General features: G+C 41.8%; 2 protein-coding genes across 2 annotated transcripts; one reads left to right on the top strand and one right to left on the bottom strand.

The window, feature by feature from the left end:
- Positions 1–32,025: 32,025 nt before the first annotated feature.
- Positions 32,026–34,841, top strand: dbx1a (developing brain homeobox 1a; the record flags this gene model as incomplete). Its single annotated transcript, XM_080053784.1, has 4 exons — positions 32,026–32,392; positions 32,518–32,619; positions 34,210–34,412; positions 34,551–34,841. The coding sequence occupies 4 exons, from the start codon at positions 32,026–32,028 to the stop codon at positions 34,839–34,841; spliced, it is 963 nt and encodes a 320-aa protein (XP_079909910.1).
- A 539-nt stretch (positions 34,842–35,380) lies between these two features.
- nav2a (neuron navigator 2a) lies at positions 35,381–133,110 on the bottom strand (the record flags this gene model as incomplete). Its single annotated transcript, XM_080027600.1, has 42 exons — positions 35,381–38,148; positions 38,595–38,795; positions 39,811–39,929; positions 40,033–40,229; positions 40,354–40,425; positions 40,714–40,865; positions 41,263–41,498; positions 41,938–42,115; positions 42,289–42,384; positions 42,497–42,597; positions 43,032–43,215; positions 43,690–43,843; positions 44,067–44,242; positions 45,077–45,085; positions 46,053–46,073; positions 46,241–46,449; positions 47,062–47,185; positions 47,311–47,394; positions 49,166–49,240; positions 49,693–49,716; positions 52,057–52,109; positions 54,634–54,813; positions 55,377–55,537; positions 56,073–56,117; positions 57,101–57,166; positions 58,166–58,443; positions 59,928–60,150; positions 61,402–62,137; positions 62,551–62,872; positions 64,634–64,763; positions 78,271–78,393; positions 84,172–84,639; positions 86,100–86,208; positions 86,311–86,420; positions 87,981–89,229; positions 96,352–96,485; positions 99,057–99,113; positions 99,404–99,647; positions 100,692–100,764; positions 108,913–108,965; positions 111,741–111,858; positions 132,898–133,110. The coding sequence occupies 42 exons, from the start codon at positions 133,108–133,110 to the stop codon at positions 38,023–38,025; spliced, it is 7,683 nt and encodes a 2,560-aa protein (XP_079883726.1). The 3' UTR covers positions 35,381–38,022.
- Between the last annotated feature and the right edge of the window lie 11,069 nt (positions 133,111–144,179).

Raw genomic sequence — 144,179 nt, 5'->3', positions numbered from 1 at the left:
CCTTTGCTCTTGCGCGCTCTCACATCCTCTCCCACTGCCTGGGTGGTGGAGTGATTACCCAGTAGCCGTGTGTGTATCAAGGCAAGTGCGAGGCCGATGTGTGTGTGTAAGGGATTAGCGAGCTTTAGCATTAACATCATGACTGGACCGGCTACATTCCCTCGCTGGGCTAATAATTTGAGGGGAGGAGAAAGCGGCCGGTCCATTAGCCCAGTCTGTTTGCTGAGGAGTTGGCCGACTCTGATCCCCTAATTTCTCTCACCGAAATCCAAAAGGATCTCTGGCTTTTGTGACGGAGGGATGGAGAAGATAAAGGACGGTGGCTCCTGAGGGGGTACAATGATTTAGAGATCACCATGCTCTGGACATTCTGTACACTTACCAAACTAATCAGCGTGAGTCAACACAGAGAGACATGTCCAGGGACGGCGGCTAAAAGGCCGGGGTCTTCGGGGTTGATTAGGAAGAGCTGTTGATGGACCACACTCAGTGTCTTCCCGCTCTGATCGCAGACCACATGCAGGTTGGCTCATGGATTGCTCTCTTCAGACTGGATCAGTTGTGGTCTCTGGTGAATCTAAAAAGATGTGAACAGATAACTCAGCTGTTTATTGCTACTCCAATAGTGCCAGTCACAACATAACAAGTACAAATACAGCAATGAGTTAAGATATAGTTTTCAAGAAAGAATGCCGGATTAGGAAGAAAAGACAGAAAGAAGTAACATTTGACGGATCCATGCAACTTCTCAAATGTTTACTCCCAGAGTCTTTCTGTAGATAACTTCAAGTTTGTCAATTTCACCTTTCAAACACTTTGGTGACTTTTTTGGAATGAAAATAAACCATGGATATCTGATTGACAACTAATGAAAGATGAGTGTCAGCCAACCTGTCTCAGAACAGATGAGAAATTACATTACAAAGGAAATGAGATCAGTTTAAATGTACAGTATAGCATCCTGGAAAAGTCTGTTTTTACAATCCAGCAGTTCAGTCATTTGATTTTTTTTTTACCCTTTACCTGACTTTAGAGTGAGAGTCTATTTTGTCCAAGTATTTGTAGCGACAAAGTAAGAGCACAGGCTGTAACAGGAAAAAGTTTGTTGGTTGTTCAGCTCATTCACAAAAGGCCAGTGTGGAGATATACAGTAATATCTCCACCTAGTCTAGTTTCGTGCGAAACACCCTGCTATGGTTAATGACAATATACAGTATCTCACAAAAGTGAGTATACCCCTCACATTTCTTCAATTATTTCATTATATCTCTTCATGGGACAACACTAAAGAAATTACACTTTGATACAATGTAAAGTAGTCAGTGTACAGCTTGTATAACAGTGTTAATTTACTGTTCCCTCAAATTAACTTGACACACAGCCATTAAAGCTCACATATTGTGCACTTTGCTGTCAATTTTATATGGTCTAAGTAGTCCCTAATACTTATTTTTTTAGATGTTTGCTGAAAAACCTGTTCAGATCATTTATTGTAGCAAGCCTCTATACCCTGATTGTCCTCTGGTCTCAGGATGACCTATATTTGTGCGATCTGGCTGGCCCCTCCCACCTCTCTGCCGGGCTTTCTTTATATGTCCATGGGGCTCTCCCACCGTCTCTGCCGTGCTCTCGCGATACTAGAGAGACACTGCGTGACTGCGAACACAGTGTTTACCCGGCCGGAGCTAAGCCATACTTTGAGAACAGTTTGACATGACCTGACATGATTAAAACCAGTGAAAACAGTAGCTTCAAAGTTTGATTTCTACAGGATTATCTTCCCATCCTTAGGGGTCTCCACCCTGTTAAATTGATTACTGGGTAATTTGATATTAGATTTTACATTTTAAAAATTAAATTACTTGTAAAAATGCCTATCAGAGAAAATGAATGTACTGCAAAGTCTTATCAAGACAAAGGAGAAACAAAATGCTTGTCTCCTAAAGATGACCAGAGTTCTGACTAAATTGCTAAACGCTTTAAAGTTTAGAGCTAAATATCTTGCCAATCCAAGCCCCATAGTGAACCTTAAAGATTAAAGGTGCAGTCAATCATTTGAAGTCCCAGCATAAACTTACAAAAAGCGTCCTTTTGTGTTCTTTTTATGAAAATGTTCACTAAAAAGAATTATTCAATGCTTTTGATTTGAACTACAAGTTAAAAGGGAGTTGTGTGCTGAACAATGTGATCATAATGTGTTATGTGATAGATGAAATGCATGTTTGAAAAGAGAGAAGGAGAGAGCACATGTAAAAATGTGTGTGGGAGACGCAGTCTCTGTAAGGTGAAAAATGGGAGTATCTGAAGGAAAATGTGTGTGTGTGATTCAGTCCCATACAGAAAAGGGAGGGCCTGTCTCACTGACTGTGTGTGTGTAACTGAGCCCAGACACAGACAATGTGTGTGCGAATTCTACCCAACACAGAAAAAAAAATGTGAACTGAAGAATGAAATCAAACCTATCCTAAAATGTTGTTGTGCGTTAATTGTGACATCTAGAGCAAGCAAAATGGATAGGATGATATTTTAGAAACAACCCTGGCAGAATGATGAGCATTTCTTTTGAGAACATGTTACTGCTCAAATTCATTCTGTTTCAGATGCAAGGAGAAGACGAAGCTGACCATGCTTCAATAAGGACAATTGGACACTGAGGAACAATCTGAATAGGTTATGGTAATGCCTAACCATTCCCCCAGTGACTGTGATATGAAGGACACTTTGCGTCAAAATGCCACAAAAGGGACTTGTTGACCATCAAGACGACCTAGGTTCCTGTTCCCTGGCTTCTGCAAAAGACTGTCCTCTCTGAAACTGTACATAGACGATGTTGCACCAGTACACAAACTTGCATTTTCACAACTGTGATGTTGATGTACTTGATATTATTCTGCTTGACTGAAATATATTTACTCATATGCTTTGCCCTTTTGCTTTGAAGTGTTACCTGAATGTAGCATTAAATATTATAAAAAGGGTGGAATGTTAACAGAATTTAGTTTGCTTTATGATTGTATAATATTTTAATGCACAATACATGCTTTCTGGCTGTTGAACTTTGTCCCAGTAAACTTAAAGAACTCCAAAGTGTTTTGCTACAAGTTGTTGTTTAGCCTTGAAGAAGAAACTGCCTAATAAGATTTTGGCACATACAGAGGTATGACGCATTCATGTGCACAGTAGTTTCACTCCCCATATTCTGTTAACATTCCACCCTTTTTATAATATTTAATGCTACATTCAGGTAACACTTCAAAGCAAAAGGGCAAAGCATATGAGTAAATATATTTCAGTCAAGCAGAATAATATCAAGTACATCAACATCACAGTTGTGAAAATGCAAGTTTGTGTACTGGTGCAACATCGTCTATGTACAGTTTCAGAGAGGACAGTCTTTTGCAGAAGCCAGGGAACAGGAACCTAGGTCGTCTTGATGGTCAACAAGTCCCTTTTGTGGCATTTTGACGCAAAGTGTCCTTCATATCACAGTCACTGGGGGAATGGTTAGGCATTACCATAACCTATTCAGATTGTTCCTCAGTGTCCAATTGTCCTTATTGAAGCATGGTCAGCTTCGTCTTCTCCTTGCATCTGAAACAGAATGAATTTGAGCAGTAACATGTTCTCAAAAGAAATGCTCATCATTCTGCCAGGGTTGTTTCTAAAATATCATCCTATCCATTTTGCTTGCTCTAGATGTCACAATTAACGCACAACAACATTTTAGGATAGGTTTGATTTCATTCTTCAGTTCACATTTTTTTTTCTGTGTTGGGTAGAATTCGCACACACATTGTCTGTGTCTGGGCTCAGTTACACACACACAGTCAGTGAGACAGGCCCTCCCTTTTCTGTATGGGACTGAATCACACACACACATTTTCCTTCAGATACTCCCATTTTTCACCTTACAGAGACTGCGTCTCCCACACACATTTTTACATGTGCTCTCTCCTTCTCTCTTTTCAAACATGCATTTCATCTATCACATAACACATTATGATCACATTGTTCAGCACACAACTCCCTTTTAACTTGTAGTTCAAATCAAAAGCATTGAATAATTCTTTTTAGTGAACATTTTCATAAAAAGAACACAAAAGGACGCTTTTTGTAAGTTTATGCTGGGACTTCAAATGATTGACTGCACCTTTAATCTTTAAGGTTCACTATGGGGCTTGGATTGGCAAGATATTTAGCTCTAAACTTTAAAGCGTTTAGCAATTTAGTCAGAACTCTGGTCATCTTTAGGAGACAAGCATTTTGTTTCTCCTTTGTCTTGATAAGACTTTGCAGTACATTCATTTTCTCTGATAGGCATTTTTACAAGTAATTTAATTTTTAAAATGTAAAATCTAATATCAAATTACCCAGTAATCAATTTAACAGGGTGGAGACCCCTATTCCCTCCAATTGATTAACAAAATTCACCAATTTAAAACTAGAACACCCTATGTGATGTATTCTAAACAAAACAAATAAGTCTACTCAGCAGTTGTAGACTATCGACAAACATAACAAAACAAAACAAAGATGATGAGACTTATTTTTTGGTAAGTGTTAAGACCTCAAAACACTAGTAAAAATTGTGACAAACAAAACAAAGAGGTGAGACTTATTTCTTTGGCTAGTGTCAAGACCTCAAAAACACTAGTAAAAATTGTGACAAGTTTTGTATACTTAGTGACCCACCGTAACACTAATCACAGCTTTTTGTCCTTCCTAAACAGTGAAACTTCATAAACACTAATATGATGTCTAACAGTAGTTTTTTCAACCGCAACCAATTGTTTTCATAAATTAAACTCTCAGTTTTATTCTAACTTCCTAGTGTCATGAAACAAAAGATAACTGCTAGACTTGGTTTTTTCAGACATCAACATCTGAATAAAAGGGAATGCGCCGAATCCCACACTAATGGCCATCTTTGAGACTTTATTTGTTGTGAGTGTATTTCCTCAAACACTACAGGTTGAGATAGGTTTGTCTCTAGTGCATCTTCCCAAACACTACAGGTTGAGACCCCAACGTGGGGCCCGAACAGGGACTTGAACCCTGTTCAAACCACTCTATGTAAGCCAGTAGTTACCTTACTCGTCTCTATGTAAGCCAGTAGTTACCTTACTCGTCTCTATGTAAGCCAGTATTTACCTTACTCGTCTCTATGTAAGCCAGTAGTTACCTTACTCGTCTCTAAGTAAGAACAAATATAAAACAAAATCAGCTGTTAATATTCACCTGATTTCAAGAAAGCCTCGATTCGCTCAGGCTCTGGATTCCGTCACCCCCTCTCCGTCCAAGTAGAGTCTGCTGACGGCCTCTCCCTGTAGCAACGGGCTGGAGGTCTTCTGTGGAGAGTCCCAGACTCCCCCGTCTTCACGTGCAGGCTCTTCTTGTCCAGAGAAGAGGATGTTGGATCCGGCAACTCGAAGGACCATTTGTTACTAGAATTATTTCACCAAGTGTTTGAATAATTGAAACTGAGTCAGGCCTTCTTGAAAGCAGGTGAAATTTACTTGCAAACAGCATACAAGGGAATCAACAATGTACCTGGCTTGATACATGGTTGAATACATCGAATGAACAGTGTACAGAGATTATATGCAAGAGAAGGTGGTGTGTGCGCAAACACATACTAGGTTTGGTGTGTCCAGCCCTTGTTTTGCTGGCGAAAGCAGAAACATTTTAATTAGGCAGGTATTCCCAGAAATTCATCTCAGCTGGTGTTATCCTTCATACAATGTCTGATAACAGAATATGGGGAGTGAAACTACTGTGCACATGAATGCGTCATACCTCTGTATGTGCCAAAATCTTATTAGGCAGTTTCTTCTTCAAGGCTAAACAACAACTTGTAGCAAAACACTTTGGAGTTCTTTAAGTTTACTGGGACAAAGTTCAACAGCCAGAAAGCATGTATTGTGCATTAAAATATTATACAATCATAAAGCAAACTAAATTCTGTTAACAGTCATGTTAAAAACGAGTCATTTTCAGACTGCTGTGGGGAATATAAACAGCGTGTTATGAGCAAAACTTGGTGCTACAACCGAAGCTACATGGGCGCTAACGCTAAAAACAAGACACAGACGATAAAATAAACTAAAAATACCACTAAAATCAGTGAAAAAAATATCTTCAAAGTTGACTTCCACACTATAAAGTTCCAATCCTTTGTCCTGTTAAAAACGAGGCATTTCCAGACTGGTGTGGGTAATAGAATTATGTTTTTATGAGCAAAAGCTGAATGCTTGTCTCGAAGCTAGCTCGGAAGCTACCGGCTAAAAATACCACACAAATCAGTGAAAAAAATATCTTCAAAGTTGACTTCCACACTAGTAAGTTCCAATCCTTTGTCCTATTAAAAAGGAGGCATTTCCAGACTGGTGTGGGTAATAGAATTATGTTTTTATGAGCAAAAGCTGAATGCTTGTCCCAAAGCTAAATAGCTATACACCAGTCAGGCAAAAATACCAATAAAAACATTTCTTTCAGTTTCACTGTTTGAAAAAACCCACAAGTAGCTTCCTATCCGTTGTGTTATTAAAAACAAGGCATAGACTGCTGTGGTTAAGATAAATTAGTGGAGTATGAGCAAAAGCATTCTGTGTTGGTGTATGTAACATTCAGGCTGTAGGCTACTATGGGCATCTTGTCGCTTAGCGGGGAAAGCAACATGGCTGTCACTCTGAAAATTTTCCATCGGATCTCGGGGCCGTGGACCAATAAGAAATGGGGGGGTGGGGTTATCATAGACTACTGCTAATGTGGGGGGGAAGCATGGACATATAAAGAAAATATGGGGATGTGGCTGTGCAGTTTATGACGTCATAAACCGCGAGAATTCTGAACGGAGTATATTGGGGGGGAGGGGTGGGGGTTTCAGAAAGGGGGAGAGTGAGAAAAGGAGAGATTGTTATTTTTTTTGATTTTTGATTTTTTTGTTATTTTGGCAGTCTCTAGGCACACCGTGGACCCATGGATATGTTGGAACACATTTAAAAAGCGCATTTAGCATAATATGTGACCTTTAATGTCTAAAGTGCTGGCAACAAAAGTGAGAACACCCCTAAGTGAAAATGTCCAAATTGCGCCAAAAGTGTCAATATTTTGTGTGGACACCATTATTTTCCAGCACTGCCTTAACCCTCTTGGGCATGGAGTTCACCAGAGCTTCACAGGTTGCCACTGGAGTCTTCTTCCACTCATTCATGATGACATCACGGAGCTGGTGGATATTAGAGACCTTGCACTCCTCCACCTCCTGTTTGAGGATGCCCCACAGATGCTCAATAGGGTTTAGTTCTGGAGACATGCTTGGCCAGTCCACCACCTTTACCCTCAGCTTCTGTAGCAAGGCAGTGATCATCTTGGAGGTGTGTTTGGGGTCGTTATCATGTTGCAATACTGCCCTGCGGCCCAGTTTACGAAGGTTGAGTGCACTTGCTCAGGGTCATATCCAGAGGTTGGCTTTGGAAAATAGACCTATGAATACTGCCAGCATTGCTGCAGGTCTTGAAGGGGTTGGGGGTCAACCTGTCAGTGATCAGACCATACGCCGCACTCTGCATCATACTGGTCTGCATGGCTGTCGTCCCAGAAGGAAGCCTCTTCTAAAGATGATGCAAAAGAAAGCCCGCAAACAGTTTGCTGAAGACAAGCAGACTATGGACATGGATTACTGCAATCATGTCCTGTGGTCTGATGAGACCAAGATAAACTTATTTGGTTCAGATGGTGTCAAGTGTATGGGGCGGCAACCAGGTGATTAGTACAAAGAAAAGTGTGTCTTGTGTACAGTCAAGCATGGTGGTGGGAGTGTCATGGTCTGGGGCTAAATGAGTGCTGCCAGCCAGAACTACAGTTCACTGAATGCCAACATTTATTGTGTCATACTGAAGCAGAGCATGATCCCCTCCCTTCGTAAACCGGGCCGCAGGGCAGTATTGCAACATGATAACGAACCCAAACACACCTCCAAACGACCACTGCCTTGCTAAAAAAGCTGAGGGTAAAGGTGATGGACTGGCCAAGCATGTCTCCAGACCTAAACCCTATTGAGCATCTTTGGGGCATCCTCAAACTGAAGGTGGAAGAGCGTACGGTCTCTAATATCCACCAGCTCCTTGATGGCGTCATGACTGACTGGAAGAGGATTCCAGTGGCAACCTGTGAAGCTCTAATGAACTCCATGCCCAACAGGGTTAAGGCAGTGCTGGAAAAATATAGTGGCCATTGGCCACGCAAAATATTAACACTTTGGGCCCAATTTGGACATTTTCACTAAGGGGTGTACTCACTTTTGTTGCCAGCACTTTAGACATTAATGGCTGTGTGTCGAGTTATTTTGAGGGGACAGTAAATGTACGCTGTTATACAAGCTGTACACTGACTACTTTACACTGTATAGAGGTGTCATTTCTTCAGTGTTGTCCCATGAAAAGATATAATGAAATATTTGAAGAAATGTGAGGGGTGTACTCACTTTTGTGAGATACTGTATATACAGTATATATCAATATAAACATTTATGGTTGAACGGTACAGTTTAAAATATCTTCAAAAAAATGCCAAAAAGAGACACTATGCATTGTAACTCAAACTGTCAGGAGGGATAGTTGATGTCATCTTTATGTTTTGTATTTTTACAGCAAGTGAAGCTGACACGGTGCCTCTCCGTCATTGACATTATTTACTTTAGACGATACAATACATTCTACAGTCCAGATAACAGGCCTGTGGATCCATCTTAATAGGATTCATAGTTTTATTATCATTGTGTGGACTAACTCTCATATTCATGTAAAATTTGTCTACAGGCCCTGGCTCACAGAATACACATAATACTGCAATACCTAACCCTAACCAAAGGAAATGAAGCAAAAGTAAAATCAGTCCTGACACAAGGGGCTTGTATTATAATAACCCATCAATCATCAGATCTTAAGCCTCATCCCGGGGGATGCTCTTCTGTCAGCACACGATGACTCAACATCGTCTTCATTTTAAGTGGACATCAGATCAGATGTCACTATCAATTCCCTGAAGCCACAGCCTCTCCTAATACCCCTCACAGCCAATTAGGGGACGTAATGGTATAGCAAACCTTCAATGACAATGCACAGTAGCTAGTTAGAGCTACACATGCTACCCTGCTAGCCACTGTCATTGAGGACAGGGGCTAATGGGCAATCACAGGGGGGCTTATGTTGCAAATCAGCCCCGATCCACGGAGCTCTTCAGGGGATTCCTGTCCGGTGTAGCCTGCTTCTGGAGCTTATGATCCAGTAATGGGTGCTTTGGTGGAGATCTAAGAAGGCCCCGCGGGAGTGTGGTGTCAAACTGGACCGGGCTTCCTCAGGCTAAAAGGGGCTTTTGATAAGCAAAGTAGCACATGGAGGAACAGGTCCCTGCTGATAGGATGTGTCACTAGTAACTTGTACTGTAGCAGTTGAACCCTCGCTTTTACAGCCTGAACAGACAAGCGTGTATGTCAGGTTTTTCAGTGATCACAAACAATGTGTTTTGTGTTAAATGTTTTGCATTATTGGTCAGTAAATAACTGGAGTGCGTTTGCAATGTTTTCTCTCTGGTCTAACACTTTGTTGTAAGCCATGAGGAATGTGGCTGAAACATGGACAAATCATCATTATCATTTTTGATTTTTGTTCTGATTCGATTCATATGTTATGTTTTTGAAAGATATTAGCTGGTCATTTATAAATTGATGTCTGGAGAATGCAACGCACAAAGTTGGCAATCACATTGTAAAAATCTTATAGTCAGAAAATGCTGATGAAAGGATAATCAACACTAACTGCAACAAAGAGTGCAGGATTGCAAGTTTATAATTATTTATCGTTTTTATTATTTGTTCATTCATCAAGATATTCATTCATTCAGAAATCCCATCGATCTTCTATTCAAGAGACACCCTTTAAAATAAAAATCAGCCATCACCCACAAACACACAAATTAAAGCAATCACAGCCATCTCTAGCTTCAACTGCAATTGAGACTAGGTATGAGGAACTTAACAAGTTAACCTGATATGTTGTCATGGTTATTAGCTTTGATATCAGCTGAGGATGTGATATCTCTTTTGAGTTCAGATACAGTAGCACATTTTTATAAATAACATCAGGAATAGTTTTCAGGTATGATAGCGCTCACAAACTCTTGTCAACAATAAATAACGGAAAATAAAATTGCACAAATATCTATTTATGATTCCTACATGAACCTGTTCAGAGAAGTCCCATGTGCCCTCCTGTCACCACTGAGCAGAATGTTGACATGATTGAGAAATTGACCTTGATCATCGCTCATTGCTGATTATTGATCACTATAATCCTATCAAGGGAACACTAGGCCTCTCACTGTGTGTCTATTTGTGCACCATGTGTGTTTGTGTATATATGTGAAAGGGGTGTTTAGGCTGAGTTAGGGGGTCCATGCCGTCTGTTCGTCCTGTCAGTGGACGGGTGGGTGTGTGGTGAAGAATGGTGAAGGCAGGTGGTGTGACTAAAGCGAGGACTGGACCGAATTGAGCGGATGCAGGCTTTAGCCGAGGGAGGAGGAGATGGGACAGGGGTGTCGCCAGTCGACAGGGCCTGTCCCAAACAGCACCGCACACCCACCACACCCACCCAACTGTTCCTCTTTCAGCACCCTTCTGCCCGTTTCTCCCTTTCACCTTCTCTCACTCCCTCTGTCTCGCTTTATCTCTCTCCTCTCCTCCTCTTTTCTTTTCTTTTCAAAATGCATTGTTAACAAAACGGTTTACAAACCCTGGCTGGTACATTATCCACGACCGCCTCCTGTGAGATTGATTTAGGCAAATGGATTCAGAGAGGGAGGGAGGGATGGAGAAGAGGGGGGTTGCATGGAAAGGATGGAAAAGGAAAAAGTTAAAGGGGTGTGTTCCTCGGTGCAGCAGCTTTAGAAAATCACCACATGGGCCACGTTGAATATTCCCTTTTACTCTTGCATTTTGAGAAGCCATACATTAAACGCTCATTATACAGCCTTTATGTGCAAAAGGAGGCACCGCCTCCGTGAGGGCAGAGCGGCCGAGGATGCACTATGATCTCCCTGCATATGCATGCATGGAGCATCCTTAGAGGCTTTTCTGACATGTATGATATCATCATGACAGAGAGATTTGACTTTCATAAAGCCTGACTATGGAAAGGGAGGGTGTGTCTATTGCAAGGCTAATTTTTACGGTGTCGATCAGATTGTGTGTAATGTTTAATAAAGTTGACTTTTGGGGCCACTGGCTTTTTTTGCTTCACAAATTGGAACAGGAGAGAGCACTTGGTGGAATCCGAGTCAAAAACGGCATTCAAAGTCTCTCATGGTAAAATATTTAAAATCTAAGAGAGAAGCATAATGAAATCAAAGTGGTAAAAGTCAAAATAGCCATGTCAAAGGAGCTCCCAGTGTCTTTTTTTGTAGTTTCACTATTTTAAAAAAAAAGAGAAAGTGAATTGCAGAGAAGTTTTAATGTGATGCTCCTCGTCCTGGTCCCCTTTATTCTCACACACTTTCAAAAAGGACACACTTCGGCTACTTTCTGTCACTTTTACTTTTCATTTGACTTTTTAACTATATCATTTCACTTTCAACTCCACTTTCACAGTTTACTCTCCCTTTTCCCAACAAAAGGATCATTTTCTGGAGGTGCGTGTTGGGAAGGGGGGGCAAAGGTTGAACTGGGCATCCTATCATGATAAATCACTGGTTAATGAGGAGTCTATTGTGTCCTCACACATTGTGTCCCCCCTCCCTCCTCTCCTCCTCCCCCTCCTCCTCCTCCTCCTTGTGTCCCTTAGACCGCTACCTTTGGGTTGTTAAGCTGACACAGATAATGAACTGGCCGCTTTGAACTGTCCCCACAATATTGACTGGTTGCACACAGCAGATGTCTCGCTGGCAGAAAGCAACTGGTAAAAGCACATTAGGTTAACAAAGAGAGCTTTGCTTTGCAGGGGTGGGGACTGGAGAGGAGGCAGCAGAGGGGTCTGTGTGGGTGTGTTGTGGGCAGGGGGGCGGAGGCATGGGGGAGCAGAGGGCAAGCTTCAGAGATGACAGATCTGGGGGATTATATCAAAACAACACATTTGTCGATTATGTGACGAAGAGAAGACACGACAAAGAGAGGGCACGTTTTTGAAAGAGAATATCTTCACAGGCTTGCGTCATGTGATGAAGGCGCTTTGCATGATAATCTTTTTTTAACTTGTTGAAAACAATTCATCCTAAAGTGTAAGCAGTAACAAACAAACAAAAAAGTGCTGTTGAGCACTCAAACTAAATCTGGTAAGAAAATGTGCGTTTGTAGCAACAGCTTGAAAAGAAGGGCCAGTGTGTTTGCTAATCTTATCTCCCTAAGTAAGAACCATATAGACTTTACATTTCATCAGACTCTTTTTTAATGCATGATATAAAGTGTTGTTTTTCCAGAAAGACATTGTGTTTTAATTCATTTCTGTATCGAAATAAATTGGCAGATTCTAAAAACTTGCTTGAGTTGCCCAATCTTGTATCGGTAAGGCAGTGTTCATTTTGAGTTACAGGAAAGTCATCTTGTAACAAACAGTTCAGAAATACATCTAACTGTCTGAAACAACACAGCATACATATTTTTTTAAAGTGGTTATGTTAGAATGTTAAACATGCAAATAATTGGTATATTCCTTGGGATTCAGTATAGTCCTGAATCACAATTTGGCACCAATGAGTTCATTCATTTTGGTCCATAGATAACAAAATGATTAACTTGATATTCAGTCTCCCTCTTGTTATTGTTGTTCAGTGAATGCAGCGCGGCCTGTGAGCCGACTGGTTTCTTTCTGGCAGTGGGACGGGTGTCTAATGGGTCAATAATAAACCGTGACTAACCGTCTCCCAGAGGAGCAGCTTGGCCAGACACACACTCACAGAAAGCAGCAGAAAGGTATGAGCCACCAACACTGATTACCATATAATTGCAGCTATTGTATTTGACATGGAGAATTAGCAGCCCGCTAGGTGGCTAACTGGCCTTCTATTCAGCTTCGGGCTGGACAAAAAACACACCCACACACAGACAGATATACACAACTCGTACTGGATGGATTATGCATTTATGTGCACACAATTATTTGAGTTACAGTTGAAATCCCTGCTGGGACAAAAACAAACAGCATTTGATAATAATAGGGTTCTTTTAGGTGGTGGCTTTTTTTAGGCACAAAAGTTGAAGACGAGAATCTTTCAGCTGCTAGAAAAAACATAAACGCCCTTAAATGTTTGAGCTTTTCCCTTAACTTTTTATAATGACACATGATGATTGTGATTAACTATGACAAATCTACATGGAAGAGAGAGCTTAATATGCTTCAGGGAATTGGGAAAGATTAATCTCCAGAATCTGTCAGCTCTCTCACACCTGTTTCTTTTGAGCCACCGCATGAAATTCAACTAGAAAATGCGGAGCAACATCTTTTCTGTTAAAGCGGCCTCGTTTTAACCATCTGAGTTCAAGGATCAGTGTTCATACACACTGGATAATCTGCCATGGCCTATTCAAATTCCTCCTTTCCACTTTGAAAATTACACACACACACTGCAAAGTTGGGAAGTTGTGAGGTTTTTTCCCACAAGGAACTGCACGTCCTCAGACTTTGCGGCACGGGACAATTTGATTTGGTTTGTGGCATACAAGTCAAGAGGGTTAACAAGACCCACCGCCATGGAGTCCCTTCACCCCACGTGTGGCTAAACGATCACTTCCCTGCGCGCCTCTCACATTGCAACAAATCTCTTTTCATGATCACTTTTCACTCTTTTCTCTTTCTTGCCTGACTGGGTCTTTTTAAAACCAGAGAGAGAGAGAGAGAGAGAGAGAGAGAGAGAGAGAGAGAGAGAGGAGAGAGAGTCAGGGAGAGAATTTCTTCCCCTCTTAAAGGTTTTGTGTCAGGACGGCTGAGTGAGCGTCCATTATAGAAAAGGCCCAGACCACCACTGGATGACCCTGCTAAGAGCGACAAAACCCAATTGGTCACGGCCGCCAGCAGCTAATGGGCCAGAGAGGAATAGCCCTGGGTGGGTAATGACTGTATTCTCTGCCTTTCTCTTTACGCCCTTCTGGTGCCCTCGTACCCCCCACCCTACCCCGGCAGCCACCAGCCCAGTTCCCTCCCCGTACCCCTGCAACCAAACCCTGGGTGCCCCCTGCCCTGGCCTTCTCTCTCTCTCTCTCTCTCTCTTCTAGTGTCATCTACACTAACACACACATCTACACAGTGTTGTTGGTCACAATGTCTGTCAGTGTGGTGCACTTGGCAACAGATGCTGCAGACAGATCAAGAAGAGGGGGCCATATGTTTGGATGAGACATGGTGCTGCCTTTCCCACACAGTGGATGTCGATGGAGGAGTTTCTGAAGGCCGTAAATTAGGGACCAACGAAATACTAAGGCTGTTTAGAATTTTTTTCAGACCAAAAATAGACTCGGATTACTGCTCTGTAAACAACACACTCATTGTTATTTGATCTGCCACCTTCACAGTTAAGGTCTGGTTGAATCTAGGCAAATAAACTTCATCAGCTAAGATCAGGCAATTATCCAGTACACTATACAGTAAAAATACATAAAACATGAATTGATGACTAAGATTTGTGACTTGAAACATTCAGGCTCCCACGTGAAAGTCTGATGCCCCACACGCCCACCCACCAACCTAACATGACTTTCCACCCTCAGTCCTTAAAGGGCACACTTTATTACCTACTTTGGCTCTAAATGGTCCCTGTTGTGGGGGTATTGGTATAGATGCTCGTGAGAAATTAAAAACAAACAACCAAGCCTAGTTTGAAGACTCATCAGGCACCAAGACACTGCACAGCAGTTATCCTAGTACTTTATATATTATATATTTTATATTAATATATGTTACACTTAACCATCACAACTTAAAGTGTTTTAGGTAACCTTACTTTAACCATACCTTGACCATAGTTCATTTGCCATAAAACTAGCTCCCTATTCTAAGCCACTCTAAAGTTGGCATGCGCAGAGATTGCAGAAGAAAATACAATTTCTAATTATCTTTAAAAAAACGTTGACATTTAAAATTACACATTTTTCAACATAATCTGAGGTTTTGCAGAATTGTCTTATATAAAGGTTCTGTCAAAAAATTGTTTTAATGCACGCTTAATGTAGATACTGTCATTGATAAGTAGATACTGTCATTGATAATTATGTATACTGGTTTGCCAGGATATACTTTGAATGAAAGTGTTTTGACTTCTCATGTGCAGTGTTAGGTCATGAGTGAGTTCTTTGCTTATAACATCTCAAATTGCCACCACTGAAATTAAGAAGAAAAGTGTGAAGATTTTTTTTAACCAGTTTTTGCTATATCAAATAAATACAGTATATATACAGTATATATATATATATATATATATATATATATATGTGTGAAAGTGTTTTGACTTCTCATGTGCAGTGTAAAATACTATGTATATATATATATATATATATATATATATATATATATATATATATATATATATATATATATATATACATAGTATTTTATTTTATGAATTGCAATGTCAGGTTTGCTTGCAAAGCCAGGATCTACTCGGCCAAAGATGGACAGGAGTCATATTGTCCCACTGTAAATTTCAACCATATCACGTTGAGACAATAATTTATGCTAAACAACTTTATATTGGAATAGTTGAAAATATCGATGATAAAAAAAAATGTGGTCCCATAAAAATGAGGACCATGGCTAGAGGAGAAAGTAGCTTGTTTGTGCTCATGAAGTTGACAATAAGGCAACTATTGACTATTGAAGTTGGGGATGCTGTGTATTGGAAGTGGTGGAGTTGCTTGCAGCCGATAGGCGGAGTAGATGGAGAGGAGGAGGAGGAGGCGGTTGTGGTGGTGAGGGGCAGGTCACACTGGCTCTATTCAGACCCTAAGACAACACCACACAGAATGATAGACTCCTCAGGATTGTTTGTCCCTCACGGCCTATTCTCCCTCCTGTCTCCCTCAATGGCACCCTTAGCTGCACATGAGAGACTCTCACAGGTACCAGAGAGAGAGAGGGAGAGAAAGAGTGTGTGTGTGTGTGTGTGTGTGTGTGTGTGTGTGTGTGTGTGTGTGTGTGTGTGTGTGTGTGTGTGTGTGTGTGTGTGTGTGTGTGTGTTTCAAGGGTGGAGCAGGGTGGCGGAGGTGGAGTTGTATTTTAGAGATAAAGCCTCCTAGTCCTATGGTTGATTGCCCCGCTATAGACACTCACTCAGTGACTCTGAAAGGCTCCCTCAGACACCAGTGAATAAACTCTTACTCTTACCCTTCCATACATCACCCTCCAACCTCCGCCTCTGGCAGATCCACCCCCTCCGTTCTCTCACTTTGAATTTTCTGGGGATTTGAGCACAGTCCCTCGAACCCTCCTCCCTCCAAAAAGTCTCCACACTTCGCCGAAAAGTTGTCGCTTTTCTCTCGACCTTTTCATGCTTTCAAACATTCATGACTCACAAACAGTCACCCACTGTTTTGATATTCATGACTTATTGTAAAACTATTAGGTTCCATTTATCTTCACTTTACGGGAAGGACATCAGCATCAATAAACTCAAATGTGAAAATAGATGTTTGCAGATAGTGGTTTTGTTAGCGTCATCTGTTTATATAACTTAGTTTTTACTGGCTGCAGGTTCATATTAATTTAAAAAAAGGAAATCTGATAGGAAATGCACCACCTTAAACCCCTTCAAGGAAACAGAAGTGCTGTCCATGGACTGTCAGTTGACATCCTCCCTGTTTATAAATGAAAGTGACAGATGCTGAAATGGCAAAGTTATCCTGGCAAGCTAACCATTAGCCTGTGCCTCTAAAGGCCCTAGTTAGCACTGGTGAGCCTCCTGTCAGCAGTTTCCTGGCTGCAGGAAGAATCCATCTGATTGACACAACAGAATGAGCTGACTAATGTATCCTTACTGATCTGAGGTAGGAAGTTACTTAACAGAATAACCTATTTACAAAGTACTGTATTTTAATTGTTGTAAATGAATCTCGAAAATGGGTGGACATTTCTCACACTATTGATACCACTAATACCCCACTATCAACAGGACTTGGTTTACCTATCCCACCAAAATGGTTTCAAATCACTAAACTGTGAGAAAAGGTCTGGAGGTAATGTGCAGAGGTATTTTGAAACCCAATTTGATTCCACCAACATAATTTACTACTTAAAGGCACAGACAGTACCATCAAGCATTGACCCTCACTCTCCAAGAGATACATACGATGTCCTGTCATTTAAAATGTAATTAACAGGCCATTGTTAAAAAAAATAAAAATAAAAATAAAATTGGCAGGATATACTAGTAACCACCACAGGTGTTTTGCCCATGTTCACACAAAATGAAATGTTCACAATTACATAAAATACATAAATATGTGCATACCAAAAAAAAGTTTCAAAATTAATGTTGTGAAACAACTTAAAAACTACACATGAGAAGCAATTCAAATGTGAACTGACTAAGGGGATATCTTTTCCCTGGGAGTGGACACGAGAAAAGGTACGTAACTGCACTACACATATTTTCTTACTACTTGATCAATCAAACCTGTATGCAATGTATTCCTTGTGGAAATAAATATTCCAACTGAGGCCAAGTTAATTCATAAATGAAATGGAGCTTCCAACAATCTCTGGCAAGAGACAGGGCCATCCCTTCTGCAACACACCAATATCGCACAAGTTAGCCTCTGCTTCAATAAATGTTTACAATGCTAAAATCCTACTTGTCTTGGGCAATGTATGCCCTCCCCCCGTTATGTGCACATTATTGCTGTATATTTAGTATGCAATATGTGTGCCATGTGTATCCTAGAGCGGGGAGGACTGCAAACACCTCGGTTTAATTAGGCTACCCCCTGCCTGTTGTCTGGATGCACAGTCCCTCATTCATCCGGAGACAGTCACTACGTTGGACTTTCCAGCTCTATGCTGAACCATGAAGTCATATGGCTGCATGCCAAGAATGCAACCTGTGATGTGCATTAGATTAGTGTCATACTGAAATGTGGTTCAACAATTGCCGTGCTCAATGATCAGTCTCTATAGGAAGAAGTGTCGGCAGTGTACTCTGAGTCTCCCAGTCCAACAGCTTGCACCCAAGGCCTAAGTAAGACCACCAGTCTCTTTAACCATCTGCAGCAGCATTGCCCAAAAAGCCAACTCCCGAAGCATCAGTCTTAAGGAGGAAATATTTGCAAAAGTCAAGGCTATGGACAACTGAGTCACTAAATATTGCTTCTTGAGATTCTAGCCATATAAAGTGCATTACAAATAAAATGTATTATTATTATTATTATTATTATTATTATTATTATTATTATTATTATTATTATTATTATTATTATTATTATTATTATTATTATTATTATTATTATTATTATTATTATTATTAGTGTTGTTGTTGTTGTTGTTGTTGTTGTTGTTATTATTCTTTATGATCTTTGAAGGCCCTCTCGCACTCCTCCATGCAGCAAACCTTGTTGGGAGCCAATGCCTTTGTCAGGTACGTCAAAATAGCCCGTCGCTTAAACAAATGTGGTATGGACTTCCTGTACAATCCTATTAGTCCCATGAAGGCTTGGATGGCTTCGACCTTGCCCCCCTGAGTTCTTATCAGACCATATTAAATTATGTAACCCACGTACCCCACTTGCTATTGAGCAAAAGTGCACTTGTTGGGATCGATGGTGAGTGCGGACACGCAGACCTGATTGAAGACCTGCCACAGGTGGGACACATACTCATCCCAGGATTGGCTGAAAAGCACCAAGTTGTTCGAGTATAGGCCAGGAAAAACACTGACACAGTCCTCAGAACATGATCCATCAGTCTCTGGAACCAAACAGCATCTAATGTAATGTAACTTTATTTAAACAGGGACAATGTACAAATGAAACATTAACGTTGTTTAGGGGAAGGAGAGATGCATTGTACTAGGTTTTAGCAAACTGCTATTTTCCACCTGTAGTCCCTGGGCAGGTAAGACCAATAAATACTACAAAACTAAATAAGACACAATAATATCTAAACATAATATCTAAGCATCACCTTGAATTGGAACAGCCCAAATGGTGTCTTGAAAACGTCCAGCTTCATGGCCTCTGGTGCAAACATCAGCTGCCAGTACCCCTTTGCCCAAGTCAAAGGTACTGATGTACTTTTGGCTGCAAACTCTCTCCAACAGATGATCAAATCAAAGCACGGGGAAGGGATCAAATGTGATGCTTAAAGAGACAAAGCGTGCACCAAAACACTGTTCACTGTTTGATGCCTCCATAACTCCTAACTTCAACATCAGTTGGCCAGGACACACCGGCCCGATAATCGCCGTCGTAGAGTCGGGAGGGGGCGGGGACACGAATCTATTTGGTGTGTGCCGTGAAATCGGTCGTCGTAGATGTCGTCGGGCTTCTTTTGAGCTGCATGTTCAATCGGCGGCGGGCAGTCTTTCAGTTGGAGCAATTTGATTTGTGGAGGGCTAGCGAATCAGTGAAGCCCGGAAGTGAGGCGGGTAGCACAAACAGCTAACAACAGTTAGCCATCGTTTTAATGTGTTTGTTTGTTTCGTTCAGCGAGTACTCACATGCATCAACCCTTGTTGACTGCTCTTTATGGTCCATAAATATAAATACGTATTTCTATTTATGTTTATGGTCTAGAGAGCCGTCCCATCATTTCCGGCTTCCGTATTTTTTCGGGCCACAATACAGATTAGCGCCGCCTGCTGTTATGGAGACATTACGTCCCGCGCAAGCGCAGGGCGTACGGAAAGTCAGCAGTCGGTTTGGTGTGTTCTTTGCACTTTTTCGGCCGCGACGGGAAGACTGGAGCTGCCTGAATCGGCAGTCTCCATTTTCGGGTAGTCGGACTGGTGTGTCCTGGCCTTTACACCAGTACCAACTGCTCAGGAACTCTGTAGCTCATTTGCCAGACTCCATGAAATGATCCAGTTGGACCAGGTTGGTAAATTCAGGCTCTTGATCCAGCGGACCATTCACCTCTACCTGCTGAGATAGGGTGATTTGGGACATGCTCACTGGGTTTGCATCTGCTGGGTTGGGTGGAAATAATTGCGACGTATTTCTCCTTGACTGTCTGGAGCAGCAGAGGCTTGAACAGTACAAATGTTACAAACCTGTCTGTTTGGTAACCTTATAAGGTTCATCCCACTTGGTCAGCAACTTGCTTTCACTGGTGGGAAGCAGATAAAGGCACATGGTGGCCCCGTTAAAATATCCCTCTCCACCCTTCTGGTCAAACCAGGTCTTTTTGTTGTGCAAAACAGTTCTGAGACTGTCCTGTACCAATGCAGCCATCCTCTCCAATCTCTCACCTACCTTTATAGCACAATTTTCATCAGCAGGTTTGAGACTCTCCAGATACTCTTTTAGGAGAAAACTTTTATCCAGAATTGTTGCTTGTAATGGAGTTTATTTCCGTAGTGGTTTTGTACAATTCTCATCAATGTAGCTGACCAAAAAGTAAAACAGTTTAATGGAGGAAATTAAATAAACAGAACAAGAAAGTTATTATTATATTATATTATATTATATTATATTATATTATATTATATTATATTATATTATATTATATTATATTATATTATATTATATTATATTATATTATATTATATTATATTATATTATATTATATTATATTATATTATATTATATTATTCTGGTGAATAATGTAGCATTAAAGAAAGGGAAAATCTAAATGGATATTCTGAATGCAGCCCAGCTCCCATGTAGTCGTCTCTCAGCAGTGTAGAACTGTGCAGTGAAGATGAACAGTGAGTCAATGAGCACTCAAAGACCTGGGCGGAGAGGCTTTCCACACAGCAGTTTGATTGACACTGTCTGTCACAGGCAATGAACTCGACTCTCTCATTCTTTTTCTTTTTTTTAACTCTCCTTTCACTCCTGGGTCACATGTGAAGGAAATTTAAAACAATGTTTTAAAGTTATTCATTTTCTGTTATTTGTTTGACTGTTAATTAGCCTTCCCATTTCCCAACATTGACACTATACAAACACGCATTTCCATTCTTAAACCCCCGACTTCCCTGTCACTGTCATACATTTACATTCTCTAACCTTTATATGTAAAGCCAAGAGGCTAGAGGGAGCTGAATGTTGCCTCCTTATGGTGCAGCCTGGTTTAAGCCATTCATATTCAGCCTCGGTGTGGAGGTGCAGGGCTTTGCATATTCCTCGGTCCTCAGGGAACTTCGCACATGGACAGGCCTACTTTTGTCTGCACCTCAGCCTGTGGACCTCGGGGAGTTCTTTGCTCTGATCAGGCCTCCATTTAAACAAGTGAAACAAAAACAGCATTTAAACCAACAAAGTTCCATCCATCAGAGATTTACTTGCAAGCTGTTGCCCTTCTGCTCCTGTTCCGATGGTAAATACAGATTACTGAGGCCTTGATGTTATTTCTATACCTACACTTTCATCACAACAACAAAATCATCCAGTGTACCTGATTTCGTAAACTGTGATAATCAAACTCATACTGTTATAGTACATCATCTAAGAGGAGGCAAATATTTTGTTCACTTCTTTTTTTATGGATGGAAAGTAGGCCAACAGATAAGCTGTCTTTTTTTCCTCCAACTGTTATTTTCTTTTTAATGACACATTCAGCCACTTCACAATCTTCAACAATAGATCTAATATAGGCTACCCTCCAGCACCCTCTCCCTCACCTCTGTTTCAATCATCTCACACACTTGTGAGGAACTATGGCTAAATTAGTCTGCTAAGAAACGGAGAAGTGCCTTAATTAAAACTTCTTTCTCTCTCTCTAAATCCCCCCTCGCCGCTTTATCCTTCTCTTCTCATCCTCTCTCCTCCTCTGCGGCCGCGTCTCATCCAGCAGACAGAAGGGGGACATCGTTGACTTGCACTCCAAGGCCCTCACTTGTTCGCCGGCCTCAAAAGAAACTCTACACGTTAGATACAATGACCCTGCAAATTAAAAGAGTGACTGTCCAAATTAAATCGAGCAAAGGAGCCCCATGCAGGCGGCCGCGGTTTCAGTCTGAGCTTAGTCTGCTCTGCGCTCACCCCTCCTCCTTCCAAACCCTTCAGTCTTTTTCTCATAAGCGCGAGGTGAGCTGAGAGACTGAATGGAGGTTTTTCTTCACAGTCCTCCTTGAGATGCTACTTCTTGCTAATTAACTGGTGCTCTTTGTTATCTTCTCTGTGCGTATGGAGGACCTCAGGGGGAGTGAATAGAGCTTTCTCAACTGGCAACTCTTGCCAACTGTCTCTTGCTCTCATGAACTCGTCATTGTGCTCTCTTTGTCACATGTTGCAATAGCAAATGAATTGATAGTGCTTTTATTAATTAGTTTCTTGTGCCTCGTCAATGCCATTATCGCTGCTAACTTTGGAATTTTTTGGGGGGAGGAAAAGGTCTGATTATGATCGAGATGTTTGTGGCTACGGGTCCTTAAACGTTATTTTTATATGAAAAAGGAATAAAAACATAAGCTTCAAAGTGTATATGTGTATGTGTGTGTGTGTGTGTGTGTGTGTGTGTGTGTGTGTGTGCGTGTGCGTGTGTGTGTGTGTGTGTGTGTGTGTGTGTGTGTGTGCGTGTGTAGTCTCTTTGAATATCAATGCAGCCATGATCCCTGTACTCAGGAGACGGCTTTATCTCTAATCCTTGAAATATTGTCTCAGTTTAATGAATGGTTTGAAATTGGAACATATGTGTCACTATTCTGCACATTTTTCATTTGTTTGTCATGTCAACGTGGCCTCATTTCACAGACCATTCATCACATACCGCTAACCTCGCATAACAACAGTAGCAAGTAATGTCATTGTTTAAGAAAACATGCAGGAACATCAGTTTCTAGGATTGCATGAATGATTGCTGCGGATTTACTTCAAGGAGATGAATGAGTGTCGGCCTCAAACAACAAATGGCTCCCATAATTTCCCATCCATCTACTGGGATCTTGGAGATTGTCTGAGATCTGGCCACGGCTGCGCTGGTTGGACACACGTCGTAAAGCTAAAAGGGTTGGAATCCCAGACTGTGACACTGAGATTTGCTTCTCCCTTGATCAATTAGTCTCTGCTTGTCCCACTTTATCTGCCTCGGAGAAAAGACTGTAAAGATCCATCAAACCGTGGACCAAAAAAAAGACATTGAGAAAAAAATGTTCAAGGAGAACCATGTCCATGGATAATAGCTGGAATCACACTGTCCCGTGAAAACTAGAAAGAAAGACAACTGGAACCAAATACTCTATGTGTGTGGCAGGGCAAACAATGGGTCACTCTCTAAGATTTTACATCTATCGTATTCCCCAAACAGAGGGTAAGGTGTAAGAACCATTTGAGCCGTTTCCATCCTTAACCCGGCTCCTTTAAGCTTTACCTCAAGTGATTTTCTTGAAGGCAAGTGAAAGTTTCAAATTCCTGCTCCGCGGCTTGTTGTCTTTGGAGTGGACTCTCTCTCAGGCCATTGTGCTCTCCTTGACCTTAAGTGTCTTATCATTTGGCCTTGCAGAGCAGAGGTCACTCTGCAATAGTCGACCCTTCCCCCCGCCTTTCTCCATTCGTCTTTTGTACAAGTACAAGAGGTCTCTAGGAAGACTCTCCAGCTAAAGATAATATACAAAGTACTCTGAGATAAAAACCGAGAATGCAATGGACGATGTATGAAAAAGTATAGAAAAATATTCAGAGGATTCAAGGTAAGATTTACAGATTTTGGAATTCTTCTTCAAAGCTTCTAAATGCTTTTTGAAAAGAGATCTGCCTCCTTTTCCACATTGTTTCTGGTAGACTGGCTTAACCCCATATCCTGCTCATGATGTCATTATGAAAAGCCAATTGCAATCCTGGTTACACTTTGCTACGTGAAAAAAACATGAAAGTGCTCCTACATCTCACCGTCTCTGATCGCAATAAACTGTGTCATTTCTCGCTCATTACGCTGAAACAGCTCTGGGCTCCTCAACATGGCAGCTAAACCTGTGGAGAGAGGGGGCGTGAAGAAGAAGAAAGGGGGAAATGGACTGCAGAAGATGGTGAAAAGGATAGACGGAGTGATGGTTTGGAGAACTGACAAGCAGAGGGGGGAGTTAAAACCTGGTGGGGCAGAGGTCACCTCACCTAGGGCCTATTAGATACCCCATAGTGCAATGATGGGATCAATTACACTGAGAACCAGCACAGGCCAATGGCTCCAAATGGATGGATGTGACTTTGAGCTGCAGGACTTTGACTGCTCCAGGATTGGCATCAGACCTGGGGGGTCTGCTGTGTGGAAAGTCAGTCAGACCACATTACTGCTGTCTGTATGACGGAAGACCCTGCCCATCCTGATGGGCATCATGCCTCACAGAGCTTCAACAGGGTAAATGGACCGGCTGATGGTCCACATCCGGGTTGAGGAGAACTGCAGTGGCCCTATCAGCTTCTGCTACTAACCTCACACAAGACCAACAGTGGTTTCAAACCATATGGCTGCTGTCATGGCTTTGTCAACAGACTTTTGCTTAACTTTTTCCAACTAAACTCAACCAATTTAACACACTACACTTTGTATGAACACTGTAGACTAGATACAAATGATAAACAGCAAAGTAAAAAAGTATAAAGACAATTACACATGTTCTCTATGATGTGTCCCTATACTGCAGTACATTAGATATTAAATGAAATAATCATGATCCTAGCTGTGAGGATAGCTCTCAACTTGGAATTTAATTAATCAGAATTGAATTCTCAATTAACTTGTTTATTATATGTATGTGTTCGATTCTGTTTTGGTTAGCGCCAGCTCCCAGAGCCTAATGAGACAATTTCAAAATTGCTTTGTTCAACTAACAGTCTTAAACCCAAAGATGTTCACTTTACAAGGAAATAACAGAGAGAGAAGTAAGAAACCCTTCCAAATGTGTGTTGATCACTTTTCTGTCAATCATAATAGTTCTAACTATTCCAGCAGTATTTACAGGGTAGCAATTGTGTGACATATTTTTCATAATCCCCCACTTTAAAGCAACAAAAAGATATCAAAATAAAAAAGAAATCTGACTCGACTATCTTGTCTTAAGATAAACAGATTAATTGGATTGACGACAACTCATTGACTTGGACACACAGAAATGAAATGTTGTTGTCTTAATAGATGACTGCACTTTAGGTTTAACATGACAGTGGGCTAAAGCACAACAATAAATAAATCACAAAGCGATTTTTTTAGATAATGATGTTTTACATTGGATTTCAGTACTTTCCATGCTGACCACATTCAACAGGAGCCTCAGTTTACAGTATATGACTCAAAAACACTGGTTTGAAATACAGCATCAGGAAAGCCTCCACATTTTCAACTCTCCTTTAAACTTTTCAAATGAAATCCACCTACACTGAAGGGCAGCAATGTTATCTTTGGTCATGTTCATTCACAACAACTTAGACACTGAACTCTTGCTCCTGGCTCTGTTTATTTCCCTCAACATGAGAGAAGATAAGTGGAAAAAACTAAATGTTCTGTCGTTTTGTTGTTGATCTTCGATTAATCATGAGAGGCCAAGTGCAAGAAACCGTGTCCAGCCTTGTTTATGCAGGGCTCAGCTAGAGCCCTTTCAAATACACACACAGACACGCACGCACACACACAGTGGCACATTCAAACACACACTTGTGCAGCAGGAGCAGCAGCAGCATTGAAAAGATCACTGGTTTCCTCCTGTTATGCAAATGCATCAAAACGCTTGAGTGAGAATTATATATGAATCCAATGAGGCTTTTTCTCTCTTTTAGAAATGCTTAGCCACAAGTACTGAGAACCCTCAATGGCAAGCGTCCGCTTCACTCCCTGGCCATGCGTATTATTCAGCTTGACGAGACGCAAACTGACATAAGCACCAGGGCTCACTTTCACCCACTGGCAATCCGATTATATGGCCAACACGGCATCAATGCTGCAGGGCCAACAGGCAGTGAAGTCCGTCAAGCATCCCCTCCTCCACCCAAGCCCCTTCTTTCCCCATTCATACCTTCTTCTTCTTCTTCAACTGCCCAGCACAGTCACCCCTCCTACACACACTCACACACTGTTTCTAACCAAAAGCCCCACTAAACAACCAACTTCCAGGCCAGAATCCATCAACAGCAAGTTTTAGCCCAAAGAAAAGTTATTTGGGAAAAATAAATAAATAAAGTTAAACTTTTTATTGTTTTTTTTTTCTTTTCAAAGCCTTGGCTTGTACTGTGCATGACTAAAAGACGCCATATTTCCTTAATTTTGTTGGTGCACACAACTGAAAGAAATCGTGCAAACAGGCGTTTTATTACATTTTTCATCCATCCCAAGCATGTCATGCTGGCTGTGCAGCCCTCCAGAACACAAAGACAGTATTAGGCAGCTGCATGTGGCGGCCTTCTGAACCCTGTCTAGTGCCAGTTCATTCCATAATACTCAGATACTAGCAGCTATATCTATATCAAACAAGTGCTTCAGGTCGGCCCCGACCCAGGAGAGTCACCGCTAATGTCACCACGGGACCCCTAAACTAAACCGGTGTTGACAACCACACAGCCTGGCCCTTCTTTCCCGTGCTGCGCGGTGACGCTTGGGTCCTCAGACAGGGCACCCGCTAAAGCACTGGTTGTTTACATGACGCTATACCCAAAAGACTGCCAGGTGCTTGGGGTGGCGGAGGGGGTCGGACTGGAGGCTCCTCTTGCAAATCGCCCCGAATCCGTGAAACTAATGTAGAGATGAGATTAAATTTGGCGAGAGATACATTTGCAATTGATTAACGCTGAGCTACTGTGACCAATTGTATATACTTTTGAGGGAGTGTGTGCAAGCCTTTGTGTGTGTGTGTGTGTGTGTGTGTGTGCGATTCTTTGTGTGTGTGTGTGTGTGTGTGTGTGTGTGTGTGTGTGTGTGTGTGTGTGTGTGTGTATGTGTGTGTGTTTGTGTGAGTTTGTGTGATTCTTGTGTGTGTGTGTGTGTGTGTGTGTGTGTGTGTGTGTGTGTGTGTGTGTGAGTTTTGCGATTATTTGTGTGTGTGTGTGTGTGTGTGTGTGTGTGTGTGTGTGTGTGTGTGTGTGTGTGTGTGTGTGTGTGTGTGTGTGTGTGTGTGTGTGTGTGTGTGTGTGAGTGGGTGAGTGGGTGTGTGTGCCTGTGTGTCTGTGTGTGTGTGCATGTGTGTGCTTGCATGTTTGTGTGTGTTTGGACTTGGCCACAGAATATTGTTAAAAATAGAGGTTGGTGAAACACCCTTACACACCCAGTTCTGGGTATTTTTCTGCACCAGGTGCTTGTGTAAAAAAAAAAAAAAAAAAAAAAAAGTATTAAAATATTTAGATTTGAATACATTCTTATCAATTCAGGTAGAGTTTAATGAGCCAGCGGAGGATGTTCCACCTGCATGCCTGTCCCTTCTAAAACAAGGATTTAGAGGACTACTGTGTTTCCTCTGCACCCCTCTGTTTTGTCTGGTATTAATGAGCAATTAACTTTGCATACAAGGTCACGGACAATGGTATTGGTTGTCAGATTATGCTAATGCTGTTGGCTGTGGCTGCACTGAAAGAGGACAGGGAATCCCTGTGAATAGAGAGGGTTGTGGCCTTTCTCCTAGATGAGAAAATGATATGCAAACTGTACCAACATGCGCTTTAAGAGGATTAGGACACCACTCGACATCCATACTGACAACTGCTAATGGATGAACAGCAAAAGGGGGGAAGCAAGTGTCCCAGGCTGGACCAGAGAGAGAGAGTAATTCTGCTGTGAGACTTTCTGCGCTTGAAAATGTAACTTTGTTTGTCACAGTTTGGACAATTAATGAAATTGCTCATTTGAAAGTTATGTTCTCAATAACGTGATGTGAAGCTGGGATCAAAAATTATGACAAAAGCCCAACTGAAAGAATTCAGAGTGGGGCGAAGCGGATGAAAAAAAAGGAGCCTGGGGTGAAACTAAGAAGTTGAACTCCCATGGCCAAGAGAGAGGGAACAGGTGCAGCCAGAGTTCATACAGAGCGCTTTGTGCACTCGTATGGCTGCAGTCCATTTGGGGAAGAGGGAGGGGCCCATGTTTAATACAAAGTTAATATCGATTTAATGCTTGTCACTGCTCTTCTGAGTCTTGTGGCATTGCTAATTCGCTCAGTGTTGAGCGGGGCTTTTGGGCCGCCTGCGCCAGATGCTGCAGGGACCTTCAGTGCCACCGGTGAGTGGAGGTGAAGCCTCGGCCATAACACCCTGAGTGAGGTGATGCTCGCTCTCAAACTGAATCTGATAAAATAGATGTTTGGTTAACTTCACATGGCAGCAGTGAGGATTCACTCCAGCTTCATCTGAGACATTTTAAGGCATAAATGGCTCAAGCCTGAGATGTTGTAGACATACCCTCAGAACTTCCCTTGAGGAGAACTCATGGACAAAATTGGACATAGCAGCAAGCTTTATGGAAAATGGCCACTTTCAAATGTTCTTTAATTTGCTTATTTTTAATTAACTTGATTTACTAACAAGTATAACTTTCAAATAAGTGTAGTAAAATATAATTAAATTAAAGTACCTCAAAACCCTCTTAAGTTAATAACTTTTCAGCATTGTTAGTTTCTGGAGAAATATCCTAACAATTCTACTTTATTTACTGTCTAATTTATTATTTACAATTTTGTATTGGCACGTGTGGGCCTCGATACAATCATTTTCAATATCCACAAACTTGTAGTTTTGCTGGGATGTTTGTGTGGCATCCTGCTTGGTTGTATTTGGCAAGTGTATATGCACTGCAACAGAAGATGGCCAAATCGCCAGATTGGATGTGTTAAGTGAAATAAAGCGTTTCATTGACCAAATCCTGACGGAGTTGGATGCGGGCTGAATGGCTGTAGGGCGGAGATGGATGGACTGGTGACCGGTGTCATACACGAGGCTGCAACCAGTCAGCACAATCTGTTCATCCCCGGTTAAATGAAAAGATGGGGAGTTCCTTTTCCTCGGTGCGACCACGTCACCGATAAATAATGAGGGAATAATAAACAGTTAACCACCTGTCGGACCCGCGGCACAATGGCACGGCCCATACAGAGCCTCTCATGCATGGGTAACATATTTACTCAGCCCCTTTCACTTAACGAGGCAGAAAGACACCCAAGACAATAGTTAAGTTCATATATTTAGTAAACTAGTCGCATGGCCCTGTCGGAAAAAGTCTAACAATCCACTAATATTCAAAAATAAATAAATTGCAGAAAAGATGGAAAAAAATAGCAGTGTTATAAGTTTAACTGTCATTCCATACTGGTCATTTCCGAAGTGATGCCTATATTATATCATACGTGATTAATAAGAGTAATCCTTCCTGTAGATAAGGATATCATAAGTGATAAAAACCAGGACAGATAAAGCTCTACAATTATTTATATTTTGAGCCATTAATAGGCTACTAAAGGCTTAGCACTGGACACCACTGTAAACTCATAAATACCTACACTGATGCAATAATATAGGCCAAAATAATTAGTAATAAACAAATGATAGAGGGGCTTGAAAATAACTACAAACGATCCTGTAATGCCATGTAAACTTCAACATGGGTAGATGAATACCATAGGACGATTATGCGAAAGTGATGGGACTTAAGTGAGGCTGTATGGGGTGGGTGTGTGGTGGGGGTGGTAATATTTAAGAGATGTGCTTTTAATGGCTTTAATTCATCCCCAGCCAGCTGTTTTTACTCGGCCTGGTAAAGGAGCGGGGACGTGGCAAGCTTGCAAAGCTCGTAGAAATTAGTCTCGGTCAGGCTGAGCAGCCCATGCTTCCTGCTAACCATCTGCTTACCGCTCACAAAAGGAGGATTTCGGGGGAGCCAAGTAAAGGAATATGGGCTCATAAAAAAGCTTTGAAGGTCTTGTTACTTATTGAAGGTGTAGCTGTGGTGACGAGGCGCCGTGTTAACGCCTGTTTGTGGCTGCGCACATTAAGCAGACGCACCTCTGATAAGCGTTGACTCTCCCGAAAGGATCATTTCACGGAGGCGTTCCCTTTTAATTATCGGATTGTGGACCAGTTTATATTAGATTGATGTTGAAGCACTTATGATTATTTGAGCTGTTCCCAAATGATGCAAACTGACTGGCTAGCAGCCAGAAAATTCATTGAATAAAGCAGACGAACTAATGTTTACAAAAAGGGTGCCGTAAATTGGTCTTTAAATCAATTAAAAGTGTATTTATGCACAGTAGAAAAACCAAAAATATTGTAATTTATGTAATTTGTTTCCCAATATCACAAAATAAAAAATATCAATAACAGACTCACCAAAGAAGAAAGAGATGGCTACTACAATTTATTTCGTTAACTGTAAAACAATTAGCCTGGAAAAAAACATAATTTTGTGTAAAAGAACACAGCGACTGAAAAATGTAACAATAAATTACTCTGGTGTAGGCTACATAAACAATAAAGGCATAGCCCGTAGGCTAAATAAATAGGAAACAACAGTATAGACAAATTTGAATAGGCTACACATTTCTGAAATCAAATAATTGTTTTTAAAAAATCAGTTATTTCGTTCTGAATTATTTTTAATCTAAATCAAACTTTTAGTTGTATTGTTTTCCTGACTTTTATTGGGTTTTAAACCGGCAGTACTTCGACGTTTTTTTCCCCTCTCTTGGTCTGCAATGCACTTTCGCCTGATCGCTCTGCTTTAACGGGTTTTCAGGGGCAAAGCTGACAGAACACGACGATCAGGCTCCAAGTCGCTTTAATAAGAGTTTTATATGGGGTCTCAGTGTCCGCTCATATGAATGCGTTTTAAATCAAATCACAGATGCACTTTTATTCAGCCGGTTAAAATAGCAGAACAAAACCGTCTTTAGAAATAAAGCCTTTTTTTTCTTTTTTTAATTCCACGGGGCTTTTTTTGAAGCCGGGAGAGGGAAAGAGAGAAAGGCCGAGGGGCGCCTCCTCCGCAGCTGAGGGTGACAGTTAGTTCATGGTTAACAGGATCATGAGCGCACGGCTCAGGCCGCACACTTCTCCTGCGCGCACTGAGCGGCGGCTCTGCGCACTGAATGAAGCCCGAGCAAAAAGAGTGATATTTAACACATCTGTTAAAGCGTTTTGATAGCAGAAATCCGTTTAAGACATTATTCCATGACGAGGGCCAGATTGAGTGTTGAGAATCCTATGAAACCCTAAAGCTGATTTACATTTGAGATGCTGTGCAGCGTCTGCAGCCAATGTAGAAATTGTACATTTTAACAATGGAGATAAAGCTAAATTAAATCAGTTAATCTATTAATGGTATTACATAGTTTAAAGTCTAGTTATGGATATATATTATTTTCCAGTACTGAAAATAGAATAAAAGAATATGTTTGCATATATAACCTATTTTTTTTATATCCTGCATAACAGAAAGGCACCCTGAATGGGAAGGCATAAAGTATCTTTTTTTAAATACTCATTAAAAATCCCCATATAATGCCTGAATCTGTAAGGATTGCTCTTTAATTAGGCAGCTTGTCTCTGCCAAACAAAACAAACTGAAAGGAAAGTGGTCAACATGCAAAATTGATGACTGAGCCCCTTTTGTGGTGGAGACATTGTGTATTGCTTGCTTATGAAGTCTAATGCAATCATAAATTGCGTGCTCCGGCCAATCAGCAGGCCGGGCGATGCGGCATGAAAGCGACCCATGTGGAGAACTTTGTTGAGCCCCATTGTTTAGGCTGTCAGCGCTGAGCCGAGGGCCGGGGGGGCAGGCCGCTATAAAAACTCCTCTCCCCAGAGTGAGGAGACCAGAGGAGTTAGCAGCCATTCACACGACTCATTCTCTCCCAGCTAAACACAAGGAGTATCTCTCAGCTTTCACTTTCACACGCCGATTTGTTTTGAATCCCGGGACCATGATGATCCCAAGCGTCTGGGCGCCTCCTGCCTTCTACCCGGGGCTGTACCGGCCCGCAGCCTCTCTGCCGCTGCAGCAGAGCCTGCCGTCCGTCTTTCCGACCCACTCCAGCTTTCTAGTGGAGGACCTGCTGCGGATAAGCCGCCCCACCGCCTACCTAAACCGGACAGTCCCGTCAGTGAGCGCCTCCATGCCCACGGCCACCACCACCGTGTCCTTCTGCGGCATGCCCGCGGAGCGCATGTTGACTACGACTGCGGTGACGCGCGAATCGTGCTCGCCGAAAACGTCACTGCCGAGCAGCAAGGACCCAACTTATCTCAAGTTTGGAGTGAGCGCCATCCTCGCACCTTCACCAAAGACCGGTGAGTAGACAGACTCCACTGTGTTCCTACATCCAGGTTGACTGTATTCCTAGATTCAGTTGATAAGTACTTTACATTTCATTTTTTTATACGTGAATTTTAAAATGTGTGATGTTCCTCCACAGCTTCCTCTCTGCCTACAATCCATCACCACCACACCAAGCACTTCCCCATCCACTGCTTTGACGGAACCTTTCACCCCATATTCAGGACGCCTTATTTACCAGGTAGGCGAAACTTTACGCACTTCATCCCTTTATAGGTTGATCTCTCTTTAGCCTTCAGAGTTCTGTTTCAACTAATTGCATTTAAATGTAAAACCCTTACACCCCCTGTCATCGTTTTTTTACCCCCAAAAAGAAGAAATCACTGTCTCGTTAATGGGGACTGTTGGCTCTGGCTTGCCCGGGACCCACCCACCCACCCCCTAATTAACCAATTATCCCAAATCGTCACGCTCTAAATTTGAGGCGGAGTGGCGAGTTATAGTCGCCCTGCTTCCCATTGGGGGGCGTTTTGGCATTTCCCCGGCCCCGCGTTTTCCCACAGAGCCCGGGGGGCCACCGGGCCGCTGTGGCGGGCCAACAAAGCCTTCAGCACCATGACCAATTTGGTCAGCTCCCACCGGGCGAACCACCCACACACCCCGGAGAGTGACTTTTACCAGGGGGGCCAAAGGCGTCAACCAGTCATGCACTAATTTCCCTATTAGGCGCTATTGATAGTTTTCAATATTCTCACAAGACCACATAGCGCGTCCTTGTTCCTGATTCTGCTGCGGCCACAGGGCAGCTACTGTCAGAGGGAAGTCCAGTTAGCAGTACGCAAAGAGGAGATGCGTCTCGGGCGGTGGGATGTTGAATTAAAGCGATTTTTTAAAGGCCCAACCATGGTCCAAAATGTCCCAGCTGGGGTAAAGTTTTTCCCTGCATGCTGCACGGCCCATGAGATAGGTTACCACTGACCTCCAATCCCCACTCTCTCTGTGCCCTTAAACGTTCCTCTATTCTTCAAACGAGCCAATCAACTGAGATGAGATAAAGAATAATCTCTTAGAAAAGTCTATAAAGTCGCTAGTCCGTGCTTTCATTCAGGCAAATCATAATGGGGACGGAGTCTTTTCATGGGCTCAGCTGAATGCCTCAACAAAACAACTCTAGCGTCCTGAAAAGCTTTTCGTGTTCATTTAATGAAAATGATTTGAAGGCACGAAGAGAGAAAAAAAAATTCCCCTGCACCCTTCACTCCCCCCCCCACCCCCCGAGGCATCAGTATTCTGGTATGCAGTTGTGTTTAGTTTGAAAGTGTAAATCTCCTTTTGTTGAGATAATATATGGCCTTCGCCGCCTGTCCAGAGTCTTTTCTGCGTTAGTTCATTACTACACAATTACCGTTCACGGTTTATTAACTCCTCTATCCGCCCTCACAGGGTTCCTTAAAGGAAATGCTACCTCTTTACCATACCAATGCGGTTGGGGACCGGCCAATGTGCTAATTAGTCACCTCGTGCCATTTCACTCAAAACTGAGACGTATTGCACAGTTCCAAAGGGGGGAAACTTCCAATACTAACCAGCTGAAAAGTAGCCTACGACCTTTATGGGACATCATTATATCCATATAGAGCTGGCGTGATGTGTGAGAGGTTTAAAGTTTAGGGGCCAAACTATTTCCTTCTTCTTGTTGGTCTTTTGTGGCTGCAGGGTCTTTCTGAGGATAACAAGCATATTCTCTGCAAACAGATTAGGCTATTCTCAGACTTGGCAAAGATAAACAAAACTAACGTGTTACAATTTATTTTCTGTTTTTCTATTATAGTATCTTCATCTGTTGTTCCAATCCCCGGGACTTTTTCGTGGCCCCTGGCTGCCAGAGGGAAACCCCGGAGAGGGATGCTCAGGAGGGCGGTGTTTTCTGACGTACAGCGCAAGGCCTTGGAGAAAATGTTCCAGAAACAGAAATACATCAGTAAACCCGACCGGAAGAAGCTTGCCTCTAAACTGGGCCTGAAAGACTCACAGGTAAAAACCCCATAAGTCCTCACGTGTGCTTAAAATGCTTAATACCTCGTGCGTAATTTGCGCGTAAAGACGCGGTTGCGCAATCCGCTGCACCTGACACGGAACTTTTTCACTCACCACTTTTCTCCACTTCAACAGGTGAAAATCTGGTTCCAGAACCGGCGGATGAAGTGGAGGAACTCCAAGGAACGAGAGCTGTTGTCATCCGGTGGCTGCCGCGAGCAGACGCTGCCCACCAAGGCCAACCCGCACCCGGACCTGAGTGACGTAGGCAAGAAGTCCTCAGCTGAGGAGGAAGAGGAGGATGAGGATGAACAGTTCAGAAGAGAGAGAATGCGAGTGGCAGAGTCCATCATCTCCTCCCCTTCTCTTTCCAGCAAGCACTCGGACTTCACGGAGTCAGATGAGGAAGAAATAACAGTATCTTAATTTATTTTTTAAAAGCAAAAATAGATATATAAACCATGATTTGTTTTCATACAAGACTGTGACCATAATTGTAAGAAGCTGCCGCCCTATAAATGTCAATTTAAAAAAAAAAAAAAAAAAAAAAGTTTCAGTCAAGTATGTTGCTTCATTAGCGCATGCGCACTGTACAGGATCTGCTTCTGAGACTCAATTTTGCTGTTTTGCACAGCTTTGTTCAATTGTACAGTATTTTGTACAATTTTGTATGGACATTTTATGCCAAGAATATTGAGTTACTTTTACCTTGAATAGAGTTGTTTATTGAAAAAATTTTAGTTATTTCGTTAATAATTTATATGAATTTGTTTAATAAGTATGTTGTATTATGTGCTGTATATATGTTTATTTCACACTTTTTGTACAAATACCAAATAAAATTGTAAACAATTCCCAGTCAAGTGTGTGTGTGTGTGGGCTGGTTTAAAAAAAAAAGGTTGACAAAATTCAATCATAAATAATCATTAATTTTATTGAAATGCAATAACTTAAGACTAGTACAGTGATAGATTTAATTCTCCGAGCCCTGGACAGACCAGTGATGACAAACAGCACCAATCTGCTTTGATGTAAAGAGACTGTACACAAAATACTCTTTTCTTCAAGTACTGTAACAAATCAGCTACAAAAAGTCATCAAAATGTTGCAAGATAATCAACTATTTACAAAGTTATATTACATATAAAAAAAATGTACATAGCAAAGAAGGCTAAACATTCATTACATTTGTGAGTAATAAACTGACAGACTGGTCAAATGCTTGGACGACATCCACACACCTCTCAGAACAGGCTGTACACAAGACAAACAAGAATCAGTCTCTTTGTGCTTACAAGGACCATATAGCAGGACAGCCTCTAACGATAAACAGACACACACACATGGACAAAGAACATGGGCAACAAGTCCAACAAGTCTTCACAAATCTGGTACCATGCTGTACGTCTCGGCAGTGCTGAAAACCGCTCGGGGGGACAAACACACATTCAGATTTTGGCTTCCATTTGGAGATCAGAGTGAATGTTGCATAGGATCTTTGACAAAAACACTGAAAGCGGTGCTTTTAAACGTCCGCCTGCCCTTCCCAGAAGGCAGGCTGGTAGGGGAAAAAGTACAATATTATTTATTTTTCTTACGCCACAGAAATCATATGGGACCATTTTACATGATCATTCAACCACAAGTACCTTTATACCTTTTAACCTCAAATGAAATATATATCACTATAAACAAAGCAGCATATACACTAGTTTTCACTTAATTAGTTCAACATGTTCGTTATGACAGTTCATCACAAATCACATGATCAAAACAGACTACGAGCATGGCCAAAGCACAGTTAAAGGATGGGGGGGGGGGGGGGATGAGGTATTAAAATCAACACATCTTCTTAAACTTCCCTCACCCAAGCAACCTGCAAAAGGTTATCTGATATTGAGCACCAAAACACATCTATATATTTTTTCATTCTTGCTAGTGGTCCAAATATTTACACCAGCTGTGACAGCACTGGGTCATACATGCATACAACTTCATTTGAAACCCAGATACTGCTTCTCATTCACGTCTAGATCCCACGGCATCGGTGTGTTTGATATGATGAGTGGTCCACGCCGCTCCCTCGAGGAGGAGAGGGTCGACTCAAAGCCCTGTTAAGTTTACAGCCATTTAGACAAAATAAAAGAATAAGCTAATGCACATAGTCTGTTAGAAAAAAGAGTAAGGCATTGTTTTTTAAGAATTCAGTCCAGCACCAAAAAAGGGTTTTGTGCTACAACAGCCTGTTTGGGCCAATGTGCATGGGGATCTCAAAGAAGGATTATTATTATTAAGTGGTCAAAGCAGAACCTTAGAGGTGGTACAAGGTGTTATATGTGAAATTACACCAAAAATGTTACAACACAGATAGAAAATAACATTCACTCAAATGCAGTGAAAGGATAAATCTAGCCACGGTGAATGTTCCCAGTTAGTTTAGAGCCCTTTTCCTCCAAACAGGCTTTGTTTGAGAAGTAGGACTTTAGCTTTTTTTTAAGTCTTACTGGTGTGACCACTGACAACCTTGATGAAAAGTGCCACGTGATGTGACAACTCCGAAAGAACCAAAATATTATCAGCAATCGGATTGAGGTGAATATTTTTGGTTAAATTCTCTCCTTTGTTTAGAGATTTATTTTCAAAGACTTTGACATTGGTCTGGGGTTGGCGCAACATGACTACAGTCAGTGTTTACCGACTTCATTGTTACCATGATTAATCATGGATCTTCAATTTACAAATACACCGGTTTTCATGCTTTTTGGATGACTATTAACTCAAAAAGCAATCAAATGTTTACAATAGGAACTATTTGAATTTCTGTTCTCTTAATTCCATTTTTTGGACACACAGCTAATTCATGGACTATAATTTAAAGTAGTGAGTAACGTCAAAAAAGTGTGTATAGTTTGTGATGTAAAATGAAGGATATGAGTTTTTGGAAGAGTGAGCAGGCATGCTGTCGGACTTCACATTCAACTTGGCTGGATCTATCCTCCAGCAATCACACAGACTGCTTGAGCCCCAGAGGAGGAGGAGGGTGAGCAGAAAGCAGCTGGCTGTTCATCCATCCATCCATCCATCCCTCCAACCAGTGGCAGCATCATCTGTGTTCTCAGCAGTTTGTAACTCACAGACAAAGGCCTGTGTCGCCACCTGTAGGCAGCCCAGGCCCACTGCAACTGGATAGGACCAGGGTGATTTCAGCCTGATGAGCTGGAGCTGTAGTATCTTGATGGCTGGTGATGAAGGTTATGATGATGATGATGATGCCTGACTAACAGTGTCAGGCTGTGTGCTTTAATTCTGTCCATCTGAAGTAGATTTCAGGCTCCTAAAAAGAGGAGCCGCGGGCCACAGCGGTGAAAAAAAACAAAAAAAAACAGTAGAAATAATTTTTTTTTGCCCGTTTTCTGAAATGTGATTTGAACTAGTTTTTTTCTATTTCTTCTTTTTAAATATTTGGGTTACCCGCACCCAAATTAAGGTGGCTGGATTTTGGTGGCATGAAATTATACTCTAAAAAAAAAAAAAAAAAAAACGGAAAATAGTTCTAGTAGAAAAGTTCCTCCTGAAAAGTGATTCCCAGTGTTGCGTTTTGATGACATCACAAGGTGGACTCCAGTGATGAGTCCAGGATGTCGTCGTGGTGACTGTTGCTGTTGGAGTCGCTGTCGTAGCTCTGCGGGCTGGACGACGTCGCCGCTTCCTTCAGACGCATCAGCATGTTCATCTGTAAGCAAAAACAAGTGTCAATAAGATTTCCAAGGTCAAGAATGAACTTTCATATTCCCAATTCTCATAGCTCCTAGGCATGGGCCGGTATGATATTCTGAGTCAGTGACGGTGTGATAACCTGAAGCAAAAATACCATGGTTCCACTGTATCATTTTATTGCCATTATAGCTCTCAAATGTCTTATTTTGAAATGTCTGGGTAAACAATTTTTTCTTTTTCGCCTGAACATAATAGTTTTATTTTTTAAATATTTTTTCGTTTTATTTTATCTTTCTTTAAATTATTATTTGCTTGTACTTTGTTTGTTTTTGATTTGCTTTGTATGTGCATAACTGAATATGTCTTTGTGTTTTAGATTAGAAAATTAGAACACTTATTTTGAAAAAAAAATATGTCACAAACAAAGCCTGTTCTTCTTCATGTGTGTATTGTTAAACTCACCAGTGGGTCTGCATCACTGTCGCTCTGTGGAGGCTCCTTCCTGACTCCCTCCCTGGGGGCAGAGTAGCCGTCAAAGCCCACATCCTCTGGCCGGAGCTGCAGCAGCGGCGGCCATTCAGCCGGAGAGGGCGTGGCCGACCACGGATAGGTTTCAACCACCCAGACAGCAGGGTCCTCCCACGCAGCCCTGCGCCCGTACAGCTATACAGAGAGACACACAATGTAACAGTTAAATATACTAGAAGAGTAATCAATAAAGGACGGTTTTGGATGGAAACATATATGTCTTTAAAAGCAGGCGTTTATTTCTATTGAAGAAAGGCTGCAATCAGTCACGGGAAATGAAACAAATCTCAATGACAGCAAGTAAAAGAGAAAGCTGCATCGAATAAAAAAATGTAATAAAAAGCCTTTGAGAAAGAAAAAGCAGTCATAGCACAAGGTTTCAATATCTGATTATTTAATACAACCAGACACATAGAGGATGGAAAAGTTTAGTTTACATTTAATATTTTCTGAGAGGTCTTTTGATAGCATATTTATATTGTGGTGTCTTTTTTTATAAGGTCTAATTGGACTGTTCCAGCTGCAACATTTCCTTATTGATTACCCCCTCTTATTCGGCATTTGTTTAAGAAACAATTAAACTAAAAAAAATTAAAATAATTATTCTCATTTTTATATCAACATATAGCTCCCAAAAAATAAAATGAAAAATATCTCCAGTGTGGTTTCTCTTCTAAGATGACGAGAGACAAATCCCTCTAGTGAACTCTGCCGTATTAATCTCATCAGAGTCACTCCCATTAAGAGGGTTTCATTCTGGTAATGAGCTGCTGGCTGATTAAATCAGATTTTAATTACAGACAGATGAGAGTACAAATTGAATCCTGTTCACATAGATGAACATAACTCTGGTCCTCTGAGAGGGCACATCTGAACAACTGTATTTTTCTCAAAGTCATTACACTTGTACATCAATCAGCTTCATCATAAACATCCCCTCAGGATGTCAAATTAAGTCTATTTATTCACTTTATTTATATTTATTGTTTTAGCTAAAAATAAAATAAAATCAATGGTCATTAGACAGTCCATCATTTTCCATATCCATTCAGTAAACATCGGAAATATTTGAGATGTCAAACTCATACAGACTAATTGTGTGCGTCTGTGTGTGTGTGTACGTATGTGTGTGTGTGTATTAGTATATTACCTGCAGTCCCTCTCTTACGGCCTCCAGCATGTATGGTATGATGGAATAGTTCCAGAGGTCGGTGAACCAAACCCTGGATCCCTCCACCTCCATGGGACAGGACAAGAAGAGACGAGGTCCTACACACAATAGAGCAGAGTATGGGTAAGGCACTGATTGTTTGAACATTTCTATGAAAGGATCCTAACCTTTTAATTCATTTTTGCTTATTCATTCTCTTACCGATGGTGACGTCAGATGAGCTGTGTGTCTCCAGGAAGCGGTTGAGGTGGTGCCAGACCCGCGGGACCCACTCTATGATCTTGACCAGCTCCATGTTGCGCGTTCTGCTGCCAATCTCCGTCTCAATCAGCTTCCTCCTCAGGTAGCGACCCAGAAAGCCTTTCACCGGCTCCGTGTGGTTGGCACACAGCACCCACCTGATCACAGAACATACAGCTATATCAGGACTTGTCTCATTGATTTAGTACACCATCTTCCCATATATTTAGCTGTAGGGATTTAATAAATTGTTTTATGTCAAACCTCCAAGCTGCCATTTACCTGAAGTTGTGGTGAAGCTGCAGGTTGGGGGCGGATGATGTGGCTTGGCTCATGGTGCCGATAATGTAGGGGCTGGAAGGACAGAAAAATGCAGATGATTATTATTTTCAAAAAACAACTCATATTACTCCCTGTAAGCCGTTCTAACAGGGATATTTTTTCAGTTGTAAACATTTGGCACAAGTAAAGCAAGTATAATTTTTTGCTGTACTGCACAGATCTTCTTACTTCACACAAACCTGCATATTTTCAGTCTTTACTAAGAAACAATATCATATTTGTAACAATATAAAAAAATAAATACATTTTTTCACAATTTTTAGCATGATTGCAGATTAAAAAGTGTGTGTGTGAACTGACCAGTGCTGGTAGTTGCAGTTGAAGACACCGTTGAAGATCTCTCCCAGGGAGCTGACGTGGTGCAGGTTGTCGAGAATGACCACCAGAGGGCTCTCTGCCCCCGAGACACTGCTGCACTGCTCAGCCAGACCTGACAGGTACTGACGCAACTCCTACGGAGAGAGAGAGAGAGAGAGAGAGAGAGAGAGAGAGAGAGAGAGAGAGAGAGAGAGAGAGAGAGAGAGAGAGAGAGAGAGAGAGAGAGAGAGAGAGAGAGAGAGAGAGAGAGAGAGAGAGAGAGAGAGAGAGAGAGAGAGAGAGAGAGAGAGCATTAGGATTGTCTTCTTTGAGCACTAGGCTTTGTGAGTTGATGATAACTCCTGTCATGTCCTGATGTCTTTAATTTACCACTGGGCGTAACTATGCTATTTTTCATTGTGCTTTTTTTATATTAACTCATTAATTTGCAGTAGTATGCAGTATTTATATTTTTTAAACTTTGCATTCATTTTAAGTCAAGTGCTTTCTATCACTTGAATCAAATTTTGGAAAGTTTTCGTGGTTGAATACCTTGCTGGACTTGTGGTCCACGTTGAAAGTGACGACAGAGTGCTTAGTGAGGGGCCGGCCCTCCAGCAGCAGCAGGTGTCGTGACAGCTGATTGGCCAGGTAAGTCTTTCCTGTTCCACTGGGGCCAGACAGGATGATACGTCTGTGTTCCCTCAGCAGAGACACGTAGCGCTGCAGCATGGGCTTAGGGATCAGAGTGTTGAACACCAGCGAGTCCACGTTGTCACTGCGCACACCTGGACACACACACATAAATACAAACACAAATGAGATAACTGGTACAAGTCCTTGTTCTAGTTGCTTCCTTCTGTTCTCTTTGCCTAATGCCGCTTTTGTGTATTTTAAATAAAGTAAAAAATAATTATATATTATAAAATATAATAATTAAAGCTATTAAAATAAGTTTGGATGACTCAATTCAAACATTCTGTCAAAGGTGTCGACCTACAATAGCATGTTCGTCCAATCAAAAATTAAAATATCAGAGATATTCGATTGATCATGAAATAGAGGCAAGCAGCAATTTTACAAGGCTTTTTGCCCAATAAATTACTTTTACTAGTTACACAGTTGTTGTTGGTTAATTTATTTGGACTAATAGTGTCCTCACAAGATGTACTGCTGTGATTCAGCTACCATTTAATCAATGAAACCAAGATTTTTTATTTTTGGTACCTTTGAGCTGGATGTTGATGGTGTTGCTGTCTCCCACCAGGTAGCCACAGGGAAGTAGTTCCGGCGTGTGTGCTGCTTTGAGGCTGCTGGGTCGGTGGATTTCTCCGATCTTGTATCCATCCACGCTGTCTGTGCTCAGGCCCATCTGGCTCACCGGGTCCACATGGGTGATGTATTCCTGTCAGACACAAAGTCTCAGCATTAATTTCTATGTGAAGGAGTAGAAACTGTGAAAAATCTAACTGAAAAAAATCATTTTCAATAATAATGTTAGATACCTTGCAAATACTCAAATTTTAAACTGTCTTGAAAACAACACTGATACCGATGCCGTTGTCTTTCTCTGTTTACCTTGAAAAGGCGTCGGACCACTCCATCCAGGACGTCCCACTTGGTTTTACCACTCACACCGATACAACCAATAAGAAAGTGACGGGTCCGGCCCTCCTGCGATGTAAAAGAAAACAACTAGTTTTTAGATATCAAGAAGCCCACAGGTACAATAACAATGGTGACCAATAAAGTACATATTGAGTTGTATCTGTCAAACGGGTCTCACCTCTCCCCACTTGCTGTCCTCGTCCAGACTGACCACCATCTTCACCAGTCGTCCCTCCTTCCTCATCCCTCCCTCTCCACTGGTGTCGTCCAGTAGCATGTCTGACAGGAGGGCACAGCAAAGGCAAATGAGCATTTCTCAGGACCTTTATATTATTAAGGTTATATTTTGAAATATGAAAATGGAAAATATTTTAGTTAATGGCTTAAAGTGTTTCCATGTTTTTCCTTAAATAAATCAAAGTCACTGCAGAAAGCCAGCAGTAAGCAAGTTACTTAAATTCATGTAAATCCTCTGGCTTCTGTTTACTGCAGGAAATGATTCCTTCTCTGTCTTCACTGATCTCATTAAGTCTTGAGACAGAAACATTGTAATCCCTGCTCTTAACAACAAACCCATTTATAAAGAATGTTTAAGTAACAGAAGACCACATTTTTAATATTGTATGTCCCAATATGGTCAAAATATTTTTAATATCTCATATGATTTAACCAGGAGCTGTGTGGGTCACATGACAGGGTCAGCTCTTACTCACCCAGACTAGTGGACTCGCTGGTGGTGAGGTTGAGGCTGTGTTGGGACAGCCCCGGCCCGGCCTGACTGTGTGTGTGAGTGTGAGGGGGAGGAGAGGACGAGATGGAGGCTGTGGAGCCCATTCTGCTGCACTGATTCTCCACCTTCAAACGGTCATTCTCCCCCTTCAGCTTCTCGATCTCCGACTAAAGACACACAAACACACAGTTCAAATCATAAGATTCATTCTTATTCATTTTGAACTTTCGGAACAATAGCTCCCCCTGCAGGCCGAATAATATGCTTGTATTTAAATGCCTCTAGTCAACTACTTTGGAGAAAATCTGATGAGCCAAACTACCGGTACATGTATAATTTTAGGTAAGACCATATGTTTAATCAGTTTGATTTCCTCGTTTTATTTTTAAAATAGTTTAATTTTAAAGGAGAAGTCCACCATGAATACTTTACACTCTTATGATGATTACAACTAAAGTCAAATACCACCGATCACTAGCTGTTAAAGCCAAAATCTAAAACCTTGGTTGTGACATCACTGATTGAGCCAGACGTGCAACAGTTTAAACTCACAGATAGCTTTGTGGATCACTGCTTACTGACCCTTTAATATGAAGACCAAATTCACATATGAGGGTGTGTGTGTGTGTTTGTGCACATACCTGCATGCGGTTCATGGCCTCTCTGAGTTGGTCCAGCTGATGGGCGGAGCTAAGAGCCTCCAGGCGGATATCCGTCAGTTTCATCTCCTTCTCCCTGAGCTCACTGCGCAGCTGCATCACCGTCTCCGCCTCACTGTCTATACATTCAGATAATCTGTTCACACACACAAACGCACACACACACACACACACACACACACACACACACACACACACACACACACACACACACACACACACACACACACACACACACACACATAGCAGTACAACACAGTTTAGTCAAATGAAATATTGGGATCCAAGTATTTAAGTTCTTTGAAGAAATATTACTCATATTCCTGAAATCACACAAACATGAGAAAGTGTGTACGTACAGGGAGCTGGAGTGTGTGTTCCTGAGCATGTGGTGGCTGGAGGATGTGGTTCCGTTGTGGGGCAGTTTGGGGGAAGATGGCAGCGAAGAGTCCGTCATCTCCTCGATGTCAGAGTGAGAAGAGGCAGACTTTGGAGACTTCTTCTTGCTGAACGCTTGTTTGAAGGAGCTCCGCAGCTTTGGGTAGAAAAACAGAGAGAGAGAGAGAGAGAGAGAGAGGGAGAGAGAGAGAGAGAGAGAGAGAGAGAGAGAGAGAGAGAGACGGTGAGCGGGCGAGAGACACACAGAAACAGAAACACACCATTGAGAGGGAGGCAGAGGAGTGCGCCGAGGAAAACAGCTGTGAAAAAGTGCAAGTGAAGGGAAAAAGGGAATTATGGGTAGACTAGCATATGACCTGAGCTCCACAATCACTTTGTAGGTTAACCGTTTTTTTAATTTTTTTTTTACAACAAGCGTTTGAGTCTAAAGGAGAAGTCCACCGTGAATACTTTACACTCTTGTCATGATGTGTGACATTTGAATCTCTAGCTGTTTCAAGAAGGACTGTCTTTTCCCCTACAAGCTTGTTAACAACCTCCTGAGAAATGTCCTCTGTGCTGAATACATGTAGTAGGACAGACTTTATTGTGATAACACACTGCAAAAGATAGAAGTTGCATTCTAATTACATTATCTCATGGTGGTAGAAAGTTGTCTGAGTAGTTTTCTACAATCTTTTATTCAAAGTAGGATTTTAAAATTGGTGTTAATTAATGACATTAAAATAAGCCACTATACACTCTGACAGAGTTGAAGTGTTTTTGGGGTGGATTTCTCCTTTCTAGAGCTGGCTCATTTGTCATAGGGGGCAGTTTTCAAGGAGGGAGAAGCAGCATTGAAGAGGAAAGAACAGGCACTAAGGTGGCAGCAGAGGACAGGAGGAAGAGGACAGGGGTTAGTAACCTATAGAAAGAGTGCAGGAGTTAGGCAGCTTTTTTTCCTTTATTTGCCACAGCTTTCCCTTCTTACCTCATAGACCTGCCACATGAAGCGAAGCAAAGGAAGACAGAGAGACAAAACAGCACATGTTCATATGGGTACGGGGTGTGTTAATGTGTTATGGAAGACAAGATTAAGAACCTACAGGCCCCTACTACAGGACTAAAAGCTGATTTTAATTTGACCTCCAGGCAGGTGCAAGCAAATGCTACATCACAACCACCATGAACAGGGTCTTTCATCATCTATTATGTACTATCCAACACACACACACGCAGCCCCTATACACTCCACATTACACACACACACACACACACACACACTATATCAGCACCAGCAGGTGGAGGCGCCTGCTGTGGGGTCTCTAACACACATACACAGACACAGACACACACACACACACACACACACACACACACACACACACACACACACACACACACACACACACACACACACACACACACACACACACACACACACACACACACACACACCTAAACACACACACAGGGTTGTTTATTATTACTGTGACCTAAAGCAGGAAACTCTACACGAGCTCATGTCTTTCAACAGCTACCACAAAGCATCACACTGCTCTTCCTAAAATTCAACCACATTGGGATCAGATACCAACCACCAGAGGCGGCTAACACAACATGGTTTCAGTCTACGGGACTACAGAAAGTAAAAATAAGTTGCGTACGTCATCCTCTCTGATTTGTCCTCCGGTGCACAAAAAAGTCTTTGAATGAAAAAAAGGGAAACGTTCATGTGTTTCAAGTTGGGAGAGAAAGCTTGTAAGATGTTTTGTTTTATGATGATCACTAGTAAATTCAACTATTGGCACTAGCCAGTAAGCCTTGATTTAGTCATTTGCCAGTCAAGAGACAACAACTAAAACCAAATGTGTAGTCCAGTTTCTTTTTGTATTGCAAATCACCAAATCAATCACTACTTGTCTATTCAAAAGGACTGGGTTTATTAGAATCCTAAGTGTATTCACCTTTTCCCCAGTGAAAGATGCCTGAAGGGGGAAAAACCCAAAAATGTGACACCAGCACAAAGAGACAAAGACAAAAAACGACAAATCAAAGTGAGTCCTGGCTGACTGCAGTTGTGTCACTCATCACCAACTGAATTAACCTGTCTTTATATGTATTGGTTTTTATTTTGTCATTCTCAGCGTCTTACCCAGTTCTTCTTGTTCTTCTTCTTGTTCTTGGCGTCGGAGTCCATGTTGGAGGAGCCCACACTGGAGTGGCTGGTAGCACTGGTGATGCTGCTTACACTGTCAGATGAATGCTGCCTTCTGATGCGCAGGTCTGGCTGCTGGTTCTGCTGCTGCTGATGTTGATGCTGTTGTTGGTGTTGGTGGTGTTGTGAACTACCGTTACTGCCGGCTGAGGAGACACAGGCAAAACCAGGAAATAAATGTGATTGTCTTAAAAACAAACGATCAAAAAACAAACTGGGGTAGAAGCTTTTATTTTCTCAAACAAAGTCAATTATTAGAATTCTGTGATGTCTCCCGTATGCTTTTATGTTTTTATGTTCTGTGTTTTGTATGATTGTCATGATTATTTGTTTGTTGTGTGACATTGTGTTTACTATTGAATGGAGAACAAATTGCCCCTCGGGGACACTAAAGATTTATCAAATCAAATCAAAATAGTCTTGAATAAGTCTGAAATATGCGATTTAATAAATGAAACAAAAAGCTCCAAACCTCAACACTTTAATGATAAAAGACGATCTTTGACACATCAAAATGTCTGTTTATCAATTTCAAAATGTTCTAATTGTGTTGTTTTTTGGACAGATTGTCGGATCCTTTTTGTATGATGTGTCTTATAAGTGCCTCTCTCACGGACCTGTCCCCTCAAGACTTTTATACAAGAATGCAGAAGGATGTCTTAATATTTTAAGGATAAACACAAAATCTAAAAAAATAAGAATTCTGCTTTTTGGCATTCATACAGTATATCCTGCCTTTGTGCAGTGTTTGTCTGTACCTGTCCTGTCTCCTTTGTGCGTGAGTTCAGGTGTGTTGATGACTCCGTTGATGGCGGCTTGAGCCACATCGTTCTGTTTCTTCAGCAGTCCGATGGTCTTCCTCAAGTCGTTGAGCTCAGAGTCCTACACACAGAGAAAACAACAACAAGCTCAAACCAACGAATCATCTGCAGTCACTCTGAATGTGTGTGCACTTTGACAAGTGGACAACACAATCTGTTCATTAAAACAAGAAGAGCTGTTTTCACCTTCTGCTCTGCCGTCAAGGTGAGGCTCTTCAGTCTGATGGTCATGTTGCCCAGACTCTGTTCAAACGCAGCCACCAGGTGAGCCTAAGGGAGAACAAACCAGTTGTGCCACTGTTATTAATTATATCTAAGGGAAGTTACTGCAGAGAGCTATAATACATTTAATTTTCTTTGTCATTGCATATACAACACAACAACATTTTGTGTGCAATACCACTCCAACTAGCAGCATTTAAATGGCATAAATATGTCTTAATAAAATTATGAATAAGACATTATAGAAATCAGTCAGTAATAAAAATAATAAACTAAATATATAACTGGACTGCTACTAACCAAATGAATCTTTTTTAATAATATGAAGGAATGGCAACATCTCTACCGAGCTGTGATAACCAGCAGAGACCTTGCTGGGGAAAACAACCAAAAACGACTGCATCTGAGAACACGTGAGCGCAGCAATGTCGACACAACTGTTTCAACCTTGGGGCTAAAACCCAAACATGACATCACTCGAGTAATCTTCATAAGAAAATGAAAACCAGATTTAATCCAAATAATAGTGCAAGAAAAGAACACCCTGTAATATAAAGGATTTGCTACTGCTTTGGACAGGTTCCCACGCTTCCAACACAACACTGAAGGCAAACCGTTGTATCATATTCATAATAAAAAAAGAGTAGCAAGATGGATTCATTCATTCATGCTGATGAAGTCATCCTCAGGCAATCCCTCCTTTGTCTACAGTTTGGGTGATTTTTATGTCATAACTTGATTTGACAGATTTCTGGCTCACTAAGTGTACAGCTAGAATTAATTGACTTTCTGAATAGGTAAGGCTGTAAACAAGTCAGACAGATTACAAAGAAAAAGTTAAAAAAATATATAATATTAATTAAGTGAATATTAAGGATTAAAATGTTAACCAAAATAAAGTATACAACACATAATGACTATGAAATATAAAAAAGACTGTTGAGTTGGAGCTTGATAATACAGCAAGTTAAAAAAAAGTGTGAGCACAGGCGGGTCAACCATTACTGTATGGTAATAGGTTTTCAGACGCCTGCAGGAAGAGTGTGTGTGAGACTTGAGTACGGTGTCGACAGATTTGTGATTCGAGTCGTGACTTTGTTTAGCAGAACATGTTCTTAAATTCTCTGCCTCAGGGTCTTCAAGGTGCGTTCAGGTAATTCATCATGTGTCGGCGACTTGTAATAAAACATTTAAGCAGAGCCCTTTCCCTCACACCTTACACATCAACCCACCTTCATGATACCACCAATACCAACTCTTTTCTGTCTGTGTGTATCTTTCAACACTGGCACCACACCTTCTCCTATCCATGGCGTCATTAGCTGTAAATCTTCAATACACATCTGGGACAGTTTCCTCAGCAGTGTGCTAAGACTTGACTGTCTGCTGTAATCTAACACCTTTGCCTTCCTTCCATATCTCTAATCCAACAGGTAAATCACCACTGTGTGCACGGGCTCAGGCACCAGTTTACAAGCGGAGCGTGGCGAGACTTGTGCAACACAGAATGTAGGCTGGCAGAAGAAGATTGTGTCTGAAGACTCCTACACAGATTTTCAGATGGTTCTGTCACGTGTACAATTGACACAAACTGGAGGTAAAGTGCTCTTTGCGAGATATACAGCTGTTCGGTGTTTGACGGATTTTCATGAAATGTATCTGCGTGTGTTTGGGAAATGTTTTTTTTTCTTGACATTTTTAAATATTTGGTGTATTACTGATAAATAGTTTTTTTAATGAGCATATTGGTGATTTGATTTGTGGAAGGAAATAGTGCAGATATCCATATAAGGTTGTTTCAGGAGTATGTGTGTCTTACATTAGCACTCAGCTGTGTTGTCAGGGCGGAAACTTTGTCCTGGGAAGCGTCCAGCTCCCTGCGCAGCTTGCGTATCTGAGGACATAACAAAAAGAACACAACATGAAACAGCATCAGCACAAAGGCATTAGACCGGCTCCATAAAAGAACGCAATGCTACACACACACACACACACACACACACACACACAGACACACGCAATCGAGACACATAATGAAAATAAACAAAAAAACCCTACAACAACAAATGAGGGAGGCTCCCAGATTGTAGCGCCGATATGTTCGGGTTCAGAGATGAAACACAGTGGTTGCACAAAAGAACACGCATACAGGTGTGCACAGGTGTTCATAAAAAAGAACAAGAGGTTATTGCTTAGGGTTATGCGCAATACAGCTACAAATGTAACTAGGCACAACTGTGAACCCCCGCCCCCCCACCCCTTTCCAACAAGTCACAACTGCACATAAGAAGATTAAAGAGCAGAGAAAACACAGGATACAAGCGCTGTGGGCGTGCTGATGCTTACCTCCGACTGAGACTTCTCCTCGTTCTATAAAAACAAACATCAGAAGGAGAGAAAAATCATTAGAGGAAGTACTGACTGAATTCTGACATGCTTCAATAAAAACAACAAAACAAGAGCAGATCAAGGTGCCGGAGGTCGGGCCATGCAGCATACACATGTCCTGAATCTTGTCGGATTTCTAAACTCAGTGGAGACAAGCTTTATTAAGTGTAGAGGAGTTTGTCTGGTGTAATATGTCTGGAAAGCAGAGATATCCTCCTGAGGCATTTCACTGCAATATCTGTGTGTGTGTGTGTGTGTGTGTGTGTGTGTGTGTGTGTGTGTGTGTGTGTGTGTGTGTGTGTGTGTGAGAGAGAGAGAGAGAGTACTATTGTCTCCATATGTTGCACTCAGGACAATAGTTAAACAAGACAGGTAGGAAAAATCCTACGGGGTGAGAGCAGGCAAAACAAATGCTCTCACGAACACCAGCCTGACCTGGCCTACTGTTGCTGCTGCTGTTCATCAAAACAGTGAAACGTGCAACACCATTATTTACATGTAAACATGATGCACCGGGCAACCGAAACTGCATCCGGAAATGTTTTTCATAACCCCGACTGGAGCTGTTTTGTAGTGAGTGGTCAAAGGCCTGTGACTCAACACTTGCTCATTTGTAGCTATAATTAAGTTTAAAGCATGCTATGTGAATATTTTTTTTTAATAGTTCTTATTTTGGCTCCATCCGGTGGTGGTATCAACAACAACACAATGTTTCTCTCAGTTTTCTACAAGAGCTTATCAGAATAAGCTGTCTTATTTTTAATTTTTTTTGTTCAACATTTTGCTTTTTGTTTACATACACAGTCTTTCAGTATTTGAAGTCCTCTGGGAGGGCTGAACACACCCGTTGGGTTATGACACACCAAGCTACAAAGCAGAACAGCTTTGTAGATGGTTAACGATTTTTCACGCGGTTGCACTTTCCGACCACTAAGCACTAAAAACAGGTTTATACAGCATAATGTGTCTGTGCTTGTACTGTGTAGCAATGTGTAAGCACATGTGTTCTATTGCATAACTTGATGGTTTACAAAGTGGCATCTGTCCACACATCGATGTATGCACCTAAACAGACCTGTCAATCTGGCACACACATGACCAGTAGATGATAGAAAGATACACAAACAGAGCAGCCTATCTGTCTTGGAAACGCAGACAAAACAAAGAGATCCCACTCTGATGCAAATCCTGGAGCAGCACTAAGCAAACACAAAACAAGCCCTTGAACTATCAACATCACTGCAGAATGTGCTGCAAGTGTTTACATGACATTTGTTGTGGAAAGAATCAATCAACTAACAAAACTAAAAAGAAAAATGTATCCGAGGAAGTTGAAATACAAAATAAGCAAAATTGATCTCCATGTTGCTGGTGCCGAATTTCCAAACATAAGTTCAGCTTTACGTAACTTTGCTGATAAAGAAGCAGAGACAGAAATAATATCTGTGATTATATGTTGTGCTGTGTCATTATATCTCTGGCTTACAGCATGGCTTACAGTCGTGGCAAAAAAAGAACAATGAATTACTGTGCAGTCTAAAGTCCTCTTCCTTATCCCTACCGTTTGCTGCCAGGGCGTGATGGTGCCCGTCATGGATAAAGTCGCCATCATTTTGCCTCCACTCTCTCTGTTCCCCCCTCTGATTTCAAACCCTGTGATTCTCTGGCTCAACACATCAGCCAGTGCCGAGCAGTGATCCAATGTATGAGAGTTACTCCGCTCACCTGCCCAGGTGAGCAAAACCGGCCCACAGAGGGAGGAGGGACTAGCCTGACAAAACTAGGGCTCTGATTGGCTACTGTGTTTACATGTGGGCGGTCTCAAGTTTGTCATTGTGACTACAGCCATGCCTTTTTTCTCACAGGGTGTTTTGAGTCATTTGGATGGATTAGAGGGTAAATGTGTAACACCGTAATTCCCAACCGAAATACTCAATAATTCATAATTCCATGGCTTAATGTTTGAACTGGTTGCTCTGGTTTTTTATCAAGAACACTTGCCACTTTGCAAAGATTTTCTGAAATCAGATTTTGCAGTTTTGATGCCAGAACAATGCAGGCTGTTTAGTACAAAACACTTTTGAATAGTTGCTTTCTCAGTGAAGCATTTACAATTCAACTTGTCACCACTTTCTAGGTTAAGCCCTATGTACTTCATGGAAAACAAACAAAATGTACCCAACAAATGATATATGAAAAGAAAGGAGCATTGCTTTTTTTCTGTGTCACTATTAAGTATGTCAGCCATCATACGCACAAGGAATAAAATAGAATTGACATGCTATCCAGCCTTAATTAACTCTAGAAGTGTTGTGTACTCACTGTGGAGTAAATGGAGGAGGTGCTGGAGACCAAAGACAGGGATGATCCATGAACTAAAGAGACAAAAACAACAAGTAAAAGTGTGGGATTAGTAAGTTATACAATTGTACACACACACACACACACACACACACACACACACACAACAGTACAGTACAGTACAGTAACCAAGAGACCCCCCACACACACACACACACACCACCCACAGCTGCCCACTCTTCCAGCTCACCCCAAAAACTCCACCACAGGCCTTCAGCTGACTGCAGCGCTGCGGTCATAAAGATATATTTCCTACACACGTTAAGAGTGGGGCTGTGGTGCAACTAATGACTCAGCCGCTAATCACACATCAGAGGCCCGGACACAACGCCAGCACTGTTTCCTCCTGCCTGAGAGCAGATCAGAGAGGATCAGCAGCAGTGTGATGTCATCAACCACACAGAGTTTCCCACTAACAGGGAAAATACATACATGACTGAGGGTTCACTCTTCTCCTGATTTGGTCTAGAAGGCAAGGTGTGCTCTGAGCCACATGAAAGAAGAATAGATTTAGATTTATACATCTTTTCTATTTGACCTTTCAAGCACTGTAGAATTGACAATGATGATTGATTCAGTCATTCACAGATGTTGGTGTTGTTATAGTGGACACTCACTACTTTTAATTTAGTCTTAAATCCAGTTCAAACAGGATGAAAGACTGAATGACCACTTTAGTAACTCTTGGGTATTATGTATTCATTAAGAATCTGTACTTTCTTTCACCTAAAAAACATGACTTCAACTATCTTGACTTTTGCAGAAAAATGGGAACATTGAGGTGGTAAAAATGTTGAGTTGTAGACACCATTTAATCTCAGTTTCTACTCTTTGACCATTAATCTCTAAGAAATAAGCACATACACTGGCAGCAAGTCGTTATTGGGATATATATGGTTTCTACAGACATAAGAAGAAGTAGAGCACATATAAAGGTAAATGGGAGGCCTCAGGGGGAGGAGATGAAGGGACGGTGTGTGGTGGTGTTGCTCTCACACAAGACAAAGTGTTGGGTGGATGATGTGACTTTTGTCCTGTCAATCTAACAACGGCTGTGTAACTGTACACTTCAGCAACATACACATGTACACACAAACTGCGTGACCTCTCAGACCCACACACCGGGATCCAGCACACACACACACACACACACACACAGACAGACACAGACACACACGCGCGAAGAGAGAGAAAGTTATGTCGGTGGTTTCTTCTATGTCATCAAGTCTGTCTCACGCCTCTCACTGTGATCCATATAATTATCTCCTGAAAGGGAAGACAGACTCATAAAGCTGAGGGAAAAGAATGAGACAGATGTGCTACTGGGGGGGCGCAATAATACTAGGTTTGAGTCTGAGTTATTGTGCATGTGTACTTTACGTGTGTGCTACCAGTACATTTGTGTAACAGGTATTAACTTGAGACAAATGTATCATATGGCTGCTCTCTTTGACAACATGAATCTTCAAATACAATGGTCAGACAGACCTGATTCTGATTCTCACAGGATTGACCAGGTTACTTAAAAGAACATGCACACAGCTGATACCCCTGAGGACGTTAACAAAAGCAGTTTCTGTCGTACTGGATTTCTTTTCACCAACTCTTGGTCTGCCTCTTACGTTGCTGTTTCCTCATCACTCTTTCCCACTGCAGGACAACATCTACGGTTTGATCTCTTTACACTGTTCGGTGTAAATTGATCTTTCAGAGTGCTTTCCATTGTAACTTTAAGTTTTCCTTCTGTTACAGATTGACTACATTTCCCAGAACACCTTTCTGGATCTACAACTGTTGATGACACAGGCTGACACCGAAACATTTGTTGCCACTTTTGGAGATGATTACCTTGTGGAAAACTGCCAACATTGTGTTTTATTGCAGGTTTTTCTGAAGACAAGTTCACTACCAACTGCTACTTTTTAATACTATTTCAGTGTTCAAGGCTAGATCTCCCCATTTTCATCACAATACTATCTCTCTGCCCGATCCCGTTCTTTGTTTGTCCCTCAAAATCAAAGCCCTGTGTTTCTGTGGCACTGAGCATGGGAGCAACCTTGCCTGAGCGGGGAGTCTGCCTATACTGGTGGGAAAATCACGCCTGGGAACTTTACCCAATAAACGCGCTTATGAAAAAAACAAAGCCGCACCAAAGCTGATTATGGATTTCTAAAGGGGGATAGAAGACTTTTCTTAGAAGGGAGGTTTGTAATCCGTCCTAATGTTCTCTAAACAAATGGAATAATAACTCTCTAGGCACGGGATGTGGAATAAGGAAAGGGAGGCTTGGAAAAGGATTACACCACCTAATAACCAAACATGTCCAGGGCCCAACATATAATCACTGAATATTCAAAACACCTGTCTAATATCAATCCTTCCATCCATCCATCCATCCATCCATCCATCCAACCTTCTACAGCCATCCATCCATCCATCCATCCATCCATCCATCCATCCATCCATCCATCCATCCATCCAACCTTCCATCCATCCATCCATCCATCCATCCATCCATCTTTTCCTGTCTCCTCTTACCTTCCTCGAAGCCGTCCCTGAAGGAGCCTGATCTGCTCATGGTGCGCGTCTTGTCGTCCAGTGACATGCAGGAGTTTCTCAGTCGGTTGTCGCTGGTCGGGTCAAAGGAGTCCTGATTGGACAGGCTGTTGTTGCGCATACCGGCGAGGTTGATCTGTGCTGCCGACGTCGGGCTTGATGCTGTCAAAATGATGAAATTAAGTCAAGTAAGGATTTGTTTTTTTATAACTGTATTGGTATATTTTCTTATTGATTGTCTATAAAATGTTAGAAAAGTGTGAAACTGTGTCATTCAGAGTCCAAGGTAGTTCATTTGTTTTATCTGACCACAAGTCATCAACACAACGATATATTCAGTTGACAGTGATTTAAAACCGAGAAAAGCAGCAACTCCTAGCATTGGAGAGGCGAAAACCCTGGGATTTTTGGCATTTTGCTTATCTTTAATCAATTTTAGGCCAATCCACTGCTCATATACAGCATTATGATATGACTCGAGCCATGTCTATGGAACAGAGAGTTACACGCAGTTAAAAAAAAAAAGGTAATTTCTCTCACTTTGAATTTCCAACCCATAATTGCCAACTACTGTTTATAGTTTGTCTTTGCTTGCTTGATAGATAATCCAATTCTGAAATTGTTTCATAGGTTTGCCTCAACCAGCAGAAAACAATAATCACCTAACGGTTATAGTAAACAGACTGGTTTGGGGTTTTGGTTTTGGTGGTGCCTGGGAGACGTACCGAGCTGTGCAAAGTTGAATCGGGTGCCTGAAGGGGAGGTGAGGCTGGAACCGGGGGAGAACGGGGAGTTACTGACTGAGTCCTGCAGCCCGCTGGTGGAGTGGGAGCGCAGCCAATCACGCGCCTCCTCTTGGTTTCGCAGCTGTTGGGTTGGGCCATACCTACAGGAATAAGAAGAAAAGGTTAAAGTGGATATTAGAAGTAAAAAGGTAAAAAAAATTAAAACATTATGGATTATGTGATTTTACAGGACAAGTTGATCTGGATTCTGATTTCTCCTGAATTAACAATCAGTGAGATGGGATTTTTATAATTTTTTCTTAAGCAGCCAGATTAGTAGTCAGGGAACTAAAAAATCAAATGGATCTGACACTGAAACAAGAAATCAACGATAGCAGTGAACATGGGACTGATTCTCAGATGTGAGCACAAGGAACTGGTGGAAAGCAGAAAAGAAGCCAAAAGAAAATCTGATCCCGACATCAAGCCTGCAACAGCACAACACAGTGACAGCTTTGAACACATGTGCCAAGTGCCAAACAAAAACTTCAAAAAGCAATTTTTTAATAAAAGCGTGAGCACAAGCCTCGAAGAGTGAATGTAGACGCAGAAATAAAAGTGAGACGGAAGACAATTTGGTGAACCAGTGTGTACACAAAACACCCCAACATGGCCGACAGGAAGTGCAGTCAGTACCTGAGTCCTTTCTTAGGCAGAGTGTTTCTACCACAGTGTGGTCCGCTGTGGGAGATAAAACACTTCAGAGAAGGGAAGCAAAGAAGGCAAAGAAGGCAAGGAAACATTTGTCTGCATCTCTCAAGGACTACCAACCATATATTTTTGAAAACAGAAATGTTTGAATTTCCAAAGTCCAAAAAGTCTTCAGTCGTAAGATAATGAAAGAGCTCTGGCTCTCTCAAATTGTTGCAATACTTTTTTTAAGCAACTACACTTACTTTTAAAGATAAATGTCATTTGATCGTTGAACATGTTTGGCTGAAAATAATACTTTTAGGACTCAGAAAAGGGAAAAACATTCCTTCAAACTGAGATTTCTGCAGCGTGAAATGAACATCCTACTGTATACTTTTGCTATTGGGTGAATCTGCACATGTAAACTCTACCACAAGGTGGCAGTACATCAACAGTCAGACTACCAGCAGCAGACGAGTGTGGACCACTAAACAAAAACACTGAAGCTGCCAACATCCACACAGACAACCTCACATTTAAACTCTCTGTCATACGTTTTCATTCATACAGAGGCTAGAGGTCCTAAAAACATCCACAAACTACCACACAGAGTGACACACCTCCACAACAAAACATCTTAAACAACAAGCTACCACACATAGCTTCTCTTTGAGGCTCTTTGTGATGTTCTCTGTGTGGCAGCAGGTGGGGTTTTAAAGGTGGAGTCAAACGCTTGTTGCCAAAATCATTGAATATCTCCTCACAATCCACTACCTGTCCGTACTGTGTGTGCGCTGAAAATAAACTGGTGTTAATAGCCTAGGCTCTGTAAACTGGTATGTAAACAAAGGGGGCCCAGCGTAGCAAGTGACATGCCTGTTTACAGAACCTAGGCTGTGTATTAACAGATTTTTTTTTCAGCACACAGGTATCGGACAAGCGTTCTCCAGAATCGCTGACTCCACCTTTAAGTAGGAGCCTCAACAGCTGTTTCAGCAGAAGCCTAACACCGCACACACAGGTACATTTACCTGTCCTGCTTCCGAGGGAGCGTGTTTCGGCTGAATATAGGGCTAGCGGAGGGGGAGGAGAGGGGACTGATGGAAGACAGGAATGGAAACGCACAACAGACACAGAGAAAGAAAGTTTTAGAGATAAAAAGTAGTTAAAGAAATCCTTCAGAAAATAGGTCTACAACTGTGAGACTCTTCACCAATGAAGTGGATAAGAAAAGGGTGATGTCATAGCCTCAAAACATTCAACTCTAAATGCTATTATGTTTCTTCTATGTACATTCCTGTCACATTACACAGTCAACCTGTCAGGGTGGAATCCGCTACAATGACCACAATTACTGTGTAATAGACTCATGAATAGACTGTGAGTGAGGACGCCGTGAGGTTTTGTTTCTTAGCACGAGCGCAGGCAGAACGACAAACACAAAGTGACACAGAGCTCACCGCAACGGATGCTTTTTGCATCATGTCGATTATGCATTCTTTAAAAGGAATTAATGTCAGAACTATGGATGGAAGAAATAGTTAGATACTTCACTTGGTGAAAGTATCAATATCAAAAAGGGAAAAAAAAATTATTGCATTCCAAAGTTTTCTTCACGCAGTAGTGTACATAAGTTACAGTTAATTATGTACTCAAGTCAAGAACAACTGAGGCAAATTGTCCTTCAAAGATATTTTTCAACTTATTACAACTTTCATTCTACTTGGGGAGAAAAAACGTTACTATTATTATTATTACATTTAGGAATTATATCCTATTTCCATGAATATTAAACCCAAATTGTAATGAACCACAGTTGCACTAAATAGTACTTGAGTAAATCATATGATACAGTGAGATGCAGACCAGTACGAGCATTATTACATGTCAATCAACCTACATGAGCCTGTTGATAAGTTCATGTAACATTAGTGAAGTCACATTTATTTCTTAGTCATCCTAATTAACAGATTGCATATACAGTAAAAACCCACGGCAAAATGCCATTCTGGATAATAGATGACAGACTTTTAAAGGTTTATTCTGTAAAAGGCATCTTTCTTTCCCACAATTCCCCTCTTCTGTTGTGTCCTCACCTCTCGGTCATGCCGGTCTTGACGTTGCTGGTGCGTCCCAGAGCAGACAGAGTGTCCTCCCTGTGGTTGGCGTGGGCTCCGGCGCTGCCCAGGCTCATGTCTATGGACTCACTGCTGGTGTGCATGCTGCTGACGGAGGGGTAACCCAGGCTGCCCGCCGTGCCGTGACCCCCCAGTGTGCTCTCCCTGCTCTGGGCAGACGAGCCGCTGAAGGTGGTGCCCCACGTCAGGCTGTTGGAGGGGCCGGTGGACGAGTAGACTGAGCCGGGACTGGAGGCCTGTTAGAGGGGCGGAGGAGGTTGTGAACATAGTACCATTGACAATCAGTGGACTGTCTCTTTATGTGCTGAAAGATTATTAACATTAAAGTGGATTTTTTTTTTCAGAGGGGGGTTTTGACAACAAACGTTCTCAAGAACCGCTGACTCCACCTTTAAGTAATTCATCACGCAAACGTTTCTAAGTTTTGTGTTTCCAATCATAGATAAATTGAATATATTGGGTGTTTTGGACTGTTGGTTAGACAAAACAATTACACTTGGGCCTTGGGAAAATGTGATTACATTTTATATGTATTTACTATTTTCCTACTTCTGAAGTTTATATGAGAATCAAAATCACATCCATAAATGAATTGTGAAAAAAATCACAAGTTGCAGTCCTGATGTATTTTTCACTTATTTGATGTGTTCTAAGTTCACCAACTATTAAACGTATGAACCTTATCTTATGCAATTTGTGAAGACGTAACTGCTGCTTAAAAACAATTCCTGAGTCACGTTATGATTAATAGCTAGTCATATAAAGTCGTATGAATCATATGAGAGCGTGACGGAGGGGGTTCATGACTGAACATGCTCACCTATTGATTTTGCTCTGACACAATATCTAGCCTACAGTTACTGAAAACAAGTAGCTACACTGCTGATGAACACAGTAATTTGTTTTTCAAGGATTTCACAATGATCTTGGGATCATTCAGGTGAGAGAAAAGTCATCATCATTACTTACAAAAAACTTCCCACACATACAGTACATAGCGAATCCTTTGCTAACTCAAAGGTACATAATCATGCCTAATCTTTAAAGTCACCTCAACCTTCTTGTTTGACAGTTGACCACAAAACCTCTAGCTAAGGTGTGGAAATAACAGAAGCTATAAAGTTAAATGCAAAGAAATCTGATCAGTTTGTACATGTGGTTAATACAGGCAGTTCTGTGTAGGACCATAGCAAATTCTACATGGTGTGACATATAACAAGTGTCTCCAGCCATGCTGGAGGATCTGTAAGACTGATTTGAGAATTAAGAAAACCAGAGTATGACAATAGAATCTGAGAAGTCAAATCCGCAGTAGACCCAGTTTTACATTGCTGCAACAACCACGGCTAAAAATAACTTTAAAAAAGCAACAAAAAAACCTTTCCCTAACCCCTTTTATGGCTAGCAGTGGGTGGTCAACAGTTGGAGAATGTATGCAGCTAAAAGCAGCATGGTAACAAATCATTTAGTGGCTGCTCCTGTGACACACTTGCTATTAATGTTATATTAGAACAAACAATATTTCATCATTTTTAAGCATCATCAATCTTTAAGACTTTTTACCTTTTCCATATTGGGTATGCTAAAGCTTTATCCTTCAATTGCAGTCACTCACTTCAGAGTATATGGTTTTATATCCATGCATTCATTTTTTAAGAGTTAATTGATTGACAGCCCAATCAATTGGCTCTGTTATTTTAATATGCTCTTGCTTGCTCACCTGCTCACTGCCCAGCGTGCCCATCCCCGAGCTGTGCAGTCTGCCTGTGTACATGGGGCTGCCGGTCTCGCTGTCCCCTCCTCCTCCCAGGCCCGCGTCGGGGGATTCCAGCAGCGTGGACACGTGGTTCATGGTGGCGTGAGGGTTGGAGATAACAGTGGAGTTCTTCATGTTTTCAGCCGTGGTGACCGGAGCCTGTTTACCGGGCTTCCCACCAAACAACCTGTGGAAAATCAGGGGGGGGGGAGGGTGAGAACTGGGGCTAAAGTACTCATGAGAGGCCAGGGATACGGCCAAAAGATGTAATCTCTTTTCTTTCATTTGTGTTCTCTTTATTTAGAAGAGGCAAACTGCAAAGATGAACAATATTTGAATTTCTATAGAGAGCAAGATTCATATTATGTCTCTATGTAATGTGCTCTTTTTTTCTTTTTATAGCCCAAGTCTTGTACTACATGTTGTACATACTTAGATCTTTTAGCACCTAATTATTATACACTGCTTTTGAATAACAATCTTTGCAGGTGTGTGGAGTTTCTTGAGGCCTTTTTTTCTGCATTAATGTAAGTGTAAACCTGATGCTGTGTTAGTGGGGTTAGCAAACTCATTAACATTCACTCTCCGGGGACTAGGAATATTAACAGCAGAATTAGCAGCATATTTCCATGTAAATATTCATGGGCTGTTCTCAAGGCTGACTGAATGTTTTCTGCCCTCAAGGTCCTGCCGCCAACGGGACAAAAAAAAACAGTGTTATTCTTGACTCTCTATGAAACAAGAAATACAGTAGAAGGCCCACAGCCAGGAAAGGTAGAGTCAGTGCTCCAATCTGAGTCAAGGCCAACACACACACAGACACACACACACACACACACACACACACACACACACTGAAAGAAAACTCTCTCCTGGTTCTCCACTAATCCTGGGCTAGAGTTAAATGGCAGATTGTGATGGCTGGAGCCGCGGTGGGGGATAATGGCAGCACACAGCCTCTTTGAAGAGTTATCACTCCCTCCCATTAATGAGGGCAGAGCGCTGAGGTAAGACCCAGCTCCCGTTACCCCGCACCACACCCTCACCCTCCACCCTCTCCCCCCTGCACCGCCAAGGCTGAGGCTTGGCAGCTGATCAGCCCAACTCAAGGCCTGCCTTTCACAATGACCTGATTTAACCTTTCTGAGCTTATGAGCGTGTGTGTTTATGTGTGTGTGTGAAACAAGTCCACACATGTAATCCTTACTCACCGCTCTTTATCATTTACTGTGGCGGCGTGATTACTGTCTTTTACAATGGTCTTCTGTGCATGTGGCTGTCTTATGTGTGTTCTGTACAAGACCATACAAGACGGCCCTACTCAGTACAGCTCATCAGTTAATCGTAGCCATGTCTACAGGACTGCGGACAATACTAATGATGTTCTATAAGTGTGTGTGGGTGTGTGTGTGTGTGTTTGTGTGTGTGTGCTTTTCACCTGCGTAGCGTAGGTGAAGAAACCTGCTGTCTTCCCGTCATAGGAGCGGTCGCCGCTCCTCCTCCGCTCTGCATCGCCACTCCGCTCCTGAGGTTGTCGATCTCGGACACGCCCTTCTCCCGGTCCGTCTGATTGGCTAGCAGCAGGCCTCCCGAGCCGTTGGCCTTGGTGACGGTCATTAGGTTTTTGCTGTGAGGCGTGACGGACAGCACGGCGGCCTCGATGCTGCTGGTGGAGGAGCGGTTGCCGTTGCGTGCGGCTGCTCCAGAGCGGCTGGGTCTGGGCAGGCTGCGGTACTGCATGGTGGAACGCGCGCTCATGGGGAAGTAGCCGTCATCGTGGTGACCCAGCGCCGATCCGCCATCTTGCCCGCCGGCCTTCAGCCCTCCGGCCAGCGAGCGTGCCCCGGATTTGGGCATCTTACCCATGGTGGCCGAGCCGCTGGTGATGGTGGCGCCGCTGGCAGTGACTATGGTGACCATCCCGTGGCCCTGCTTCTTGAAGCCGAAGGTGCTGGTCGGGGTGCGTGAGGTGAGTGAATGTGTGTGTGGTTGAGGGTCTGAAACAGTGTGTGTGAGGGCGTTGGTGGTGGTAGCTGTGCGGCTGGATGATGAAATGGATTGTTTCTTTGCCTCGTCGCCGCTGCTGCGTCCTGCGTCTGAGGGCGAGCGGTGCAGGCCGTTGGGACGAGGAGAGAGGTGGCCCTTTTCTGACACCTTGACGTCATCTGTTTTAGCTACGGGACGTACAGGACAAGACATGTGTAAACGCTACTGTTACACAATTTCACACTGGCAGATTGTTTTTGGGGTAAGTGGATGTTTCTTAAAAAAAAATATATATAGGCCTATACATCATTAAACGAAAGCACACTCTGTTGATTGGACCCTTGAGACTGTTCTCTTTAACATCACACAGATCAGTACTTATTTTCCATAAAATAAGTCAAACTTTCTGCCATGGATAACGCAACTAAATGTATGTACCTATACATTTAATTGCCTTTTTATAGCATGGAGATAAAAATCATAATAAAACTGTCAGGTAGGATCAAAGACATTTTTAACATCTATATTTATTTTTTAAATTAATTCATTATTTCTTTGTTATTTTTTTGTCATTATCACGGGTGCATTTTTTCCGTGTTACCTGAACCGTGGGTCTTGAAGCCTGTGGAGCCCGTGGAGGCCGTGCTGCTGGTGCTTTTGGTGCGGGGGGAGGTCACCCCCACCTGTGTGCTCATGCCTCTCCTCCAGGACCCCGTGTGGGACACAGAGGGGGTCTTCCGGCCCGAGCCGCCCTTGTCCGACTCGTCTGACATGTCTGAGGGGTTCCGGCGGGCTCCGTACTTGGAGCCTGTCTCCATCCTGCCCCCGCTGTCTGACCCTCCGTCTGCCCTCTTCACCTCGTCTCCCGACCACGACTGCTGCACTGCTGAGGAGGCAGAGTGCTTCTCCGCGTCCGTCACAGGCTGCACACACACACACACACACACACACACACACACACACACACACACACACACACAAACACTAAGTATGTCAGATCCATTACTGCTGAAGAAAGCGTCTTTTATGAGTGCCTCTAAAGAAGGGCGCATTTTATGACCACAACTGCTGTGTGTAATCCTGCCAGCGTCCACAGCGACATCACCTTGTCATGAAGCCGTGACCACATCAGTCTTCTCCTCATTATTAGAAGTTTGTGCTGCTTTCGCTTTGTGGGGCAGCTCACGTGTGAGAACTTAAAGTCAAGCTTAAAGTCTGTCAGGACTGAGGAGAGGTTTTAAGTCACATCACACTTGAAGAGACACTTGAACATTTTCCTCTCAAAGTTGTGTTAGTAGTGTTTTTTAGATACTAAATCTTCTGCGAACAAGACCAATAAATATCCCAGCAACTTGCCTGGTGCTGTTTCTAATTATTATTCTCTTGATCTGGTACTTAGTCACTTAAACAAGTCAAGCCTTGAAGGAATCAAGTCTGACAGCAAAATCCCTATGCCTTCTGTGATGACTCTGGTTTACAATTAAAAGTGTGGAAACAGTTTGATCAACCTGAGATTTACAAGTTCATTCTAAACCTAAAACGTACTGAAGGCAGATTTATGATGCACTTGAAATTTCTTATAACCTTTTTGCAGAGTTTTTATTGTGTAACCTAACTTCTTCACTAGAGCCGTTATTCGTCCAGCAGTAAATCACAGCTGTTTAATGGACAATGCTTTTAAGTCCATTCTGCAGTTGCCAAAGCAACAAGGCTACAAAAAATGTGGCAGGCTACTGTGAAGAACTCAAGGAAGAACTAAAACAAATGTATTTGAAAAAAGAAAACGGTCTAGTTGTGTGTTACTACCAGCATACGGATGAGGAAGACTAAATGAATCTGCACGGTGTCAGACTGCTGTACGGAGAGAAAGCCTCCTTTGTTTTTTCCACAGCACCTCGACCTCTGAAGCAATAATGGACACACGTCACATGGTGACTGGCTCCACATCAGCCACAATACTGCATGTGTGACATACACGTGAGTCAGCTGACAATATTATCGTTTTACAGATCACTTTCTTGAGCCTTAGTGGTGTGTTTAATGATTTGAGGACCAGTATCAACATCAGCTTTAGCTTTGTGAGTTTACAGCTGTGCCACTCACATACATTCTTTGCTGAATGCACAGGAATGCTGGGTCAGACTGGGTTTAGGGAAATGAGGCCAAGTGGGAGAATACGATTGCATCAGTTTACCAGTTTATACACAAAGTTTACACCAATGTTTACAAAAACGTCATTGTCCTGTAAATCATAATCCTTGAACTTTATTAGACAACTTCCAAAAAGTTGCTTATATCACATAACACTTATTTTCCTCAACACTATAAGTGGAGTCCCACTCGAAGGCAATAAAACAGGCCCAAATAAAAACACTGCATTTTTACATTGCAAAACACAAAAGTCTAAAACACAAACACTTGCCGGTATATCAAAATAATTAAATCTCAAGTTTGTCAAATATACTACAAATTTGTTGTTCGGATAAATTACTAGCTAAATGTTTTTACATCCTTTTCTTGGAAAAATGGGGGAGAACATATTTGACAAGTTTATTTTACTCTGAGCTTAGTGAAACCAGATACATTGCCATCTGGGAACCAGATCCAAAATGGATGTGTGTGTGTGTGTGTGTGTGTGTGTGTGTGTGTGTGTGTGTGTGTGTGTGTGTGTGTGTTAGTCTTACCTGTGCGCTGAGACCCTTGCGCTGTGCGGCAGGCGTGTTGGCATAGGAGGAGATGGAGGAGCTGGTGTTGATGTCATCTGTGTCGATGTTGTCGCTGATGCCACTGCTTACAGAGCTGCTGTCATCCCAGCTGGACACACACAAAGACAAGGAAAGATAGAGGCTTACTTTAATACTGTTTAAACAATGCATCTTCCAGAATGAAGAGGATGGGGGGGTGTGGGGGGGGGGGGTGTCTACTTGGCTCTAGTTGTAGACACCAGCTGTTTGGGAACAACATGTTTCAGTCAGAGCCCAAACTCACAACTGACACCAATAATAAAACACTTTGCATATTTTCATGTTGAGCACATACAGTGATTGAGGTTATGTCTCGTCATGTAAAATATGTGATTTGATGTAAAATAAAGATTCTGTATAGCCTACTTAATTTGAAAAGCACAGCAAATTTGCCTGTTGATGTTGTGGGACTTTAAATGAGAAGAAAGGAAACAGAAAAAAAACGCATAGAATAACTCCAGTGTTGCAAGGAAATAAAATTGCAAAGAAAAAGACGGATCCGGCATCTCTGACTGCCTGGGGATTCTCTTTCTTTATACTCCATCTGAACTGGCATCAGCTTGGACACACACACATACACACACACACACACACACACACACACACACACACACACACACACACACACACACACACACACACACACACACACACACACACACACACACACACACACACACACGCTGAATAGCGTTGTCGATCATGTGAACAAAGGCTTGTCGGAGGAGTGACATCATGGTGTGTTTTGGTGTGTGTGTTTGTGTGTGCCAGTGTGTCTGAGCTGTTCAAACAGACCCATCTGAACCGAGCAAACATGCTGGGAGTTAATGCAGTATTTGTAAATATGTGTGTTTGGGTGTGTGTGTGCGCACGCGTATGTGTGTGTGTGTGTGTGTGTGTGTGTGTGTGTGTGTTGGTGTGCATGCACTGGGAGTTTGGGGGGGACAGGAAGTCCGGCCAGTTGGCAAACATCACTCTGAATGGGCCAGAGGGAGGCTGATGGCCTGTTTAAGGTTGGCTGCATCAGAGGAAACACACACACACACACACACACACACACACACACACAGTATTGTCGTGTTGTCAAACTATCTGTATTTTTGCAGTCGTCAAGGCTGAGTTCAGTTAAGACTAATGGTACACAAATCATACAAAGATCTCTCTCTCTCTCACACACACACACACACACACACACACACACACACACACACACACACACACACACACACACAGTCATACACTTATACAGTCTCAAACCTTCTTGTCTCTTTAGTGGACACACTGGACATTTCCCTGACCATGCAGTCATGAAAAGTCCAACAAAGTTCAAGAAGACATTCATTGATACACATTAAAGATCTAGTAGCACAGCATGTTTGACATTTTTGTTTGATAAATGACTTAAAACATGTGTGAATTTATTTTGACCATATCAACCAATAAGCCACCAATCAATTTATCAAATCGTTGTCTTAACACTATCATCACAAGATTACCAGTGTGTCTGCACATTTTTAATCACAAGTACCAATATGATGCCTGGTTTATTTGACACTGATGCTGATCTGTTTTTTTACTTCAAAATAAACCAAACTTCATGACAGATATCTATTAAATATTGTGGTAACACAAGCAGCCAAACGGGGACTTTTTCTAAATAAAATAGTCTAAAATGACCAAAGTTGACTGAGTCTTAATATCTGACCAAGCAATCAATACCAACTTTTGATACATGACAGTGGCTAATACTTGATGATCAAGGTAAACAGTTCAGTCTGTACTAAAGTTCAGTACCTAGCACTACATACTGTATCACAACAAAGTCAATGCAGTGGAAGTCAGTCTCAAATGTTTCCAACCAGCATGAACACATCATCATAATTTTGACTTTTAAAAAAAACTAAACAAAAACAAAGAATGTTCAATGTGGCTAAAATCCCAGATTTAGACTGCGAATAAGATGTAATCAGCCAGCCCTCGGCAGATTTCCAAGCCAAATGCATTAGCTGCTTTAAGAGCAAGTTGCAACCTAGCTACCAACCTGGCAAACCGACCACAACGAGGAAAAAAAAACGTTATTTCCTTTTGGATTTACCAGCTGAATAAATCAAACAGCGGCAGCAGACCGAGGAGACGCTGAGCTTCTGAGTTGAAAGCATCCGTGGAGCAGACGAGCCGAGAGGTGCTGAGAGATTTAGAGTGACCACTACCGTCTTAACTTGTCCGTACAGCCACAGGGGGAAGTCCCACACAGTTACACACACACACACACACACACATAGACAAAGGCACAGAAAGAAAATAAAGATATATGGACAGACATTAAGAAAAGGACACACACACAAACCCACAAAGATCTCAGCGCTTCCTGAATGCTCACTTAAACAAAGCCATCATTACTCAAACATACAAAGTTCCATTGACATTGTGCTCACTCACTCACATACATACACACACACACACACACACACACACACACACACACATCTGCATCTACCTGCTCAGGGTGCGTGAGTTGCCGCGGGAACCAGAGCGCTGGGGGTAAATGCCAAGCTGGACAGAGAGCTTCATGACTTCATGCCGCTGGGAGAGTTCACACAGCCAAAAATCTCTCTCCCACTCCCTCGCTCTCTGTCTGTCTGCCTCTCTCTCTTTCTCTCTCTCAGAGCTTTCTCAATGTCTCTCGCCCTGGCAGCGTTCCTAGATTGGAGCTCCTTTGTCAGTCGCTGCACTGATGCTTCATCCCCCGGGCACAGTTGGTCTCTCTCTGGACTAACAGAGAGAGAGACAAACTGGGGGGTGAGAAGAAGAGGGAAGGACCTGCCCTGCTGCTGGTAACATGAGCCTCCCCCGGGAAGGGTTAACTACTTCACTGCTGCAGCCACGCCACTAATAATAAAGCTTCAGTTAGACACACACACACACACACACACACACACACACACACACCCGGAGCCCTAAATAAGCACACTTTAGCCTCACAAGAATCAAACGTCGGCAGCACACAAGCCAAAGCCACATGATCACAGACAAGACTTTCTCTCGAAAAACTGAAGGACAATCCTCACCCCACTGTTGCAGTTTTTCTGTGTGTGTGTGTGTGTGTGTTTCCCAGCTATGGTTTATGTATGTGTGTGTGTCTGTGAGTACAAGACTGCAATTTCCCAGACAGATCCACCCTGACTAGCTGACAAGCCAGTGCTAATTAGAGATCAGGCATAGCGGCCTGGCCCAGCCCACAGCCTCCATGCTGGCAAAGCAAACCCGCCGGTTAACAACCGCCGAGCCCTTTAAGGCCAATCACAGGAGACGGAGAGACCTTAGCTTGCGGGCTAACCCTCTGGGAAGAAGTGGTGCCAAACGCAGGATGACAAGGGCTGACAACTAATAGATCATCCCCACTAAAGTGAAAGCTTCTGACTCTTCCTTTGATATGGTCACTTTAGTTTTAGAATTTCCGCATCGATAGAAGTGAATGTGATTGTGTTTCTGGTGCTCGCAATTAGCAATTAAAAATTACTGGATTTGAGGTGAACTGACCCTTTAAACCAGCTTGATTGTACAGTTTAAAACTTTCTGAGCAAGTTTATCACTCACCTAGATGACACAAGCCTTCACTCTATCTCACTTAACAGGCTAAAAGGCTCATAAATCAGTCGGAAAAAGGACAGTAGTGTAGAGGGGACAAAGTGACCCAAATTAAGGCATTCCAGAGAGGAACCTGTCGGCCCCTCGCCGGGTCCCTTTAAAAAGGCTTTCTGCTTCTCTCAAAGGGGTCAGAGTTCAGAGGCCAAACCTTCAAATCTTCCCTTTAAAGAGAAAAGCAGAAAGGGAGGGCATAGGGGCAGTTGAAAAAAAAGAAGAAAAAAAGGGTTGCCATGTGGGTCAGCCAATAGGAGTGTCTGTTAGTGTCCTGAGAAAGAGGCCGTGGTTGTGTTTGTTTAGCTTTTTTGTGTGTGTGTCCCTCGGGGCTGTGGTTGGTTGGTGGATGGGTTGGTTTGCCCCGCAGTACTGTAACCCCCCCCCCTGAAAATCCCAGTTCTGACTCTGGCACATGTACACAGGGATCGGTGCCGCAGAAACATACACACAGACATGCGGCCACAACAGAGCCGTGAAGCAGAAGTAAGGGGATTTCCTGTGTTTTAAAGGGGGACGACTACTGGTCCTCACACACTGCAGCTGGATCATATAACCCCAAATCTCTGTCTCCGGCCGCACAGACAGACAGACAGACAGGAGGAGGCCAGGGATTTGATAAACGGTCTCTCACATTTACAGCCCTCAGGTTATGTGGGGTTGGAGGACGACACAGGCGACCTCATGGACAATGTGACAGTTGAGGTCTAGATATGGTGTACAGATATCAGGATGTAACATCAGGGTAGAGGAGCTGGTGTCGTGACTTCTTCATCCCAAAACATATCAGCACCATCAGAGACATGCAAAACACTTTTCCGTCAAGAAATATGGTTTGCATAATGGTACAATGGGAAAAAATAGTTTAAGGCCATGATACAAAAGTTTATACATTTTCAGTGGAGTCATATCTTGATGATTAGGGCAGGATTTATTTTGATACAATACTGTGGACACATATAGGTCAGGAATAGCAAAGTATTGAGGTTCTATATCCAGTCTAAGTGATGATATAATTATATCTTATATTATTTCACATAACTGTGTGGTCAAAATTACAATTAAATTGAATTACACATAGTTTTATTTAAGATATATTGTGATATCGATTTCAGTCACAACACTCACATAAACATTCAACAACATGCTAGCGGTGCATCACTATGAATGAACCCCATATAATTGAGTGTATCTTACAAATGGGATGGGATCATCACTTTGTTATTTTAAATACCAATTTCAAAAGTGAAAATGTTGCAACCCTACACCTAACCAGTGTTACTGCTTATGTGCAAAGTAGCAAAAAAAACAACAACATGACAACATTAAGGTTGTTTTTATCAGAACACCAACTGTACAATTTTGTCTTTATTTTGAGAGAAAAAACAATAGACAGGATTAAATGAGCAGAGTGTGAGGGTGAAAGAGGCAGTGAAAAGGGGCCGGTGGGATGAGATCCGGCACATTCCAGGCCGGAGCCCAGGAACCCTGTGGTACGAAAATGACACAGCTGTCCCTTCACTGACGAGAAATGACAGGACTGAACTGGACAACACTCAGGAATGTATCTCTCTCTCTCTTTCTGCATCTCTCACTCTCTCTCTGCATCTCTCACTCTCTCTCTGCATCTCTCTCTCTCTCTCTGCATCTCTCTCTCTCTCTCTCTCTCTCTCTCTCTCTCTCTCGTGTCTGGTCCCATTGTCTCCTGTCTTAAGAAAACATCTGCTATCTGCACTCAGAATTTATCAAAGCATTTTAGATCCCTCTAGGTGCCTCTCTTTCACCCAGATTTCCCCATCTCTTTCTCTTTATCTCTCTCTCTCTCTCACTCTCTCTCTGTTTGATGTGTAAACACACACTCCTATAGATTCGACCAACTGACCCGGATCCCGAGCAAAAACACACTGAACTCAGTGACACGCACCACTGATCACAGGCACACGACGACCCACTGTGCTTGCGTCTCCTAGTGCAACCAAGAAGCTAGGTTTAAAAGACTACTGGTACAAATACGTGGAATTTCTCATATGCATGCAGATACACTAGTCAAACATGAACCGCATACAAACCAACCTATTGTCGCCTCATTGTTACAAGTGAAACACAAGGCTGTAACTCTTGCCTCTTCATGGGATCACCAGGGGCCAATAATTCAAATGTCACATCTTATGTGGGGATGCAGGTACAACATAAAGGCAAAACGTTGCCCAGATTCTGTCTTTTTTTTATGCTCATCTGGTTTGAAACGTTCTTTAAAAGTGTCTCCAGATGACAGATGATGATCCACCTCAAGGAAATAAAACTTTTTCAGGAGTTTCCTCTCTCAGCATCGAGCCACTTGTGTTTGTTCCACAGATGCTCTGAGTTGCTCTCTCCATATGTACTTTCTTTATTGTCACATAGTGCATATATATATATTTAAAAAAGTTTAGAATTATGGAATACTGTAAAATACAACACAATGTAATAATGTAGAAAACCCAATATGCTTAATAATATATACAGTATATTAAAAAACACTAAAAGTAATAATGGAAAACTGTTCAGCTATATATTAACCTCTTCTACCCAAACATAGTTGAAACCCTCAAAACTCAAATATAAACTCTTGTGGAGATTCCAAAGTTTCTAAAGATAACACATATGTCAGGCTGAATATTACGAAAATGTCCACAAATGTATTACTGCTTTTGATTATTTCATTGTCTATAAAAAATGATAGCTTGACGGAGAAAATATTGCCAGTACTCTGGTCTGTTACAGTTTAATTGCCCATGACATGAAGCCACTTGCATGCAGGCTTCTGTCCCTAAGCCTTTCCTGTAGCTCACAAGGTAGATAATCTACTTGATCCAATTACTTTAAAGCTGCAACCTGCACGGATCTGCTGACTGCCCAACTTCCCACTCACACCCAACCTCCCCTTTTCTCTCTCTCTTGATGTTTACATCTCACTGCTTTCGGCTGAGTAATAAAGCAAAGAAAGTAGACAAAAAAGCAAGAAAAAATTAACAAGCTTAACAAATACTATGCCAGAATAGTGAGTGCAAAGGTCGAGAGAGCGCTGCGGATGTTACAGCGCCAATGTTTGACATTCAAAAGAGAATGTGAAGGAGAGAACCCCTTAGTGTGAAACCCTACCCTTTTTACGTTGTGTGTGTGTGTGTGTGTGTGTGTGTGTGTGTGTGTGTGTGCGTGTGTGTGTGTGTGTGAGGCAGGTGTGCTTGTTAAAAGCCCATAAAGGGGAGATGGTCTGCTGATACAGTATTCATGACAACTGAAACAGTATTTATTTAAGGATGATGTATCTGTTTCTCGCTTCTCATAACACACCTCTTTCTTTTTTCCCATTGATTCATTCTTTTTTCCTTTCTATCTCCATCCAGATGCTGGAGCCTTATTGATTCCACCTCCTCCCACACATACGTGATAAGAATATGTTTCCTATAGGGTAACACTAGAAAAAAAAATATTTTACCAATTTAATTTTACAACTGCTGCTTCTTTATTGAGATCTGACAAGGCGTCTTGCAATTGGTCAACCGAAGTTCATAAAAGTTGAACTAATTGTTTTAGATGCAAAGCAGAAATCAATGTGTTAATAGAAAAAAAACTTAAACACCTTTTAAACAAGAAAATAGGAATACAGTGACCATCGAGGAGATTTTTACAGTGTAGGTGGAAGAGCCTTCTGCAGCAACTAGGGTATGTGGGTGTGTGTGGGAGCATAATTGACTTGCTAACATATGTGACCTTACATCTTGAATGGAACAGCTACAGATTGTAGGTCAGACTGCCACAGACTGCTCCAGTCTGCCCTAGAACGCCTCGCTACACTGGCTTCATAACATACACACAGACACAAACACATACTGTACACACACACACACACTCCAGGGACGCAGCAGAGTGCTGCTTTCTGAATAAACACGGCTGGGAGGCATTTATATTATTTAGTATTCGAGTAGAGTAAAAGGCTGTGTGAGAGTCTGGATATCTTTGGTTGCACGTAGTGTGTTGTGACTATAAGTGAGTGCAGAAGATAAGAGGGAGCAGACAAAGGATAGGTGTGGCCATTACATCTCTCAGACAAAATGTTTAACACATTCTCCTCTCTCCTCTCAATGTGAGGTTGATTCATATATTTACAGAAACTATTCCTCGTTGTTCCTTTTCTGGATATGACCAAATATTGAGTTAGATGGTGTGTGTCTGCTGTAACCTAAAGACGTCCCAAAAATGTTCTTTCGAATCTCAAACAGCACATTTCTGAGCTGCAGTCAGACTGGAGTTAAAGTTTGAGAAGCTACGTTTTGAGAGGGAATGGGATGATCACATGTTACTGCCTGTAGGAAATCATGGCCCATCATCAATATCGGTATCCACATTCCACGTCTTGGCTGTATGACAAGTTCATAATAGCCAGCATTTAATAAACTGAGTTCGATTGACAATGTGAATGTTTTTTTTTTGTATTTGTTTCCTGGGTAACATAGTTTAAATCTCTGTAGACAGTCTGCTGTCCCATGAAAATGTGTAGCCTTTCTTTGCAACGTCTGTCAGCGCTGCAGCACATATTTTTTGTAACAATTTTGTTGCATTCAAAAGAAAAAAAGGGGAACTTTTACTTCAGGTCCTGTTTGTTATGAAAACACATCATACAACAATGAGCATATTATATTTGAAATGTTACAACTTTATTTAGGCAAGAAGCCAAGCAACCTGTCTTTACAAGTGTCAACAACATTTTACCAATCGAACATTTTTCATCTAACGATAAAGAAAGACATCTGTCTGTCTTTCTGTCTGTCTGTCTTCAAATATTTCATCAAACGTCCATCTGATCAACTTCTCACCTGGCGGGTGTGATGATGTTGGGACTACAGTGATGAGTGTGAAGTGGTTTGGATCAATATTTCAGTAGAAAAATGCAAAAACCTGGCCAAAAAGGATAAGAGTTTGACGCTAACACAACTAAACAGCGCTGATAGATCGACATCAAAAAACCAAGCAGCGGCACGGGCCTGTCTGGAACGGGGCACTGCACCAGTGTTTCATAATGGATAATTATTGGAAAGAAAAAAAATCATGCAAGCTCCACTGAAACCACAGATAGTCTGGGTGTGTTTATCATTTGCACAGATGCCATTGATCCTTGTAGACCAACAATGACTCATCTTACTTCCACTCTCGCCATCTTTAACCAAACACTCATGGTATTACAGAAGGGAGCCAAGGCCAAAGAAGAGACACAAAGAAAAAGACACACACACACACACACACACACACACACACACACACACACACACACACACAAGGTTAGTGTTGCAGGCAGAGTCCTAAAACTCTAGCTGTGATCAGCACCGACATACTGGGTGCAAGTGCACCTATACAAAAGGTTTTGGGGACAAAGTGCAGATGAAGCTGTGCTCCTGTGTGTCTGATTGTACTGATTATCATACAAATAGACTCCTGGTTCTATGGGGAACAAGATCGCTGGCTCATGAAAACGACAGCAACAGTGGGAGGAGGGGGGAGAGGAGGAGACTTTTCCAGTGATTATTATTACAGTGAGAGCCCCGAAGGCAAACCACAACATTCACTCTGCTGAACCAATGGAAAAGCAGGTGGAGGTGAGGTTACAGAGGGCAGACAGAGAGACACACAGACAGGCAGACAGACAGACAGACAGACGGGTAGAAGGCGAGACAGCTGGAGTACCAGGTGTTGTTGGTAGCCGAGGAGAGGAGTTCATAAGGAAAGGGTGAACCTCTCTCTTCCTCTACCTGAGGCCAACAGGGATTCTAGCTCAAGTCCAGACAGGAGAGATAACACATTGGGGCTTTGGGGCAAGTGTGTATTACAGTTAAGTGTCCCTATTGCGTGTCTTATCTCTCTCGGAGATTGGCTTTGTTATGGGACTAATACACAATGGACAAATGCTAAAACAACAACAGCAACAACAAAAAAAAATGTTGAAGGTTTGGAAAAAGTTGAAAATGGAGTGAACACAAATAACAGGCTGAGATTAATTTAGTTTGTGGCCGGCTGTGCTTCTGGGTTACCGGTTATTCAGGGAGAAGGGGCTGTATTGTTTAAGGTAAGTTAAGGGAGAGTAACAGACCTATACGTTTGAATGTATGAAATGCCAAAAGGCTTTTTCACAAATCCTTATAATGACAGAAGGGATTTTAAAACGCTGGAAAGTTATCAAAGTGGAATGATGCAATCCCCATTACAAAGTAATCTACTAGGAATGTTGTGCTTGCATTGCGTTCAATGACGTTGCACTGCGTCAAGTTGTACCAGGTTCATTCTGCATCGTTTTTTGCCAAAGCAAATTCCTTAATAACTAGGAGGCAGGGCTTAGACCTAAGAGACCAGTGTTCACAAGTTTTGTTCCACAAAGGCACGAGAAGGCAAGATTATGTAAACATCATGGCAAATAAAGGGACTTTACAAAAGGCTTTAAATCTACGATTAGAAGGATTATGAAAAGTATTAAGAGTGAGGTTGCCAGCCGTGTCTTAACAGGCACCTGCTGTGTACCTGTCAGTAGGACAGTGTCATGCTGTTTAAACTGGAAGAAGCAAAGCACAATGCCAGAACAATGGCAGTTGCAACGGTTAACAAAAACACTCCTTATCTAATCTCTGTCGGTTATCCCAGTTCACCACCACTGTTTGTCTCTTAGTCAATGCATTGTGGCTGACTTCAACTAGTCAGCTACGAGTCATCAAGGATGTTTTAAAAAAAAATGTATTCATTTTGGGAAGCGTTTACATGATTTTGGACAAAACTAAATTATCATTGACCAAACAAAAAAAAATACTTCAGACTCCCTTGTTTTTGTTCATAGAGTAAATACTGTAAATGCACAGCAGCCATTAGCTTATTTTGAAAGATGAGATTGACTCTTGATTTTGCCAGTACTGACTACGTACAGACACCAGCAAGGAGTATTTAGAGAGGGAATAAGAACATTCATACAAATGACTGAACCATAAGCAGAATCCTCTGCATACTGATTTAAATCCTTTTTCATGCTCAAACATCTGTCATCACCTTAACAGAGTGGTTTAAGTTGCAGCTCTCCTCGCTTCTTTGTGTCACAATTTATGTTTGGAAAAGAGAAATGATATCTTCCAATGCCGCAGCGGGAAGGAAGACGGGAGGGGGGATGCCTCACTACCTCTAGCACATAGTGCTACAGCGGTTTCACACCACAAAGACTTCTCCTTTGTCTCCGTTAACAAAGAGAATTCAAATCTGAGGACAAGACGGTCACAGATTGCTTCCTCTTTCTCCTGCCGCTGAGATAAATGACAAGGATGAGCATGCTCTCAGAAACACACACGCACGCACACACACACACACACACACACACAGACACACACACACACACACACACACACGTTTCTAGTCTATATTGTGTCTGCCTATTTGCTCAGCCTCGCAGGTCCTGTTGTCCCATGACTCATTGTGATCCGCTCCTGTTTTACATACATTCGACGGTTTGTAAAACTAGTTCCTGCACATCGAAACTTGGGCTCCAGATCAGTAGCCCTTAGCTGTTTGTATAATCAAACCTAGCTGATGAGTTGATATGCACTCCTATTGCTTTAGTATTATCAGAATAAACTGTTCCACACAGTGTTTTCTCCATAGCTGCATCCTTTACGCTCCAGCTTAGTGCTGGTTTAGAGCATTTTGGTGTGACGCCTTAAAGGTTTTAGGGAACACTTCTAACTTTGAACCTCGACCCTTTGAAGCTTTTGACCCCTCTGTCCAGAGGTCACAAGGTGTTTAGCCCCGATGCCACAGTGACACCCAACACCTTTCCCCAACCCCCTCCAACAGAACTGAAGGGCTTGGCTGCATCACAAACCAAAGGCATACAGTATAAACCACTGCAGGTTTACAGATGGGTCACACACACACACCCAGTGAGCAAATACACCTCATTGTGGTGTCTTGACCAGTGACACCTACAAACCACATAATGTTAAAGACACATAGAAAGGTGCTCCCTCTCCTCCTCCACCTGTCCCAAACTACACCATTAACCTCCCTCTTATCTATTAAATTAGACTCATCTTTTACACCATAAAAAACAGTCACCCTTCTTTACCCTTCAGCCCCACTAGCTATCCGTTTGGTATGCTAATGATTTTTTTATCTTCGGCTTCTCCCCACCTCTCGTAATTAATCCCAACCTAAAAGCGGTGAGCTTTTTTATTTATCAGACATTCCTTCAGGGGGGAGGAGGTGTGGTTGGTTAGGAGGGGTGTTGCCTCATCTCCTTTTAAGTTAAAATCGCTCTCCTTGCCCTTCTCTCTAATCTTAGGAAAGAAATAACGAACATCATTAAAAAATTCTGGAGAAACCTAACATCTGCCTATTGATCCATTTAACCTCACAGAGAAACTTGAAAGCCACAGAATCAAACACAAAATGGGGAAATCACCCAGACTTTTATCACTTAATTGCTTTCCAGTTTCTTCTTCTCGTTACCAGTCTGTTATCAAAACAAGCAAGAGAGAAATGAAAGGTGGGAGGAGAGGCAGAGACCTGCACGGTAAAAGAGAAAGTAGGTAAGGAAAGGGACAATTTGTGTTAAGCACCACTTAAGGGCAAGGGAAGTTTTATGTGAAGTCACTGTGTGTGTGTGTGTGTGTGTGTGTGTGTGTGTGTGTGTGTGTGTGTGTGTGTGTGTGTGTGTGTGTGTGTGTGTGTGTGTGTGTGTGACAGGCTTGAAGGCAGCGAGAGGGCAAAAGTCAAAAGTCTGCGAGACAGGAAATTAGCCGCACCTGAGGATTTAAGGAAAAGACGGCTTGAAGCACTTGAGAATGCTACAAGTCAAACCAGAATGTCTGTCTGTGTGACACATCAGTTTAAGATTAGAATAATTAGTAGACCCAAAGCACAGGAAACTGGTATATTTCTTTTTAATAAAAGATTGGAAGTTGAAGATAGATGGATAGAAATAAAACCAATCATTCTGCTTGAATTTTTGAGCCAGGCCTTTGTTTCACCCAGTCTATCTATCATTCACTTATTGGTCTATCCATTCTGCAGCCAATCTTCATATTAAGCTCCCAACCCCCCTCCCCCCCAACTCCTGTCTCTCTTCCTTTCTAAAACCAATCCTTCTCTTGCAAAACTGGTGGGGCTCTACTCGTCCTTCATCCATTTTCATCCGTCCATTCCCCAGGAACCAAATCCCTCTCCATCTCTGTGACAGGACAAAGGCCGCGGCATCGCACCGAATCACTCACGCTGACAGGGAAATCCCACAGATACTACATGCTGTGGCCAACATATCCTGATAACACCAACTGATATACACATCTCTCACTGCCAGTCTAACATCTAGTATCCGCTGACCGTGCATCAACAGTGTGGTGTATTCCACAAAGCTCAGTTACATACTGTGTTGAGAGCGGTACTGTACAAGTTTGATCGAAAACCTGTGTAATATCATTCTGTGAAATAGAGAGATAACACATTTTTGTATTAAGGCGATTCAGCAAATGATAGGATACGATGGGATTTCAGCTGTTTTCCTCTTCTCCATTTCCTGTGCATCTAAAGGAATTGGCTAACAACAGTGTATATGTGTGTATTGTATAATCCCAAACTTCCACAATCAAAACAAACACACCATGTCCAGCATGTTCAATAGGAGGCATTCAAAGAAAGTAGTCCAATGCACTACAAAGATCACAATCTTAACTGGTGCAGGTACAACAGCCCAAAACTACAATTCCGACCGAATGTAAACTGCTTAAAGTATTTAGAAATTAATATTTTCTGTATCTGTGCCACACTGTATCACAAAATGATACCTGAACTGTACATCCTAGATGGATCCTTTCAAAGTTAAAGAGCATATGCAGGAAAACAAATTAATTAGTTCGAATATGTTTCAGTCTTACCTGTCAGCATCTCCCTGTCCCGAAGACGTCTTTCGATGGAGTGTCTCCCGGACGGCGGCCATGCTATCAGGCATGCGGTTCAGGCGCCGCGTGTACAGACCCAAACCACCGTCAGTCATATAGCTGCAAACAAACACACACACAACAGAGCACATTAAATATAGTCCCTTTACAGCTGTTCTAAGAGATACACAATTAAAGGGCTGTGTGGGAGGAGGATTTAAAGCTGTGCAGAACCACGCTTTGTCTGAGACTTTGGCCGGAGTTCACACAGGCTCTGTTCTTCTTCTCAGAGCTGCTTTTGTTTTGAATATAGTGCAGGAGGAGCCCACATCCATCTAGTTTTCAAACTGAGGCAAAGATGTCATCAATCAGGCCTCAACCATTGGCTCCCATACAAAACACTGAGAAGACCAAACTATCTATCTATATAAGACTCGTTTTTTTGTTCATTTGGCCAGTGCTAAACAACAATGCTTTGTAAAGGAACTGGCAGCTCGGTAGACAGTGGATAAGTCTGTTGTTTATTTCTTCAAGAAGGATGTCGCCATCATCTGCTCCATGCTAGGATATTATGAATGACTGAGTAGCTGAACATTAAGAGAAGATAAAAAATATGTGCTATATGTGAGTGCAGGCTAAGTAGACCATTCACTTCATTTCATAAACGGATAATTCAATTGGAAGGCACTTGATTTATTGGCTGTCGGAGGTAGAGGATGTCCGTTAGCAGCAGGTTACAGTCTTAGGCTTATGCTGAGGTCCATGTACACTTAAGCAAACATTCCAATTTCAAACTAAAACAACACCAGCTAATTCCCCCAAATATTTGCCTGTGGAGGAGATCCCTAATGGAAGTCAATATTGACCCATTTAACCCAGGTGTAATATGATTAAATGTTTGCTGATGTAAAGTTGAGGCTATAGAGACCGTTCAAATAGTGAATGCTTTTTCTGTGTGGCACTGTGATGATTTCTAGTCTCAGCAGTTAAGTCAGGAGAAAGTAAGTTGGACCACTAAAAGACTTTCAGTGTTATCTCTATGAGGATCTCAGCAAGAAGGAAGCCAGCACACACACACACACACACACACACAAACACACATTGATACCTACATGTATATACAGTATACACACACATAGCAGTACAGTGTTGCCTATAGACAGAGCTCCTTTGTGTAACATTTAGTCAAACTGAATCAGCGTCTCAGCTGCAGGACGGAAACTTAACGGCAACCGAGTAACCCATCAGAGGTGGAATCCTTCACATATGCTGAACAAACTGCAGACTTTATAATGTTTGAAACTATGACGATGAATTAAGTTGCAATACAAACCAAGCAGAAAACACAAGGCAACATTCAAATTGATTTGGAGTTTGCTCTTTACCAACTTCCTGACAAAAAACTGCCAAGTGTCTTTTCACATACAGTTAATTTGACCTGTTGTGTGGGCATATAATTCAAATAGAAGAATATAACAGTTAAAAGCAAATATTGCGAAAATATAAAACTGAAAAAATATAAAAGCCAAGGAATGAGGCTCTTTAGCTCTCTGGTCCGTCAGTTGGTTTACCTGGGCTATTAACTCAATACAGCTGCTGCCTGCTGCTGGAAATGAGGTTGATGAGTTTGCAGGCTGGAGAGCCAAAACGGTGAGCTAAAAGAGGCTAAAAAGCTGTAGAGTTGTGAACTGTAGCAATGGTTGATAATTCACTTGAAGTAGTAAAAACACTCAGAAAACAGACTGAAAGTTGGATTTATACTGTATGTTGCACCTACTGTACCAACCTGTGAATATACCTCAGTATTTGTTTCTATCGTCACTTATATCGGACAAAATACATTAATATCAAGAAATGATAGAAAAGATGCCTTGTACCAGATTAAGCTTCTAGCTCATTTCCATTTGCAGTCCCTGGCTAATGCTATTGGCAGCAAACCTGAAAGCCCCAGATGTTGTACTTTCTCACCAGAACATGAATTCAGTACAAAGGCTGTGGCCACTCTCTCAGGTCATCTGGCAGCGGTCTGCTAACCATTACCAAGAGTTCAAACCAACCATGGAGACTCAGCATTTTGTTACCATGCACCAAGTAGCTGGAAAAAATACTTCTGGAAGAAAGAGAACCTGACTATGACTAATATATTCTCATCTGCCTTCATGCACCTTATGCATTCATCAGTAATGAATGAAATGGTTCATTTTAATTTTTTATTTATTTTTTACGCCTTACGCTTTGTCTTGTGTCAAGCATTTGGAATGGCTGTTGGTTTAAGGGTAGATATATGGATAACATAAGTAATTAATTATGCTACAGTGTTACAATCATAGATTCTAACGAACACCAAAGCTTAATCTGACCATGTACAATCATATTTCAGGAAAATTCATATCTGTTTTCTATCTATCTATCTATCTATCTATCTATCTATCTATCTATCTATCTATCTATCTATCTATCTATCTATCTATCTATCTATCTATCTATCTATCTATCTATCTATCTATCTATCTATCTATCTATCTATCTATCTATCTATCTATCTATCTATCTATCTATCTATCTATCTATCTATCTATCTATCTATCTATCTATCTATCTATCTATCTATCTATCTATCTATCTATCTATCTATCTATCTATCTATATTCTTGTTAACACACAATCAGTCAGACTTGTCATGTGGCAGATTTTCACAATAAGAGAGACAATGGTTAATGAAGACATTTAAATTTGTCTGCAATATTCTTGTGACAGAGTATCTACTCAGAGGGGGGTTAGCTGTCCTTTATGGGAAGCATCCATCACCCCAAAGCAAAGTCACCTTGAAGATGGCCGGGCACTATAACGTCTCACACATCCACACACACATTACTCCTTCACACTAATGAGTAACTGAGCCTGCTGTTTCAGATGGCTGTTAACCCGTAACCTTCTGCATCTGGGAAAACATGTCTAAACAAGACAGTGCATGGGGCTAAAACCGAGTCGCCGGGTAGAGTTTAGACAGCCATGTAACTAACGGAAGCAAAAAAAAAAGTTCTTGAGTAAATGAAACTGCAGAAATATTTGCCCTACCAAAGAAGAATGCATGCACTGTGGTACCGACATGAGGAAATTCATGAAATGTCACGCTTTTGCAAAAAAACAAACACTCAGCCTAAAGAGAAATATCTGTTGATGGTTTGAAAAAAAAACACTCTGACGTACCTTTCTGCCTCAAACATGGTAACACAGTTAGTCCAAAAGCAAAACAAACAAAAGTCCAGGTGAGGTGAGGGTTGATAAAAGATCTCTTCCAAAGCAAAGGTGTCCGTTTTCAACCGCCTGGCTACTGTCTGTACTCAGGTCTGAACCTGTGAGTGAGATCCACTGTTATGTGAACAATATCACCAGGTGAGAGCGTGTTTGATCATAGTGATAGCAGCAGTGGGTGAACACTATCAGTGAACTAAAGATTATGTGTCCAAGTGTAGCCTGAATGTGTGTGTGTTGCTCTGTGTGGGAGCTCAGTGTTGGTATGCAGCCTCTCTTCTCAGCTCAACATGCTTTACGCTGCTGGCTGGCTGGAGGTTGGGTCTGTGTGTGAGAGGTGGAGGAGGGATGGGAGGGAAGGGGAACAAGGGAGAGAAGGGGGAGGGCAACAATAGCCCCATAGCTGAGGAGGTGGTCTATAATCTCCAAGGGGCCAGAGAAGCCGAAATATAAAGGGGGGGGGGGGAGTTGGAGAAAACCTATGCAGGCACTTAATGTGTGGTGTCATCAGTCATGTTGTCTGTGTTGTAGCAAATTAATTAATCATTGAGACAGATGAAGACTGATGTGGCCATTTCAGACTACAGTTAGACTGCTTATGAAGGATGAAAGCTTCAACAAACTATTGTTTTTATAATCGTTTCATCTTTCTTTCATTCTTTCGTTTTTTTGTTCTGTTTTTCGTTTATTCGACTTATCGTCAATAAAATATTTGAAGAATGTTGCTTCTGGAAAGAAATTATTTAAGGGAATTTTCTCAATTTCATTATTTTAATAATGTGTGAACCGAGCAAATACAATTCCATTTACCACCATTGTATTGAGGCATACGTACGTTTCAAAGCTGGATATCTCAGAAACCCGGACAGATATGTAGATCTATAATCGCATGGCATATCACTGGAGATTTCTTTTCAGTGTGTCTTTTTGTATGATATGACTATTTAACAGACATTTAAGTCAAGGTAAAGAGTTGAACTATGATAGTGTACAGCTGTAATCTAAATACCAGCTCCTCCTCTCTGGGTAAACATCCCACCCTGTGTGGGAGAACCAGTTAGTGGACGTTGCCTGGCTTGTGATGGAGCTAACCACTATATAGCCTGAGGATGTGCAGACGGGTGTGGGGGAAGTCACCAGTCTGTGTTTGTTTAAAATGGTTAACTTATTGTGTCAGGCAGGTTTCACAATTTCTTCCAGTGTATGGATTACATTTTCAATTTATTTATTGTACTGCAGCCTAAACAATATCAGTAAATCATTTATACCTTGCCTTGCCTTCCTCACCGTTCAAAGCCAGCCTGGATATCAAGTTTTCAGAGCAAGCAAATGGCTCTGCACACTTCTTCACATCACTCACCTGTCCAGGTGTGGCTGTGGCTTGGCCTTTGTCTGCTCCGCTACACATTCAGACATATCAAGTACTTCAAGAGCACTTAGGTCACTCTACTTATACAGCTGCCCCAGGGCTGGTGAATCACGTTTGAATCAATGAGGGCCAGAGGAAGTAATTCCCACTCATTTTTTTTATCATATGTTTTTTTCTTTTCTTTGTATCACCTTGCTTTGCTGAGCTTGTGGAATCTTTTTTACATTTGCATGAATTCAAATTCAAAATGAATCCCTGAAGCAACAGCTCTATTGCCAGACCCTGGGCCCTCTGTCGAGATGGCGTCTTTTACAACCTCATCTGATAATAACGATGAGGTTTCAGTTGCAGAGTGTGACAGCCAAGGTATGCTGAGGGCCTGTTACAACATGGACAGTGGCAATGAGAGAGCAAATAAACGGGTTATCAACATAACTGTGTCTCCACACAGAGAGATGGGATACTTGTGGGATATAAGCGTTCCAGAATAAATGTTGCTTATGCTACCGAGGCATAGACGTGAGATATCATCAAGGCAACTGCATCACAGGCATGAATAGTGAGCAAGGAGCACTACTGCCCTCTTCTGGCAGGCTCACACTCGAGACATCACAGTACATTCATGGGTTATGTGAATATTGTGAAAATTAAACAGTGTACAGACCATAACTTTTTCATCCTTCTTTGTTTGCTAAGAAATCCTCTGTCTATCAACCATCAACTATCAACCAAAACACCATATTTCAACCAGCCAGTAAAATCCAACCATAATCAAAAGATGCCCTCATACTAGTGGCAAAAAGTAAGTAATTCACACTTTTCTTGACTTCATTGCCCACGTGACATTTTAAAAGCAACAGCTTTATGGAGTGCCATAAAGAGTCTTTTGAAGGAAAATTCTTCAACTCTATCTGTGTTCAAGTCTCAAAGACATGTAGGACATTAGAAGATTACATTTTATATTTTTTAATAGAATACATGTTTAGTAAGTGTCTGAAATTCATGTTTAGCTCAAATACAAAAGTACCATAGCCAAAATAAATAGATTATCCTCAAATAATGTCCCACTTCCCAAAATTACAAATATGCAAAATACTGTATGGCCCAAAAGATTACAGGCTATTTATTTTTAAACACAGAGCAAAGCAGCAATTCCTCACATTGTGAAAGCGGTCACTATCTGGTTGGCCTTTTTCTCTTGATAAATAAAACAAAAGCTGCCATTGAGTAATTTTCTTTTGATCAACCCATACATCCATCAACAATCCACTTACCCGCTGGTGACATCATCAGTGCGTGCCGCGTTCTTGCTTAGGACTTCTCCGTCGCTCATGTATCCAGTGACCTCCATTGAGATGGCGTCCAGGTCGATGTCATCCCCGGCCCTGTCCCCTAGGTCCAGGCTGCAGACGGCTCCTCCCCTGCCCACCAGCTGTCTGCGGAGGTGCCCGGGGTACATGTAGCGTCCTCCCTGGCTGCTGCTGCTGCTGCCGCTAACCGCCCGACCGCCATAACTGTTACCCAGAGATGGGGCGTCGCCCGCCTGTAGACGAGGGCTGGACTGGCCCAGTCGCCACGACGACAAGGAAGGGCGGGAAGATGTGAGGCTGAGGATGCTCCGACCGCCTGCACTGCTGTTATTGCTGCTAGCGCTGCAGCCACCTCCAACTCCACCTCCACCTCCACCACCACCTCCACTGCTGTCTGTGGTGACGCTGCCATCGAAGGTGGTTTCCAAGGTGCTGAGGAGACAGAGAAAGGAGAGAAATAAGGCGGTGATTTATGACTTTTTGTTAAATATCTATCCGTAGTTTCTCCAGCTGATGTTTCCAATGGTTGTCTGCAATGATCTGATCCTGGTGGTGATCTCTAACAGCTATAATGTGTAACTTCTGTTACCCCCATGAGGAATTATGAGTAATTACAACGACACTGTCAGCGCATCTTCATGAGGTAGTCCATGGGTGATGGCGCATGGATTTAATACAGTCTGCTGTAGGTCCAGGTATATTAGTAGTAGAATCAACAACTCAAACATTTATTTGGCTCTTCTTGGGATTTTTCCGACCTCATGCTCCAGTGTCAGGGGCTGACACCCGATTGTAAAGACTGCCATACTGAGACATACAGAGAGAGTTTTGTGGAGCTGATAGGCTGAGTCAACTTTATGTCAACTCGTTTGGCGATGGCTTGAATGTAACCGTCATTCATTTATATGAAAAAGTTACGCACTATAGCTTTAACCAGATAAATAGTTTCTTGGCTCAAGACTCATCTGTCCACCAAATGTCTTTTGAAATACAACTGAGTAGCGACTCCATAATCTCGTCAGTAGACAGACAGGGTGAAAGAAAAGATGAGAGAGTTTTTGTTTTGCTCTAAAACATGAAAACAGGACGCATGAACCTCACAACAGAGCCTTAAACCCTAACCAGACAGCTGGGTCAATACTGAGAAGCAAGGCCAAAGCAGAGGTCAGAATGATGTGGGAGGGAACGTGATTAAAGGTAAACCAGAATCAAAGGCGACATGCCCTGTGATCAAAGTAAAAGTCCTCTCAAAAGCAGGACGAGACAGCAACAAGAGGTAAGACCTGTGGACACAGTCTGCTGACCATGATGCAGCTCAGTCACTTACTCAAATCCCACAGTTTGAGTAAGTAACAGTTAGCCTGATTTGGCCTGTTTACTACTCAGCCGTAGCAGCCATTGTAAGGCGGTACACTTCGATGATCCCCAAACAGTAGAGTTTTGTTTTCCATTGCAGCACATTTTATAAACTTCTTTGTGAGCAGTGCTGGATTGGCAAGTTACACAGAAAATGATTTAGAAAAAAATCACTTTCACTCACTTATTTTGTTACTTCAAATCCTTGAGAAATTGCGGATAACCTTCCTTCTTAGAGCGTCTTTTTACAATAGCTTTGCTTTATAGAGTTCAGCATAAATATGTATGACTTTTTTGTTACCAACTGTATATGCTATTTTACCTGAGATGAAATCATACTTCTCTACATTTGACAAAAATTGCAGTGCGCACTTTAAGATGAAAATAAAATGAATTCCAATATAATGAGGGAGATAAAGAAGTAGAAGAGTAGTTCGATAACTTATTTCCTCACACATTCCTAAAAAGCATAGGAGGTGGGGTCAGTTTGGGTTAAATCACCAGTCAATTCGGATTAAAATGTATTGGACTTTTACCTGTGAGAGACCTGAGTTCCTCGCAGGCTAGACATGGTATCTTCCAGGTTTTGCCGCAGGTCTGCTATGTTCTTGACGGTACGTAACCGCCTTGTCTCTGGGTCTTCACCTGGGTGACACAAAAAAAAACTCAAAAAAATATACCAGCACAATAAGACATAGTTAATCTATCCTGACAGACACTGACTCTGTACTAAAAGTCATCACCTACCTGAAAGGTCCTCGATGGAGAGCTGGCTGTTCTTAGTGAAGGAAAAGTCTCCACCTATTCCTCCTACACTGCCCTCCGTCTCCCCCGTTCCATCGACGTCTGTTTGGGATCTGGGGGGACATCAAATTGCCCGAGGAATCAAAGAGCGGATATAATTGATACTGTATTATTGTGCATTTAGTGGGAACCTAATATACAGCAAACTGTCACGAAACAGAGATAAACCCGATTAAGAATTAAATCTGCTGTGTTTCAAGTCTTGTGACCAAGGTCCAATATAAACGCCTGCTAAGCCCCAAATGCCAGTAAATGCCGTCTTTGAAGCATAAATCAATACAGTTCACCCACTGCACCGGCTGGCACTTTTTTTTGAAACGATGACGTTTGAAATGCCTCGGTTATATACAGCCTTTGGTCTTTGCCTGATCCCAGACTTTGTCCCTGTTGGCTACTGTAAACACACTCTCTGTGTGAGTGTGAGCCAGCCAAAGCCACTGACTACCTCTAACACAGCTACACAAAAAAATGACAGCTTTTAAACTTTTCTTTATCTTCTAAAGATAATGTTATTGATTGACTGATCCTGGAGAACTGACCTAATATTCCTTTTAAACTCAAGGTTATTTTCAGGCAATTTCCAAACAATTTTAACATTGGTTTGACTTGTATTATTTTCTTTAATTTTCTGTCAAGCATACTCTTTCTGACAGGTGGAGGTGCTATAACCTTGCTGGTAATGGCACCTGACAGATATACAGCGAAAGTAGAACGTTTTAGAGTATGGAGGAAGGGGGTGTTTCTGAAGAGGTGGGGTTGGTTAGCTACAGGTCAGGATGTACAGAGGGAGAAAGGGCAGCGGTGCAGGAAGTGTCTGGAGGCTAATGAGTGGCAGTTAGAAAGGATTCATTGAGAACGAGGGGGGGGGACCTCCTTCCTTATCACACTGAGACCAGGACAGAGGTCAGAGGCACACGGCATCCACACATATTTGCCCAGATAGATGTGCACACACATGAATGAACACAGATGGTCACATTCTTGGTTAACAGCTCACAGATGGCTAGATTCAGATTCGGAACTTTCTAATGCGGAGAATCAAATGTCAGATATGTGATTAAAGTTCTAACAAGTGCTAGACACAAAAATACCACGGTTTACTTACGGCATTACAGACAAAATTGAGGTTAATTAAAAGCTTAGACAGTCAAGAACAGCTTACCCAGAACTGTTATCAGGTATATGACTGAACAAATGCACTCCAGTAAACATTTATCAATCACACCAATTCTGGCAAATGTGCTGTGCTTGGAAAGAGGTGCAATGTGCAACCAATGACTTGATTATAGGTGTTTTATGAAGCCTGGTCTTACTTACAGTGTGTTGGCCAGCAAAGCCCAGCTTCAAGATATTTAAAGTAATCAATAAAACAGTCAATATAGTTACTGATAAAATTATCAATAAAACTTTGTTTCTTTTTAAAAGATGATGCCCACTATATATAAAAACATACGTAAGGCTTATACGTTTGTCTGTTCTCTGCTATTGCAGAAACATGGCATTGCAACAATGCTACTTCTGTAGAGAGCCTTTAGACATTTAAATTCCTATATCACTGACACACAAGAAAAAAATTTAATCAAAGCAGAGATAGTGTGTCTGTGTTATCTCACCTGTACATAAAAGGTGCGACGGTGGCCGTGTTGGGGTGGCTGTGGTGCTGTTGAGTCTGAGGTAGCTGCACGCTGATGGTGTTGCTGGCTGTGCTCTGTGTAGTGCCTCCTCCCGCCACAGGGGCGGCGCTGCTCTTTCCCTCTGTGGAGGCCAGACTGGACGTAGAGCTGGAGTGTCTGCTGTCTCTGTCTCTGTCTCTGTCCAGGGGGCCGCGGTGCATGGCCAGACCCCCGACCAAGCGCATGCTCCGAGGCCTCTCCCCCGGCTCCTTCACTGAGGAGGCTTTCCCCCCGACTCCCGGGGCTTTGCCTCCTGGCTTTGGTATTCCGCTGTGTGCAGGGGTGGAAATCTCCTTTTTGGCCACTTTACCCCCCTTGGGAATGAAGCTGGTGATTTTAGAGGTCCGTTTGTTTGAACTGTCTGTGTCTACGGCGACTGGTGCTGCCTCCTCCTTAAGCTCCTCCCCCCTGAGCTCTGTCCTGTCATGGGACGAGATGCGTTTCCCTATCTCCTTTCCTCCCTTCTCCTTCTCCTTCTCCTTCTCCTTCCCCCTCTCCTTGTCCTTGTCCTTCTCAGTTCCTTTGACGGAGCCCTTCTTGGCAGTCAAAGCTCTGCCGAAAGTGCGCTGGGCGATGCCCCTCAGGGCTATTTTGGGGCTGCTGACGGATGTGGGCACAGTGTTACCTGTTGAGGGAGCCGCTCCGTAGGCCGCTCCGTTGCTGGTCCCGTTCATACCCGGGCGGACGTTGCCGTCATCTTCCTCCAAAGGGTCGGTGTTGGAGCCAGTCTCTGCTCTGTCCACTTGCCCCGTTCCAAGCTGCTTGGCTAAGGCAGCGTTGTCCGTCGGGGCCCCTACTCCATTGGAGGAGGAGGCGGAGGAAGATTTGGAGTTTCCTTTACTGTGGAAGAGCTTGAGTTTCTCCATCATTGACTTCTGAGCTACAGCCTTAGGAGGCGCTTCGCTGGCCTTAGAGGAGGCGTCCTTCTCCTGCTTGACAGACTGCATGGCGACCGGGGGAGAGAGGGAGGTGGTGTGCTTGGAGCTTATTGACTTGCTCCTCCAGGGCTTGCTGTTGCTGTTGGGCTGGGGGATGGCTGTGAGAGAGGAGGAGGAGGAGGAGGAAGATGGGGCAGGACCCAGGGCGGAGGTAGCAGAGGAGATGCTGGTGATGGAGCCGGCGGTCAGTGCAGATGACGGAGCATGCTCAGTCATAAGCGAAGGCTGTGAGGTCATGCCCTCTGAGGAATCTGCAAAAGAAAAAAGAGATTTTATTATACAACAAGATACAGGGAGATACAGATGAAGAGTAAAAGTCAAGCACAGAGGATCTGGGAAGAGAAGAGAAACCAGATAGTGAGAGTGAGTCTTGATTGACCCCACACAGAGTGGCCTTATAAGGGCTTGGAGGTGGCCTGTGTTGATACAGCCAAACTTGCTATTACTTTCCATCGGGCGCACCACCAACACTGTTTAAAACCCCTCAGCACTAACAACGAGAGGAGACAATCACAAACTGTTTATAAAAACAATGACGAGTCGAGTTCTTTCAAGTCTTGCCAAGCAGGTCGAGTGAAGAATCAGTGGCCGCTGCACTTATAAGGCTTTGACTTTTACGGACTGCTTTTGGTCAGCTTCCCACTGCTTTACAAAGAAGCACTGTCTGGTTACATCTGGTTACATGCACTCAGTCCCTCATAAGTTTAAAACAGGATTAAAAAATACAGTTTAACTTGGAGATGAACATCATTTAAAGAGTTTTTGTTTTGCAGCAATAACATTCTCCACTAAACCCTGGTTACAGATTTATCACCCAAGGAGACATGTTCTGGGTAAATCTGCAACAAGTGACTCAGCAACATCTCAACATGCAAACTTACCCAGAACTGGAGGAGCAAGAGAAGAGATGAAATTCCTTAATAAAGTCACTGTTCTTGTAAAAAAAAACTACTGTAACGTATCCTGATGGCTGCTGAGGTTGTTACTGAGGGGCTACCAGCAGCACAACGTTCAGACCAGTGACATTTGAATATTCAAACACACCAACTGCCAGTGAGAGAGGCGGCCTGGGCTTGGAGCACTCAGTGGAATTAATCATAAAAGTTCCGTTGAAACGCACCCCTTTTACTTTGCACACGCACACACACACACACACGCGCGCGCACACACACACACGCATGCACACACACACACACACACACACTTATATTAATTCCAAGTCACGGCTGCTGCTGCTGCTGTGCCTTCTCATATTGTAGCAACAGGATTTTTCCAATACAAACAAACGTGTTTCAAGAAAGTGATAATATTTTGAGAGAACAATTAGGCAACAATAACTTTACATACAAATTATACTTGTTTTTAGACAATTCTTAAACCAAGTTGATTATGATCAATAAATTATGATCAATAGTTGATTATGATCAATCATTTTCTTATCCATATATGAAGATTACTAAAGAATAGTAATAATATGTCCATCAGATTAAGCACACGGGTAATAATTAAATAACTATCACTGTGCTCATTTAGTCCTTTAATTAAAGCTACATGAATTCCATAATCAATTCCTATAGTCAATATAAAAGGTCAATAAGTCAGTGAATATCAAATATTCAGCTGCCTTGTTTACTCATTTCTCATCTGGCTCTCCACTGCATTTAATTTTTCCAGCACCTTAATGCCCTAATTGGAAATGGGCACTCATCGCCTTTTCCCATTCTCCCTCTTTTAAGAATTGAGCGAGAGCAGCCTGAAACAATGCAGCCATTAGGAAGTGATTACAGCCCAATTAGCAGTGCTAGCAGTTAGCAATCAGAAAAAGTGGGTCAGGTTGCTTAATAGCTGGCTTGCTATTGGAGGTGGCTGAATGTGAGATATAGGCCTGCTTTGATTATGGAGCAGGCACAGAGTGGATAAGGGTGGGCTGGCACTGCTAGGTTTTTGGGATGAGTGAAGCTTTGATGTGGGCCTGCAGGACAGACCGTGCTGTCCGGGAACGGGGTCAATTGGGATTACGGGTCAGAAAAGGAAGAGAAGAAGAAAGGCAGGGACACGGAGAGGCCCTGGACACTGGGACAGCTGCTTGTTGTCATGACTGGACCCAATGACCGGGACTGACACGCTCCAGTTGGGTTGCCATGGGTGTTGGAAGGCGGTCAATCTGCAACGTGTTGGGTCAGAAGTGACACTGGGGGTGATGGACTTGTTGACACGGTTGCATCATAAACTCAACCCATCAAAGGTTTTTAAAAGCACAAGGCTCAATATTTCTAAAAAACACATGTCTGTCAAAAAAAGGAATGCTTAAGTTAGATTAAATAACTGCTGTTATTCTTTTTGTTTCTTTTTTTTTTACCTTTATTCAACTGGCCACAAGGTGGGGTAGATGCAATTTTTGGCAGAAAGTGCTGCACGTGCCTTCTTTTTAGGCACAGCCCTGTGCTTCCTCAAGCAGAGATAAGAAGATATTTTAGGATTAATAAACATAACCTAAACATTTACGATGATGATGTAGTAGAACAATTGGGAGTACACATTCTGATCACTGGGGGATAAATATGGCTTCTTTCAGGCTACATTTTCAGAAAACCGCTTTTAATAATCAGCACAACAAGCACGTGAGGAAGCAATTCTCCTTCTCAAATAAACACAGTAAAGTCTTAACATGCCCTTAGAATGGGTTACTGACCTAACGACCCTGTGTAGCCTTGGGCCAAATCCTCAAATTAAACTGCAAATTGCCCCGCTTTTACTGTGGTGGTCGAAGCAGTTTGCAAGAGGAAACATGTTGAAAGAATTTCAGCGTTTACAACTCAACTGCTTAATTATAGCAGTCATTAGAGAATAAAATCAAGAGCACAAAATGACAGTAGGGGGTACCCAAAGGGAAAGGACCACCACTCCACTTCCTCTCTGCCATAAAAATCTGTCTCACCCTCACCCACTCTGTCTCAGTGCCGGGTCAGCTGCCTATACCCCTCTCACAGCCTCAGATAACATCAAGGCATTTTGGGAAATCAGCTGAAGTGGACCCAAAGGTCTTTTCATGGATCATCTCACCCGTGTTTGTGCGTGTGCTTCCGTGTGTTAAAGCCTGTCTGCATCCATGTCATTTTACCAAAGTGTCAACACATGTGTGTGCATGCATGTCAGGTTCAGAAGAGAGAGGGGATGTTTGTTTGTCTGCTACGCAACAACTTCAAACACAGGAGAAAAAGGCAGTGCATTCATCAGACGTAGGGTCGGCTGACACTGTTTAGACATCACAAGCCCTCCATCCCCTCTCACGGTTGCACTGGTCACAAGAAATTAAGCTAAACCTTTTGAGTCAGTCAGCGACTAAATTGCTGACCTGAAAATGCCCTTCTTACATACAAGTCGTGATAGCAAGACTGAAAACATGTTTTTTCACTTTAAAACCCAGAGTGCGGAGGAGACTTCTTTCTCACGTGCTGCACAAAGAGAGGATTGTGAGAACATGATGGTCGACTTTAAAACATACTGTATAATGGCACCTACATGGATGTTTCATGTGAAAGAAATGTCCACAAATTATATCAAAGTCAGTGGCACAAAGTTAGAGTCTGCAGGTGTGTGCTTACTCATCACGTTTGGATTTTCAGAAGCCGGCACTCTCTCTCTCTCTCTCTCTCTCCCTGTTCCCTCAGACATTGTACTCCAAAAAGTGAGAGGGACAGCCGGCCTTTGTATGGACACTGAAACTTTTTAAAGTTTCACATGAATACACTCAAACAGTGACGCTACAGCTTATCAGAAGGCTATTCATTCAGCGATGAAACCGGCCATCCAAACACACACCCACAAAAACACACACACACACACACACACACACACACACACACACACACACACAGGCAACAGAACACACACAACCACAGGTGCCCCCTGCTCTTTCTGCTCAGTGTCACTTAGTGGACACCCAGATGCTGTCACCTTGTGTTAACACAGAGCACCTATACTGTAAAGCCTGGCAGTAACAGGAATCCTTTCTAGTGTCACAGCCATTGACACAGAGCAGATCTGGCCTTACAATAGAGGCTGCAGGTGTCTCTCTGACCATCTGAACGTGCAGCAAACCATGATCTCACAACTGACAAACAACAACCGTGCATAACATAGAGCAGCATATACTGTATGTCCCAACTTGGATTTTGGAGGCAAAAAGTAAACTGTAATATCGAACAGACATGTAAGACACCTTTGAAACAAAAGGCAATTCTAAGTCAATGTCAGTTTCACAACAAAGTAGCAAGAAGTTAACTAGCTAGGTGACCAATATTCCAGAAACTATTACGAATCAAAATCTTCACAAAAAAGAAGGTAAAGAGATTGACTGAGATTGTCTTGTGCAACAATGTCGACAACAACAACAACAACACAACAAAAACCCTTTCTGCAGCATCAAAACTGCATATATTTCTGGCAGGAACAACAAACCAGTCTAAATCTTCTACCAGTCTTTCAAAGGTTAAGCGCAAAGCTCAAGTAATACATCTGAAACTGTAACATGCTGTCTTTGCTCGAGGTGATCTACAAGTGCATGCTGACAAACCTCATGCTGCAGACGTCCAGGAGGAACAGAGAAAAGAGGACAGGAAAGGAAAGGAGATGGACAGGAGAGAAGGGAAGAGTCCCAAACCATGGCCAGCCATCCAGAGAGTGCAGGAGGAATAGGGGAGTGTAGCGCATGGCTATGGTAAGGGGGGAGGGGCTTGGCAGAAAGTCAACAACAGGGGGGCAAGAAGAGAGGGGGGGGGCATTGTATTTTATTCTACTTTTCATTTCATTGTATTTACCTGATGCTAATCGTAGGGCCTACTACCCAAACACATAGAAATTAAGTGAATGCAAACTTGATGATCGGAAGTTGATCTGATTACTAGATTAGCGTTGGTCCTTTTCTGGGGGGAAACTTGCTGACTTATTGTTAAAAGAATTCAGACACTCAACAACAGAGACTTATGCAGTTTTACGGCTACATAGCGCTCATGTGGGTATTTTAACTTTTCTGTCCCAGAGCAAACCAAATACTCCCGGTGATAAGCTCAACAAACTCACTCCATGTGCTACTATTACCACTTCGACTACGACCACTACCAATGATACTACTCTCCATGTCTGTACCATAAATACATAGTCAGTTAGCTTAGCTTAGTTTAGCACATAACAAGGAATAAAACGGTTGCCTGGCAAACTACAATGAAACAAAATAGCAGGGTCAAGAATGTAAAGGCAGGGTACATTAACACCATGTAAAACAACTTTGTCGTTTTTTTGCAGGTAAATTTTTGCGCATTAATTAGTGAACCGTATGTGCTGGTTGGTAGAGAGATAGGCTACCTGTTTCACCTTGTTTCCATGTTTATGCTGAGCTCAGCTAACTGGTGGCTAGCTTTAGCTTCATATTTAGCAGAAAGACATGAATGGATAATAATAAGTGAATAAGCATATAAAAGGTCAGACCTCTGATACTACCATTTGTTTAGATTTTTCACACACACGTTTGTTAACCCACACCCTAGAACACACATCAACAAACTGCCAACAGGAAACTTTCTCATGGAGCAGCACATCAATATAAGAGCCCCACAGTGCTGCTCACAGTGTTGGTCCCAGTTAAATTGTCACTGTTTAAACACAGACAACACATGCTCTCTCTCTCTCTCTCTCTCTCTCTCTCTCTCTCACTTACGCACACACACACACACACACACACACACACACACACACACACACACACACACACACACACACACACACACACACACATACACACACACACACACACACACACACACACACACTTTCTGTCTCTCATGCCCTGCCCCTCTCTCTCTCTCTCTCTCTCTGGGCGGTCAGAATTCTCTGTCTAATGCAAGGTAATGAGTTTAGACTGTGAACCCTAACACAGTCTATATAAAGCCTTGGCCCACTGAGTTGTGACAGAAGCTATTTCAACAGTGGTCTAACTAAATATACTGCCAAACAGAATGAGTTTAACTAGGTCAGAACAGCTTGGAATAAACACGTGATAGAACATTGCTGACTGCAAATAGGACTGAACTGTTTGCTCCTACTCCTGAGGTTGTGCTTTCTGGCTCTGTTTAAATGATGCTATCTTGTGTTGAATGTAGCCATTTGACATTAACAGTACCAGTGTAGGGGGATGTATTCTAGGGTTCCAGGAGTCAAAGTCCTGTTCATTTTCTGCATAGACAATACAATGGGACTGACACTTGGATTCGGTGAGCATGAAACCATCGGCAAAACAGATGAACTATGTTAAAAATCTATGATACACTGCTCAAGTTTTCAGAATTTGTATAGACAGTATAAGAAAACATGATGTTATCCCCATGTGAAAAAAAAAATTAAAAAGTACCAACAATACAATAAAAAAGTTTATTTTTTGTGGATTATCAATTTAAGAAAAATATATTCTTCATTTTTAGAAAATAAACTCAACAAAAATACTGTCCGCATTACACAAATCATCTCCATGATAGTTTGTTCGTAGTTATTACAATCAATTATAAAAATTACATTTGAATAATGGTAAACCAATGTTTCAAAAACCTTCCAGCAAAATCGCAAACACATTGAAAAACCTTTAAACAGCTGCCAAACGGAGGTCACCATAACATCTTAAGTCATGCTCCAATAAATCACAGCGGTCACCCTCACCTTCTACACTGTGACAGTGTCTTTAAACAGTAACTGGATGGGTCCAAAGTCACAACTTGAGATTCCTCCCTAGTAACACTGTACAGAACAGTCACTGCATTCAGAGAGCACATTCACTTTAGCATCCAGCAACTTAATGTGTATTAAAGAAAGGGGACAAGAGCAATGCTCTAAATAAACTGACATGTATTTCTTCCTCCTTATGACTTGAAATAATGTTTTTAGAATGAACTGACTTGGCCTCGACACTGCCATACTTTAAAGGAAGTCAATGAAAACATTTTGATGTTATGCTCATGCATTCTAAGTTGTTCCAGTGCAGAATGTCCCTGCTGAGGCCTATGTATTACTATCTGGCACAGTTTTAATATTTTGTCTTGGTCTCATAGCAACAGAGTTAACTTGCATTTTCCACCCTGATAACAAGATGCACCCAGAGAATTCACAATTCACCTTTCATTTGTCCAAAACACAGCAACACAGCCATTTTGAAGAGCTACAACTTAACCGTCTCTTCTCTTTTCTAATCAATCTCACACTCTCTTTCACACACACTTCTGCTTCTTAGTTCTACAGATTTGTCCATGTTTTTTGACATTTGGCCATGTCATTGTTTTGATGTTAGGATGTGTGTGTCAGTTTGTGTGGTTGTGCGTGAGGCCTACCTTTGTTCAGGTGAGAGTTGACTTTGGTCTTGTCACTGAAGCCTTGGCTACGTCGGTTCCCTCCAGCAATGACCGAGCCCCTTGGAGGGATGTCACTGCCGGCAGTGGACACCCTCGCTGTCGGGCCGGGAAGTCTGATGGATAGAGAGAGAGAGAGGGAGTGTGAAAGAGGGGTGAAACAAGGATAATAAAGAAAGGAGGGGAAAAATAGCCCAAATATAGCCTTTCATCTCACACACTAAAGAAACACATTCAGGTTAGTAACACATCTAGTCTACAGGTTCAAAAACAGGAGGGTATAGCTTAATTAGGATTGAGAGTTCAGGGACCATGCAGCCACTGGAGAGTTACAGATTCATTACAGTTGTTTAATGTGAATAGGCAGAACATACTCTAAAAGTTAAGAAGCAGTTGTAGAGCATCCTGTCTTTGCATTTACCAGGACAGTACGCAACAATGCAAAGAGCAGCAAAAGGCATGTTCCTAATGTTACAGTTCAGCAAAATGTGTCATCTGCGATGCTTACATCTGCTATAGCATCATATGTTTTTAGGTACAGGGCTATTTTGCAGTTATTCATTTGAGCAGTATATCAATATTTTGAGAAAAACATTACACACTATTTTAGATCTGATTAAACTTGAAATGATATGGGTGTCCTGCCAAAAGGCGTGTTCATTTATTCCACACACAGACATCAATCTGGCTTTGTCTCCCACTTTGTGACTTTGCAGTTTTTGACCTCAGATGATGCCCAGGGAAGTTGATGTATACGCCATGACAGAAAACCTACTTGACCTACTTTGTTGACTTTCTAGGGGAAGAGTTTTCCTCGTGCCCTTGGGTTGGACTGTAATGTCGAGCCTATACCACAAATAGATGACTAAAGTAAGCACTCAGTCATCTTGCTGCCTAGATCATTGCCGACTGTCTTAATGCTTTGTACTATTTTATATTCTTTTGGTAACAGTGAATTTTCTCAAGAATACATATGTTTGTATCTGGCTCATCTTCAGCCTAATAGTCTGTTGCTTGGATTACAATATTCAAAACAAAAGCACTCAGCTATTGTTTGCTCTTATGGCAGCCCTGCTTGGCCCCGCCTCTCTATATACACCTCCAGTAATCTCATGGAGACAAATGAGCCTGCAGCAGTGTGGACATATCTGAATAGGTCTGACAAAGTGCAGGTCCCCAGGGGAGCAGTGAGCTCAGCAGCTTCAGATTACATTAGACTGGATATACTGGCCACAGATAAGCCTTGGTGACATTTATGACACCTTGATTCCATATTGTAAGTCAATCTGTTGCCTTTGGTTACGTCTATGAGCCAAACTGTAATCTAACCAGGCTGTGGCAAAAAGACGGCTAATGAAATGTTAATTCACTAGCGGCGATAGCATCACCATCATAATCATCCTGGGACTGTGAGGCGGATGCTGATAAACAGATTACAGTTCCCTCTCGCTCAGCTCTCCTATACATTAGAGTAAACTCTCATTTCCGGCATGCCATTCACTTTGACTGGCCATTATTTATCTAGCCCTTGCAAGGTAATGGGTTTCACCACATTATTTAGTCAGTAGTAGCCTGAGATAATTGGAGTGACAAAAGGCAGCCTACTGCTCTACTCCTTTGGATTGACAGTGAATAAAATATAGATATGCAAGTAATAATAAAAACCAAATACTGGCTGGTGTTTCAGAATTAATATTACTGGGACACTCTAAGACCCATATCTTCCCATTTGTCCTGTCAATTTATCCTCTCAAAAGTCAAATATAAGCTAAATTGAAAAAATGTATTGCATTTATTTGGACATTTCTATAGAAGAAAAAAGACAGGTTGTTGATTTGCTTTCCCTCCGTGTGAAAAAAGAGCAGAGCCAATATAATGACAATTTCTATAAACTTGGCACATCTTTAAAATACATTCAATGTAACATTTACTGTGACATGCTGACAGTAAAAGCCAAGTGTTGTTAGAAGAAGCTAAACTGGTCTTGTAGTTACACAGTCTGACCAGAAGATGGGGCCCATTGTATTCACTTGAAGGAGAGCTGGTATGGGGCAGGTGCAATGCAAGGAAAATCTGGGATGGGCAGCATGCAGAAAATGACCTAAATCCAATTTAAAGGTGCATCGTCACAAAATACGAGACTGCATGCTAAGAAAGGAGGCAAACGTGAACCCCAAAAAGTCCAGAGCATCACAGCAAATGCAAAATGAGGCTATTTTGAATGGCACACATTGTAATTTTATAGATGCACACTGGAGCCACATATTCTTAATTATTAATGTCACCTTCTATGGGGGATGTGCTTGTCAAGCAAGCCCACGACACACACAAGCACATACACACTTACTCAAGGGTTATCTAAAGGTCTTTCACAGTCCATTTAGCAGGCTTGCCAAATGAGGCACGCTGCCAGACAGACAGGGCAGCCCATCCAAAAAAGGAGCCTGGAGCTTTAGTTCCTATCTGCTCAACACTTCCACTCATGCATTATAGATAGTGCTTGTAGTAGAGATTGCCCTTAATCCCAGACAAAGAAACAATGTGAAAATAATTACAGTACACAAAAGACATGTTGTCCTAGATTAGGGGCAATTTCTACCTTCCCATTTCCAGGAATGGCTACAGGACATACAGTACGGTGTGGTGGAGGAAAGAGGAAGGGAACAGAAAAAGCAGGAGAAGCTGACCTAGAGGTCTTTTTTTGACCAAGGGAAAACTTGAGCAGTTTACTCTGAGAGCCATCCCTAGAGGAGAAGAAAAAGACAGAAGATAGATGGAGAGATATGGAAGAGGACAGAGATGGAAAAGGTCAGGTGAACAGTTATAAATGGCACCGAGTGTTGAGCACAAGAACGGAGATGACAATGATGATGAATTATAACAGCAGAAACAGCAAGAAAATGAAGTGGAATGAAGACAGAGAGACTAATCCATTTATCCACTTCTCAAGGTTACACATTCCTTAATATTTTTCCAGTTTCCATAGTTTTTGTTTCGCATCAACAGGCCAGCAAGCAAGCAAGCAAGCCCTCACCTGGACTGCATTTCGGCCTGTGCTGATTTCTGGGCTGAAGTGGCGGGAGTCCCATGCGGAGAGTGGCTGAGCTTTGCCGGGGCGCTGCTCTGGTGGCTGAGGGGAGGGTGGGCGCTCTGGGACTGGGCACTGGGCGGGACACAGGGTTGGGAGTTCTGCCTCTGGACCTGCTGCTGCTGCTGCTTGTAGCGGGACAGGCTGAAGAAGAGGCCGAGGATGGCTTTCAGATTACCATTACGGATCTCTGTGGGTCACAGAGAAAAATACAATGGGGTAATTATTATAGGTAGGGCTGATAAAGGTGATGTAAGGTAACAAGGTGGATGAATGAGGTACTGCTGGCATGGTATCACAGGCAGAAAAGTCTCAATGATACCAATGCTAGTTGTGCCGGTAGAGTACTCCAAACAAAATTGACTATGGCAAAAAAGTGTGTGACCAAAAACAAGTTTTACATTTTTACGTTGATGGACACAAAATCAATTTTTTGTAAATCTTCACTGCAAGCTATCCAAAAGTGTCATGTAATTTTGTTGCTGTTGCATGTTTTCAGTTTATTAAAAATACAGAAGTAAAGGGGAACTGTTGACCTATTGTTTAGAGAAACATGCAAGCCATAACCTGACTGGCTGGCTCCTTCATTCGGCATGGACAGAATTAAACATCTCCCATTAGCATTGAATACAGTGGTATTTTCTTTACTATTTATTTACTCTATATTCAATAGAAGCATGAAAACAGAACAAACACTTACTAATATATTGTCTACTGTTGGCTTCAGTTCTCAAATTCTTCTGACTGGTATAAGTTACTGAACTGAGAGAGGAAAGTCACAAGAAAACACTGTCGGCTGATTCACAGTTCTTCCCAATGATCATAATGTACAAGAAGTACTGGTACCTTTGCTATTATAATTTTTCCTAAGTTCATTCAGTGAATACAATTATGTAAATTAGTAAAGCTTTAAGCAGACATCAGTCTATGCTTTGAAGAAGGCTACATTTTAACACTATCATGAGCTTTCTGGTACATTAGTTCTATACATGGTGTAATCACCCCCCATTTAAACCTACATGTTTTAATGTGTACTGTCTGGAATTAATGTACTGTGTCCTGGAATAAGAGCTTGCCAATAGTAATGCCTCAATGAATCAAGTTACCATTTTGTTTTCCATAGCACAAAGGACATTTGTTTGGTAGCTAGGCCTGGCCTGGCCTGGTCTGGCCTGGGTTTGAGTCTACACATCTCTTGTTCCAGTGAAAGCACAAGTTCAGCAGTGCAGCTTACCTTCTGAAGACAGACCCTGGATGTTGACTCCTTTGGCTGCCAGGAAACTGAGGCAGACATCGATGTTCTCAATCTGGACAGAGAGGCAAAGAGACACAGCTGTAAGACACTGCACCCACCCAGCACATTTCCATTAGAATTTGCATATTTGTATAATGTGAGGCTGGTTGGCCTCTTGCACGCTTCTCCTGAGAGTGTAATGGCAAAACTGGAAGTGAGCATCCACAAATTTATCTAGAAAGGTTTGCCGCACAAAATTGTATATCCTTCAATATTCTTTTATTTGAGACTGTTGGGCCGGTGAAAATTGGCAGTGCTTATTTATTGAAATCCTTGAAAGTATTCAAATGCATACATCTGCTAAGACATGCAATCCCTAATCTAATAATTAAAAAATTGCCAAAACATGGAGATCCAGATCTGCATCAAAATGCACTAAACAGGCAATAAAGCTGATTGGCTGATAACGGCCATGATTTTTGCAGTATCAATCTTTTTCTGTGCAAATGTTTAAGTGACTCAGACTTATAATCACTTAAATGTTTTACTTGTTTACTATGTTATGAAATGTGTAGGAAGAGTGGATAAACACATTTCTACCAAATTGAATAAGCATTTTTAACTACTTTATGAGATCATCATGAATTAACAACACAAATGGAACCAAAACCATAACCTCTCTGGCAGGTAGAAAGTCACGTCATACAGACCAGTGTTAGAGAGCGGTATAGCTTTATACTTAATGAACTAATCTTGTGTGAAGCTCAAAAAGTATTGGCCACATTGTGACAAAGTCTAAATAGGATTCAAACCATCTATACTGGTGAAGTTGCTATGACAGCAGCCATGGCAACCTAAGCAGACTGCTGAGCTGTCACTGAACTGCGGGAGGATTTGATAGGCAGACGGGCTTTGTTTAGAGCCCATGTGATCCATTATACACAGAGGCTGCTGGCTGGCCCATGTATTCACAAAGTAAACCACATAAAACAAGTCATTAAGCCTAGTCCACGCAGATGAATGATTGATTGTGCGTTCAAAGATAGTTTACCAAGTGTTGTTCTCTATGAGCAAACAAAACCAGGTACCACTGTACATCACAGAAATATCAATATGGCACAGCCGTCTCTCATATGACACACAATGGCAGACTAAAAGGCATGGCAATTAGCTAAAGAATTGAATAGGAAATGTACATTTGAAAGCATTATACAGTATGCACAAAGGTTAAAGAGGTGCTAAATCCTGTTTATTGTGACATTTATTACGAGGGTAGATTTATAACACACTGACGCTAATGTGCCTCAGTGTACTTACACCAACCCACAACAGCATAAATAAAATCTCACAGCCTAGGGAGTACAGATATAGAGCAGTGATACTTAAAGTGGTCTCTAAACTAAAATACTTATGAACTGTGTCCTTGTAAATGGGCCGGGTGTGTGCTGCAACCGGGAGGGTCCTGTTGACTACAGATTAATGACATGATTACACTTAATATGCACAGACTAAATATAGCTTGACCTACAGCTCCCTCTGTGGTTCTCCTTCCTGTTAGGAAGCATCCGGCTGCGAGGTGAGAAGCTGAATTAAAAGCTCATTTACATCCGCCTCTAATGAAATATGTTCACGTCTACTGACTGCATACAGTAGCTAAGTCCACGAGTCGAGGGTACTACTAAATATGTGAATAAAGTAAGGCCCCTCATCTGATGATGTTGCTAAATCCACTGCGTCTACTTTTTTAGTGCTAGCCACACTAATTCTTCTAAAAGTTAAAATGCCTACTACTTTTATGTTACTTCAATCCACAAGCATGTCACAATTAGTTACATCAATTAATACATCACTTTGAGTTACACAAACCATAAATCTATCCTATATAAATCATCCTTTCACATTAACATAGTGATTCACTATCATAGTGCTGTAGTGCTTGTTTGATTACTCCTTGTTTTCCCCCTAATTTGAGCTCCATGTCTTTCTGAGTTAGTGGGTGAATAGGAAGGTGGTTGATTGAGTTGAAAACATCAGTGCTTCCTCTGCTGTCATTTCCATGACCTCTGACCCTCGGAGCAGCTGTTAGAGGGGCTGACATATGGCATGTGTCCTTCAAGGTGATGCAGCAGAAAACCTAGGAACAGCGGGAATCTAGACTATGGCCCTCTCCTAATACCACAAGCTCCCCAAAAATAAACCTGCCTAAAATACCCCCTCTAACCCCAACAACATACCAAGATACTTCCTTTAATATGCTGGGGGCCTCTACCTCGTCTGAGTGACTGAACCACTCCCCTAGTGCCCCAAATTCCCTGGTACAGCTGATGTTTAAATAGCAGCAGCCTGCAGAAAATATGCTTCATTAAGACGCCCCCACCACAAATGCCAGGCCTGTCCTGCTGAGATGCTCCCAGTCTCCGCCCCTTTGGGAGGGGGATGCGGGGTATAAATACTGAAAGCTCTTGGTATTTAAAACGTGCAGGGACCAGAGCTCAGAAAAGCCATAGGGACACTGTTCAACTGTTCAACTCCAACAATCACCCATCAGCTACAGAGCCTGGGCTCTTACCGAGTTGTCTTATTTAGGAGGAGCAATTCCTTTATCTATGATCTGTCGGCTGAAAACTTCCCTTGTATATTCTTTTGTTGTTGCGTACCACTGATCAGTTTGTGATCTACAGCCCATACCATTGGTTACAGTGTTCACAAATGGTCTTCTAGTAAACAAAAGGGTTGAAGGTGCTTGCCTGTAATTGCAACATCCCAGTTCAAATTAAAGGTACAGTGTGTAATGAAGGTGTACTTTGACACACAAAACAGTAAAAAACAAACAATCAAAAGAATACTTCATTTCTGCACAAACCACGTATCATCAAAACAAGTAACACAGAGATAAGCTCAGAGAGAAATCTGCAATAAATCCTCTCAAACAGAGAGTTACACCACGGATAGCCCCTACCTGCCTGGACCTGGGATCTGTTACTGCAGTGCGACTGCTCTGTCTGACCTCACACCTCCATCCATGACACCATCACCTCCTGCTCTGCTGCTCTGCTATGGCAGCAGCCCTCTGAACAAACTTCATCACACGGATTCTATTGTTGCGTGTGTGTGAGAAAGAGAGAGAGAAAGAGAGAGCGAGAGAGAGAGAGAGGCACAGTGGGAGGGACGGATGGAGGGTGTGTGTTTGAGCAACTGTTACGTGTCTGAAGCAGGATTTGGCTGCTAGGACTGAAACTGAGCATTTCAAATTTGACAGCTTTCACATCAAAACATTACAAGTAATGAATGCGTTGTGGAAAGACCAGTATTCTTGTCGGTATGAAAAAGCCTCTGAGACTGTATTAACAGCATCAAGGGACGCAAAGCCTCAACTTAAACAAGACGGATTGTTGTTGGTGTAGGTCTGTGAAGCTCACTGACCACGTCTGTGATATTCATCAATACATATAAAGTTGACTCGTGTACTTAAGAAACACTTAAGTGTTAAACAGTTCTTTATCAACACCAAAATTAAGCTATACTAGTTTAAGATCGGTTTAATATCACTATGATACTTTTTCGGCTAAAGAAATTGCAAAGAACTGGAAATATGGCGACATCACTACAAGACTGTGAGACGACCGGGCAGGTTGCCTTGTTTACAGTATGTGTAGCCCAGCATATTGAAAACACTTTGTTACGAGGTGAAAAGGGTAGAGAGTGCACCATAATGTTTCTAAAAATCACTCATTGTACTTATTTGTATGAAAGGTAAAAGTTGAACTAGAAGTGGAGCTGTAAAGGGTGATGGATTTTTAAATCAGAGTTAGCAGTTCACCAGCAATTTCTCTTCCAAATTTGTAAAAGCTGGACCTTTATTCAGAACCTGTCTGGTTCCATAACTGTGTGCAATTGTGGCCTGTCTGGCAGCTGACTTCATTTTAGTGATGTCTCCTAAAGTTTTCCAGGGTCTCAGCAACTATATTGGTAAGTCTGATGTTATTGTTCCTGATCGAAACAACTAACAACATTACACAAATTAGGGTGTTTGGTGTTATGTCCCCCCAACGGAGCCTTCAAGGCAGCCTACGGTTAGGGTTACGGTTAGGGTTAGGGTTATGGTAAGGAACAGGGCCTTCCCAATGGTGTTGGATCTAATCAGGGAGGAACTTCCTTCACAATAATACCAGCTTGACTGCCAAGGCTCTCTCGTAGTATATTACAGAATCTGATCCCGTAACGTGGTCGTGATACAGCGTGTTGTGTCAGTCTGTGTCTGTACTACTCTGTTGTTAAATCTGTCGGTACCTGCCCACACATGCTTCCACTCTCAGGAGGTTTTACACATTACTACTATACAAGCTCACCTGCTCAATTCTGACATCTACCTCAATAATTCTCTCTCTTCTGACAGAAAAATGTAAGCAGGGGTTTCAACACCACAGAGAAGTGCTGGTGTTCGCTGCTTATTGATATTCAATGATGCAACAGCAGGCAGCTATGACAAACTGCATGATGCAATGTCAAACACACCTACTGCACTTCAGGCAGCATAACATCTTACTGCTTCTGCAAATACTTTTGTATAGACTTGCTGATGTGTGTCTTTACAGTGTACATTTTCTGTATATATTATGCTTATTGTTATATATTTACAAGATGTATTATTATTTATGAATTGTTAGGTTTTAGTTTAGAATAGTATAGTAAAGTAAAGTTAAGTATAGTCCCCCTGCTGAAATTTGTAGAAGGTACAGTATGTTGTCTGAACCTTATGGTTTTCTTGCTTGAAAAATTGCACTTTTTTTTTCAATTTTAAGGTTTCTGTAATAATTTCCTGACTGTGTCATGACTCCTATGAATAGACCAACTGTTATTACAACAGATGAGAAGAGGGGGTAGACCAAATAACATGACGATCACCACCATGCACCATTAAATCCCGTCTAACACGAGGGCTGCTTCACGTGAAAGGCAAACTGTCTTCCGTGAGCATAAAGTCATGATGCATCTTCTGATATGATAAAGCTTTGGGGTTTGGTTTGTTTGTTTGCTCAGTAGTTTCAAATCCATCACGAGATCACCTGAGTTCTAACCAGCTGACACAGTTAGGGATTTGTCATTCTCTAACACACAAAGAAAGTATACCGCTCCCTTTGATCAAACATTGACCAGCCCGTTGAATCATTAATAAGACATATCATGGCGTCTTTCCCTGCTTACCTGCGTAGAGCTGCATGTTAAAAAATACTTGAAATAATCGGCATCAAAAAAGCCACGACCTGCCACTCTCCCGCTGGAGTAGAAAAAAGGCAAGTTGGAGAAGATAAACCAGTACAGCCAAAGAAGGTTTATGGGAAATAATTGAACAGTGTGTCAAAGAAGCAAGTTGCCATTTACAAACACAAACCCAGACTCTGTCACTCTATCTTTCTTTCCCAATACTCAGTAGTCTATGTAGTCAATAGATTATCCATAATCCATAATGTAATTTAAAGGGTCAGTTCATCCAAATTAAGAAACAACTAAACAAACGTGCAAATAGTGTAGTCCTACTAAGGATAGTCCAAAGATCATGCTGCCATCCTTTGAATTATGCTAAGCTTAAAAGAAATTAGTCAATGGCATGTAAAGTAAAAAGTAAATAAAGTGAATGAATCCACTGCCAGATTTCAGAGTGAATGAAAATGTGGATGCTGATGTGTGTGTGGGCCAGTCACAATTCTTGTCAGGCCTTGTTTATTTTCCCAGCAATTAGCAGGTGAAATGTGGTCAATTTCAGAAGCTGCTGCTTTAACACGGGATACTTGGACCTGTATGCACGTTTTGTTTGCGTGCCTCTGTGTGTGAGTGGCATCCTGTGTGGTTTTACCAGCTCAGTGTCAAATCAACACCCTCGCTCTGGGCCGAAAACCCACACACAAAACACAAACACACATGCATCCTGGCTGGGTGGTAAAGGAATGACCTGGCGATGGGGGTCCGTTTAACAACGATGTGACAGTTGTAAAAACCACTCAGCCACTCATTCTTGACGTGGATCGCCACTAGCCGGCATGCTAATTGGCTAGCGTGAGTATAAGTGTTAGAGTGAGAGTTCTACAGTTTATTCCATTGACAGAGCTTATTTCCATGTTCATTTGTTTAGAGACGGAGGTTAAGTTAAGTGGTGGTAATTGGCAGCAGCTATGGAAGGCTTCGGGGGCTTCAAAGCAATAAAATAAAGTGCAGTAAAAGTGGTCTCTCGTATAGTCCTCCAACCCAGCTGCCAACTAAACTCTCAGGACCTGCGTGTGTTTGTTTTGACAATGTGACAACACACAAAGCAGACATTTGCATAATGACTGCGGTTCCACCTGCCCTTAGCACTGCTTGACTGCTTCCGATTCTGCTTTCAAGCTGACAAACCTACGGAGATTATGCTCAATGATCCAAAAATACCCACACACACACCGCAACATCTGAGCTTATCTGTACAAGATCTAATCTGATTTTGACAGCCACTATCCAGTAAACAATATCAGATTGCTTGAACACACACAAAACAAATATTGTTCTTGTTTCCCTCCTGAGTGACACACACACACACACACACACACACACACACACACACACACACACACACACACACACACACACACACACACACACACACACACACACACACACACACACACACACACACACACACACACACACACACACACACACACACACCATTTATGATCACTCATACACAATCAGAGACATATTATATTTTTGGAACCACTTTATTTGTCTCACAGGTATCCCGCAATCTTCTTGTCTTTAAGAAAAAGCGACTGTGTTTTCGGATGACAGCGGGCTGGATGGGAGGGAGCATGCACAGAATGTTGATAATACCACAACAAAAACCACAGAGAGACGCCCAGACCACTCAGACCAAAGAGCGCAAAAATGCACAATTACAGTCGACTGGGGGGAATTATCAGTGCTAAATATGGGAAAGGCACAACTGATACTGAGTGGGATAGGGGATACCAATGGAGGCAAACTGCTTTCAAGTGAGTAAATGTATTTCTGTGGTAAAATGCAAAAAAAAATGAAAAAAAATAACCAGGAATAAAACTATATATTAATGATTCCAACATCCAAACAATTAGAACAAGATAACACATAGTGTGTTCATGTGAAATACACACACTCATAGCTGGATAGTTTAACCCAGTGACAGTTGATAAAGAGATAACCAAGCTAAGCTGAACTTGCTTTTGGTACAAGGCCCCTGCTGTATATTTTAGTTTTTTGATAAACTGAAAATAGATCCTAACTGATATACTTGGCAGACAACATGGCAGAGACTAGAATCAAAACACCAAAACAGGTATTATAAAATATCAAAAAAGGAGACAAAATCATTAAGAACCACATGGTGTCCTCATAAGTATAGTATTATGGGCCCATTTGGGTATGTTTGTTTGCCATTAGGAAGGGTTGGGAGATCAGCTGTGTATTTACCTCCTCCTCTGTTGTTAACTATGGCCATGTAGTGGCGTCTGTCTCTCTCTCTTGTGCTTTGACAGGCTTCAGTAGTCTGGCAGGTGGCCAAAAATAGTCTCCTCAGCTGGCACATTGGCCCAATTTATGACCCTTCACATTCAGCGGAGGGCAGCCTTGCCCAGGGCTCTGTCGGCTCATTTCCCGCAGAGAACACAAAACTGTTAAAACACTAAAATCCCACCAGTAGCGACACAAAGGAAATCCCACTTACATATATCTGCTAAATATCACTGCAGACAAACTCACATCATAACCGGCTGTGAACATTGTCATTGTCATCAGGGCTGATGTTTGCTGCTTGCTGCCTGTAGATGAGAGGAATGCCGTCTCTGTGTCTCCTTTGCAATTGTAATATGATGCGGCAAAAACTGCCCCCCAAAAAACCAAAGCCTGGGATGCTCTCAACTGAGCGCCCAACTGCCAAAAGCCCGGGCCAGATGTTTTACGGACGGCAGCCCGCAAGACCACAAAAGTAAAAATAAATGTACTGACTATTCACCAGTGACTTTTACACCACAGCTCCCAGCGAGGGCCACAAGAGTTGGTAAGATGGGACATCAAAGAAGTGTGTAACTTCACACAAACATACACACACACACACACACACACACACACACACACACACACACACACACACACACACACAGAAAGAGCTGAATCAAACAATGTTTTACCAAAATACACTCATAAGGTCACTTACCATCTGAGTACGGCTCTTGGGACAGCCATTGATGTCGTCGATCTTCTCATTGGCTGAGGAGCGGCAGAAAGAGGAGGAAGAGACAGAGAAATAAAAAAGAGAGAATGAAAACTCTTTTCAGGCTTGTTTGGATAATGTAATCCTCTCTTGTCCAATGGATGTCCCTGGGTGTGTGTGTCCACAAACGATTGCTGGCTGAGTGAGGAGAGCAGAGGTGTTCACGCCGGTGACTGAGACCCCCCTCCTCTACCCTCCCACTGAGACGTGAAACACTATCTGGTCACAGCAAATGGAACGGGACCGCTGGGGGCTCGACTGAGTTGTGTTGTGCTGCTTCTTTTCAAAGGGCGCGTGTGTGTGTGTGTATGGTGTCGAGGATTCCTCCCGTCTATTAGAGGACCAGCCCACAGCAGCTGAGACACAGCCATCAGCTCACAGCTGACAATTGTGCAAACAGATCGGTCCGGTGGGGCCCACAGTGCAGCTCCATCTCAGGACCTACACTGCCAGAAAATACTCTGCCTCCTTATACACAAACATATACCTAACTGCAGACACTCACTAACAGGCTTTACAACAGTAATTCCCAAACTATTTGGGTTGTGACAACGGGATGGAAGGATATAAGATTTTGAAATTAATTGCAAAAAATTATGACTCACAATATGTCCACAGTGGTAAATTTCAATTTTCATGATAATTGTGAATATCCTCACATGATTGAGTTGAAAAAGCTGTGTAGCTCCCTAATATACAGTCCTGTATTGATTTACTGATGTATTGCCTTAAGGGTGTGTGTCCGCCTTGAACACACACTGCACACTGTTGTGACAGCCACAAGAGACAGATACCCTGCGATTTTAACCCATACATAACTCTAAACAAAATGCTTGTTCCCAAAATAGTAATAATAAAAAAATAAACATGAACCAAGCCTATGTTGCCAGGTTGACTAGTGCAGACTAGTGAGCAACAACTTAAAAACAAGCTGTCATATTATATAGAGGATTCTTTGAGAAGAGAGAAGTCTCTCAAGACTGTGAGATGAGGACAAAGCAACATATCTTAAAAGGTCACCACAGATCTGGAGGAGATTTGCTGGAGACAGACTATCCTCAGCATTGCCTCAAAACCAAGTGCATAAGAACTTAACTGATGAGGAATTTGAGGTTTCCCTTTTCCAAAATCCTGACCTTGAGTGTGAGTTGGTCAAATAAAACTAAACGGGTGCCACATCCGGTCCAGCTATGGCTGATCTGATTTCACCAGCAATTGTGCAGTGTGAGGTTTCCCCAGGAGGCATGCAGCCGGCGGAAAGGCGAGGCAGGACAGGTGAATGGATGGCTCTGGTTTGTGTTGTTATGATATGAGAGCAGAGCAGCAGTGGTGGTCAGCTGCTGGAGCCAATGCACTGCATGTAGGCTCCATGCTGTGAGAATACAAAGTAGCACTGGATGATGGGGGAGGATGTTGTGTCCCTTTTGAATCACAGGGACATTTTTAGGAACACAGCTACATATTCAGGAATACAGAAACCTTTTGAGGGAACTATTGAATGTAACCTGCATTCTGACGATTTTTTAAAAAAATGCAGTTATATTTCATTAGCACCAGAAGAGTAATCTTTTCATTGTCCATTAATAATCAGCTTCAGTGATGCAGACATAAGGTCAGTGACTGGGCAAACACAAGGCAGACACATTTCTAGGGGAATAGAATTCCATAGAAACAATAACCAGAAAACAATCGGCAGACCATTATTGGAACTAATCTCCCTCTTGAAGCAACTACACTCAGAATAACCTTAGCAACCAACATTATGGCAGGAAAACTGAAGTTGTGTTATGCCATGTACCTTATGATGCCAGCAAGCATGATGTAACTCTCAAAAAAAGAATATCACATGCAACAACAGCTACAGTATGAGAACAGTGAGACTCTCTCTCTCTGCACAGAGGAAAGGAAGTGTAAATCTGGGTCAGTGACGTGAGGGCAAGAGCTGGGAGCGCATACAGAGAGAGAGAGAGACAGAGAGAGAGTCAGTGACATGCTGAGTCACCGGTCAGCTGGTGTCGGCCCGCTTCAGCCTCAAGGCTGCCGGCAGATGAAATGACAGGCTGAGGACGGCCAGACGACATGACAGGACTGATGATGATGATACAGAGGAGTGTGTGAGCGAGGGGTCAAAGACACACAAGAGCAGCCAACATTCACAGCCAGCAGTAAGGTGGAATATCTTAGCTCGGTTGGCTGTCATCCTGCTGCAACATTTAACTTTTTGAATAATAAGAATCTTTTTCTAATCCTTCTAGGGTCATAAGACACTTTGTTTAAACAAGTTAGTCCACTTTAAAATGCATAGAAGTTGATTTAGCACATTTTAACCCCTAACAGTTTATGGGCTTTTGTGATATTTACGTTATGTTGTGTACATATATTGTATTATATTTGGCTGTCATGTACTTAAGGAAATACTGTATTTCTGCATGTTGATAACTTTCACAAAGAATGACATAGAATTTATACCTATGTCAGTAACTTACTCCTGTACAGTTTTCCTTTTCAACTTTTTGGAGCAAACAACTATTCAACTATCTCAGGTTCACTCAAAAGCCTCAGAACAAACCTGAAAAAGATGGATTTTTGGACATACTTACATCCAATAATATATTTGAATTGTTGTTTTTGCCACAATTATTTTGGTTAAGGTCTGCCATGTCTTTGAAAGTCACTCATGAAGTGTTTCACAACTCTCCTGCAACCGTAGGATCTAAAGCGGCCTTATTTCTTTCACAGATTTAAAACAATCAAATGTGTGTTTTTCTTACCTACGACCTGTATGATTTCAGCCAGCAGCACTCCGTCCGTGACGTCTGTTTGCAGGTCCTTGATCAGACGCTTGTGTCCTGACTTGGCAAGGTAGTGGTTGGCCCAGTCCGTGTAGATCTGCGGTCAGACACAAACAAAACCGCGTGTGTTCAGTTTTAAGCCAACAAAAAAAAAATCAAATCCGGTCCAAAATAGGGGCAATCCCCCTCCCCGTCAGGTCGTCCTAGTGTTTCAAACTCCATAAACACTTGAAAACTACAAAAGGTATAAATGGTTGGAGCAAATTTACGACTCTAATAAAATAACAACATGGTTGAATGGGAGTAGAGTAGCCCTCTTTCTTTTGTTGGGGCTCCGATCTGGCATATATCCGCGTGGTATTCAAATTGGGGCCATTGTGCTCAGCCAGGGCATTCATCTCGGAGCGCACGGCGGCTGTTTTCAATGGGCCATGCTGACATCACTCTCTGGGGACAGAAAAGACCCTTCACTGCCTGGGGGGAGGAGAGGAGTGGGGCAGAGCAAGCATCTGAATAATTTGAATAGCTGGCTTCATAATTAGTCGCCAAACTCTCTCTCTCTCTCTCTTACTCTCTGTCTGTCTCTCTCTCTCTCTCTCTCTCTCTCTCTCATTCAAAATAAGGGAGTTTCTATTTCTGGTGAGATGAAATAAATAAAAAGTTGCACAAAGGTTGAAAAGAAGTTGCATTGAACATTATTCCTAATACAGGAAGTTATTTTTAAGAATTGGAAACATCATAAATCTATCTTGATTTGCATAATTGTTAGGTTTGTCTGTTATCCGCAGAGACTGTTTAACAAATGAAACTTCAGAGCAGATTTTCCCCACAGGGATCTGCGGGAACATGTGAGACAGCTCCTGCTGCTAAATCTAAATAAAGACACCTCTTCCTCAACGTCTCAATCAAGCCAGAAAATGCCGGTGTGGGCAAAAAAAGATTTCAGAGGAGAGACAATCAGTAAAAGTAACCATCGTCTTTCTATAGTAATCTGATTTGGTCAGTTTCATTTAAGTGAGAAATGTGATTTTTCTCCAGATAGAATTAACCACATGTGTCTCCAGGTTTAAAGCAAAAAATATCACAGGGATGGTAGAGTAAATACGGGCAAAAACACACTCATTGCTCATAATGATGTAGGCAAAGTAAACTCAAAATACACTTTATTAGTCTGAATGTTTCTTACCACAGCTGAACATTACTTGAGAAACGTTTGCTATAAGTGAAAATAAACATCTGCTCATTAACAATAATGTTAAAAAGAGCCATCAATCTTAAATAAGGTCCAGGGTAGGGGATATATCCAACGACTAACCTTCTGCATGTACACACAGTTACCAGACTGCCACTTCACTTTCTATAAAAGTGTTGTCCAATTCCCTGTGTAACCTTACCTCTTTCAGTAACCTGGTTTCGTATGTGCAATTGTGCATGTAAACTCTCTAAAGAGCCTTTCTCTCATTAGAGTGAAATTCAAGTGTGTGTGTTAGTAACGAATGAGTGCACACGGCATTGTTAAGGTCAAACCTAAGCACATTCATGGACGCACAACATGCACGCTGAGGTGTGTGACACGCTTGTGACCCTTGTTTCTTTCTGTTTGCACTGTAAACAGACCTGGTGCTTTTCTGCCACGCTACTCATCGGATGAATCACTGCTCCTGTGAAGGCTTACAACAGGTGTGGGCACTTCAAAGGAGCACACAAACACGCAAAAGTACTGAACACACACACACACACACACAAACACACACACACACACACACACACACACACACACACACACACACACACACACACTTAGGCTCACCTTCACACACAAGCCCAAAGGAAAGTACAATATCACGTATTAAACTCAAAGAGCCTCAGAGCGACATGTAAATCCCACAGGATGCATACCCTAACACAAATGCAGTTGTAAAAAAGACAATTGAGTGACACATGGAGCTAAAAAGGCCTTCAAGTAGCTGGATTAGGCTCTATCCTTTCAATTCACACTCAGCTGGTCGAGGAGAAAAGGAAGTGCAGTGTTAAGGAGCTTTTGTGTGTGCGTGTAAGCTTTCTTTGAAGTAGTTTCGGGGCAGGTAAATTGAGGGGTTGGGGGTGTTATTAAAATGGAGGTGAAATGGGTAGCTGTCAGTCACAGAGTGGGAAACCACAGGGGGGGTCAAACAGCCTGAGGGCAAGCAGGGGGAGTATAGGGAGATTATTAGAGGAACGAAAAGGGGAAGTGGGCAAGTCAAAACAGGCTTAAGTAAAGTTCTAAAAAATGCATTTTGTGTCTCTGATGTCTTCTTGTCTTCTGTCTGCCAAAACTTTGAATGTAAGATCTCAGGTATTCTAAGTTCAATTTTGAAGAGGTTGTGATGTCATCTAGAGTGACATTGTAGTAGCCACAGGATCAAATATGTGATGTAATGTTAACATATCTAACTTCTTAAGAGTACACAAATTATTGTTTAAAATATCAAGAATAACAAATATATCATAATTTACTCAGCAGCTCTACCAAGCTTTTTAGTGTCTTTTAACTCATTGTTTTATTGTTTCATTGTTTTGTTTACAACAAATTGACTTCTCGCACCTAAGCAGTTTAGCTAGATACTTTTCTCAGGAGTCGGTTGACCCCAATAAGAGGAGATTAAATATTGTACTTACATTCGTCAGCTTAAAAGAACCACACCTCCATATGAGTACAAGTGTTGGGTCTGTGTTAGCTGGACGTGTAAATAAACTAAATGCTAGCCATAATAAGGCTTGTTGTGTCTGTCGGGGAGTTCTTCTGCCCCCTAGTTGTCTCCAAACAATTTGACGAAGCTTTGACTAACCAGAGCTATATTCTTACGAACTACTGGACCAACATTTAAAGTTAAAGTTAAACAAAGTTAACTTGCATGTCATATTTTATAACACTGGCAAAATCCATGATTATAAGCGATTACTTTTATTTTTATTACTACACGATTGACTTGGTCCCATCCCACTGGAGTCAAAAAACTATTTAAAAACTGAAACCTAAAAAAAAACATGACCAATGCATTAATCTTCTGGATCATGTGTGTTTAAGCACACACTTATTGTAGCTGCTGTGATCTGAAAATATCCTGAAAGGTCACGGAAAGAGCGAGGAGAGGTGGGGGTTGATGAGAAGCAGGCATCTAATCTGAGAGGCATTTCAATAAGCTGCTTGGTTAGAGAGGAGTATTGACTCCATATTGACTCAATCTATTTCACGCAGGAATGAGGTGTCACTGACTCCATCCCTGTCTCTACATCAGACGAAACCACTCTGCATGGTGAAAGGAAAATGTAATCAAAGCTGTAAACAACGGATGCATTGATGTCATCATTCATTTAAGTGCGACATACAGGTTACTGGAAAATTGGCTATTGAAAATGATCACTTTGTGTATGAAGCAAAACTATATCAAAACTTGTCAAGTATCAAAAAGTGGGCTATAAATGGCAGATTCTTATTCTTTCGATACTATCTGCTCAGATGTTTCCTGATCTAGATCAGGAATTTTTGCTAAATTTGTGTGTGCAATACTGAGGCACAAGTCTTGTTTGGCTGCTTGTGCAGAGATGACTTAAAGGGCACATATTTTAGTGATGACCAATGGGCTACACCTCCTGTCTGTTACCCCTGTCTGTTTCCCTGCACTTGGCTCAATGCATACTGGGATCATTTGCAGCCACCAATGACTGGAGTGGTGCTTAACAGGATACAAAAATAAATAGTGATCAATGAAAAATCCTCACTCCTGAAAAATGACTGATAATGTCCCTGCTCATACCATTGCACAGTGCACCACGGCATAGAAATACAATCTTAAGCACTAGTACCCACCCCGCTTACATCCATATGTCAACACTGAGCGATCCATGAGTCTGATGTGAAATGTTCAACGGAAAACAATTTCAAGAGGGAAAATCCCTAAATTCCTAGAAACTTACAGTAATGGCGACCCTTCACCTCTTCAGAATGGAGGGTCTTTTTAAGGATGTGTAAATTGGTGCCAGCGTCATGGACATTCCCGACACCAGAGAAAGCAACATGACACGGACGTATTCACGCGCTGTCAGGGCTTAATCACAAATCATATGTGACTATCAAGTCTGACTTACTGGATTTGTCACCATCAACAACAAATTCTGGGCACACTTTCTGTAACACACTTTCTATTGTTTTTGCTCTGAGCTTCAGCACATTAGATTAGAGATAAAACAATAACTCTGAAATGACTGTGCCAACTTTCAGATTACATTTTTTGTATAGTGGGATAAGGCTTAAGATTGTGATATTTCATCTGAACTCGGATCATAGACCAGTAAACAACATGCTGTCTATTCACAAGAACACATTGCATGAAAGCCTGGACCGAAGCCGTGCATGTTCACTTAATAACGTCCAATTTAAGCTTTCAAAAATGACAGAGTCAGTTCTTCAAAGCCTATGACGTGCAGCCACGAGTCACTCATTCAGACAGCTGTGCTTTTTGTTCTCACACAAACACACCAATCTGCCCCACATCTATCACCCCTGCTGCCTAGGCTTGCTGAGTCACCAGGCTGTTGTGCCATGCCTACAGAAGGTCATGACGCAGACCGGCCTTCCCCGCAGCGCTGGGTCGGCACGGGTAAGGGCAGCCAGGGCATCACACTGGGAGAGTACCCTTGACTCGAAGGGGAAGATGAAAAGTGAGTTAGCTATTTTGGCCGGATGGCTCAGCTGCAGGTGCAGAGATGGAAGTTTAGCAGATGTCGCAACTCACAACTTATCATGATAGAGGCTGAGAATACAGTAGGAGGAACTAGGCAAAAGATATATTTTCAGAGACCATATTGCAACTCTATGGTTAGCCAGATGCTTAAGCTACAGAAATGCCTGCAAGGAGTTAATTCCTGAGTCCTGAAACTCATTTACACCTTCACTGGAACTTATAAAAGTGTTTCCCTTCAAATGAATCTGTTTGGTCTGCAATATCACAGAGCAACTCCACGAGACCCCAGAGGAACCTGTTGGCTCAACCTGTTGACAACTTAAACTTCTCATTTAACTGAATTGATGAAAACTACAACAAGAGGAGCCAATCATTTTTTCACGTCATAAAAGCAATTACATATGTTTAGCTTAATGATGATGATGTGGTTCTTTTTGTATTCATCCATTTAGTTTTGAAACGTTTTAACCTTTTGAGAACTATTTATTCTTTCCTTTGAAGTTCAAGCCTGAAAATCACAAACGAGCAGCTACATGTTTCACATTTTCACATGACACAAGCAACACACAACACCTCAGGTCTGTGCATCAAAGCACAGGTCTGACATAGGTTGACGGCACAGGATTTCCCAGAAGCAATTATGTTGATAACTTCAGGACTATTAGCCTTATTACTCTCAGGGTTCAGTAAGCAACCTAAAACGCTGCACTTAACACGCCATTATAAACTAATCTACCGACATGAGCAAGAACTTTAAAGAGAATACAGCGGGACCCAGAGCTGCTATAAACTGCTATCTCTCACGAGAAGCTTTCATAGGGAGCCAGGACTTAAACAGCTCTTGTTATAATTCAGGTAATGGAACTGAAGCGAGTGCTTAGTCTACATAAGACATGCTCTGATAACAGTGCTTTCTTCTACCTTTCAAAGGATATACCTTTGAACATCAAGCGCAGAGACAGCTATGATGAAGGTCTCTTCCGCTGACCATGCTTAGGACTTCCAGGTGTTTATGAGGTAGAACCAAATCCCAACAGTAAGCCTTTATTCATTTTGATCAGCTGACTGTCCGTTACCTAATACCTACCTCTGTCAGGAGTTTTTTTTCTAGAATAATTCCCTGCTGCTTCTAAAGACCTGGCTCAACCCCATGACGTTTCTATTTCAAGCTGACCCTCCCTCTTAAATCTCTTGCTCTCATAACTCCCAAGTCTCCTCGGATAATATATGTGGTACATGCGAGCGCTTTTTATCTTCACTGTAAATGGTTTCCGCTGTGTTAATGTCAGTTCACTTCAAGGATGGATTCAAAATGACCAAATCACTGCTTAGTCAACCAGAGAATACCTTGGTCAAAAATGTATTCATGACACCCTTATGGCTAATGAACTCTGTAATCCTCACCGCATTAACACCTCCCTTTCCTCTGTGGTTTCTTACCATTTTGTAGTTTTTGCAGGAGAAGCGGCTGTAGCTTCTTGCTGGCACCCTGAGGCTGCAATAATCCGCCATGTGGGGCCCTTCAACTTGAAAAAGCCAACTAACAGCTAACAGGGTAAAGCAAACAACTAGTGCTCCATAAACTTCCAGAATCCCAAGAGACGAGTGCGCTCTGTCATAAAGGCGAGGTGGAGCGGGTAAATATAGCCAGGCTGTTTGATAACTCTCCTGTCCTCCTGTCCCCCACAACAACTTAGTGAGAGCTCCGTGTCTGTCTGGCTTGTTGTCTGTTTGAACAGGTCATACTTTACTGCTTTTATATATACTCCCTCCTCCCCCTCCTCTTCATAGCGAAGAAACTTCATAGTGAAGACTGACACTGTTTCAACCCCTCTTTCCCTCTCTCTGGGTGTCATTCAGTCTGTCTGAGTCACAAACCCTGACTCAGTTCTGTCTCCTGCAAGAGGGATAATATCATGCTTTGGGCATTCTATGCTTTAGCAAATTTGATGAAATATCACGTGCATATCTTGATAATCGGAATGAAGAATGTAAAGCAATGTTTATTTTTTCTAACACATGTTACCCCATGTGCCAGATATTTGTCATCACCATAGGGTTCAATTTTCTGGCAATATTTTCTGTTAAGACCATCTGCAGTTCCCCAGATGTAGGAATGATATGAAAAGGTGTAGTTGATTGCTGTCTTTGTTTTGTGGAGATTCACAAAAATATCTAAACTCTGAAATTAAACGATCTGTCAGATTCTTATGGCCTTGTTGAGAGGCCAAGTATAGTATGTTTTACATTGGATCCACGGTAGCCTCACAGCAGGGATAACCACTCTTACTAGTGAAATAGTCTACCTTCTAGATAACACCACAAACTTAAACTCGCTCGACCAGGCCGTATCTTTTGCCCATGGTGGTTCCCTATAACTCACAGTCGTCGTCCCCCTTGGTTTCGGAACAAATGGTGGACATGGATGACTCTTTCGCAATTTCACTGAACTCCTAACGTTGACTGAGGGAACACTTTAGTGTCTTCTTCCACTGACACACCTGGTGCTGTACATTAGAGAAGGTGCCCACACACAAAGACAAACATGAAAGATAAGTTCACATGGGAGGTCTCAGATCTCCCTCCCAGGGTTGCACAAATGTTGTGAAATAAGCTATTGTCCGTCACGTTTGTGAATTGGTGCTAACACATAAAACAGGAAAACAGATGTGAAAACCATATAAAGAAGCTAGTTTTAAAATGGGTTGTATGAATTAATTATGGCGTGAGGTTTGCCAATTTATAATGCACCACCACCAGGACAAAGCCTTGTGGTCGACTTTGTGGTAACGGTTGAAGCTTTTTAAAGGACTTCTTGACCTTAATGAATTATATAACAAACCATAAAAACCCCTTTCACTACCAATGTTGTAGTTCGAAAGGTAGAGGTTGGCCTTTAGAACAACTTACTGATTAAGTGCTATACACAATCGAATTACAGAACACATATTCTTGTCTTCAAGCACTCCTGGCCATGCTGACTCTAATCGAGAGGGACTCAGCAGCTCTCTGTGCTGCTGCAGTCTGAGGGTGACATGTGGCGACACATCCCCTCTGACCCAGTCTGGGCCGGCAAGCAGATGGTTGGTGGGAGAATGATGGATGAACTTATGGATCCATTCACTCAATAACCTAACAGAAGGGCCTAGGAGGGGGAATGAGTTGTGTAAATGTGCAGGTGATAGTTTCATCAGTGTGTTTCTTTCTGTCTCAAGCTAAACAGGTATGAGTAAACCAAGAGACTAGCTGAGAGTGCAGGAACACCCCTCAGCTTAAATAAGTCAACACTGGACGAAGGGAAACATCGTCTGCACATCTTTCAGGGAACACTTGTTCCACAGAGACAGATGGCCTCTGGGAAATCTGTGTCCCCGGTCCGTATGACATGACACCAGATGACTGCAGTCTGCACTGCCAGCTGCTGTGATACTGTATGAAGCATCACCAGTGCTTGAGAACAAGCTGGACTGAGGCATCTTCGTGGCTCAGTTGGTTGAGGTGGACTGGAGGTGATTATCCCGCCACTCCTGCCAACATGTTTCCATTCAGTTTGGTCAAACAGCCTTTCCATAGTAGTTTATTTGCTTGATGTAAGTCAAACTATACCAGATTTAGTTACAGGAACTTGTCCCACAAGTAAGCAGAGATCAGTGGAAACACAAGCAGAACCTTTGACGATGTCTACACCTTATACTTTGTCACGTTCCTGTAGTGGAATGTGAAATTAGATGTCAGTGTCTGTGCTGGTCTCAGGGGAGGGACAGCTGGACAGAGGGAACAAGTGTAAACTGAGAGATGGAGAGTGAGAGGTTGTTTAAGAGTCAGTTTTAGTGAAGGTGTGAGAAATTCACATTCACTTAGTGAAGTGTATACACATTAGTGCTATGTTCTTCATATTGTAACGATATGGAACAAGCAAACATTTGCTCTCTCCTCTCTCACCACATCAGCCAGAGCTGCTTGGTCTTCCTCTCTGGCCCCATGCAGGATGCACCATGGATGGTTTTTGGTCTGTGGGCATCTGGCAGCTACTTTCCCTCCCTCTGTTTTCAGTTGTACTCACACAGGCCTCTCAAGTGGCTTTAGCCCACAGAAAGCTGAAACAGGCCACTCTAAATGAGCTCTCATGTCTCTGCTTGCTCTCTGTTTGGCACATGAAAGACATGTGGCTTTGTGAGGCATGGAGGCCATACCAGGCACATGCTACTAGACAAAACTGCTTGGCCAGAGCTCTGTAGTTTAGAGTATGGGAAACAGAGTCATCCATCAGAAAGCCAAGGCACTGGTTGTGCATGTGTGGTCATATCCACATGTGATGCATAAACTGATTTGAAAAGCCTGCTGGTATGGTAGGCAGAAAAAAAACTTGACACCCAATAGGGATAATGCTTGTGTCCACCATAATCACTACCCATATGACAAAGTCCAAATATTCAGAGGTTAATCCAGAATATGATAATCATATAAGACTTATAAATCCCTCAAATTGGAGCTTTTCTTCTGCACAGTTGAACGTGCCTGGTGTGCAGCATCTAATCAGGACAAATCCTGAGACCTACAGCCTGATGCACACGAGGGGACAGCAGCCTATTGAGCATTAGTAAAGAGGGTGTAGCTTGTTAAAAGTACCGTATGAGTTAACAAGCTATATGCAATGATAGAACTGATTTCCCTGCAGAGAACATTCTCAGACAGCTGCCTTGTGGTCTTTAAGAATCAGCTCCTCACTTTCTAGGCGTGGTGGGATTTGCATATAATGCAGTTTCTTATTTACTGTAGTTCCCTGCCAGTTCCAAAACTCCACAATATCCTTTTTGAGGTTTTCTACACTCAAAGATGATTTTCTCCCACCCTAGATACAAGATAATGTATGTATATAAACTATTTCACTTGCCTTGATGCACTATTGGGTTACCCCGTACATATGCTGAATTCTACTGCAATCTGGCCAGAGACCCTTGTTGCATGTCATTCCTTCGATTTGACCAACGTTTCTAGTGCACTAAAGTTTATGTGCACGCTATGTCACTGTGACATCCTGGGTTCGACATGACAGGTAGCTGAATTCAACCATGTTCAGATGTTGAATGGACTCAAGGGTTGAAAGTAAAATGTAACAGACAACAAAGACTTTGTGGTCAGTCAATAAGGTAATGTAAGGAATAACTCAAAAACATATGAGCCATTAAATGCACGATGAGGGAAGGTACAGTATATGTGCACTAGTCTGTCATGGCTACACACATTCAGTATTTCACACAAATGCACAATGCAAGTATAGTATAGTATATACCTTAATTAAAAACATTTCTGATTCCAATCATGTCCTGTTCTGCTCTGTAAATAGTGCCATGACTCTGAACAGAATTAAACACATAAATCAGGTGTTTTGATTTGCTGCATAGGTCACACTCTGACATAAGGACCAACACAATCCAATAATCAATACATCTGTATTAGAACAGACAGGATTATGGACATCGACTGCACTTCATAATAAAAATTAAGATCGCTTTAATTTCCGGAAGTGTGTGCCTATGCTCAAGTGTGCCTGCCTGTGATCCCTTTGTCATTCTCACATCCCTTCACACAATCACACATAAACATACACACACGCTGACCCTGTGACCACTTGCCTTCTGTCAGTTACGCTGTGTGGAGGTTAGCGGTGTGTAATTAAACTAGCTTACTTATCAGCTAATCTCTAGACTCTAGTAATAACCTCCTCTGCTTCCATCTCCCCTTCCTCTGTGGGCTTACAGCAGATCCAGATAAGGACCATGGTCAAAAGAAAGAGAAAAAGACAGAGAGAGGGGGTGTGTTCCATTTGCTTGAGCTGCAAAAAACTCAACAGGGTGTTCTTAACACAAAATTATAATTATAATTATTGTATTATGATAATCTACTGCTTACTTTTTTATCACATATCAGCAATAGTTTTTTTCTCATTTGTTTGCACCACATGACCTATCTGCAACAGACCCACCCTGTATTTTATCACAGGCTACCAGGTCCTGTTGAATATTCACCATCTCTGTGGTATTTTGCTTATCACACAGCAAATAGTGGGTAACAAAGCAGAACCAAAGTATTTCCTTTTCTTATAAATGCTTGTATAGGAGGACACACAGAGACCCCCCCCATCCCACACTCACACACACACACACACACACACACACACACACACACACACACACACACACAAATCTCTGACTGAAGACTCTGCTTAAGCCTAATTTAAACTTTCCTTGCAGACATCAAAGTGAAGTGATATCAGTTGAGGGGTAAACCGGAATCACCTCCCTCTGATATTAAAACGAATGCCAATAATACAATGCATGCCTGCAATAGAACACCACAGCTACTGTAAGGCTTTGGGCTGATGAGACAAGCATTTCAACTGATACATTAACACACATAGTGAAGCATGTCCTGAAACTGCAGAGTCAGGAGAGAAAGGCAGGATAAGGATGTCAACACTTTATTGATAAAAAGACTGTCAACAACAGAAAAAAGTCTAACGGGCTGTGGTATAATATTTTATGTGCACAGAAAATAACCTGACCGCAACACATTTTGTAACTGCCTCCCTGGTGTTTGACCTTTGTGATGGCCTCAAAGTGTTAATCCTACCAGTTTCATAGTGAAATTCTTCTGTTCCCAGCGGCACAGCAGCGAACTCATCCTGCTTCTTGCAGCTTCCTTCCTCAGAGACACCTGCCTCACATTGAGGAGGACTGCTGGTGAACCAGCCTGGTCCAAACATAAGCCATCAGAACCAGATCTAGACCAGACTGGACCCAACAGAGCTGCAGCAAAATGTAAGAATCCACAGAGAAAAAAGACAAATTCAAGGAGGAGAATGCAGGATTGAGAAAAATGTCCTGAATGAGTGCACCATGTAGATCCAGAGGTAATAGTATAGCTGCTGCTTGTTTGAGCCCCAGCAGGTCTCTGTGTGCCTGAGGAGGGGGTGTGGGGGGGGGGGGGGGGAGTTCAGCGCCTCCAGCTTTTCTCCACCCACTCTGGGATACGGAGGAGGGAAAAATAAAAGCAGGAGGCGAAAGGCAAGAAGAGTTCCATGGCGTCTGCCGCTGCTCAGAGGCAGCCAAACCAAACGCACAGAGAGGAGGAGGAGCAGGAGTGGATCCCCCCTTCCCCTACCTCTCTTGCCCACGGCAACACATTGTGGTATTGCTCTTCAATGGATCATCGGTCATATGGGGAGGAGAAAGAAAGAGAAAAGAACAGACCTCTTAACCTTTTACAACCCCTCCCCCGATAGTTGTCCCCCTCAATGACAAAAATAAATGAGGAAAAAAGACAAAAAAGGGATGATCAGTGCACCCTTGACAAAAATGGAGAGACTAAATAGTGAGAAGTGAAGAGCTTAGAGGCCAAACCACGCAGAACTCAACGCTAACCGTCTCTTTTCTATTTATTATGTCTTTAACCAGCTCCCCTGCTCTGTTAAAAAAAGCCTAGTTTTATTTTCCCTGACCAGAGACGGGACTTCTCCGTCTCTGATCAGCCATCACCCACATCACATTGTAGCAGCTGCATGTGTGTATTTATGTGCATGTGAACAGTGGGTTCATAACCTAAGCATTTATGTATGTGTGAGTGTGTGTGTAAGAGAGTCCACAGCACAGGATGCACTCTGTTTGAGCACGTTCCAACCGCCTGTGCACACATACACCCCACCACCAACCACAAATTACAAGCCGAATTTGAATTTTGGGAAAGGCCCAAGATTTACAGAAAGTTCCCACAGTAGGGGGATGCCTGATCACTTCCAGCAGGCTGAACAAAAATGCTTTAAGAACGAAACAACAATATAGCTGTAGTCATGTACACAGTATAAAGTAATGGTATTGTGTATACTGTGATTTTTTTTTATAGAAAGAAGTCTGATTCACAAAAGTTAAATTTTTACAGTAATAACAGACATTTACAAGTTAAAGTTGTACCCCGTCAATGGATTTTTACCTGCATTTCATGAACAATAAATTGAGACTGACAGGCTGCTTTTCTGAATTATGTATGGAGGAAAAACATATTGAGTTCAATGTCCAAGCAGCAAGTTACAAACCAGCAAGTGAGTAATGTGTTAGCCTTACATATTTTATTTTTTAAATAAGAGTCCAGGTTGAAGTTTTGACTTCAGTTAATGTCAGTTGCAACTCTCTGTATCTACTGTAAGCAAGCAAGCAAATAACAAAAAAAAACAGATAGACATCAGAATATCCAACAAGCAGGCCATCACGAGGAAATGTACACTAATTGATTGACAGGGGCTGGAGGCTGTGAAGCTATTCTTAGGTACAGCGGTGCTTTGATATAAATGCTAACGTCAGCATGCTAACGTGCTCACGCAGACAATGTTAAACGTGCTGAAAAGCATGTGTAAAGTTCACCATGGTCACCATCTAAGTTTAGCATGTGAGATTTCTAATGCATGCTACTCACAACTAAATAAAAAGTATAGCTGATTCTGATTATAATGTCATAAAAAGTCAAAGCATCATAGGATTCAGAGTTGTTGAACCCTACTGCAGCACAGAAATATCAGTCCCCCTTTGCTCCTAACCCGCATTGGTTTAATGACATTCTGGCTCTGCAAGAAGAGAATATGTCGGCACTTAGTGCTTGTGTTTAACAGTTTTAGTACAGACCTTCAACAAGCTCATTAAGTGCAGCCACAGTGAATGGTCTGAGTATGGTCCCTTTCACAGTCCCAGATAAACCTCAATGTGTCATGGACAATGGGGGGATAACCCTGCAAGGGAAGGTCCTTTGTTTTGGGGGACCCCCACCTCCGAGCTCTGCCGGCTGGGGAGGAAGATTGGGGTGATGGTGCGTGGGTTTGGATGAGGCTGCCTGGCTGTCCCATTCTGGGCGAGGGGTGGGGGCAAGGGGCATATGGGAGTAAAGAGACAAGCACAAAAGCAATTGGGGTCTACTGTGAAGTTGACTACTGTATTTGTAGTGATGGTATCGAATGTAATAAACGTCAAAAGTTGGTTCATACACAAAACGACAAAGGCATCAGCTTCAAAAAGTGAAAGCAAAGTGAGCTTGTGTATCCAACTTTAGAGAACTATTCATACCAACTTGATTAATGATGTATGTGTTAATGTTTGGTTAATCATTCCAACAAACAACTGTGTTTTCTCTTCTAGATAAATCGGTATATGTCAAATTAAATCCTAGAATATATGTTTATAACCGTTCTGAATGTGACCACTCGAGTTGCCTTGACCCCAGATCTCAGCATCAATGTAGATGATGAGTAATAGGTTAAACTGATTGTGAAGAAAATACTATAAACACAATGCTTTAGTTGTATATTTTCTTTGAGCACGTCCAATGTCTTTGTAGATCATGAAGCTTTGCAATGCACCAATGTCACCATTTGGTATATATCAACATCCTGATACATATGTTTTATAGTATTTATGATTAAATATTAACCCAAAGAAGTGATGTGTTGCTAGATTTGAACTTGTACTTAACTGTAACATATTATTTGAGAAGGTCAACTATTGTGATGGCTAGTACTTATACTGTAGTTTCTGTTTCTTTCAATGCATGTAGAGTATATATTTTTTAATACAGTGATGATGTTGAATTTTAACACCAAATCAGAGGTCCTGTGTTTTCCACCTTTGTTCAAATATATCCTCTTGATTTACTCTGCTAGATTTAAAATTACAATATACGTATATATATATTTTTTTTTGGCTTTACCAAAACTGACCAGCAGACACCATCCGCTCTCGGCTGGCTCTGTAGAGGTGATGATGTTATCTAACCTACCTCTCAGTCCTTGTTGACCCTGGACACAGGCCTCTCTGGGGAGGCTGACTTCAGCCCTGATGACCTCTACCTCCTGGCCTTTCCACACTGCCTTCTGTTTCCAGACAGAGATGGAGCTGATTGTGTTAGTCTAACTGCCACTGCAGCGCCAATTCCCCAGGGGGCGCCATTCACAATGACCTGTTTGTCTGCACCAAGGGCTCCCTGTGTGAGAGCTAACGCGAGGAAAGCAGAGAAGTAAAGTGACTAACGATTGGGAAGCACCTTGGAGGGGGGGATCAATGGAAGGACGTTGAATCAGGAGAAGCAGATGCTGCGGCCTTAATTAATATGGTTATGTTCGCAGCCATGACCTCACACAGGAAGGCGCGGGGACAACCACACAGGAAGTGGAATCTGATCGAGACCCATTAGGCAGAGATGAGGTCATAACAACTGGAGCCAATTGCCATATAATCATATACCTCTTCCACATTTATTTTGCTTTTGCTCATGTAAAAAACAACACCTTTTTCTGTTGAAATTCAAATTTTTAGAGAAGGTATAGAGTATAATTTGAAGAACACCAAAGTGTAATCATGAAGCTTTAAAACATCCATGAAATAGAAGTTTATATATATATATATATATATTATATATATATATGGCATCAAAACGTGATATATATATATATATATATATTATATATATATATATATATATCACGTTTTGATGCCATCCAACAAAATGAAACCCTAAATATCGACATTAAGATCTATCCATATTCCGAAACATCAAATCTAACTATTTTCTTCGAATATATACTGTATAAGGCTAAGAAAATGTGCATTGGTTCTTTATTCCTTACCATTGAAGCTTTAAGATCAGTGTTTAATATTGCAATCTGATCATTATTAGTACTTTACACACTGAGCTTTCTGATAAAAAAAAGTGAATAAAACATCCTTTTTTTAAAATAGAAGAATAAATACAACACAAGCCTTTGTCTTCTGTGCCATTTCTTGCTGATATGGTGTTTAGGTATAGCTGCTGGGGGACAAAACGCCTCCTCATCCTCAGATGCAATCCACAGACTTGGGGCCTGCTGCTATCTCACCATCTGACCTTATTCTGCCTCTGTGTGAAGCCTCTGCTGGTATCAGAGCAGACAGGCCGTTTCCAGACCAGCCTGATGAATCTGCAGGATGACCATCTCTGTGTTCTCTGAGAGAGGACACAGCGGTGTGTTGTGGCTTTTATCAAAAGCAACACGGGCTTCCACCTGCCAGCTGCTGATAGTAATATCCTCCATGTGTGGTAGTTGTCTGGCCGAAACCTCTTATCTCCAAAGTGTCAGCCTTCAAGAACTCAGGCCTTGATTTCATTTCAGCTCAACAAAAACAGACTTCTTATAACACTTTCTGTTGGCTTTCCGATTTTGGAGATGACATTTTTCACATAATAACTGTGACAGACACAAACACAAAATGATAAAGCCATAAATTCAATTGATGAGGATCACTCACAAGACCTAACCAGACATGACCTTTCTTCCTGCACTCTTTGTCGGAACTCAGTTAAAGTCTGTTAAAACCTTGGTTATCCCTTTGAACAATGAACTCTCCAACAATGAATCACCAAAGCATCCATTAAATCTGGCTTTAACTTGCAGCTCCTCCTGGGGAGACATATGCCTATGTGTGGCCCCTTTGTCATGGTAATATAAAAAAGCGGCAATATATTCAGAGAAATCCCCCATCCTATCTGTCCTACTCTAGGCGGGTTGAGGGGCATTAGCAATCCAATGCAGCATGATGGTGCTTTGCCTTTCACTCTCACCTGCTGGGCGGGGTCGTCGGGAGACTCAGACTGGATGTAAAAGCCATAAAAAAGTCATTATTGCCTCTCACAGGAAGCTTGGGATAAGGGGAGGGACTCAACACAAGACAGAGATCTCCTCTATAGGAGTATAGTGAGATGGGTTCTGTGAAATCAAAGTCGATGCTGACATTTGCAGACTCAAGACGCTGATATTGTATTTTTGAAACATTATTCATTTTAACTTGACCTGCACATTATCATGGAGTAAGGTCTGTTTAGTGCTCAACTTGTCTACAATCAAATACTGGGCTAGCATTGGGGCCGTATGACTCTTTATTTTACATAGTGCTGCAACTGAAGATTGTTGTCATTATCAAGTTATCTCTTGATAGCACTTCTTAAGACCTGAGATAATACCTTCAAATTGCTTTTGTTTTGACACTGAAAAAACAAAATGATTTAATGAATTAATAATAAAAAGAGCAAATGAAACTGAAGTAATACATCATTTTGGATAACTATTAATATATATATTCAAGATTAGAGGAGAATGACATTTAGTATAGGAATTTACATGAATGAATTAAAAGGCAATACAATATAATGTCATTCATATTTTTCTTGCCTCTTTATCACATAATATATTGATATACTCTGTACACTCCTATATTTGGGGTCATTTAATTAGCTTTAAATCCACAATAATTTAACAAATACAAATACCACCAACCCTGGTTGCGTGATTAATAAATATTATATTATATTAAATGAGTTAACACATGTCACTGTCGGTTCACGGTCAAACCAATAGCACAAATGAAATCACACGCAATTTAAATAATTCAAATTAGGGAAATCATAATCTCGGGCAATTACACATCGTCAAGAGCAGAGGAAGTTGCATTAATGGAGCTCTGTCTGCATCACCGTTGCATCCATCACACAGTGGTACTACACTGATGATTTAATTTCTACATTAAGCTCCTCTCTGCTGGATGGGGGTCTGTCTAAATTGTGGATCCAGGTTTATTTACAACAAGATCATCTTGGTAAATATTAGCAGTGGTGGCCTGTGACCCCCTTCGCCTGGTCCCACTATGTTTTTATGTGATTGGGATTCAGCTTTCATAATGAGTCCAATAAAGCCAGTCTTTACACAGAGCCCGATTTAAGCCTTTATCTGGAAAGATACTTATTAAGATAGGAGCTCCTTATCACACTGGCACACAGACAAATCTCCCTCTGTGGCTGTGTGTTCATGTGTGAGTGAGTGAGCGTGTGTGTGTGTGTGTGCGTGTGTGTGTGTGTGTGTGTGTGTGTGTGTGTACATGTCTGGGCATGCTTCATGTTGATGTATTTATTTGTCAGGGTCTCCTGCAGTAAATGTGGATATCAGAGATTCTTGTTTGAACCTTTTCTTTTTCAAAGCATCAGCCTAACATGAATGAGCTAACAATGAATAGCCAGATTAAAAAGAGGGGAAAATAAGAGTGAGACAGAGAATGAAAAGGTTGGGATATTGTTACAGATGAATAGACAAGGAATGACAGTGGCCTTCAATGAAGTGTGCACGCTGTACACACATATACACTCACACCCCTGCTAGTGTTTGTAAATGGAATCAGGTGTAGGGCAAAGACCAGCCACTAGAGGACAGCAGAGTATCTGTGCAAGGCTCAGCTCTCTGTAATGACAGTATGCCGAAAAGTTAAAGGTCCCAGGAGCTTGTCATTCCATATGGTTTCACAGAAAAGTGTGATGATGACAAACACACACACATACACACACACACACACACACACTTATTCTTGCACAAGCAGAACGAGAACAAACAGATACTAATTGCATTCACAAAGCTTATCACCTTCACATTAGATTCAGCAGATTGTGCAAGACTTCACACATGCACACACACATACACAGACACAAACACAAAAAAACACACACACACAGAAAAACACACACACACACACGCACACACAGTAACATCCTGTCTCCTGTCTGTAAACATAGTCTGGATGCTTGTCCTACTGCTCTCATTGCATTAGGGATTAACTATTTGTTGCAGGTGCACACAACATGTTTGTGTGTTTAGTGCCAACTGGGCCAAGCAGCTTGATCTTAGTGAGCAGCATTGGCAACACTCTGCCGTGACTTCACTAATCCTTCAGATAACTACAGGTGAGTGCTGCTGGTACTAAGCTGTTATGGTCAACACATTTCGCGGTTAGCTGTTTTGGTGCATCCATTGTCCCCCAAACACACCTTGTTTTCCCTACATTTCCCACCATGCCTTGATATTTCCCTGAATCAGCCATGGTCCTGTTCTTACTCCTCTTTCTTTCATTTTGACTGTGTTGGCTGGATTTTGGCTTTTGAATTTAGATTAAGATACTAAAAGACCATGGTAGTTCAATTGAGGTTAACTCAAAATAAAGACTGACACAGTGACAGAGATAGTAAGAGCAACTGGTCAAGTTTTCCTAATTGAGAAATAACAACCTCAACCTATACTCCCATGACTGTACTGGATTCAGGTCTATTCGCTGCTAGTGTGGGTGATGAAATTGGAATTGAAATCGCCTCCATCCCATATTGATTTTTCCTCCCTGTATGATTGTTGGAAGTTGGTGCAATATGACGGCCCCAGAAGCTCCCACGCCTTGAAAATCTAATGCTTCATTAAGGTGAACTGCTGGACTGTCAGGGGTGAATTGAATCATTTAGTCTAATAATCAGGAAAAAGTTCACATTCTCTATATTCCTTCTCATGAGTCAGTAATCCTCTTGGAGAAATGTGGTACAGCCACCAGAAGGAGGAGTGAAAGAATCAAAAACATAAAGACATAAAGCAGGGCCCCACCCCATGTCTTCGGAGAGCTCGGTCTCAGCTCAATCTCAGTCTTTGAGCAGATTGGGTTGACACTGAAGACCAAAGGCGTCTGTGCACACAATCCACCGAGGGTTGTAACCCAGACTGATTGAGAAGATGCAGCATATGAAGGGTTCGGAGTCCTCGCCAGCAATTCTGCCTCTCAGGCCTTCCCCCAGTTCAAGTCAGTCCCCGGGGTGAATCCCCAGCAGAAACGGTCCAGAAATGAGGACGATAAAACTGAGCTAAGAAACCATTAACACTCCTGCCCCGTATTAAAAAAACGGCTATATAACCAGGGACTAGAATCTGTCATTTATAGTCATTTCGTATTAGCACAAACATATGTGTTTATAATTTGAGACACACATTATTGAATTAAAACAAATGGTCATCTTGAAATGGTCATTCCAGCCAGAACCAGTGATATCATTATTTTCTATATTTTTCTTTAATGCATCTTCCCTTTCCTACCGACAACATTGCACTTTTTTTATTCACTTTTATTTTTTCATAAAGGTTTATTATCTTTTGTTTTGTTTTGTTTTGAATGTTTCTATTTTTGCATTGCTTTTTTATTGTTTTACATCTCCTGTGAAGGACATAGCACTATCAATTACAGTATCAATACACACACACACACACACACACACACACACACACACACACACACACACACACACACACACACACACACACACACACACACACACACACACACACACACACACACACACACACGCACACACACACACACACACACACACACACAGTCAGCTTTGATAGTGTTCAGTACATGACTGCAATATTCACATCACAGCAGCTGGTCAGGAAGGTCAAGGGGTTAACTCAGCCTAGGGTGATAAAGGCTGCTTCATCAGCACCATGGGGATGGAGAGAGGGAGAGGAAGGAGGACAGTGGGGAGAGAGAGAGAGAAAGTCATGGAAAGTAGGTCAGTGAGAAAACATGATTAGCCACAAAAACAGGCAACACCAGCAATGGACGCGTGCTGTGTCCTATAGTGCAGTGCTCCTCTATGTTTCCCTCACATGATCGTCACAACACCGGATTCAGATTTATCTCCTAAACAAACCAGGACGCATCAGTGGCACCAAGTCAGGCCTACTGTAAAGACTGGTTGCCAAGCATGCTCTCGCTGGCTCGCTAGTGCACACAAGCACACACAGGCATCTCCTTTCCCTCACTGCCTTACATGGTGTTAGAACAATCCCTTTCACCGTTGGAGCCGTTTGTGTAAGGTTGCTAAGCGCAGACAATATTTCACAAACACAGCAAAACAGCCACCCTGACATCCTGCTATGCTGCCATCCTGGACAGGGGAGACACAGCCTGCTCTCTCTCCTTCTAGGAACACACTGAGTTTGGCTGTGTGTTTTCAATTATGCCCAACTGAGCTTGACAAAGATACTGACATTTTGTGAATTTTGTGTGTGGCACAGTCCGATAGAACTGGTGACAACTAAGGTTGATGCAAATACTGTACATGGCAACATGACTTTGAATGTCTTCACATTCAAGAATCGCAGTATTGATTTCCTATCTGATTGAAATCTTGATGAACATTAACAGCCATAACAATAATGTTTTGCCATTACTAATTCTTTTTTTAGGGTTATTATTGTGAGTTTAAGTATTAATATACAATATTATTGTAATTAGTGTGCAGACATTATCAAATCATTAACCCCGGACATCTGCTAGGCCCCCTAGAGTTTTTCTAAACAGAATTATCCAGCGATGTTTAAAAGGAAATTAACCACATTCAGCAGTGTACTTTAAAATGCTGCTAAGTTTGCTTCCTATCACAGCTCATTTAAGGAACTTTCATCAAACCATGACTTTAGGGAGAAATAGGAAAGATTAGTTAGGTGGATAGAGATCTTATGAAAACATCCTGACCTGGGGGTTTCCTCCAGCCTCTGATACTGGTGCGATGCGTCTCTGGAGTCCCGAGCCCACCTTCTGGCCCAGTGAGGGGATGTGGGTCTTGACTGATGCTGGAGGCACAGCTAGAGCTGACGGCCTGCTGTGGGTCTGGGGGATTGGCAGGGCACTATGCATCGGTTTGGGGAGTCCTGACTTCATCTTTGAGGCTGCAAGGATGGCTGGCATCTTCTCCCTAGCCTCCTAATGACCACACTTTTCGCCTTCCTCTCAAACTAAAATGAAATTCTGCTGCTGGTCAGCAAGGTTCCTTGGTAACTCACATATAATCCAGCTATTACTGTGAGTGTGAAGGTGTTAACCAGATTGAAGAAGCACAGTTTGACCCTGATCCGCCACTTGATTGTGTTTAATTGGTCAATGTCCAGGTCTTGGCTGCTCCTGCTGGATCTCAGCAGGGGGTGAGCTGAGCTCCCCTACATGCAGTGGAGGGGTTTTAAACCCACCAATGCCACCTGTTCCCTGGTACCGAGTTGCTTCAGCTCTTTATTTTATGTAGAAAAGACAAAATCCTCTTCAGTCTTCAGTTAATGTGATGAAAAAAAAATCCACCCTGCCAAGTCCTGGAAAAGGAAATCAAAACTCTTACTTCACACTAAGAGGAATCCCCAGTTGCCTGGTGGCAGAGAGCGAGCGTTCCCTTCCATTTATTTCCAGCACTGAGAGACAGTCAGCGATTTGGCAAAAGGTTCCTTTAGGAGGCAGAGCAGTTCCTCTCCCACAGAGCCCGGTTAATTAGACCGTTGCTTCCGGATGACAGGAGGGAATGACTGGAGTCTGTCGAGTCAAAGATAGGAGGGAGGACGGGAACAGAGACCAAGAGATGGAGAGAAAAAAGAAAAGGCAGCAGCAACACAGCGAGCGCTCGCTTCAGTGACTGCTCAGCCTGTGACTACTGACTCTGCCTAAAACACACTGTACTCTGCTGCCTCTCTCCCTCTCCCTCTCGGGTAAGCCATGGTTAGCAGCAGCAGGTGTGGCTTGGATCAGGACTGACATATGTGGAGAAGAGCTCAACACATTTCCTCAGTATGCTCCTCCAGCCTGCCCCTCTCTTTCTACGTGTGGCATTCTTTGTTTTCACACACACAACAAATGCCCAACCAGGAAAGCTGTTCACTCTGATCATGAATTCGAAATGTTTTACTCAGGTTTGCCAGTTCAGTGTGATAATTATATTTCCTGACTTGAATCCAATTAGCAATATGTGACAAAGGAGAAAAATGAAATTTCCACAGCAAGTATTAAAAATCATTTCAACCAACTTATTTTTGAGGATTGAAGGAGTATTTAAACAGAAACTTCCCTTTTTGCAAAGCGTAACATGGAGACTATCTACATGTTCCCAGTTAATGCAAATATAAATTGTGTAAATTTATTCCAGAGCACAGACAGTGAAAAGCATCAACACATCTTACTACAATCCAAACCAAACAGATAATCAGCATTGACCAGCATCAGTAACTAAACAGAGTGCTTTTCAGTATTACAGTTCAATGTGAAATGATCACCTCAGCCCATACTGCAGCTAACCAGAGGAGAAGATGGAATTACAGAAAGTACAGATGGATGTAACGACGACTGCACACACACACACTCACACACACACACACACACACACACACACACACACACACACACACACACACACACACACACACACACACACACACACACACACACACACACACACACACACACACACACACACACACACACACACACAAACACACACACACACACAATGTAATGATTTAATCCAGGGGAGGATGTCTTTAGTATGTTAATCTTAATCCTGTTAAAATAATCCTAAATTATGTAAATACTAATATCTGATTATGATTAAGTGCAGTATTAGAGTATGTGTGTGTCTGTGTGTGTCTGTGTGTGTCTGTGTGTGCGTGCGTGTGTGTGTGTGTGTGTGTGTGTGTGTGTGTGTGTGTGTGTGTGTGTGTCTGAAGGTCCAAAAATGTCAACCTATGTAATTCTAGATTTTACAGGTCCAGTCCATAAAAAAACATTACCCAGGTAAGGCAGCGTTTAGAGAGGACATGTTTTAAGCATTGGAAAGCGACTGTTTTTAATTTGCTTCATGACTTCAAAGGGTTTTACATGTCGTTGCTTCTGAATTCTGGAAGCCTTGTATTGTATTGCTTTATCCAGCTAGTCAAAGTTACGGTAGATTACATGTTTTTCTCCGGCCCACTTCATTAGCCTGCCATTTCCATTGAGGAAAATTCATCGTCTGCTGTAGATCGAACTGATTAAGATGCATTTAGTGGAACTACTTAACTACATTATTATGGATTTCATTTACATTGTAGATACTTATCTCATAGTAATTGCCACAAATATTCCACCTTGTCATAAACTACTTATAAAGTTGGAACTGGTGATGAGTAAAAAGCCTGCCTCCCTTGATATAAAATACACCCATGTCCTGACAAACTGTCCGGCTTTAAACATATAGGAAAATATGTTGCTCCACCCAGCTAGCCACAGATGCCATACTGTCATCGATAAAAATGGAGAGAAGAAAAACATACAGGGCACTGCATAGCAAAACAAGGGAAACTTGCAGATTTTCCTACTATCCCCTGTGATGGTAAACATGCATCGGGACCCTCACTGATCCCAACGCAGCGCTTCACAGTGCAGGAGAAATGTGTCATATGTGATTTATGTAGCTATACCTTTGAAGATACATAATTACAATACAGAGCAGTCTAATAATAGAGCAGGTTTGGCTGTGAATGGGCAGTATTGACAGTAATAACTAAGACACCCACTGCCTGCTATACTGTTTTTCTTCCTGGACAAATAAACATTTCATGTGGGGTAGATGGTGGGTGTGCTCTGAGCTCTAGGGAAAGATATAACAAGCACAACAATATAAAACGTAACCTATATATATATTCATACTGCCTACTGCCAACCGTTTCCATACTCTTCAGCTGTACCCCAATATTTCAATATTTATGCGTCACAAATGAAATAAATAAAACTGTACGTGCACGCCCGGGTGCACACACAGTCCATTCCTTTTCTGATTGTTTCCATTAGTTGAGTTAGCAGAGTGGAACAAGACGGCACTCACTAAGACAAGCTGCACTGACTGGAGCAACGGCCTGACATTTCCACCACGACAACACAGGATCTTCAACTTGACCTACACACAGAGGTCTATTTTCTTTCAAAAACAAACACACGCACAAACATATTTAAGATAATGAACAGTGGCAGTGCTACCAGGCCGAATCGCAGGGGGAAAGGAGCCGAGCCTGTGAAGCCCAGCAGGGCTCTGGCATGGCTCAAGTGACACTGTGTAACATTAAACAAACAGCAGAGTGTCAGGACAAACACACACAAATAAGCAACTGCAAAACACCTACTTCATATTCAACACAAATTAGCTCAAGAGAATCTGCTGGAGGGGGGGGGGGGGCAAAACAACTCATGTTTGATTATGAAACATGAAATGATACTGAGGTACTTAAGCGAGAAAATAAAAGAGAGTCCACTGACAATAGAGAGAAGAGAGTGTGTGTGTGTGTGTGTGTGTGTGTGTGTGTGTGTGTGTGTGTGTGTGTGTGTGTGTGTGTGTGTGTGTGTGTGTGTGTGTGTGTGTCAGTTTTGAATCCTGCTGAGTGTGTTTGTGCCCTTGCCCAGCTCCAGCTGTGGCACGTGTATATGTGTGGTGTATGTGTGTGTATGTGTGATTTAAATGAGTCTCTGGGGCAGTGGCGGGGTTCCTGTCACTTTCCTGTCACATGTCACCTGTGCCGGTCTTTGCTGTGAGCTGAGTTCTGTCTGTTCAGAGGGAGCGGAAACACAGACACACATACACACACACACACACACACACACACACACACACACACACACACACACACACACACACACACACACACACACACATACACACACACACACATGCGCGCACTGCAGATTCAACATCCATTTTTACAAGATGTTAGTTTCAAGCTCAGTCTATATAAAAGCTCCAGTTTAATACAACTTAAGCGTCATTTTTATTAATTACAATAACATTGTTATCATCAGAATATTTAATGGGATCTCTCTCAAGACCACCTTTAGACTTGAATATCAAGACTGAACAAGGCAGATCTCCTCGCTGTTATCGTGACAATGTGACCTTGACCTAAACTCAATTCTAAACTTCAGACTGAGACAAATCCCTAAAATGGTCCTTCAAAAAGCTAATAAAATGTCCAAACAACAATGTCCTCACTTCTTAAGGTCACACTCAGAATTGTCTTCACAAAGACACAAAAACAACAGCAAACGTAGACAAACACGTGCTGATCTACACAACCTTTTGTGAAGAAAAGCAAAAAATCTCTGAGCAAAATCATAAAAATAAAACACGTTACAAACACAACACACACACACATTCAGATAGTCAGACAGGGTAAACAAGACAGAGGAGACAGCAGCACCCAAACAACAGTCACTCTACAGTTAACTGGGGTGACAGATAAAGAAACCAAGGAGAAGCCACCACATCTTCAGCCCACAGCTCCGACGTGCGTGCGTGTGCGTGTCTGTGTCTGTGTCTGTGCGTGTCTGTGTATCTGGGGGTGGGAGTATGTGCGCATGTCTGATTGTCTTCACAGAGGGCAGTTTCAAAAGATGGACATTTTTGTGTGTGGCATTCACACAATAAACCGTCTGCTCACTCTCTTCTTAATGAAGTCTGTATAATTAACCAGCACTAATCAGGCTTTAATAGCCCGTTTAATACTCATGAAATGACGGTGGAATTTTAATGTTATCAAATTATGCTGGACGTGTAATTATAATTATACCGTGACGTCTTCTAGAAATCCTCTATTTGATGTTAACATTTTCAAACATTTAGCACAATAAAGCCCCTCGACAAAGGGGAAGTTGGTGAATATTTTATGAATGAATGAGGGTGAAAGAGAGGACAACGTATGTTTGAGAGCATAAATAAGAGTCCCGAAGCCAAGCTTATTTTAGAAAATGCTCCAAATGATAAATTAAATGTCATGAGTCAATATTAGCATTTCTAACCTCCTTTATGCTTTCAAGTGTTGAATAGCTGGTGCTCGGCCTTAATATATTAAGACACCAGCGCCACCCACAAACAAGTGAGATTCAAGTGGAGAAAGGGAATAATCAATATGGTCAAGATTAAAATATGGCATCATGTAACAGGGCTGCAATAAACCAGCCGTTGTAATGTGAGAGCCCTCAGGCTTAAATAGCAATTTCCCCCCTACTGTTCTGACACAAAACCACTTACTGTATTTTTCCTGAGTGACGAAATAGGACAGTAAAAGTAGACAGACGAGGGCAGATAGGGTTTTGAGAAACAGAAGAAATGAGAGGGAACGTAGAGATGTACAGCAGATTAAGAAGGGGGGAAAGACTGAAAGAGAAGAAAATAATAGAAAATAATAGAAAGAGAAGTGGAATACAGTTCAGAGAGCTGATTAATGGTGGCTCATTCCAATCAACACCTGTCTGGTTTAATAAATATGTTTTATATTGGCTGAAAGACTCAACACATAGTAAACCAAATGGATATTACGACATGAAAAAGGGGTTTGTAGATTTTCATTGTGTACCAAGGATGACAAGTTGGATTTAGTAAACAAACAATTGAAACTGAAGTACAGAGAAGATCAAATATCACATTCAACATGTGTACAAAACACCAATGCATTAGTTATGTTTCCATTGAAAACTATGAAGCAAATTTCCAAAAAGTCTGCAAAATAAAATTCAAACCAATCTGTGTTTCGCTCAAATATAGTGTGTGTAAATATAATAATAACATAAATTAAATGAGCATCGGTTGTCATCATGTAATTACATTTACAACCTCAGTAGCTAGAAAAAGGCAGATAACACCAACATATGTCTGCTTTCCACCAGAGATGGCATTTCTGTAATTTTAGGAAATTAATTTGTCTTTGTTTGCACAGAAAAACACACTTATATTTATGATTTATCTTTTCTCAAATTTCTGGTACAGGGTTTTATTTAATGCACATATTTAAACTGCATGAAACCAGGTAATGTAAATTTACATCGTTAGAAAACTGCAACCTGGAACAAGACAACAAGTGGATGAGTGGCTCGTTTATTCCACTTGCGTTTGTTCTTGTTCAGATATGTGTTATTACTTTCCAAAGCAAAGCAAAATAAAAGGAGACCTAAGTCAGTTATTATGGCCTGATCAATGCTACGATCAAACTATACATTTTTTCTCTGGGAATAGACAGAATGGTGATTAAAAATGTTGTGCATGCCTTAAAGAAATAATGACATATTTGTCCCTGAGCTGTGTATCCTTATGATACACATCTCATTATCAAGTCCATACGTCCACACTGAGCCAGCCATAGCCTGCAAAACTTTCTAGAGCACATTTAGACAACTAATGGCTCATTAGTGCAGCGGTTTGGACGCAGGAATGAAGAATGAAAAGAGAAGAAAATACACAGGAAGACCTTTTTCCCCAGACTTGCTTACCCCATCTTCAAGCCTTGTCATACAGTATATATATGCTATAGTATATTCAACAGAAGATTATTAATAGAATGTTTGTTGATTCAACCAACACGCATTTCAACTGCCAGATAAAATAGACTGCACAGAATGAAAAAACACAGGATGAACAAACTAACCTTTGATGGGATTTCAACATATTGCGGAAACTTAAACATTTCCTTTCCCTCACTAACCATATTTACATATTTACAGAGGTTAGGGTGACTGAAGGAAACCACAATGCTGGAATACCAAATGCATGAGCTGAGGAGAGCAGAGATCAAAGATTAGTGGTTGCAGAGACAAATCATTCTAATGGGATTCACCAAACAAAGTGCTGGAAGTTCTGTGTGGTTTTATCGAGGTGATTGTTTGCACTGATGCATTATTCATTGGAGGCTACAAAACAATCAGTTTGCATGTGGCATCATTCCTCAACACTGTAAAAAAAGAAATACTCTCGGGATCTTCTTTTTGGGTCTATTAATAGACCTGTGTTTAACCTGACCTTCCGGATTATGATGCATCAATCAGTTTAAGTATTTTGTAAAAAATGTGGAAGTATTGTAAGTAATTTTCGGTCCTTAAGTAAACTGGCCACTTTCAACACTCAAAATTCACAGAAAATCGCATGTCAGTGTACGATTTACTTTTGTAGTATTATAACATTCATCCCGCATGGAATTTCATCTGTTCCAGGTAACGTAATGTTTATAGACATTTCTCAACACAATAAAAGCATCAGATTTAGTTGTTGCAGATGCAATTGTGTATTGCATTGCGAGGTGTGCTCCACCAAACAATGTGAGCTGTGCACTTTTAAAGGGCATTACAAATTAATGGTGATATACCCACCCAAAACCTTCAAACATCAAACAGTTTGGCCCCTGTACCATTGAAAGGTGGCTGCAATAAGGTTGATCTCTCTTTTTTTATAGAGAACAGCAGCTGTGGGCAGCTTGGATTAATTTGAGTTACAATGGAACCCAAGGGTGAGCATTTTCAGGGTGGAAAAAATCTAAAAATGTGCACACAAACATTGGAAACAAGTCCTAAAGCCCAATTCAATTCTCCACTTCCCATTCGTATGCTTAGCATCTTGCAGCCATAATATTCCCATGACATTGGTAAGTACACAACCAGTTTTGTAGGTTACATATAATTAGATGTTAGCTTAGGTAATACAAGTATCATCCTGTATGACAGTTCATGCTCGCCTCCCTTAACCTAAATATCAATCATTTTGTGAATGTGTTTAAGACACGGACAAACAGTGTTATTTCTTGGAATGATAATAAAGTATAGCTATGTTTAATATACAGTATACTTTATACTGTATATCATTCTGAACAATGCTGCTTAACACACATACTGTAACTGATGATAGTCAGGACTAATATAACATAGTAGTATAAAAATCAGGGAATTAAATAAATATTGCAAACACTGTTATGTGGTAATCTCTCTCCGACTAACACTATTTTTGACATCTTATTTTACCGTATCCACAAAGTCTTGTTTTAGAGCATATTGTTTTCACAAAATCTGTACATGCGAACACATGCTGACGCACACAGTAGCACAGATGGGTTACGTCAAAGTGTTTGCACATACAGTACACAAACACACACACACACACACACACACACACACACACACACACACACACACACACACACACACACACACATTTTATGATTCAGCTCACAGCACCCTCTTACTGTGATCAAACCTCCATCTGGCATACATATGTGAGCTTCTGTTGAGAGACCCAGTGTTTGACAGAAACTCAAACTCAGCTGAATCTCAAACCAGTGCACTGCTGTGAAAACAACATGGGACAGGAAAATAAGCAAATAAACAAAAACTCTTCTTACCTGCGATAAGAAGGTCACCAACCAATAAGGATGAATGGGAGCAATAGGAAAGAAAAGGAGAAAAAAGGAATACACGTTAGAATTGGGCAGATATACAAAAGCAATACCTTCCATTTAAATATGGGATCCTCCTCAAACGCATATTAGATTTTCAATCTGTAATATATCCATTAATTTAACTGTTATACTGCAAGATGTTAAAAAAAATTGCACACATAAATGTAATACCATGAAATGGTTGAAAGACATTTCTATCGACTCATCATGATTCCATACCTCTGTTAAACCTGTATTGTTTTAATGATTTTGGTACAAGCAAGTCATAAAACAACTGAAACACATAAATAGACCTGCTAAATTTTTATGAGGAAAGGCTGATGTTGCAGAATAGCACAATGGACGGACATTGTTGCACAATCTTTGAACCGTCATCCACCAGGATAGACGAGATGAGTACAAATTAAGACACTGAAATTGAGACACTGCATCAGTAAATATGTAGGAGAGCTTGACAAGCTGAGATAATTGGAGGAGCCACCCTTCACGTTTTACAGCTTGTTTCTGCCTGTGGGGTGCCAAGGCTGAAATGTGCTGCCAAGTGCTGCCCACCCAGCTTAGCCCCACTTACTCACAGCTTCCATTTGATAAGTAATGCTGTTTGCATGGTGATGTAAAGCCAATAAACCTTAAAAAAAATGACATTTTCAACTAAATGTGAAGTACACCTGTTTTAACACGGAGAGCCTTATGACCCATTTACACTGACATATGTTGTGAGGAATAACATGTTGCAGGATAAACCAAAATCTCCAGTAAAGTGAGGAGGACCCTCAAATGCAAACAGGAAATTAGCACGAACACTAAACAACACATAGTCCCAACTCCCAATATAAGCATTTTGGTTAGCGAGAAAGGAAATCAAGTCCAAGGCCTCGTTTCCTGCCTTGAGGGCTTTGATGGAAACTTAAAGGGTAACAAAATGAATTTTATGAAAACTTGTAAAATAAATTAAAGAAAAACCTTATAAGCTTGAAAGCAAAACTTTTAAAATGTTCAAAGCCAAACAGCTTTAGAAGAGGAAACACATTGACTCCAAGCCACAAACTGGAACGCCAATTAAAGGCTCTAATTTGGCAGAGGTTGGCAGGGATGTTTCTAATAGACGAGTTGCTGCACCACAAGCTGGTAAATAAGGCAAAGGGGAGAGCTGTTCAGCAAACAATTTATGGATGCAATGGACAGAAGGAATATTTGACCCGTGTTTGGGAAGTTGATGTACATGTGTTTCTAAAGGTGCAGCTTGCAGAGCGCTCTGATGGAAAACAAACACAAACACACACACAGCAGCACTTGGCATTCCAGCATCAACATAACTATTCAGAGCAGCTAATTGGCCAAACTCTACCGGTGGAGGCTGCAAGCGGAAATCCCAAAGAATAAAAGGAAAAAGGTCTAGGGCCATCCTTGCAACAGTTCAACATGAGCCAATTTGGTCGTAATGAATCTCAGTGCACACAAAGGCAACTAGGCCAACAGCCATGACATTCTGAATCCGTCTCCCCCGCTCTTACGCTGTGTGAGAGATTGTGGGCGAATGTTACTAGATGTTTTCTCCACCCGTTTTACACTGGTGCACTCTGGAGAAAAAGCAGCATTTAGCATAACAGATTCAACAACTGGTTAAAAAGCCTTTTTAACATTGAGACCAGGGGACTACAGATGAAAAGACACGTTTGGCTAATTATGGTATTTTAAACCCATGTATAATCATGTATTAATTTGAATAGAATTGAATAAATGTTTTTCTCAAGCTGCCAGACATTCACTTTCAGATCACTTTCATTCATTTTCAACTTTATAAACGTAATATTCCAAACATGAATAACATAAATGTTGTTTAAATTAAAATCAAACCCTGTATTATTCTCATCCACATTCATATTGACAATGTCCTTGACGACTCATTCAATCAAAGTAATAAGTCACTTGCTGTTGAGCCAGCCAGTGGTGCTTTTCTTTCAGCAGGAATGCACCTCTACTGTTTCTGACAGTGGCAATCTGGAGATCAGATTAGAAGGTGTGCTCCTTATCAGCAAGCAATCCTATAAAGAGCTTAGTGAGTGTGCCCGGTCTGCCTCCGACAGCGTGCTGGGTCAGGAAGGCACCCACTCCACATCGCCCACTCTCCGCTCTGTGCTAATCCTGCTTTCTGAGCATTCATGCCAGCCCGGTGCCAAAGGTTCAGCCACAGATACAGTAGCACAGAGAAAAGAGAGGGAAGAGAAAAACACAGAGGATGAGTGTGTTTATCCTTGTGATGACAGCAAGGGGCAAAGGATTGAGCAGGACTGGGCTGAAGAGACGTGCTGAAGGCAGTCGAGCGGCAGTGTCTTTTTTTCCTTTATATTCTTAGTGTTAGAAACATGCATTAATGGAATACATTCAGTGAATGTAGAAGGTTGAAACATGTTCAAGGTGTTAAGCTACAAATGCCTTGACACTTGAAATATTTGTTTTTCTTTCATAAAACCTGTTTTTAAATTTTATTTTACTTCAATCTCCAGCAAAGTCAAGGAGTTAAATCAGGAAAAATGTATTTATTTTTATATTCTTATTTTTATTTCAAGTCATTGACTTGTAGTTTGTTATTGTTATTATTTTGTATTCTTTTTCATAAAATTGAGTTTTAACATGTTATTATTTTCTATTCTAATTTAGTTTTCTGTCACAGGCTATGTATGTGTCCCCATGACTAGTATACTGATCCTTATACAATCAGCTGTACAATCAGAGTACCCTTTTGCAGCAAATCCCAAC

This window comes from Ammodytes marinus (genome assembly GCF_949987685.1).
Source record: "Ammodytes marinus genome assembly, chromosome: 1".
In the NCBI taxonomy this organism is placed as follows: Eukaryota; Metazoa; Chordata; class Actinopteri; order Uranoscopiformes; family Ammodytidae; genus Ammodytes; species Ammodytes marinus.
This window is presented reverse-complemented; position numbering and strand designations above follow the sequence as displayed.